A 144,179-nucleotide genomic window follows, 5' to 3' on the forward strand; every position below is an offset into this window, starting at 1 on the left:
TTCCTGGTAGGTGGAAAATGTTTTCGTGACATTTGCCATTTGATGGCCGCTATCATGCCAATTAGCTGCCTGAAAGCGAGTTACTCCACTGTAGATATAGCCCACTTGTCTTCCAGCACATATGCTGCAATGGCTCTATCAATGTTGTCCTGTCTAGCAGTCCTTCCGTTAAAATCCTTAAGTGGAAGTTAAGTGGCATCGGAGTCTGTGTCTCTCTTTACTGGCTTTGTCGGCGCGTGCTGCTTTTGTAGCCGTTTCAGCAGATTTGAATTGCTGTTTTGGGCCGTAGATAGGATCGTTTTCTTCCAAGACACAACTTACATTTAACTAAAATGTTCTTTTCTTTGTGCTCGACAAAAGAAACGTAGTGAGAATATCTCCATGTTAAGAAACTTGACTTCGGCTCCGAAAGGATGTCTTGTTAGTAAACACAGACACGCGCCACCACCCCAGAAGGACGACACCGCAGCGCTCCAATAAAACACACTCAGATCTTTTCAGTTTCTAGCCGATACTATATAAAAAAATAACATAAAATAACGCAATATGGCATCATGTAGTAACGGTAACTGAGTTACTGAATATAAAACATAATGCCCAACACTGGTTATCATTAATTGGGTTCTACTGTATGAGCCAACCCACGTTAGGCAAAAAACACATATGCATAAATCATATAGCCTATTACCATGTAAATACACAAAGTAGAAAATCATTAGATGTAATGTATTATATTGTGCCAAGCAAATACCACCACACGTGTTTGACGCACATAGAGTACCAGAAACCCCAATAAGCCATGCTAATGTTGGAACCCCCTTTCCTCAGCGTATTAGCATATTGAGAAGGAAATAGGCACTGACACAACTCATATCCATGTAGGCTTTATACGTCAAATATATTTTGCCCTGTCAGTTGGATGAAACATTAAAATACAGGCTAACGGGCATATATTTCCCCTGTTAGCCTGTATGTTGATGTGTCATTGACCGGGCTAGCATGCTTAGCATTCGTTGTGTGAACATACTAGCTTAGTTAGACAAGGTCGTAGACTGTTTGGACAATATAGTTTACACACCAAATGTCCAATGTCAAACGACTTACCTATCAAGGAGTAAATTAGCAAGTTTGGTGTCCGACGACAAAATCTTCCCCGCCTTCAATTGTCTCCATCTTTCAAAGGCATCCCTGATAAAAAATTGTCGTTTTGCTCCTGGCTTTGTCATGAAAAAGTTAAGAATCGTAACGACGCCTTTTAGATTTACTAAGCTCTGACATGTTTAGTAACTTTACCAGTTGCAGTAGCCAGACAAAGGTGGCATTGCGTAACTGGCAACTTGGATGTGACACACTCACTGACTTTCTAATTAGTCAAACGGTGGAGGGCAGGGCATCGAAATGAAAACAATAACAATATTTCGGGGCTGTAAATCTAATTTTGAAATGACCGTATCCTAGCTGAACTACTGTTATCAGTAATAAAGGTATTCGAAAAGAACATGAATTATTAATGCCTTTTAACCTATCAGGGCCATTGATGACTTGACATGAAATTATTACATATGGCACCTTTTAATAGTACTGATTTTACAATTTGTTTTTAAAGTTTCATTACATTAATAGTATTTGCAAAAAATTACATCAGAATCAGAATCAGAAATACTTCATTATAGATTACTTACGGTCCATGTAAGTATAGGTCTATTTTTGTTACGGACCGCCAGTGTCCAAAATCCAGCCCGCGGGAAGTCCAAAGTTTAAAAACTAATATATATATATATATATATATATATATAATTTTTTTTAATTTTTATTAATTATTATCATTTTTTAAATCTGTCTTTTCAAATCCATTTTCTACCGCCTGTTACTCTCGGTGTCTCCTAGTTACTAAGCAAATCATATTATCTAAAAATGCATTGTCCCATCGATGACGTGACATCAGTGTCGGGCAAGCGCACGGTTAGTGCGCGCTCTTTCAGTCAATTAGTGCACAAGGAATATATAAATATATACATGTATATATATACATATATATATATATATATATATATATATATATATATATATATATATATATATATATATATATATATATATATATATATAAACATGCACCTGGGGATAAGTTGATTGGCAACACAAAATTGGCCCTAGTGTGTGAATGTGAATGTTGTCTGTCTATCTGTGTTGGCCCTGCGATGAGGTGGCGACTAGTCCAGGGTGTAAGGGAATAAGAGGTAGAAAATGGATGGATATATATATATATACCCATCCATCCATTTTCTCTCTCTCTCTCTCTCTCTCTCTCTCTCCATATGTATATATATATATATATATATATGGTAACACTTTAGTATGGGGAACATAGTCACCTTTAACTAGTTGCTTATTAAAGTAACAAAGACTTAATTTACAGTTATTTGGACAATATTGAAACATGTAAGGGTTAAGGTTAGGGTTACTAATAAGCAATAACTCTGAGGTTATTGAGGGAAGACTCTTAGTTAATGGCTTATTGGTTGTATAATAAGGCCATGCAGAATAAGGCATTAATACTTAATACTGACTAATTAAGAGCCAATGTTAATAATTTGCATGTTGATAAGCAACTAATTAAGAGTGAATATGTGTTCCCCATACTAAAGTGTTGCCATATATATATATATATATATATATATATATATATATTTTTTTTTTTTTTTTTTTTTTTGTATATGTGTGTGTACAGCCCGGCCCCTGGCCAATATGTCTTAACCCAATGCAGCCCCCGTGTCAAAAAGACCCCTATCCTTTATCATTGATTTTCAATGTGTGGGGGCTCTATCTAGTGGTACGCCAAATAATCACTAAACTAAATATTTAAACAAAGTGTTCAAGTTAAAAGTACCAGTGATTGTCACACACACTCTTGGTGTGGCGAAATTATTCTCTGCATTTGACCCATCACCCTTGATCACCCCCTGGGAGGTGAGGGGAGCAGTTACTATTTAAACAGTGTTTAATGTTGCAGTGGCCAAAAATATTAAATAATCTACTAAATAAAACAACTGCCTTGGTTTGTAATGAATACTTGGGCTTACTACGCTACAGTATTTTAAGGTTGGTCATTATTGTGGTACTCGGAGAGCCAAGTGTTTTCTGAGGTGGTACTTTGTGATAAAACGTTTGAGGAACCGTCCTAGTCTATAGTTACTGTATTATTATGCAAGTATGTTACTTTTAAGCACGACAGGGGGAGCTCAGGAGCAAAATAAAGAGAAATTGTTCCTTCCTGCTGCTGGTGTGTGGTCACATGATGTCATCAATGGGCTCAGCACCTGTGAAAGTACACAGTCGCGTTGGACCAAAACAACATCCGACATCTGAATCCAAACAACAACAAGAGTAACTAAAAAGACAAACGCAGAGCAGGTGTGTGTGTATGTGTGTGTATGTGTGTGTATGTGTGCGTGCATGTGTGTTGTACAGTAGACCCCCACCACCACCCCCCATCCCCAGCTTGGACTCAAGCACCTTTATTCCAGGAAGCTTTTTTCCCAGTTCTAACATTAACCAACAGGACATATTTCCTGAAACCAGAAACTCCCTCAGCAAATGGAAACCTCGACAACACCTGCGCTGGCGAGGACAGGCCAAAAAATCAGCCGAGACGTGTTCTAATCATCACGAGGAGGGACGATCCGCCAGTGGAAGGACGTTTAACTGGAGGAAATCAAATCACAAACTGTGAGTGCAATTCAAATTTGGAGCAGATTCCTAAAAAACAACTTTAAATTTTTACAGTACATCTTTAAAAATGTCCTGGGCATGATGTTAAAGTGCATCCGGCGGTGGAGGATCCTCTATGGGGCCTTGGGGCACTAGGAGGTTAACCCCTTTACTACTGTTACTCCAGGTAGCCTTTGGCAAAGGCCTGGTACCTGACTGCCCCCTTGCCAGGAATACACTGAAGACTTCAACGGCGGAAAAGGCGTAAGATGGTAGATTTAAGAACTACTAGAACGGGTGCGGTGGCGGAAGAAGGCTGCAGCAGAAAAAGGTCCCCAGTTCTCTTGGACTCAATGCCACTGGAGCCTGACCCAGTTATGTCAAGGACTGTCTGTGCACCAGTCTCCCCATGTTAAACAAAGTCACACACACGCATCCTCCATAAAGGGACACACACCAACCTGGAGGATTGTCATACTCCGGCGCAGTGATAGAGTGGCTGTGCGCAACCCGAGGGTCCCTGGTTCAATCCCCACCTAGTACCAACTTCGTCACGTCCGTTGTGTCCTGAGCAAGACCCTTCACCCTTGCTCCTGATGGGGGCTGGTTAGCGCCTTGCATGGCAGCTCCCTCCATCAGTGTGTGAATGTGTGTGTGAATGGGTAAATGTGGAAGTAGTGTCAAAGCACTTTGAGTACCTTGAAGGTAGAAAAGCGCAGTACAAGTACAACCAATTCATCATTTATCGTTCGAGTGACCGCCGATGATGATGACATCTTTAGAAACAGCAGAGTGGTCTTATCACAGGGCATCACTAGGTTTGAAGAACAGGGATGGGAGCCGAACATTTTTGTACTTGCAAAATGTTTTTGTTACTGTATTAGAATTACACAACAAACACTAAATACATCTGATTTAGGCCTGGGCAATTATTTTGACTCGGGGGGCCACATTTAGAGCAAAAAATGTGTCTGGGTGCCATCCATTTCCTACCGCTTGTCCCTTTTGGGGTAACGGGGGGTGCTGGAGCCTATTTCAGTTGCGTTTGGGCAGAAGGCCGCGTACACCCTGGACAAGTCGCCACCTCATCGCAGGGCCAACACACATTGACAGACAATATTCACACACACTAGGGCCAATTTAGTGTTGCCAATCAACCTATCCATCCATCCATCCATTTTACAATCGGGCGGAAGGCGGGATACACCCTAGATAAGTCGCCACCTTATCGCAGGGCCAACACTCACATTCACACACAAGGGCCATATCTATCTATCTATATATATATATATATATATATATATATATATATATATATATATATATATATATATATATATATATAGGAGTGGTCAAACGTTTACATAAACTTGTAAAGAACATAATGTCATGGCTTTCTTGAGTTTCCAATAATTTCTACAGCTTTTTTTTTTTTTCCTATCATATAGAGTAGACTTGTCAAATTAATTTTTATTGGGGGCCACGTCGCAATAAAGGCTGCCCTCAAAAGCCCACATGTAATTAATAAATGAATATATATAAATATGAATACACAGCCTTGATTTACAATTTTGCAAAGGTGACCGTTTTTGATTATATTGTTTTACTAACAGATTGATGGATAACTTGGTTTGAAATTGCAAGTCAGGATGACAAGCAGATATTTAAGTACTTATTTTTGATAACCAAAATAATACTTGGTGTCAGAGTAATTTTATGTATGTTATCACAAATGTTTCCGTTTTTGGAAACTTCCGGCGAGCTGACAGAGGCTGTCTTTGTTGTACTGAGCCAAAGGCTTGTAAAATTCCATTGTGTACGATGGGAGGAGATGGGAGGGGTTATTTTTTGTGATCCAGGACCAGCCCAAGCCCGAGGCATCTTTTTATTTTGTGTTAATGTGACCGAAAACAATGGCTGTTTACATACCCGTATCCATCTTAGATGAGCTCAGGCCCAGCGAAGCGGGCGGCGTTTCTGGGTGCTGTTGATAATTGGGCTTCGCTTTGCAGAGTAGAGTTTTAACTTGCACTTACAGATAGAGCAGCCAACTCTAGTTACTGACAGTGGTTTTATGAAGTGTTCCTGAGCCCATGTGGTGATATCTTTTACACACTGATGTCGGTTTTTGAGATAGTACCGCCTGAGTGATCAAAGGTCTGTAATATCATCGTTGGAGTGATTTCTCCAGATTCTCTGAACCTTTTAACCGTAGATGGTAAACTCCCTAACTTCCTTGCAATAGCTCGTTGAGAAATGTTGTTCTATAACTGTTCGACAATTTGCTTACAAAGTGGTGACCCTCACCCCATCCTTGTTTGAGAATTACTTAGCATTTCATGGAAGCTGTTTTTATACCCAATCATGGCACCCACCTGTTCCCAATTAGCCTGCACACCTGTGGGATGTTCCAAATAAGTGTTTGATGAGCATTCCTCAGCTTTATCAGTATGTATTGCCACCTTTCCCAACTTCTTTGTCACGTGTTGCTGGCATCAAATTCTAAAATTAATAATTATTTGCCCAAAAAAATGGTTTATCAGTTTGAACATCAAATATGTTGTCTTTGTAGCATATTCAACTGAATATGGGTTGAAAATGATTTGCAAATCATTGTTTTTCGTTTATATTTACATTTAACACAATTTCCCAACTCATATGGAAACAGGGTTTGTAGATAGATAGTTACGTCACCTTACGTTTTGACAATATGTATTTCCCCCGTGGGATAATACGAATTTCTCTTCTGTAATCTGTTTGTTTTCTCCATGTGTCTGATGTTCGGCTTTTCCGCCAGAATTTTGCCCTTATATGGGGAATCAAGGGCGTTTACCTATGCAAATTACAGAATTAAGGGTATTTACATATGCATATTGGGGAAATAAGGGCGTATTTATATGCAAATTATGATGGACATGCACACGTTAACCATTTGGCATTCAGCAACTTAAGAACAGCAGGTGGGAACAAATTGGGCGTTTAAGAACACGTCATTAATTTGAATGAACTCCTCGTAGGAAATCACTTAGGAAGAAGGATAAAAGGAAAAGTTAGGAACTTATTGCTGTGTTTACTCTCTATTTAAGTAAATTATGTCTCAAAGGAATATAACCTGCTGAGGCACTTTTTGATGAAACATCCACATTTTGATGTCCGGCCCCCGAACCTTTGGACTCTTGAAACTGCAACCCTCTTTATTATGTAGTTGAATTCCCCTGGAATAAAGGATCTTTGACAGACTGTGGCCCCCAGAAGACTGTAGTTGCATAATCTTAATGGCATCACATTAAGGCAACATACCTCTCTAATTAATCTTGTTTTGTAATTGATGACATTTGTTGGTATTGATCAATATTAGTAAATGAAGAGCAAAGCGTGAAGGAAGTGCGGTGAAGAATATTCCAAAAGATGATAACTCTGTTTGTGTGTAAGTCACATTCTGGAAAAGCAGCCCATGTGTGACCTTGCAACCCCACCCTTTTTTTCTGTTGATTGTCCGTCAATGGAGTCACGCTGCTCCCTACAAGAGTACACGCCTCACAACTATCAGTGTTCGGAAGCCAAGGCCAGCTGACTCCCTCCGTGTATCCACACACCATCTCATGTATTTGTGGTCGGACGAGGTCGCTGCCTCCTCCGCCGCCGCTTCCTTGCGCCAGCCGGTGTGTGGAATTCACAGCAGCATTTGTGGTGTGCTCGCCGCCACTTCACTACGTCAAGACGCAGCATCCAGTTGGAAATGATGGCTGACTGACTTCTGGGCGCAGGCGGTCCAAAGCGTTTGGCCAAAGCAGTCCAACATTCATTTGGTGCCAACAGGATGTTCGGCGAGCGGCGTGCACTCGCTTCAAAAGTAATTGCATCCGTTTGGAGTTTGCCAGTGTTTTCCTATTCTCCGCTGTAATTTGTCACAATGGAGCAGACTATGAAGGGCGTCGCCTTGTTGACTTTTACTAAAGGAGTAAAGAAAGAGTTGTGAAGATCTACTTCACTGCTTCGTTGTGGTTTTAATTGACTTTTAATGTTGGAATATTCAACTCAAAGGATATGATATAAATTGTTAACTATATGCAAATACATTCTTATATTATAACGCAACAATGCTATTCATTTTTACATTACAAGATTACTGCAGGCTTCACGGTGGCAGAGGGGTTAGTGCGTCTGCCTCACAATACGAAGTTCCTGCAGTCCTGGGTTCAAATCCAGGCTCGGGATCTTTCTGTGTGGAGTTTGCATGTTCTCCCCGTGAATGCGTGGGTTCCCTCCGGGTACTCCGGCTTCCTCCCACTTCCAAAGACATGCACCTGGGGATAGGTTGATTGGCAACACTAAATTGGCCCTAGTGTGTGAATGTGAGTGTGAATGTTGTTTGTCTATCTGTGTTGGCCCTGCGATGAGGTGGCGACTTGTCCAGGGTGTACCCCGCCTTCCGCCCGATTGTAGCTGAGATAGGCGCCAGCGCCCCCCGCGACCCCAAAAGGGAATAAGCGGTAGAAAATGGATGGAAGATTACTGCGGATAAAGTTCTTATCCAGTGTTTTTCCTGCCGAATTCCCCAAGTCAAGAATACTTTTTATTTTTGATAATACCTTTTGTTTTAAATTTAATGACCCGAGGATGTCGTTGTGGCTTCTGCAGCCCTTTGAGACACTTGTGATTAAGAGCTATATAAATAAACTTTGATTGAATTCTTTAATTGATCAATCAATAAATCAATGGTCATTTATATAGCCCTAAATCACAGGTCTCTCGAAGGGCTGCACAAGCCACAACAACATCCTCGGTTTAGATCCCACATCAGGGCAAGGAAAAACTCAACCCAGTGGGACGACAATTAGAAACCTTGGCACTTGGAACATCTTGTGTGTCGTCCCCCGCCCCCCAGGGCGACCGGTGCAATGGACGTGCTTTATATTGGGCCGGTGCAATGGATCTAGCACAATATTGTTAGAGTCCAGTCCAAAGTGGGGCCAGCAGGAAACCCTCCCGAGTGGAGACAGGTCAGCAACATTGATAAATTGTCAATTGTTTTTTTTTCTTTTTTTAAAACATCCATCCATTTCCTACCGCTTATTCCCTTTTGGGGTCGCGGGGGGCGCTGGCGCCTATCTCACCTACAATCAAACATTTTTTATGAAATATAATAAACATTAACAGCCATGTTTTTGTGTTGTTGCCAGACTATTATTTTATTTGATTTTATTTATATTCTAATTTCCTTTTTTTTATTACATTATTTAAGAATGTGAATCTTACATCAACTCACGATTAGATTTAATTATGATTCTTGGGGCAAAAATGTTTTTTTATACTGTATATATTTATATATATATATACACACACACACAGGCACACACGTGTGTGTATATATATAGTACAGGCCAAAAGTTTGAACACACCTCATTCAATGCATTTGCTTTATTTTTATGACTATTTAAATTGTAGATTGTCACTGAAGGCATCAAAACTATGAATGAACACATGTGGAGTTATGTACTTAACAAAAAAGGTGAAATAACTGAAAACACGTTTTGTATTCCAGTTTCTTTAAAATAGCCACCCTTTGCTCTGATTACTGCTTTGCACACTCTAGGCATTCTCTCGATGAGCTTCAAGAGGTAGTCTCCTGAAAGGGTTTTCACTTCACAGGTGTGCTTGAAGCTCATTGAGAGAATGTTAAATTTTTTTCACCTACAGTTATATGTGACATGAAAAGGCCCACAGGTTTTATTGGTAATCATAATGTTCAACTGTTTGTTTGTAAATGTCAACTCTGAGAGGAAATTGTTTAAAAAATAGAAAGCGGGTCAAATATGCAGAAAACAGGTGGATGAGTCACTTTGTTAATAGAAAAAGAGCAACTCCAACCCATAATAATAGACTTTATTTCATTGAATTGCAATAATGACAGACATGTGGAAAATGACGAGTTAGTGGTCATGCCTTCATTTGCTCAACAATAGATAATTACAGTGATAGCAGACGGCAGACACATCATTTATATCCAGTCTTTAAAGCAGTGGTGTCAAAACAACAACCCGCGGGCCGCCAAAGTTGTCAGTCTGGCTGGCGAAATGTCCCAAGTCAAATATTAGGTCTGGACCGAGGGATATCCAGAGTTAAAAATTAATCTCGTTACAGTGTAATACTTTGCTAAGAATCTGCCACTTTGTGTTGGTAATGTTGGTCAATGATAATGAGTTTTGTATTATGGACAAATTAGTATAGCATCAATTTATATGCCCCAAACCAAGCAACCTCTCCCGCTCATAGTGTAAATAAACCATAACAAGACAGAAAACTAACACATGTGCCACAAACCTGATGTGGACATTATAAAAAAATGTCTAAGCACCATACACAATTTAAACCCATTAAAGCCACTACCAAGCATAATGGGTAATTTGCAAAACTCTCTCTCGCCACACTTTGCCATGTTTGGCACATTTTAGCAGTTTGATATTTCTGATTGATTAAAAAACTTTAAGAAGGTCATCATGGAAGTAAACAAGGTGCGAGTGGTTCACATATTCTTAATATTCCATGTTTTATCGTTTCTATTTCATATTGTAGTGTCGTCAGAGTCTGATGTGTTAGTAACTGTTTAAGTAATGTGTAGTTATACAGTCTGTTAGCGCTAGCTTGTTTTAATCAATGCAAACTTAAATGTCCCTGATCATTTCCTGATAGAACTGTAAATCTTACATTTTTTATTTTTGTATGAATGATTGTTGTTATGTCACAATCAACGCTCTGCTTTGTGGCAAAACAAGTGTTGTGTGTATTAGTGTATGACAGCGTAATGGCGATAACCCTTCAAAATTAGGCTTTATTGCAGGTTGTACTGTGGAGCTGCGAATCTTTGGGTGTCCCACGATTCGATTCAATATCGATTCTTGGAGTCCCGATTCGATTCAAAATCGATTTTTTTTCAATTCAACACGATTCTTGATTCAAAAACGATTTTTTTCCTGATATAAAAGGATTCTGTATTCATTCAATACATAGGATTTCAACAGGATCTACCCCAGTCTGCTGACATGCAAGCAGAGTAGTAGATTTGTGTAAAAAGCTTTTATAATTGTAAAGGACCATGTTTTTTAAACTGATTGCAATAATGTTAATTTGTTTTAACTATTAAACGAACCGAAAATATGACTTATTCTATCTTTGTGAAAAAATTGGACACAGTGTGTTGTCAAGCTTATGAGATGTGATGCAAGTGTAAGCCACTATTGTTTTTATTTTTTATTTTTATAAATGTTTAATAATAATGTCAATGAGGAATTTTTAATAACTGCTATGTTGAAATTATAACTAATACCGATACTGTTGTTAATAACATTCATTTTGTTTCACTACTTTTGGTTTGTTCTGTGTCGTGTTTGTGTCTCCTCTCAATTGCTCTGTTTATTGCAGTTCTTAATGTTTCTGGGTCAGGTTTGGTTTTGGAATTGGATTGCATTGTTATGGTATTGCTGTGTATTGGTTTGTTGGATTGATTATTTAAAAAAAAAAAAATAAAGAAATAAAAAAACTCAAAAAAATTAAATAATCGATCTTTTTAAAAATGAGAATCGATTCAGAATCGCACGTGAGAATCGCGATTCGAATTTGAATCGATTTTTTTCCACACCCCTAATATATAATATATATATATATTATATATGTATATAGTGCATCCGTAAAGTATTCACAGCGCTTCATTTCCCCACATTTTGTTATGTTACAGCCTTATTTTAAAATGGTAAACATTTATTATCGTCAAAATTCGACACACAATAACCATAAATAAATGTAGATTTTTTGTAAAGCTTTGTGCAAATGTATAAAAAAAATACAATAAATCACATGTACAAAAGTATTCACAGCATTTGCAATGAAGCTTAAAAATGAGGTGAGGTGCATCTGGTTTCAACTGATTATCTTCTACACACACACACATATGCATATATATACATATATGGATATATATATATACATATTTTTACATATATATATATATATATATATATATATACATATATATATACATATATATATATATATATATATATATATATACATATATATATACATATATATATACATATATATATATATATATACATATATATATATATACATATATATACATATATATATACATATATATATATATACATATATATATATATACATATATATATACATATATATATATATACATATATATATACATATATATATATATATATATATATACATATATATATACATATATATATATATATATATACATATATATATATATATACATATATATATATATATATACATATATATATATATATACATATATATACATATATATATATATACATATATATACATATATATATACATATATATATATATACATATATATATACATACATATATATATACATATATATATACATATATATATATATACATATATATATACATATATATATATATACATATATATATACATATATATATATATACATATATATATATATACATATATATATACATATATATATATATACATATATATATACATATATATATACATATATATATACATATATATATATATATACATATATATATACATATATATATATATACATATATATATATATACATATATATATACATATATATATATATACATATATATATACATATATATATATATACATATATATATACATATATATATATATACATATATATATACATATATATATATATACATATATATATACATATATATATATATATATATACATATATATATATATACATATATATATACATATATATATATATATATATATATATATATATATATATATATATATATATATATATATATATATATATATATATATATATATATATATACAAACTGTATTGCCAAAAGTATTTGGCTACCCATTATTATGAGAATCAGGTGTCCTAATCTCTTGGCCCGAACACAGGTGTATACAATCAAGCACTTCGGCATGGAGACTGTTTCTACAAACATTTGTGAAAGATTGGGCCGCTCTCAGGAGCTCACTGATTTCCAGCGTGGAACCGTCATAGGAGGCCACTTGTGCAACAAAACCAGTCGTGAAATTTTCACGCTCTTAAATATTCCAAAGTCAACTGTTGGCTTCATTATAAGAAAATGGAAGAAATTGGGAACAACAGAAACTCAGCCACGAAGTGGTAGGCCACTTAAACTGACAGAGAGGGGTCAGGGCATAGTGCAAAGAGGTCGCCGACTTTCTGCACAGTCAGTTGCTACAGAGCTCCAAACTTCATGTGACCTTCCAATGAGCCCACATACAGTACACAGAGAGCTTCATGGAATAGGTTTCCATGGCTGAGCAGGTGCATCTAAGCCATACATCACCAAGTCCAATGCAAAGCATTGTATGCAGTGGTGGAAAGCACGTCGCCACTAGAATCTAGAGCAGTGGAGACACATTCCATGGAGTGATGAATCATGCTTTTCCATCTGGCAATCTGATGGAGGAGTCTGGGTTTGGAGGTTGCCAGGAGAACGGTACATTTCGGACTGCAATGTGTCGAGTATGAAATTTGGTTTTAGATGAATTATGGTGTTGGGTTGTTTTCCAGGAGTTGGGCTTAGCCCCTTAGTTCTAGTGAAAGGAACTTTGAATGCTCCAGGATACCAAAATATTTTGGACAATTCCCTGCTCCCAAACTTGTGGGAACAGTTTGGAGCGGTCCAGTTTATGCACAAGTGCACAAAGCAACTTCCATAAAGACAGGTTCTGCTGTGAAATAACTTGACTGGCCTGGACGGAGCCCAGACCTGAACCCGATAGAAAATAGACTGAGATCCTGGCCTTCTCGACCAACATCAGTCTGTGCCATCACCAAAGCGCTTTTAAAAGAATGGTCGAAAATCCCTATAAACACACTCCGTAACTTTGAGTACGGCCTTCCCAGAAGAGTTGAAGCTGTAATAGTTGCAAAAGGTGGACCCACATCGTATTGAACCCTATGGGTTAGGAATAGGATGGCACTTCAAGTTCATATGTGGGTCAAGGCAGGTGGCCAAATACTTTTGGCAATATAGTGTTTATCTTAAATATATCCATCCATCCGTCCATTTTCTACCGCTTATTCCCTTTGGGGTCGCGGGGGGCGCTGGTGCCTATCTCAGCTGCAATCGGGCGGAAGGCGGAGTACACCCTGGACAAGTCGCCACCTCATCGCAGTATATATACAGTATATATATATCTATATGTACACAAACATTTATTTGTGTATGCATATTGATACTTTAATTGCAGCCTGCCTTTGGCCCCTGGCCAAACTGTTTTATCCCAATGTGGCCCCAAAGTCAAAGAGTGAGGACACCCCTGCTTTACAGTATTCATATTACACAGCGTAGTGTTTGTGTCCTGCTGTAGTGTGTCCATTGACAGACATGCAACATGATGGACGTGTCTTTGCGATAAAGCAACAGTGGAATAATGAACTTTGTCTTCTGACGAGTGGGTGCACTTTGAGCATTGTTTTTGCCAAGCAACGCGTTGTACTATATGCTCAACATTCGGGTTTAATAATAATAAGGGCTATCATTTCACTAAGAATTGTCTATCTTTATATTGTTTCATGTTAATTTAATTAATTATGTATTAATTCATTGATGCCAAGTATTCCATAATGGCGAAAGAGTCGCACAAAAAGCTAATAAATAATTTCACCTCAAGGAGGAAATAATCGTATTCATGTCCCTGCCTGTCCTAATAAATAATTTCACCTCCAGGAGGAAATAATTGTATTCATGTCCCTGCCTGTTGCCTGTCCTCACAGCAGTCGCTTCATGCGGCAGGTGTGCTTCTCGATGTGCATGGTGGCTCGGTCCGTGGAGCTGGTCAGGACGTCCAGCGCCTCGTCCTGCCGCTCCAGTTCCGTTTCTGCCTCCAGAGCCAGGTTCTTCAGCTGCATCAGCATCTGCAAACACACACACACACACACACACACACACACACACACACACACACACACACACACGCGCACGCACACACGTTTGTTAAAGTCATTACACACCCTGTGGTCAAGCGAGGCACAGGACACAAATAAAAAGACAGATTTAATAATAATAATGAAGCATATGAATATGAGAAATAAGGAGCAGTTGCAGAGGAAGTGTAAGGTTTTGGGTCACTCGGAAGATGCTTGCAAAACAGCAGAGCGCTCCCATTATATACAACACCTGGAATAAATGATGGAATCACCAGTATTGGAGGATGTTATTAGTTTTTTTCTACCGCTTGACCCTTTGGGGGTTGCGGAGTGTGGTGATCAATCAACATCTTTTGCGACACTGCGTAATGATTTGTTGTCTTGAAAACGTTTGATAATCCTCTCTTTTGTTTTAGTTGACATCTCTCAATGATTCATGTATAAAGCGTGCGTACGCACAAAAACTAAATAAATAAATAAATAAATGGGTTGTACTTGTATAGCGCTTTTCTACCTTCAAGGTACTCAAAGCGCTTTGACACTACTTCCACATTTACCCATTCACACACACATTCACACACTGATGGAGCGAGCTGCCATGCAAGGTGCAAGGGTGAAGAAGTGTCTTGCTCAGGACACAACGGACGTGACAAGGTTAGTACTAGGTGGGGATTGAACCAGGGACCCTCGGGTTGCGCACAGTCACTCTCCCACTGCACCACGCCGTCCCTGGTGTATGCCCTTTTTCACGGCAATATTGAGATGGATGAAGTAGGGCTGGACAATTAATTTAATTTCGATCATGATTTTGATTTTGGCTTCTCATGATCATACAAATATTATAATCCAAAAAAATATTACTGAGCCGCGCAACATGAATGCAAATTCCTGAGATAGTAAAAGTGAAATGGATGACTGAAAAAAGCAAGTAAATTAGAAATTTGGGATCTCAACACGGCTGATAGTTTTTCAAACAGCACTTGTATGCCTGATCAATAATCACTAAACTCAACAAAAAAAAGGAAGGCCTATGATTACCACATTTACATAACCGAGGACAGAATCACAGAATTGGCCAATAAAACGAAATCTGCTGTTAACGCAGAATATCACAAAAATTGACATGAAAGTGACTGATTTGCTGTCATTGTGAGAAGAAGAAATATTTGGTTGGGAAAATATGGGTCCAGTACCGCTCATTGATCCCTAAAACAGTCAACCACACCCTGTCCTGAACTAAACAATGTCAAGACGGCCACTTGCACTGACTAAACAACAAAGCTAGAAAGAACAATCCATATACCCACAACACATCTCATCTTCGTGTGTTGTTGTAAAAGACATTGTCGATGTAAGATCAATGTACTAACAGGACAGCAGTTGCAACTTGGGGGTCACACTTTTTTTCTTTCTTTCAAACAGCCTCAGGTCACCTTTACACAAGTTTAGAACAGCACACTTCCCCCTTCACAATAACAGCGCTGTGCGCAACATTTGGTCTAACTGCACTAACAAAATAAAGGTTTCAAAAAAGTGCCTCATACAATCATAATGTACTTAGAGAACTTTTTTATAGATTTACACAATTAATATGCTTTGAACTAAAACGCTGGTCAAAAGTGTCCATAGATAACATGTGACGGTTTTTGGATTTAATTAACAAATATTTTATGAAATTTTATATATGACACACAAACCACACTGTCAATGGTGGTAAAATAAGTGTAGAAGGTAAAAAACTGAATTTTGAAAAATTTAAAATGAAAATCTTAGTTTTCTTTTTTTTTTCTTTTTTACATTCCGATTTTTGCGTATTTAAATGTATTGTTGTTACTATTATTACCTTTATTTGTTTTTGGTTAGTCATTATTAATTCATATCCAGTTGTTCTTTTCAATTATATTTAAAGTTGCGTTTTGACAGTACAAAAAATGTTTTGTTTTTAAATTAATGAATAATTGTGTTATTAATCGTGATTTCAATTGCAATCAAAAATGTTTGATTATTTTTTCCATAATCATCTAACTTTTGTATCAAGCGTGAGCTGAACATGGAAATCAAATTTGTGGCTGGCGTAAGCACACGTGTATAAAATAGGGACACACAAAGGTGACGCTGGGTAACTGTTTAAATAAAAACATGTGCAAACTATTATTCCTCAGACTGATTGATGTGCACATCAAAGACATTTAAACTATTAACACACCTTGAAGAACACACCAAGGCGAGGGGCCATGCGCTGCCTGTGTCCATAAAGATTTTGACCACACTGGGGTTCCTTGCAACTTGGGCAATCCACAGGGAGCTTGGCATCTGACGGGGACTCTGCCAGTCGACCCTGAACCAACCCATGCCAGCCGCACGGCACGGAATTATAGGCATGTTCTTAAAGTATATCAATTTACCATACAATGCAGCCGAATGAGCCAATGTTAAAGCGCAATATGCACCAATAGCTGGTTTTCCTAATGTAATTGGAGCTATCGACTGCACACACATTGCTCTAAAAGCGTCATATGACTAATATGTCACGTCACTATGTCAATTTCAACAGGAAACATTTTCATTCGCTCGATGTACAGATCATATGTGATTTGCAAAAACAATGAAGCAACATTTTAGTAATATGGCCTGGTTTAACATGTGATTCTTACATTCTAAGTAACTGCCTGGTTGGGGACTAACTACAAGCTGGCATTGTGTAAGAGTTGTGACTTCTTGATGAGTACATGTATTTAGGTAATTGTCCCAATATTATTCACTTGATGCACATTGAGCCTATGTGCCCCCCAAATGTTATACCCCGTTTTCCCAGCATCATTACGAGTCAGGGGTTAAAGTTAGTGACTTGCTGCTTGTTTTCTGGTTAACATGCCTCTGATTGTCTCTGTGTGCAAAGTATACTCATGTTAAATGCGTAAATGTAAAACATCAAACCAGTTTTCCCCCGGTGCATGCAGTGCTGCACAAACTTGCAACAATAGTGGAATTTAATACATTTTTGCACTCCAGCAAGAAGGACCTACATGTCATTGTCGGTGATATTCTTATGTGTTGATCTTGCTCATTATATGTGTTTTCTAAATGTGGAGGGCGGGATTTCAGGCATATGGCTAATTCAAATATGATTTGCATATTTGCACAGAATTAGACAGAGCATGGCCAGGGCGTACAACATGTGCGCTCGATTACACGTTGATTGGGATGTACAAAAGAAATGTGGTTGGATTAATGTGTGCGCACACCTTTATACATCTGAAAATGTTTGTGCCTACGAAATTTTCTGGATATGAGCATACCCCATTTTATTAGTACGAAATCCACACTACTCTTAATAGATGAGGTCCCTGGTCATCATCATCATCATATTTTATCAGACCAGACAGCAAGCAAAGTCTCTGCCAATGTCAGGTCGTTGTTAATTTGTTTGTGACATGGACGCGGTGTAAAGGGCATGGTTACTTGATTAGGTGAAGGTCTTGTTAAGGTTCACCACAGTCGCACTGACTGTCTGTTTATGCACCTGATCCAACAGCTCTACAAGGTGTGAACACTCATCTTTAAATGCAGCCTAATGGACAGATTTAATCTGACACAGGTTGATTTATTCCATATTTCTCACTTCGCTTAGTCTAAAAATTAAACTGTTACTGACTACTACAATTTATTTTCTAGATTTGTTTTACTTTTTCTTCAAGCCAGAAAGTTGCCAATTAAAGTTACTGTAGTTTTGTGTCTTGTCTGTTATTTCGAAGTCTTGTGATTCAATATTTTTTCAGGAGTTAGGGAGGATCTTTGATCTATGACTAAAATGTATTGCTTGTGCTTAATTTCACTACTTTATTTATGACTATAAAATTTAGTTGTTGAGGTAAAACTGGAAAGGTGTCAATTGCAGTGGTAAAATGTGATGTTTGGGTCAGTGGCAAAATAATAGAAACACCTCTCAGTATGAAACTAAAATATTACAAGAACAGTGATTTTTTTCTACAATTTATTTTTTTACAATAAAGACATGACATAAGTTAAAATGTACAATTATAGATATAAAATTATCTTTAAATGATTTTGAATTAATACATGTATTTTATATATTCTCTTTTTTATTAAAACTATATATTTTGTATGTATTACCTCTAAATGGTATATATTAATGGGGCTCTTGTATTACATGTGATTGGATAGTCCAGGTGTACCTAATGTTGTGGCCAAACAAAACCTACATTGTTAAAAAATTACCTGTTTTAAGTTCATTTATCTCAATACCACTTATGATGTAACCAAATGCCATCTCCGAACTGACCTTTCTGATGTTGCGTGTCTCTAAGAGCCCAAATGTGTCGTGCAGTCACACCACAAGAACCGACCATGTCTCTTTCCCGCCCTTAAAGCCTGCACGGACTTCGGTTTGTGGTCTCACCAAAATCCTTGTTTTTTATTTGAAAGCTTGAAGCATTACATAAAACTGAGGGGGAAAAAAATCCCAGTGTATGCACTGCGGCTTGGAACGGAACTATTAAAATATATGCTACTAAAACCAAAGGATTATTTACAACGGGCACAGTCAAACCCACCTCAGACACTATATTAGGTACACATCATACTTAACTTAGGAGATTCCTGATATTTTGGTTGCCCTGATGCAATGTCTTTGGGAGGACAGATATTTTGATACAGCTCTTGTACTGTGTGTACCCAATGAGATAGTGCAGTAGCAAATCTAGTAGTCAGTGAGAGTAACTGCAGCATAGCGTCGTGTGAAAAAACAAGGACACATGTTGCAGCTTTTTTGCCAAAACATGCACATGTGATACTAGTTTTCTGAAAAATAACAAGACCGCGGCGCTTTTATCAAACCCAATAAATTGGATTGACTTGAAATTAGGGACTGACAAGCACGTGTGTTACATTCGAGCAGGATTGTCTTAAAAAAATAATCGCCATTAAGGAAAACAGGCAGGACTTAGCAAAAAGTGTGTATCAATTAATCAATAGACCAATAGATTAATGTACATTCATAAATTTCCAGTATATCGATTTGTGCTAGGCAAGTTTGGATTCCAAGAGATAAGTATCGATACAAGATTGCTTAAAGAGGGAATTGATTAATTTTATCGATGCTAGAAAAAGAAAAACTTTGTATTTAAGAACGGCAGAATTTATATGAAGTTTAGCACAATTTTGAATGTTAAGTCTAGTTTCCCGTCTGTGGCGTAATCAAAACAAAAATGGCTGATATCTACCATGGGCCAGAAAGGTCATAACAAACGCAAATGTTACAAGACAATAATCTAACATCTGTGGCCAGTCGATCTGTGTGCCTTTAAGAGGTGGTGCTGTTGTGTGTGACGTGTGCGAGAGTGGTCCACTAGTGAATGGAATCCTGTGAGAGTTTGGGTGTATGTGTATTCAGTGTTTAAACGTGCGTTTTGACTCCCTGAGTTTGTTACCGCTTGTTAGGAAGGCGTCTGAGCGTGTGTCTACAGCTGTGTGTCTCCTTCTCCACTGCCGTGCATTTCAAAATCATTACTTTCAACTACGGCATGATTTCAAAAGCCACAATAAATACAAACGACAACACAAAGATAAAGCCGCAACACAACTTTAAACCACCCGCACTGTGCAATTCAAGAACTCCTTCATTCCGCACTCCATTCAGCTGTATAATCACTCCCCATACAGCAATAGATAATATCCGTCTATTACCTGACACCTTCTATGTCAGCTACTTCTCTTTGTTTTTAATGTCCATATTCTATTTTTAGCTGGATTTACTCTCTATTTTATGCTGGGGCTGCCAAATATACTGTAATATTGTAAATGGTAAATGGTTTGTACTTGTATAGCGCTTTTCTACCCCTTTTTAAGGAGCTCAAAGCGCTTTGACAGTATTTCCACATTCGCCCATTCACATAAACCAACAAACAAACAAACAAACACATTCACACACTGACGGTGGGAGCTGCCATGCAAAGCGCTCACCAGGACCCATCAGGAGCAAGGGTGAAGTGTCTTGCCCAAGGACACAACGGACGTGACTAGGATGGTAGAAGGTGTGGATTGAACCAGTAACCCTCAGATTGCTTCGCCACGCCCTCCCTAGTCTTGTGTACATAGTAATTGGTATATGTTGTATATATGTTATAGACATTATAGACGGTAACGGTTCGAGATGCCACCTCAGTAGAAGCATTAAAGTCTCACCTTAAAACTCATTTGTATACTCTAGCCTTTAAATAGACTCCCTTTTTAGACCAGTTGATCTGCCGTTTCTTTTCTTTTTCTCCTATGTCCCACTCTCCCTTGTGGAGGGCATCCGGTCCGATTCGGTGGCCATGTACTGCTTGCCTGTGTATCGGCTGGGGACATCTCTGCGCTGCTGATCCGCCTCCGCTTGGGATGGTTTCCTGCTGGCTCCGCTGTGAACGGGACTCTCGCTGCGGTGTTGGATCCGCTTTGAACTGGACTCTCGCAATGGACTTTCGCGACTGTGTTGGATTGAACTTTCACAGTATCATGTTAGACCCGCTTGACATCCATTGCTTTCGTCCTCTCCAAGGTTCTCATAGTCATCATTGTCACCGACGTCCCACTGGGTCATCATTGTCAGCGACGTCCCACTGGGTCATCATTGTCACCGACGTCCCATTGGGTGTGAGTTTTCCTTGCCCTAATGTGGGCCTACCGAGGATGTCGTAGTGGTTCGTGTTGTGATTTGTGCAGCCCTTTGAGACACCAGTGATTTAGGGGTATATAAGTAAACATTGATTGATTGATTGACATACTATATCTGTATACTGTATATAATATACTGTACACATATAAAGTATATATTGTATATATTCGCAGATATGATATATTTTATATTGCTATATATAGTCAACAGTCTATTTATACCTGCATGGTCCTTTCCATCCTTACACTCTTCATCATTGTAACTGAGCTACTGTGTTGAACAATTTCCCTTGTGGATCATTAAAATTTGTCTAATTCTAAGTTTAAGACACGGCCGACACAATGGAAGTGACAGTGGTGCAAGCGACGCACTGATTCCCGGAACACAAGGAGAAATAATTTCATGAGGAAGAAAAACATAGAAGAGATGGATGAAGGATGCTATGGAAGTTAGGAATCTGACGCCATCAACAAGGATGAGGGAGCATACATACTTCCGCAAATCTAAGACGATGTCTGTCATCGGCGATGCGAGGGCAGAGAACAGATTTCGTATGGGGAACATTATTTAACAGGTAAATTTACACTTAAAATGTTGGTTACTCTACTTTAATTGAAAAATGCTTAAATGTTTAAAATCAGAGCAGACAGTGTTTTCTCTTGTTAATTCAACCTTAAGTGTAGGTTGCACGTTATTCACATAAGATGTGAATGCATTGGCAATTAAATGTTGTTTACTTATTGCTTTGTATCCATAATTCATTTATAAATAATTATCTTACAAGAAAAAACAGGAATACAGGAAAATTCACCTGCAGTGTCTGGTATCCACTATGTATTTCACAGTCACAATGCTTGATGTATTTTGCTAAAAAGTTACTGTATTGATTTCAACTCACTGAATCGTTTCAGATTGTATCGTTCTAAAAAAATACTGTCATTCCTGAATTGTATCGGCAACCAGAAATATCGAATCGAATCGTTGTTAAAACGAATCAGTACACCCTTACTTGGCAAGTAATTGTTCATAAGTCATTACTCATGTGTCTAATAAATATAAAACTTTGAGGATGTACTGTATACATTACGGCCGAGTCATATAAAAATGGGACCCATTACCTCCCTGCTTGACACTCAGCATCAAGGGTTGGAATTGGGTGTTAAATCACCAAAAATGATTCCCGGGCAAATCGCCCGCTGCTGCTCACTGCTCCCTTCCCCTCCAGGTGGTGATCAAGGGTGATAGGTCAAATGCAGAGAATAATTTCACCACACCGAGTGTGTGTGAGACAATCATGGGACTTTAACTTTAATACAAGATAGCATACTTCAAAAATCATTTTGACCACAACCCATAGGGGGCGCCTTACATCGTTTACATCAGGGGTCACCAACCTTTTTGAAACCAAGAGCTACTTCTTGAGTACGGATTAATGCGAAGGGCTACCAGTTTGATACACGCTTAAATAAATTGCCAGGAATAGCCAATTTGCTCAATTTACCTTTAATGAATAAATCTATATATATATTTTAAAAAAAATTTATTTCTCTCTGTCATTCCGTCGTACATTTTTTTTTCTTTTTACTGAAGTTTTTTTGTAGAGAATAAATGATGAAAAAAAACACACTTAATTGAACGGTTTAAAAGAGGAGAAAACCCGAAAAAAATTAAAATTTAATTTTGAAATTTAATTTTGAATTTTAAAGAGTCTAAATTGAAGATAAACTATGGTTTATCTTCAATTTAGACTCTTTAAAATTCAAAATTCACCTGAAAGAAATGAAGAGAAAAACTAACTAATTTGAAACTTTTTGAAAAAATTTAAAAAATAATTTATGGAACATCATTAGTATTTTTTTCTGATCAAGATTAATTTTTGAATTTTGATGACATGTTTTAAAATCCAATCTGCACTTTGTTGGAATATATAACAAATTGGACCAAGCTATATTTCTAACAAAGACAAATCATTATTTCTTCTAGATTTTCCAGAACAAAAATTTTAAAATAAATTTAAAAGACTTTGAAATAGGATTTAAATTTGAATTTACAGATTTTCTAGATTTGCCACAATATTATTTTTTTTATTTTAATCATAAGTTTGAAGAAATATTTCACAAATATTCTTTGTCGAAAAAACAGAAGCTAAAATAAAGAATTAAATTAAAATGTATTTATTATTCCTTACAATAAAAAAAAATCAATTTACTTGAACGTTGATATAAATTGTCAGGAAAGAAAAGGAAGGAATTTAAAAGGTAAAAAGGTCTCTGTGTTTAAAAATCATAAAATCATTTTTAAGGTTGTATTTTTTTCTCTAAAATTGTCTTTCTGAAAGTTATAAGAAGCAAAGTAAAAAAATAAATGAATTTATTTAAAGAAGTGAAGACCAAGTCTTTAAAATATTTTCTTGGATTTTCAAATTCCAATTTTAGTTTTGTCTCTCTTAGAATTAAAAATGTCGAGCAAAGCGAGACCAGCTTGCTAGTAAATAAATAAAAAAAAAAAAAAATAGAGGCAGCTTACTGGTAAGTGCTGCTATTTGAGGTATTTTTAGAAAAGGCCAGCGGGCTACTCATCTGGTCCTTACGGGCAACCTAGTGCCCACGGGCACTGCGTTGGTGACCCCTGGTTTACATTATGTGTCTTACTTTTTTTTAGAAGTGAAAGTCCCATACAAGTTATTGTATGGTCCACATTCTTTTCACCTGTTTGAGCTCTTGGGCTTCAGCCTGGCTGACGGTCGGCTGGACTACTTGCACGTGCAGCTGGGACAGCTCTCCTGCGGCAACCTCCATCGGAATATCCGTGTCCTGGCACCTGTGTGACAGACCTGTGGTTGGAGATGGTGAAAGTGAGAGAAAGCATGTGTTGTCCTGTTAAGAGAAACAGGCAATGCTTTGTGTCCTTGATGGCATGGCAGTGCTATACTGCCACTAAGTGGTCACATTTACAATGAGTCTTCTTACCATCACAGGAAATGGAGCCCTCAGGGACACACGAAGGTGAAGCAGGAGAAACCTTAAAGGCAGCGTATTCAGTGGTGAACTCCACCTTCTTCTTGTACTGCATCTCCAGCACAGACAGCGCCTCCGGCATCTTTGCAGACAAGAGTCGGTAGCAAACATCCGGCTTCCCGATAAACCTCTGCCTGACCGTGATCTCGTACGGGCTGTGCACTTGGATTTCGTCTATTTCGTTTCGTTGGAAGCAGTGCAGCAGCTGGCAGCTGGTGTTCCTCACCTCCAGCGAGGACACCAGCACCAGGAGACAGCCAGGCTTCAAGTCACAATCTCTGCCTTTGGACACGACAGCCGGGATGCTTGCGATCACCTTACTCCTGTCGGGGCCCCTGTAGGCTGCGGCGGCCGCAACTGCGGCATCCTCGGCCTTGGCTTCCTGCTGAATCTTCCATGGAAGTTTCCCAAAAGGCCACCAGGAAGGAGACTCCAGGTGTGACAGGAGCCTGCAAGACACACACTCTCCATTAAATAAATAGTAAGAGCTTTTCTCTTACAAAGAGCACTTCATCGTAGGGCTGGGCGATATATTGATATATATGATATATGCGGGGTTGTCTCTGTGCGATATAGAAAATTACTATATCGTAATATTCGAGTATACGTTCTCACGCAGTATCTTTTAGCTGCAGGCCTTCAGGCTCTTCTCCCTCTTTCCTGTCTCTCCTCACAGACAAGCAGGCGCACATTCTTACATACGTCAGAACTGTCACGTCACACGTCACATACACGCCATCGCCCAGCAGAGAGGTAGCGGCGTGGCTAACGTTAGCTGCTAACGTAGCCGTACGAGAAAGAAGGTGCGGATCTGGTAACAAATGAAGGAAGACTTAATTCCCAATAAAAACAGCATGGGGTCCATCGTCTGGCGGTGGTTCAGCTTCAAGTGGGAATATGTCGAACAGACAACCGTAATTTGTCGAGTGTGGGGCAAAAGCGTTGCTATAAAAAGTAGCATTACTGCTAATATTTAGCATAATTTGAAAAGTCACTTGCTAGAGAATGAAGAGAATTTAATAACCGTAGTAACATACCACATAGTGAAGGACGAATATTATTTGATTTCCTATTATGCAGCTCATTTTTATTCGACACTTAAAATTTCTCTGACAATCTTGCACTTCATGTTTTGGAAATAACTTGAATGTTTGTGCCATTGCTTAATAACTTTCATAAATATACTTTTGGTCAATTGACTTAGTTGTGATTTCCCTCTCTGCATGAAAGTTTAAAAGTAGCATATATGAATGTAGTATGAAGAAGAATGTTTTAATGTATACACATAAAATCATCATACTGCTGTGATTATATGCATCAAGTGTTCATTCAAGGCCAAGGCAAAATATCGTAATATATATCGTATATTCATCCTAGCCTCTGGTGAGGGCGGTCGCATTCTCCGTTCCCTCCTTCCCTGCTTGCTCTCTTTGTCTTTGTCCTTGTCTGAACTTTTTAAAAGCCTCTTTCTTTGCGCTGTCCTCTAATCCAAATTTCAATATGAATATGATCAGCTGGACTCTTGACGCTATTGACACAGTCTTTTCGACAAGAAAAAGAGGTTTGGGGGAGCCTGGCTGCCCTGATGGAACCATCGCTGTGGGTTACGTGCGGGACTCCTGGAACTCATGGAGGATCATGTGCCTCTCAGCTCTTTCCATCGAGGACGTCGAAGACATCTACCTATTTGGAGCTGTGATCACGGGGCACTTGCTGATTGGGCTGGGCATTGCTCTGGTGTATCGACAAATTCGGAAGACGATGGCAGCCACTCAAGGAGCCCAACGGCTGTTCAACGCAATGGAAGGATTGGGTCGGGCAGTGGGAATAAGCGGTAGAAAAGGGATGGATGGATGGATGAGCTGAAGAAAGTTTATATGCCGATTTCAAAAGGCCACGGCCCCCTGACACCCCTTGTAAACTGTCTATGCGACGTCAAGGCTTGGTTAGCCCAGAATGTTTTAATAATGAATGAGAGAAAAACAGAAATTTTATTTTTTGGTCCAGCCCTCACTGACTTGGGACCATTGCAAAATTATGTGCGTGCCAAAGTCACCAGCCTTGGCGTCACTATAGACAGCGATTTTAAACTTGACAAACAAGTCAATGGCGTTTTAAAATCGTGTTTTTATAATCTTCGTCTTTTAGTAAAGGTATAACCGTTTTTATCTTTTAACCTTTTTGAACAACTCGTGCATGCTTTTATTTCAAGTCGCCTGGACTACTGCAATGCACTTTATGCTGGCATCAGCCAAAAAGCTCTCTCCCGGTTGCAGTTAGTCCAGAACGTGGCAGCACAACTTTTAACAGGGGCCAGGAAACGGCAGTATATAACCCCAATTCTTCAGAGTTTGCACTGGCTCCCTGTTCATTTTAGAATTGATTTTAAAACATTGCTGTTTGTTTTTAAATCTTTACATGGACTGGCACCTCAGTATATCTCGGACCTCATCCAAATTTACACTCCTGCTCGCTCTGAGGTCACGAGAGCCAGTTCCAGCTCGTGGTGCCCGAGACCAGACTAAAGACCAGGGGAGACAGGGCCTTCTCTGTGGTCGGCCCTAAACTATGGAACACTCTGCCCCTCCATGTTCAAACTGCTTCCACAGTGGAATGTTTTAAGTCTCGTCTTAAGACCCACTTTTATTCTTTGGCTTTTAACATTACGTGAGTTGTGTGGTCCTTTGTCCTCTGTGTTTTTTTTCATACACTTTGATTTCTATTTTACTGTTTTAATTGCTTTTAGCCTTTAACATTTTTTTAATCTTATATTGGTTTTATATTTATTTATTTTTTGTTTTTATTCAGTCATTGGTGGAGTATAATATTGTTTTTAATATTGTTTTTAACATGGCTTTGCAGCACTTTGGAAATATTATTGTTGTTTAAATCTGCTATATAAATAAAATGGATTCTCACAATACGGAGGTCCTGCAGTCCTGGGTTCAATCCCGGGCTCGGGATCTTTCTGTGTGGAGTTTGCATGTTCTCCCCGTGAATGCGGGGGTTCCCTCCGGGTACTCCGGCTTCCTCCCACTTCCAAAGACATGCACCTGGGGATAGGTTGATTGGGAACACTAAATTGACCCTAGTTTGTGAATGTGAGTGTGAATGTTGTCTGTCTATCTGTGTTGGCCTTGCGATGAGGTGGCGACTTGTCCAGGGTGTACCCCGCCTTCCGCCCGATTGTAGCTGAGATAGGCGCCAGCGACCCCAAAAAGGGAATAACCGGTAGAAAATGGATGGATGGATTGGATTGGATTGAAGAAAGGGTCATACTTATCAGCCACTCCCAGGTCCGAGTCAATCTTCTCCAGGCCTTGCATCATGTGGTCAAACTGCTCTCCTTGGTGGCTCAGCACAATCCCAGTGTCCTCCAGTCGCCTCTGATCTCCAGCCACAAGCCTGATGAGGTCCCGGCCTTTGGAGGTCCGATTTTCGGCTTGCCCCTTGGCCTGTGAGCTGGGGGACAAGAGGCGTTCCCTCCAGAAATGCTCCAGTACGTTATAAACCACCACCCGATTGGGCTTCAAGGAACCGAACCAGTGCTTGGCGTTGCCTTCTTCCAAGACTGTCAGAGTGCTGAAGATGAAGCTGGACGACTCCATTTTGATCTCCATGATCCTGGAGATGGAGAAGCTGGCAAGGTTTTCCTTCGTTTGGCTGGAGATGAAACACAGCGTGGTTCTGCTCAGGGAGAGCGTACCATTCTCCCATCTTTTGTCTGAGTTGATGTAGTAGGAGCCGGGCCAGCTGTGGATGAAAACGCCCCGGCTCATCGTGTGGGGTTCTGCAGGTTGATTTAGGACGCGGGCTAGTTTTTTAAGGATCCAACCTGCTTCACGCACACGACGTTATTGTCGCAGCTAAGTCGTCAAAACAATGGAAGCTTTCTCGTCCGTTATTAGCAATTTGAGATATATATATTTTGAAACCAACCAACCTGTATCACCCATTTAAATAAAAAACAAACATTAGCGTTTAAATACAACTATAGTGCCAGCATGCTGTTGGGCTGCGTATGTTTTTAAGAGTGTTTATTCCGGAAGTAAGTGTCGCAGTCTTTAATTTCCGACTTGAAAATCAACAGACAGACTGGCTAAACGTCCATCCATCCATTTCCTACCGCGTATTCCTTTTTGGGGTCGCGGGGGGCGCTGGCGCCTATCTCAGCTACAATCGGGCGGAAGGCAGAGTACACCCTGGACAAGTCGCAACCTTATCGCAGGGCTAAACGTAACAGCCATAATGTTTGATTGGTACAGTTTTGTAAACATGACAATATATAATAATTGTCAGAATTGATGGTATCATACTGGCCGAAAAGTTCGTGTTTTGGTGACATTCTCACCATCACGTCTTATTTACTCCTGAGTGTGACAGGATATACTGTCCGATTTTAATATTTGCTGACGGACTGGTAAATGAAAATCCGTCGGAACAGGAAATATTCGAGTACAATTGATTCAACATATACAATTTTAACCGTTGAATACATATCAAAACGTATACATTAATTATGCTAATAGAGTTCATGCTTTGTTTTTCGGAAGTGACGTCACCGTTTTCACAAGTTTTCCCGTTGTAAATCATGACTTTTGGTGGTTAAACGTCCATCAAATAAAAAAAATGTATCTTAACTGAATTTATCTTAACTCAAATATGTATTTATGATCATACTGTTGTTGGAGGGTTTGTGTAAAAATGTTTGTGTAAAAAAATAAAAAATTAAAAAAAAAAGTGACGTCATACGTCGTGATGAGTCCGACAGTGTTTACTGTCCGACTTGAATGTTCGCCGGTATTTCCGGCCTACCACCACATTGCGTTTTCGACAAACACTTTAGCTAGCAAGCAGAAGGAGGACAAGTATTTACTGTCAATTATTAATTATATTTATTTTGTATGATTAGCACTGCTTTATACACATGTCATTGACAGTGTAAAAGACTTAAGTAAAGCAGAATGGATATGTTTTTCTTTGACGGACCGCGAACTCATCTCCGGAATGGTGTCACCTCCATGGTGCATAAATATACATTTTCTCTGTAATGTTTGAACTCATCTAGATTCACAGTTAAGGTGCATGGCAGACCAATTGTAGCATTTCCAACAGGTAACCTTGCAAATAGGCTAGCCAGGCTGATGTTTACCAACATGGACAGGGATGCGTACCGCAACTGTTGCAGCCTTGTCAAAATCCCCAGGCAGTCCTACGAGCAGTTTTGCTCCTCGCATTTTGTCGACTACATTGATAAAGAGCTGGGCTATTCCAGGTTTTTCAAAAAGTACTTGCTTCCCAACCACCCGTGCATGTTTTCCAAAAGATTCACCGAAGAGTGGAAGTGTAGGAAACAATGGGTGACTGAGGAGGGGAAGCCTAATTTCCAGAAACTGCTGCAAGAATTTGGTAAATATTTCACATGTGATCGTTGTGAGTGCATGAATATAATATTGCTTGTTTTCCCATTTTAATTTCAGATGAGACTCCTGTCCCTGTGGCCAACTGTAATGCAAAGGAATACAATGCAAACCCCAAACAAGTCATGCCTTTCAAAGAATTCATACAATATTGGAAGGAGCACATCCAGAACGGCCACTCATCTCCTAAAGGGTGCCTCTATCTTAAAGACTGGCATATGCCCAGGTAGGGCTGGGCGATATGGCATTTTATTAATATCTCAATATTATTAGCCCATGTCACGATACACGAAATATATCTCGATATTTTGCCTTGGTCTTGAATGAACACTTGATGCATATAATAACAGCAGTATGATGATTATATGTGTCTACCGTATTTCCATGAATTGCCGCCGGGGCGCTAATTAATTTAAAACCTCTTCTCACTCCTGCGCTTACCAAAGGCATGCGGTAAAAGTAAGCATGCGCTAATTATTTTAAAACCTCTTCTCACTCCGGCACATACCAAAGGTATGCAGTAAAACTTTGAGTGTGACGTAAGCTTGGACCTTAAGTCCTACTGAATAGCTCTCAATCTTCTTCCCTTTATGCGATTTCAAATTACCGGTATTGAAATTAGCCTCCTCCATTTTGAAAATGATGACAGGGGAAGTGTCACTCGTGACGTCACGAGTTTGACCATGCGGTAATACTAAGCATGCGCTAATTATTTTGGGAAGCGAGTTTGACCCGGCAGTAATTCAAGGCAGGCGCATACTACATGATCTGCGGCAATTCAAGGAAATACGGTATATTAAAACATTCTTGTTCATACTTCATTAATATATGCTCATTTTAAACTTTCATGCAGAGAGGGAAATCACAACTAAGTCAATTTACCAGTACTGTATTTATTAAACAGTTATTAAGCAGTGGCACAAATATTCATGTCATTTCCAAAACAGAAAGTGCAAGATTGTCAGAGACATTATAAAACAAGCTATTAGTGCACTTTTGTGAACGATGTCACCAAGATGACATATCAAAACAACGCTAAATAAAGTGTACTTTTTGCACAGAACACCACTACAATAATTACAAACTATTGAAGTGCACTTTTGTGAATGATGTCACACAAGATATTTTAATAACTGTGAAATAAAAAATAGCTGCATAATAGGTTCCTGCCGACGTTATGTCCTTCTGTTATTGACTTTTTTTTTCATTCGGTGTTGATTTGGAAATAGTTGCTTCAGCATTTTGTTGGTGTGGCACCGGCCGGAGATGTTGACTTGCACATTTTGAAGCACTCTTCATTCTCTAGCGGGTGACTTTTAAACTGATGCTACATTTTAGCAGTGCTGCTACCTTTTGTTGCAACACTTTTGCCGCATAAAGGTTGAACATATTCCCGCTTGAACCCAAAGCACCGCCAGACGATGGACTCCGTGCCGTTCTTCTTGGGAATTAATTATTTCTCCATTTGTTACCAGATACGCACCTTCTCTCTCTTGTATTGCCACCCGCACCTCACCGTTAGCATCACAGTTAATGTTACCCAGGTCACCTCTCTGCGCTGCAGGAGCGTTTGACTTTGCATACGTGACAGTATATGACGTATGTAAGAAGGTGTGCTTGTTTTAAGTCTCTGTAAGAAGGAGAGACAAGAAAGAGTGAGAAAAGCCTGTAGTGTAATGCCCACAGCTAAAAACAACTGCGGGAGAATGTATACTTGAATATCATGATATAGTCATTTCCTATATCGCGCAGAGACAAACCCGCGATATATAGAGTATATTGATATATCGCCCAGCCCCATGCCATCCATCCATCCATTTTCTACTGCTTATTCCCTTTGGGGTCGTGGGGGGCGCTGGTGTGCCAAGGTACAATAAACATGGTAACAATGTACAGGAGGACTTCCTGTTCAGGGCCAAGTAAGCTTCAAAAGAGAAGCATTGCAGTATTAAACCAGATTAATACTACCCTGCTTTTATTTTGAAGAATGGTGTTGACGTATTTGTTTATTCTGGAGCCAGAAGATGTTTAAAGAGGACATGATGCGTAAACTTAAAATCAGAAGTACTCCAGCACCACCTGCAACCCCGAAAGGGACAAGCGGTAGAAAATGGATGGATGGATTTATTCCCTATTAGATACAATTGTAATACAATTTGTCTGAGCGCTATCTGTCCCTAGTAGCATTCAATACGGCGGCTTACACAGGGCTGTCTGGACGCGCCCTTTCCCTTCGCGCTCTTACAATATATAACACAATGTATGAATATGCAATGGGGTGGCGTCCTCCAGGGCGTGGCCTTTCGAGAATCTTCCTCTGTTTTCTCCTCCCTGGACTCCGACTTCATATCTGGTGTTATCCTTCAGACCTTGGCAAAGAAGCCACGTCAGCAGTGGCACAAATGTGGGCGATAAGAGTGTATGTGGCCAAAAATCAGTAGAATATGATTAAAATGAACTAAAAAAACAAATTAAAACAGTAAAAATATTCGATGTTGTGAAATCGCAAACTTTGAAGCTTAATGTGGCAAAGGACAACTCCATTGTATAGCATAATATAGTTTACTGTAGTATAGTATGGTATTATTTAGTATAGTATTGTATAGTATAGCATAGCGTAATATAGATCATAATAGTATAATGTAGCATAATATAGTATATTATATCATAGATTAGATTTATATAGTATAGAATAATTTTGTATAGTATAATGTCAAATGTCATAGAAAAACTAAATAATGAAAATATATTGTAATGGAGGAAATTAATGAATCGTTTCATATTGCTCTCTGTGTCTCTGGCAAAAGTCAAATGTACATGTGCAACTAATGGTTTTTATTGACAACCGCTTATGTTGACATCAGTCAGCCAATTACCGGGGTGTCGACAAACTAAATGTAATATTATCTTTAAACTGCAGGGACTTTCCATAACGTAATGTTTATACCGCACCAATCTTCTTCACTTCCGATTGGCTGACAAGTACTGGGATCCACTTGAATCCGGATTAATACTGCCATGCATTTATTTTGAAGCATGGCAAAATGCTCCAATTGTATAAATATTTGTCAAACTTTATTGTAACTGTAATCAAGACATACAGTGAAGTTACTGCAGCATCCCTGTTAGATATGAATTATAGTATGTATACAGCAAACCCTTGTTTATCGCTGTTGATTGTTTCTGGGCCTGACTGTGGTAAATTAATTTCCACAAAGCAGGACTTGGTAGTTATACAGTAAATCTAATATTTTCATAGCTAGAGTGAAAAAAAAAAAACTTAAATATACCATTCGTAACATTGTGAGATCACTCTAGACATTAACTAACACCCACATAATCACATTTGCATTGGTAAAGGTGGGCCTGGATGCTCCCTGAGGCTGAGCCAATCAGTGGCCATGATACTGAGCAACGGGCTCTAATTGGTTTGGTCTCATATGGTGGCCAATACTACTGTAGTATTAATATTTTTGTTCGTTTAGCCATTTTTGTCGTCGCTTAATTTAGGCCAAAAATCTGTAGAATATGCTTTAAATGAACTAAAAAACCCAAACTGAAACAGTAAAAATATTCAATGTTGTGAAGCCTCAAACTTAAAAGTGTGATGTGGCAAGGGACAACTCTATAGTATAGTATAGCATAATATAGTTTATTGTAGTATAGTATGGTATTATTTAGCATAGAATAGTATTGTATAGTATAGCACAGCATAAGATGGATCAGTATATTATAAAGTAGGATAATATAGTATAGTACAGGGGTCACCAACCTTTTTGAAACCAAGAGCTACTTCTTGGTTACTGATTAATGCAAAGGGCTACCAGTTTGATACACACCTAAATAAATTGCCAAAAATAGCCAATTTGCTCAATTTACTTTTAATAAATAAATATATATATATATAAAATATGGGTGTTTCTGTCTGTCATTCCGTCGTACTTTTTTATTCCTTTTATGGAAGGTTTTTTGTAGAGAATAAATGATGAGAAAAACACTTAATTGAACAGTTTAAAAGAGGAGAAAACACAAAAAAATGAAAATTTAATTTTGAAACAGTTTATCTTCAATTTTGACTCTTTAAAATTCAAAATTCAACCGAAAATAAATGAAGAGAAAAACCAGCTAATTCAAATCTTTTTGAAAAAATAAAAAATATAATTTATGGAACATCATTAGTCAATTTTCTTGATTAAGATTAATTTTAGAATTTTGATGACATGTTTTAAATAGGTTAAAAATCCACTTTTGAAATAAGATTTAAATTTAATTCTAAAGATTTTCTAGATTTGCCAGAAGATTTTTTTTGAATTGTAATCATAATAAGTTTGAAGAAATATTTCACAAATATTCTTCTCTGAAAAAACAGAAGCTAAAATTAAGAATTCAATTAAAATGTATTTATTATTCTTTACAATAAAAAAAAAAAATACTTGAACATTGAATTAAATTGTCAGGAAAGAAGAGGAAATAATTTAAAAGGTAAAAAGGTATATCTGTTTAAAAATCCTAAAATCATTTTTAAGGTTGTATTTTTTCTCAAAAATTGTCTTTCTGAAAGTTATAAGAAGCAAAGTAAAAAAAATAAATGAATTCATTTAAACAAGTGAAGACCAAGTCTTTAAAATATTTTCTTGGATTTTCAAATTCAATTTGAGTTTTGTCTCTCTTAGAATTAAAAATGTCGAGCAAAGCGAGACCAGCTTGCTTGTAATGAAAAAAGAAAAAAAAAATAGAGGCAGCTCACTGGTAAGTGCTGCTATTTGAGCTATTTTAGAACAGGCCAGCGGGCTACTCATCTGGTCCTTAAGGGCTACCTGGTGCCCTCGGGCACCGCGTTGGTGACCCCTGGTATAGTATATCATAGATTTGAATAATATAATAAAGCATAATTTAGTATAGTATAATTTTGTATAGTATAATGTCGGCTCCAGCACCCCCCGTGACCCCGAAAGGGACAAGCCTTAAAAAATGGATGCATGGATAATGTCAAATGTCATATAAAAACTAAATCATGTAAATATATTGTAATGGAGGAAATTAATGAATTGTTTCATATTGCTCTTTGTGTGTCTGGCAAAAGTCACATGTGCAACCAATGGCTTATATTGACAACCGCTTATGTTGACATCAGTCAGCCAATTACCAGGGTGTCGACAAACTAAATGTAGTATTATCTTTAAACTGCAGGGACTTTCCAGAACACAATTTTTATACCACACCGATCTTCTTCACTTCCGATTGGCTGAACGAATACTGGGATGCACTTGAAGTGGACGACTACCGCTTTGTCTACATGGGACCCAAAGGATCATGGTAATGTTGCATTAACTAGATTAGCGTTGATATTCCATATTAATGCTCTGTCTATGCCTAGGACGCCGTTCCACGCCGACGTGTTCCGCTCCTACAGCTGGTCAGCGAACATTTGCGGCAGGAAGAAGTGGCTGCTGTACCCTCCTGGCCAAGAGGAGTTTTTAAGAGACACGCATGACAATCTCCCGTATGACGTCACCTCAGGCGACCTGTGTGACCCAAACCTTTACCCGCATGCCCAAGAGGCCTGTCAGCCTCTGGAGATCATTCAAGAGGCCGGCGAGATTATTTTTGTGCCCAGCGGCTGGCATCATCAAGTTTATAATTTGGTAAAAAAAAAAAAAAAAGGCACAATCTCATTTCAAAATATCCTCACTATTTATCTCCTGTCTTTCAGGAGGACACCATCTCCATCAATCATAACTGGTTGAACGGCTGCAATGTAGACATCATGTGGCAATTCCTGCAGACAGAGCTGTCGTCTGTGCAGAAAGAGATAGATGAGTGGAGGAACACCATGGATTCATGGCATCAGCACTGTCAGGTATGGTAAAATGAGGATTCGCTTCATCACACATAGGATTTTGGGCATTTTACTCAGGAGTGTCCTGATGCCATTTTAATATCGGTCCAATATCAGCAAAAAAAAAGTTTCTGGGTATAGAGGCTTGCCTCTAAAATTTTAGATAAAAGCGCCGATACAAGGATCTTATCTGTACATGGGTACCGGATGCAATCCTTTTTTTTTTTTTTTGCACGGACCCATTCTTGCTCCTCTAGCTGTGTTACGGTCCCTAGATTGTACTTGACATCACGCCTGGTTGCACTTCAGCAGCACTGAGAGCGGACTTAGCCAAACTATCTCCAAGTAAAGTTGTGATTTTCAATGCCAACAAAGCAATTGACTCCAAAACGCTCCAACGTAGGTTAAGTGCAGTTCCACTTTCCAAAAATGTGCTAGCTTGATGGTAATATACAGTACAGGCCAAAAGTTTGGACACACTTTCTCTTCATTCAATGCAATGTCTTTCTTTTCATGACTATTTACATTGTAGATTGTCACTAAAGACATCAAAACTATGAATTAACACATTTGGAGTCTTGGCATTCTCTCGTTGAGCAAGCACACCTGTGAAGTGAAAACCATTTCAGGTGACTACCTCTTGAAGCTCATCGAGAGAATGCCAAGAGTGTGCGAAAAAGTAAACAGAGCAAAGGGTGGCTATTTTGAAGAAACTAGAATACAAAACATGTTTTCAGTTAATTCACTTTTTTGTTAAGTACACAGCTCCACATGTGTTCATTCATAGTTTTGTGTGTTCATTCATAAATGTACAGTGGGGCAAAAAGTATTTAGTCAGCCACCGATTGTGCAAGTTCTCCCACTTAAAATGATGACAGAGGTCTGTAATTTTCATTGGAGGTACACTTCAACTGTGAGAGACAGAATGTGAAAAAAATCCAGGAATTCACATTGTAGGAATTTTAAAGAATTTATTTGTAAATTATGGTGGAAAATAAGTATTTGGTCAACCATTCAAAACTCTCACTGATGGAAGGAGGTTTTGGCTCAAAATCTCACGATACATGGCCCCATTCATTCTTTCCTTAACACGGATCAATCGTCCTGTCCCCTGAGCAGAAAAACAGCCCCAAAGCATGATGTTTCCACCCCCATGCTTCACAGTAGGTATGGTATTCTTGGGATGCAACTCAGTATTCTTCTTCCTCCAAACACGACAAGTTGCGTTTATACCAGAAAGTTCTATTTTGGTTTCATCTGACCACATGACATTCTCCCAATCCTCTGCTGTATCATCCATGTATCCATTTTGGTATAAACTCAACTCGTCATGTTTGTAGGAAGAAGAATACTGAGTTTCATCGCAAAAACACCATACATACTGTGAAGCATGGGGGTGGAAACATCATGCTTTGGGGCTGTTTTTCTTCTAAGGGGACAGGACTTTTGATCCGTGTTAAGGAAAGAATGAATGGGGCCATGTATCGTGAGATTTTGAGCCAAAACTTCCTTCCGTCAGTGAGAGCTTTAAATGGTTGACCAAATACTTATTTTCCACCATAATTTACATATACTTTCTTTAAAATTCCTACAATGTGAATTCCTGGGGTTTTTTTTCACATTCGGTCTCTTACAGTTGAAGTGTACCTATGATGAAAATTACAGACCTCTTTCATCATCAATAGTCATGAAAATAAAGAAAACACATTGATTGACTTTTGGCCTGACTGTACCTTGGCTCTGCTATTGACATGCTACTGATTAGCATTAGCATTTTCAACGTCTACAAATTTGATAATGAAAACTGCAAATAAGATGCACATTACAGTCAAACAGCTGGTGCGTAAGAAGTATAATACTTACAGTATTGATGGGTTGCACATGACGTCAGGTCCGCTTTTCTTCCTTGTGGTGTAATGCACATGGAGGGCAAACAAGCTAATGCTTAAATGGCAAATAATAAACGTTAAAAGTATTAAAAAAAACTTTACCAAAGTGATCACTGCAAATTCATTCATTCTTTGAGTCTGCTTCCTTCGACTACAATGTGCGCTGCATGCTTTTCTCGTCGTCGTTTCCACAAATGTTGCACTTTTCCACGCTTTTTGATAACAACTCGAGGAACTCTGAAGAAAAGTGTGTCCTTTCCGCGATTTGAACAGTTCTTACAGTTGAAAACAACACAAGCATCTGGCATTTTTTTCCTTGAGAAAGGCTCTATTGCGCCTAGTACCCATTGAAAACAGCGCTAGCTGGATCACCATGCGTATTCATTGGGCAAGACGTGAGCCAAGCGTGACGTCTGTAACATCCCAGCAATAGGTAGTATTTGACAGCAGAACTAAGCGTGATCTAAAGACAAGAGATTGCATTAACTTGTTTGTGTTCTTTTCAATTGTAATACGGTTGTTATGCCTAAATATAAGTGCGAAAACCTCGGATTGTGGAAATAAACTAACGCCACGTTATGTTCTAGTAATAAATATTGTGTTTGTTGGTCCAATTCACTGTGTTTTTGTTGTCGATTTCATAGCCGAAACTAAAATCTTAGTTGTTGTTGTGCTTTATTGGACCTGGATTAAATAGAATAAAATGCTTTAGTTTTTATCAAATATGAGCATGACGAAATTATAAATGACCACACTATAGCGACTTTGGTGCTATTGGTTGGCTAGAAGAAACTATATTTAATAGTATTGATAAGCTACATTAATACATCTTTAGTAGGCTCAACAACGTATTGAATATTGATATGGCTAAATATTGTCACAAACCAAACATTACGGAACAACAGGGACAGATAGCTAAGCAATTAGACAAACTTCACACCATTAAAACAACTGCAGACATGAATTATAGATAGCAGCCAAATATTTTGACCAGGAAATCAACTGCAAAAACGAAAAGTATCCTTTTTCTCATTAGCATCACAATCACAGCAATATGGGACTCAATAATGTCAATCAAATTTGTTACATACCTATGCACCAATAAATGGTAAATAAATGGGTTATACTTGTATAGCGCGTTGACACAATTACCACGTTCACCTATTCACACACTGATGGCGGGAGCTGCCATTCAAGGCCCTAACCACGAACAATCGGAGCAAGGGTGAAGTGTCTTGCTCAAGGACACAACGGATGTGACTAGGATGGGGATCAAACCAGAAACCCTGAAGTTACTGGCAGGGCCGCTCTACCAACCATCCAACATTGTCTTTCATGGATTAATGCTTAATTGGTGGACTCCACCAGATGTAAAGACATTAATCTGTTGTACTTAAAATGTTTGTGAGTGTCAAAGGAAGTGCGGTCGAGTAGTAAATTGAACAGTCGACTGTGGCGATGATTAATCTTTAGAACATTATTTTTCTTAACCGTGCATAAATTCACTACATCACATTTCAATATTTTTTCATGATAGCTTGTCAACTTTCTTCTACACCAGGGGTCACCAACCTTTTTGAAACCAAGAGCTACTTTTTGGGCACTGATTAATGCGAAGGGCTACCAGTTTGATACACACTTAAATAAATTGCCAGAATAGCCAATTTGCTCACTTTACCTTTAATAAATAAATCTCTATACCGGTATATAAAAAAATGGGTATATCTGTCTGTCATTCCGTCGTACATTTTTTTTCCTTTTACGGAAGTTTTTTTGTAGAGAATAAATGATGAAAAAAACACTTAATTGAACGGTTTAAAAGAGGAGAAAACACGATAAAAATGAAAATTAAATTTTGAAACATAGTTTATCTTCAATTTCGACTCTTTAAAATTCAAAATTCTACCGAAAAAAATGAAGAGGAAAACTAGTTAATTCGACTCTTTTTGAAAAAATTTAAAAAAGAATATATGGAACATCATTAGTAATTTTTCCTGATTAAGATTAATTTTACAATTTTGATGACATGTTTTAAATAGGTTAAAATCCAATCTGCACTTTATAATGATATATAAAATATTGGACAAAGCCTATATTTCTAACAGACAAATCATTATTTCTTCTAGATTTTCCAGAACAAAAAAAAAGAAATTCCAAAGACTTTGAAATAAGATTTAAATTTGATTCTACAGATTTTCTAGATTTGCCAGAATATTTTTTTTTAATTTTAATCATAAGTTTGAAGAAATATTTCACAAATATTATTCGTCGATAAAACAGACGCTAAACTTAAGAATTAAATTAAAATGTATTTATTATTCTTTACAATAATAAAAAAAAAAACTTTAACATTGATTTAAATTGTCAGGAAAGAAGAGGAAGGAATTTAAAAGGTAAAAAGGTATATGTGTTTAAAAATCCTAAAATCATTTTTAAGGTTGTATTTTTTCTCTAAAATTGTCTTTCTGAAAGTTATGTGAAGCAAAGGAAAACAACAAATGAATTTATTTAAACAAGTGAAGACCAAGTCTTAAAAATGTTTTCTTGGATTTTCAAATTATATTTGAATCTTGTCTCTCTTAGAATTTAAAATGTTGGAAGTGCTGCTATTCGAGCCATTTTTAGAACAGGCCAGCAGGCTACTCATCTGGTCCTTACGGGCTACCTGGTGCCCGCAGGCACCGCGTTGGTGACCCCCGCTCTAAACCTTTCAAAATACGCCCAAATCTGCACCAATGCAGGTAAATAAACAGTAGCCTAACAGGACTCTTGCCCTCCACCTAAAACCGTCAAGTGTCTTTAGGTCACGTGATTGCAACCCAGCAATTAACACTTTTTAGGGCGCAACAAAAGTGTATTGATTTGGCAAATATTGAATTGACAAGCCATCACACCATAAACTATACACTACTGCCATCTAGGGTCTTGGACTTGCAACTGTGATTGCAACTTAATGTCATGGTTGAATATGAGACCCAGAAAAGTGATAACTAAACAAGATACAACAACTGCACAACAGTTGTCATAATTAGCTTTTTTTTTTTAATTTTGCAATTAAAAAAATACTAAAAAAATTTTTAAAACAACTAATATTTATACATATAAAAGTACAAAATACTTGTATCGATTCCCAGGTATTGGGAATTGGTATTGTATCGGTTCAATTGTGAACGGTACTCATCCTGAGATGCAAGCAGTTTACGTGTGCAAGGCTCGACACCCAGTTACCATCTTAATGTCCCCCAATACGCACAACATGTTGATCTTTTCTTATATTTTAGTGAAGTCGTTTTTAAAAGGTAAACATGGTAGGCTAGCGGCTACACAACAGATAAGCACACTACAGTACAAAAGCTAAGTATCCTTAATTAAACAATATTGCAGTGTTAAAGTCTTTGTCAATACAAACACGTATCAAATAATAATAGTTGCATATTACTTACAGATACAAAGTCTCGAAGCCAGAAGCATATTCCAAAGTATCCTGCAATAAGTGCGTCAACTTCCTGCATCATGCGCCTAATTTAATGAATTATTGTGGCCACTAGGTGTCCCCAAATCACAAATTATCACACAACTTCAAAAACATTTCTCTGCCATAAGGTTAGTATTTTCATACCTACTTCTAAATGTCCTCCAATAAGCACAAAATGTTGATCTTTTCTTGTATTTTAGTGACGTCGTTTTCAAACGGTAAACATGGTAGGCTAGCAGGTACACAACAGGTAAGCACACAATAGTACACAAGCTAAGTATCCTTAATTAAACAATATTGCAGTGTTAAAGTCGTTGTCAATACAAACAAGTATCAAATAATAATATTTGCATATTACTTACAGATATGAATTCTCTAAACCAGAAGCATATTCCAAAGTATACTGCAATAAGTGTGTGAACTTCCTCCATCATGCCGCTAATTTAATGAATTATTGTGGCCACTAGGTGTCCCCAAAACACACTATCACACAACTTCAAAAGCATTATTCTGCCATGAGGTTAGTATTCTCATAGCTACATTTAGAATAGAATAGAATAGAATAGAGTTTTATTGTCATTATTGCAATGAACAGGTTCAAAGAACAACGAAATTGGAGCAGCTCCTCCTAAGGTGCATATACAATATGGTAGTATAAATTAAAAAAAATAAAAATAAATAAATAAATCAAAAATTAAAAAAAAAAAAAAAAAAATTGTTTTTTGACTAAGTTCACTTGATCAAACTTTTTCTAATATTCCACGCTACAAAATAAAAGTATGTACCATGATTCCTGCTGATATAGTATGGGATTAATATCCGTGTAGGCCAACACTCAAGGCTTCAATATTGGTATTTGAAGTGAAAAAATTGTATGGAGACACCCATATTTTTACAAAAATTAATCTCCTTAAGGGTCACAACACTATAGAAAGGAAATGCGGATATACTTTAGAGTAGTGTGCAGTTTATTTAGTAGCATGACCGCGATAACAATGGCGCTTACGCTGAATACTTACACTGATGATAACATTCGGTCATGTTCAGTTTTTCTGTCTTTTACACAAGTCTAATCAGAAAAAAAATTCATTAATGTTAAGATAACTTTTTTTAAATAATAGTTGTTAGAATCCAAACAAGAACTAACTTCACCCCATAGAAACCCAGCATAGAACACTGTAAACACAGGCTGTGATATCATAACACCAGATAAGTAATATTGTCTGTTTGTTGACCTATTTTTCCTGGATAGTAAATACAAACTGTACACTGACTACTCTAAGGCACAGTACAGTCCAACAGTTTGGACACACCTTCTCCTCATTCAATGCATTTTTTTTATTTTCATGACTGTTTTCATTGTAGATTTTCACGGAAGGCATCAACACTATGACTGATCACATGTGGAGTTATGTACTTAACAAAAAAGGTAAAATAACTGTTGTACATGTTTTCTATTTTAGTTTCTTCAAAATAGCCACCCTTTGCTCTGATTACTGCTTTGCACACTCTTGGCATTCTCCTGATGAGCTTCAAGCACACCTGTGAAGTGAAAACCCTTCCAAGTGACTACCTCATGACGTTTTTTTGAGAGAATGCCAAGAGTGTGCGAAAAAGTAATCGGAGCAAAGGGTGGCCATTTTGAAGAAACTAGAAGATAAAACATGTTTTCAGTTTTTTCACCTTTTTTTGTTAAGTACATAACTCCAAATGTGTCCATTCATAGTTTTATGCCTTCAGTGACAATCTACAATGTAAATAGTCATGAAAATAAAGAAAACATATTGGATGAGAAGGTGTGTCCAAACTTTTGGCCTCTACTGTATATCTAGCTTTACCTTTTATTAAATGTCCTTTGAAGTGATCTTTAGTAAGTGTTATTGTGTCTTACATTCGTAGGTTATTATGAAGGCTTGCTCCGGCATCAACTACGGGGAATTTGCATCGTTCCTCAAAATCATCGCTGACAACCGCATGGCTCTCCTGAATGCTTGCTCCTCAGGAGACTCCTCCAATTACCCACAGCATCTGTCAGAGGCACTTGTCACCCTCGGACCTTACCACGCTGCCTTTGACTTGCAGAGGGTGGCTAACATTTTGGAGCTGCTGCTCTGTAACGAAGATTTTAAGCGCCTGGATCATTCGGCTTCCACCGTTCAGCCAGAAACGTTGCTGCAGCAAATCCGGGACATCATACAATCCACCAGGGGGCAGCATCTCCTCTATCAGGAATGAGGGTGCAGTATTTCTAAGCGGTGGTACATTTTTGGTAAATTTCCCTAAAATTCAAATGTGGAAATATTGAAATATGGACACTTTTAATATGAATTATTAGTTAATTTAAAAAAAATACATTGCTTTATTTATTAATAGGCCCTGCGATGAGATGCTGACTTGTCCAGGGTGTACCCGCCTTCCGCCCGATTGTAGCTGAGATAGGCACCAGCGACCCCAAAGGAAATAAGCGGCAGAAAATGGATGGATGGATATTTATTAATAGTACTAATATTCTTTCATCGGACAAAAAAGGTGAATATTACATCATACATATTTCAATGCATGCAATTCCATAAAGTTTGGTAGCTTTAAAAAAATCAACTAGGCTGTTTAAGTCATCAATTAATGTAAAGTCCCTTGTTTTTCCCATGTATATCTCTTAATTTTCGTTGATATTTTGCAACCCCCTATGTTGATTATGGAGGGCCAAATAAAACAAAATGAAATAGTTTCTAAAAAGTCTTCAAATAATTATTTGTCTCATTGATTAATTACTTTATTAAATAAATCATAGCATACAAATCAAATAAAACTTGACAATCAAATCAATAATTAAATGTAATGTTACAATAAATAAATGACATTTGATAACACATTTATGAATCCATCCCAATTAAAATGGATGACTGATTATTTTTTCCTATTAAGGCCCTCCATACTTAATATGCATAGTCTGGAAATAGCTTGAATAGCAATAAAAATAAGAATAAAACACTCCACTTACTCCCAAACTTTATCATTCTAAAAAAGACTTATAAAAAAATACTATTAGTTCTGTAATAGGTTGATTAGCAACACTAAATTGACCTTAGTGTGTAAATAGTGTTCATGTTGGCCCTGCATTGAAATTGCAACTTGTCCAGCTGCCAGAGTGCAGTTGGAATAGGTTCCAGCACACCTTGCGACCCTGAGAGGGACACGTGGTAAAAGATGGATGTCTTATTCCATGAAAATAAAACATCAAAGATTCTGTTTTTATGATAATCCGTACGAGCAACGTTTTGACTCATCTTCCGTTTCTTTCTTATCAACCTCCAGTCTAAACACATCTCTGGTACATGACTGCCACGAACTGATAACACTTGTCTTTACTCTCTTTGAGACTCCAAACTTTGAAAAAGGCATCATGAATTGCATCACATCAGAATATAATGTGCATAAATAATGGCAAAACACATTCAAATATTTATTTGCACAGTAGACTTTTAGAATGTAGATACTTTTATTGAAAATTGTATTTGAAATAATTTAATAGGCACATCAAATGACATGATAGGTATTTTGCTGTATAGTTCTGCAATACATGGTCAATGTCTTCATTTGTCCTTCAAGGAAACATTTAAGTTTTGTCAGTCAGGCAAACACACTGGAGGCTTTTATTTGAAATGTGTCACAAAGCATGTAAGTCACATCCCAAGAAAAAATAAAACCTCCTCAGTTGTTTTGCGCGTCTTTAGGCCACCAGTCGGGCACAAAAGCCTCCAGTGTCACTTGGGCGTCGTCTGCTGATTTGACTGTCAACACCTCCTTGGCATGAGCCATGCGGATCAGGCTCAGGCCCAACTTCCCCAGCCCTGCGCGATGTTTCCCAGCTGGCTTGCCGGACTGCGTTTGCAGCGCGGCTCCCTCCTCCAGGCCTTGGACGGGCGCCGACAAGCGGACCGGCATGAGACGTTTACGAACCACGCCGGTGTGATGTGTCCTGGCCGTGAGCTCCTGGCCGATGTAGCAGCCCTTGCTGAAACTGATGCCTTGCATGTAGACCAGATTGGATTCCAGCGGTAACGCCACGCCGGGAGGGAGGTCCTTCACGCCCTCGGGAAGTCCTAGACAGCAAAGCCAGCACGGTAAACACTCTAAAAGCCATAAAACATGCTTCAAAATCATTAGGTGCAGGGATGAATGCATAAATATCAATTTTCTACAGCTTGTCTCTTTTGGAGTTGTGAGGTGCTGGAGCCTATCCCAGCTGCATTCGGGCAGAAGGCGGGACAAGTCGCCACATCGCAGGGCCATCAAAGATAGACAACATTCACACACTAGGATCAATTTAGTGTTTCCAATCAACCTATCCCAAGGTTCACGTCTTTGTAGGTGGGAGAAAGCCGGAGTACCCATAGAGAACCCAACATGCAAACTCCACACAGAAAGACCCCAAGCCCTGGGAGTCGAACCCAGGACCTTTTTTTGTGAGGCACCGTTCTGCCAATTTGATAAATCGAAAACACCAATTGTCCAACTCAAGGCATGAGGGCCAGATCTGGCCCACTACATCATTTTATATGTCCCTTGTTTATCACCAGCAGCTGACGATCAATTCATTTCTGCAAAATTCAATGTTTTTTATTTGGTCATCTGTTAATGTAAACAAAACATTTCAAGTGCATAACAGATAAATAAATAAAAGTATCGGTTTACATTTCCTGACCAAAAATGTATAGGCTGCAGCTAAAAGCTATCTTTTATAAAAATAGAAAGTATTAATTATTGATCTATATTTTACTAGGAAACCTATTAGGAACTGCTTTCTAAATACATTTTCCACATCATGAGAGCCCTCAAGATATGAAGTAACACGCTTTATTTACCTTTGCACTCTTTTAATCCAATAAAGTAATGATGCCTGCTGTTAAGCCACTCAGGGGCCACGATACCGAACAGCATGCTCTGATTGGTTTGAGCTCCTCTAGTGGCCACTTCTACTGTAGTATTGTTGTGAGTAGTTCATTCAGCCATTTCTATATTTGAAAGATGCTTACCCGTAATTTGGGGCAATAATGTTGAATATGCTTTAAAAAAAAAGTCATCTGAGCTGTGGTGAAGCCGCAAAATTTGAAGTGCATTGTTGTGACGGCATGGTTGTGACATAAAAAAAATAAATGTAATGCTTGTAATTTATTCTATTTTAAACTTTAATATTATCTAATAATGTAAGACTGCGATGAGGTGGGGACTTGTCCAGGGTGTATCCCGCCTTCTGCCTGATTGTAGCTGAGATAGGCACCAGCGCCCCCCGCAACCCCAAAGGGAATAAGTGGTAGGAAATGGATGGATGGCTAATAATCTAAGAAAATATGTTATTATCATACATTCCAAACAGGTTTTTGTTAATATATAAATAAATACCTAAATATCTGCTCAACTTATGATTACAAAAGCAATGTATCTATTAAATTGTACACTGTGAAATTACAACAGATTTTACAGTAAAATAATAATAAAAAAAAAAACTGATAGCTCTGTCTCCAGAAATTTACCTTAAAAAGACGGTGGCACAGGTTTTCCATTTCAACTAATACACTGTAAAACATTTTGCAGTATCATTTTGGAGACTGAGCTACCAGTTTTTAATTGTAAATGTACAAATTTATTTAACAGTGTACATAAAAAATATACTGTATAACAACCGAAGGCATAGGCAATTCTTTAATAATATGAGGCTAATCATTTCACATTAATATGAGTAGATATTCACTGTTACAAGCGGCCGCCTCCCGCCCGATTATAGCTGAGATAGGCACCAGCGCCCCCCACAACCCCGAAGGGAATAAGCGGTAGAAAATGGATGGATGGATGTTACAAGCGGCCCACAAAGGAAAGTGGTAGCGTTGATGTGGGCCTCAATGAAAACAAGTTTGACATCTCTGACCGAAGGGTTATTTACATTAACAATGGATGTATAATCAGTGGGCAGTATGGTGGTACAGGGTTAGTGCATGTGCCTCACAATACGAAGGTTGTGAGTTCAATCCCAGGCTCGGGATCTTTCTGTGTGGAGTTTGCATGTTCTCCCCGTGACTGCGAGGGTTTCCCACCGTGTACTCCGGCTTCCTCCCACTTCTAAAAACATGCACCTGGGGATAGGTTGATTGGCAACACTAAATTGGCCCTAGTGTGTGAATGGGAGTGTAAATGTTGTCTGTCTATCTGTGTTGGCCCTGCGATGAGGTGGCGACTTGTCCAGGGTGTACCCCGCCTTCTGCCCGAATGCAGCAGAGATAGATTCCAGCACCCCCTACTGCTACCCCGAAAAGGACAAGCGATAGAAAATGGATGGGATGAATGTAGTTAGTACCTGAGACCAGCAGAGGGTACAATTTTCTGTTTGAACAGGAGTAAATTAAAACAAAGTAAATTTCAGTCAAAATGTGTTAATATTGCAATATTGTACAGGTGGAAATTGAGTGAGGTTGCCCTAAATGGCAATGTAATTAAGGCAGTTATTAGTCATTAGTATACTGTCAACTTGCCACACTTGATTTTAAATTTTAATAAAAAGCTGTTTAGTACCCAACCGCTCTTATTTCTTACATTACTGTACAAACTTACCTATGGCATAGCGATGCCTGTGATAATCCTCGATTTCCCCTTTCGCACACAACGCAATCACATCGCAGGGGTCCACCTGATTTCCCAGCACCAAACGCCAACCCATGTGCGGCGTTCGCGGATCCATCTGCCACACCACGGCCTTCTCCGGAGAAGACAATTCAGGTAGACTGAAAGGTTGTAGACTTTTTTGCAGGGGAAGCACCGCCCACACAAAAAGGTCCGGACACAGGTTTATGTCAATCTTTCTGCGGGTCTTGTACATTTTTAGGTGTCTCAGGAGCGAGTCCTTCATGGTGCTGTCACATTCCAGGAGGACGCCACTTCCTGCACCCGCTTCCTGATGGCTGAAAGAAAAAACGGTAAGTAAATGTCACATTTAAAAAGACATTTGTGGCACCCTTTATGGGTTATGGTTCAAATGCATCGGAAGACATGCAAGTGTAGCGTCCGATAACTAATACTCAAACTGTTACACTAGCATACATGTAATCCAGATAGGGTGGTACTACAGTTTTTGTGCGCCCCACTTTTCCTGTGATTCAGCTTTCAAAAATAATTTTCACTACAGGTCTGCAGCAGTTTTCATATGTCATTTTGGTTATCTTACAGCCAAACATAGCACGAAAGCACCTTGGCGTCAAATATTTTGTTACTTGACAAAACATACCTGTGACCACGCTAATGTAAATATGATAGCTTTTTTAAAACTCATTTTGTAGCTATACACCTCATTCATATTTTGGTACTTACTGCATGCCAACTTTAGCATCCTAGGGTTTTGAGCAAATTTTTTTGTGACTTGATGCATGTTACATTTAGCATTTTAGCATGCTAAAATTAGCATGCTATCTTTTTTATCTAATTTTGCAGGTATACAGCAAAGCGTCAAATATTTAGTTACTTGACGAATGGTACCTGTTAGCATGCTGAAGTTTTTTGTTTTCTATTAGCTAATTGGTAGGTATACACGCCTCAATTATATTTTGGTACTCGATGCATGCTAACTTTAGCATCCTTGCCTTTTGAACAAAAATATATTTTTCGTATCGGACACATGTTGCAGTTAACATTTTAGCATGTTAAAATAAGAATGCTAGGGTTTAGTATTTTTGAAATATTTTTACTACAGGTCTCCCCCCAGTCCGCTCCCTGTACGACCAGTGCCAGAGCTTGGTCCGCATTGCCGGCAGTAAGTCAGTTTTTCCAGTGAGGGTTGGACTCCGCCAAGGCTGTCATTTGTCACCGATTCTGTTCATAACTTTTATGGACAGAATTTCTAGGCGTAGTCAAGGCGTTGAGGGGTTCCGGTTTGGTGACCGCAGGATTAGGTCTCTGCTTTTTGCAGATGATGTGGTCCTGATGGCTTCATCTGACCGGGATCTTCAGCTCTCACTGGATCGGTTTGCAGCCGAGTGTGAAGCGACCGGACTGAGAATCAGCACCTCCAAGTCCGAGTCCATGTTTCTCACCCGGAAAAGGGTGGAATGCCATCTCCGGGCTGGGGAGGAGACCCTGCCCCAAGTGGAGGAGTTCAAGTACCTTGGAGTCTTGTTCACGAGTGAGGGAAGAGTGGATCGTGAGATCGACAGGCGGATCGGTGCGGCGTCTTCAGTAATGCGGACGTTGTACCGATCCGTTGTGGTGAAGAAGGAGCTGAGCAGGAAGGCAAAGCTCTCAATTTACCGGTTGATCTACGTTCCCATTCTCACCTATGGTAATGAGCTTTGGGTCATGACCGAAAGGATAAGATCACGGGTACAAGCGGCCGAAATGAGTTTCCTCCGCCGTGTGGTGGGGCTCTCCCTTAGAGATAGGGTGAGAAGCTCTGTCATCCGGGAGGAACTCAAAGTAAAGCCGCTGCTCCTTCACATCGAGAGGAGCCAGATGAGGTGGTTCGGGCATCTGGTCAGGATGCCACCCGAACGCCTCCCTAGGGAGGTGTTTAGGGCACGTCCAACCGGTAGGAGGCCACGGGGAAGACCCAGGACACGTTGGGAAGACTATGTCTCCCGGCTGGCCTGGGAACGCCTCGAGATCCCCCGGGAAGAGCTAGACGAAGTGGCTGGGGAGAGGGAAGTCTGGGTTTCCCTGCTTAGGCTGTTGCCCCCGCGACCCGACCTTGGATAAGCGGAAGAAGATGGATGGATGGTCTCTCCCAGTTTTCGGTTGTCGTTTTGGTTATCTTGCAGCCAAACATAGCACGTAGCCAACTACTAACAGAATTGAGTGGCCAACCAAATAATCCCACCCCTTGGTGACTCAGTATCTGGGCTTGTTTTTTTTAATATTGATTACAATTACCTTTGATAAAGAAGGTGAAAAAAAAACATTGTATCAATAAAGAATTTGCAGCACAAGTGGCTCATCATCGTCTTCGCCGACATATCTTCAACAAAGGTAAAAAGGTAATGTTCAATAATCCATTTAATTCATTATTGAAATGGGTTTACTTTGTGGTCATGTGAAACTATATTTACTCTCTATGTCATGGGTGTCAAACTCTGGCCCGCAGGCCATATTTGGCCTGCCATGTAATTTCATTTGGCCCTTGAGGTAATATCAAATTAAGATTTGAGCTGGCCCGCCGGTATTACACAGCGGCGATGCCTCTGTAACACTGCATTCACCACTGATACTCATACTTGCCAACCCTCACAGTTTTCCTGGGAGACTCCTAAAGTTCAGTGCCCCTCCCAAAAATCTCCCTGTGCAACCATTCTTCCGAATTTCTCCCGATTTCCACCCGGACAACAATATTGGGGGCATGCCTTGAAGGCACTGCCTTTAGCGTCCTCTACAGCCTGTTGTCACGTCCGCTTTTCCGCCATACAAACAACGTGCCGGTCCAGTCACATAATACATGCGGCTTTAACACACACAAGTGAATGCAAGGCATACTTGATCAACAGCCATAAGGGTCACACTGAGGGCGGCCGTATAAACAACTTTAACATTTTTACAAATATGCGCCACGCTGTGAAGCCACACCAAACAAGAATGACAAACACATTTCGGGAGCACATCCGCACCGTAGCACAACATAAACACAACAGAAGAAATACCCAGAACCCCTTGCAGCACTAACTCTTCCGGGACGCTACAATATACATCCCCGCTACCACCAAACCCCGCCCTCCCCAATTTTTATTTAAATTTTATTTGATGTGACATTGATATTTTTTAATCATTATTATTATAATTTGAAACTCAATTTTGCATGTGACTATAAAGTTATATAAGCCTTGCTTGTTTAATATTCAATGCAAAACTTGTTTGGGTCCCTATTAAAAGGTTAATTTGTTCAACCTTGGCCCGCGGCTTTGTTCAGTTTTAAATGTTGGCCCACTCTATATTTGAGTTTGACACCCCTGCTCTATGTGATGTGTTGTGTGGTAATCTTATTGGATTTGCTTTCTTTCTAATGGTAAATGGGTTGTACTTGTCTGCCCCTTATTAAGGAGCCCAAAGCGCTTTGACACTATTACCACATTCGCCCATTCACACACTGACGGTGGGAGCTGCCATGCAAGGCGCTCACCAGGGCCCACCAGGAGCAAGGGTGAAGTGTCTTGCCCAAGGATACAACGGACGTGACTAGGATGGTAGAAGGTGGGGATTGAACCAGTAACCTTCAGATTGCTGGCACAGCCACTCTACTCACTGTATAAGTGCAAAAACCTCCGATTGTGCTGTGGCCAGACAAGGATAATCAAACAACCCAGAAGTGTAGTCAAAGTCACATGACCGCTTACCTGTACAACATGACGTCATGAAGCGTCCTGCCTTGAACGTTGAGCATGTGCGCATACAAGGCCGCGCAGCCGGGCTCCTCCAGAGCGAGCACATCGTTGGTCACCAGCCCCTGTAGGAAGGGACTAATGTCGGCTCCATGGACCCGTAGAAGGGCCCTGTGGTCCAGGCGGTAGCAGCAGGCAAGCTTGGCCGGCTCGCCGCGGCTGTCAAGTGGCGCCTGCTTGTAGCCCTTCACTCCCCGCCCCGCTCGGCCCGAAACGCCGAGCCAGAAGCCGGTGTTTTTGCCGGCGAGAACACCACCAAAGGTGGTCGCCTGTCTTGCGATACAGCACAGCTTCATGGTGAACGCTGTCAAGGGAGTTGGTTGTCTGTGGAGTTTGACGATAACGTTGCTGCCTGCTACGTAACACAGGACATCGTTGCGGCCGCCATGATGGAATACCCACAATGCTCGTGTGTAGCTTAGTCAGAATGTAAACAAACTCAATCATCTCAGTCATGTTGTAGTTAGGAAAAATACATATTATGTATACGACTATAATTGAAAATAATACTGTGGCTCAATACGTGAATAATTTGTTTAATATTTTGTAAAAGCTGCGTTTTGTGTTGGTAGCATTTAAAGGCCAACTGAAACCCACTACTACCCACCACGCAGTCTGATAGTTTATATATCAATAATTAAATATTAACATTGCAACACATGCCAATACAGCCTTTTTAATTAACTAAATTACAATTTTAAATTTCTCGGGAGTTTCGTCTTGAAAACGTCGTGTAATGAGTACCAGAGATGCGCGGATAGGCAATTATATCATCCGCAACCACATCACTAAAGTCGTCATCCACCCGCCACCCACCTTAACCAACATTTCATCAAAGCCACACCCGCCCGTTGTTATATATCTAATATAGACGATGCAATGCATTAGTTTGGTTAGAAAGTGTAACTCCCTCCAAATAGCACAGACACAATGGCTTTCTTGAACTGATTTATTTGAAGGCTTACTTTCCCTTCAAATTCACTGTGAAAACTGTAATAAATAAAGCACGTTACAAACGTAAAAATAATAACATCCACAGCATATGTATCAAACATTTTACCAAGTAAAATACCAACAAATGACAAATACCTCGTTGGCCATACCGGGAAGTAGCTTCCTTACATCTGTCGACAGATCAAACGGGACACTTCAAAATAAAAGTATGCCCACATAGTGTTTCAAAGAGTGCTGCTCGTTTTTCGTATGTGGGTAACAACATTTAACTATTTATAAATGGTTGATTTCTATAGGCTAGTAAGGTAAAGTGTTGTACCTGACAAGTTTGGGCTACCTTGCTTCTGCAGCCTTCATCAGAGGTGTCACGTGATGTTAGCGTGACGTTGTCTGTGACGTGATATATGGATTGTACCATCAAGAGTTGTCAGGTACAACACTTTACCTACTAGCCTATATAAATCAACCATTTATAAATACACGTCAGTAGGCTAAATGAACCTCTTCAACATAACATTTAACTATGTATAATGTAGCGGCTGGCTACGGGGTGTTAGCCAATGACTTTGGCTGGGGGGCGGGACTTCTGGGAGAGATAGGGAAGTGACGTTGACTACAAGAAGTGAGAGTTTGAGTTGTCCCGGGAAAAGCGATAGAGACTTGAGAGCTGTTGTGTGTTTGTGTTACATTTTGTGCAATAAAGACAAGACAAACGAATACGTTTTATGAGTCTACATTACTGGGATTATTACAATATATATTTTCGAATTGGTTCAACCGCCACCCGCCCGAATCTATTTAAAATCTATTTTTTCGTCATGTCACCCGCCCGACCCGCGGTTTATCCCCGGACTCCGCGGACTCCGCGGTTGTGACCGCAAACCGCGCATCTCTAACGTGTACGCAAGACGTCACGGGTTTTAAGATAATATGAGCGCTGCACACAAACACAGCTAAAAGTCGTCTGCTTTAACGGCATAATTACACAGTATTTGGAGATCCGTGTTACTGAATCTTTTGCAATTTGTTCAATTAATATTAGAGAAGTCACAGTAGAAAGATGGAGTTGGGAAGCTTTAGCCTTTAGCCACACAAACACACGGTGATTCTTTGTTTAAAATTCCTGGAGGTGAAACTTTCCTATGGATCAGAGCGCGGTCAAGCCAACATGGATCCCTACCAAATGTCAACCAGCAGGTTTCGGTGAGAAAATTGTGGTTAAAAAGTCAGTTCTTACCGGAGAAAAGCTGAGCTTGTGCCGTCCATAGCTGCCGTCGACTCCCCTGAGACACTGCACGTCAAGACACCCGTGGAGACACCCTTCCGACTATCAGGTACTATTTAACTCACTAAAACACTAGCAACACAGAAAGATAAGGGATTTCCCAGAATTATCCTGGTAAATGTCTCTAAAAACATCGGAATCCGTCCTTTTTTTTTTAACTTAATTTTTTTTAATCTTTTTTTTTTAGTCCGTCGCTATCAATATCCTCCAACACGAATCTTTCATCCTCGCTCAAATTAATGGGGAAATTTTCGTTTTCTTGGTTCGAATAGGTCTTTTTGTTGGAGGCTCCCATTAAAATCAATGTGAATATGTGAGGAGCCCCCACACGTGTGACATCATCGTCTGCGACTTTCGGTAGAGGGAGGGCTTTTCTCTTAATACTGAAAGTTGCGAACTTTATCGTGGATGTTCTCTACTAAATCCTTTCAGCAAAAATATGGCAATATCGCGAAATGATCAAGTATGACACATAGAATGGACCTGCTATCCCTGTTTAAATAAGAAAATCTCATTTCAGTAGGCTACTGAAATGAGATGTTGCCATATTTTTGCTGAAAGGATTTAGTAGAGAACATCCACGATAAAGTTCGCAACTTTTGGTCGCTAATAAAAAAGCCTTGCCTGTACCGGAAGTAGCAGACGATGTGCGCGTGACGTCACTGGTTGTAGAGCTCCTCACATCCTCACATTGTTTACAATCATGGCCACCAGCAGCAAGAGCGATTCGGACCGAGAAAGCGACGATTTCCCCATTAATTTGAGCGAGGATGAAAGATTTGCGAATGAAGATGGTGAGAGTGAAAAACAAAACAAAAAAAAGGCGAGGGCAGTGGGAGCGATTCAGAGGTTATTAGACACATTTACTAGGTAAATTCTGGAAAATCCCTTATCTGCTTATTGTGTTAATAGTGTTTTAGTGAGATTATATGGTACCTGAAGGTCGGAGGGGTGTGGCCACGGGTGTGTTGACGGGTGTGATGAGGGGTAGTCACGAAGCTGCAGCAGGACAGAAGCTTATTGTGTACAGTCCCCATCACATCTTAATATTATGTATTTTGTAATGTACGGTCGTTAAAAATGATAGTGTAAAGTCGTCATCACATCTTCCTATAATGTATTATTTAGTAAAGTGCAGTCGCTAAAATTAGGATAGGCTAGAGCAGAGGTTGGCAACCCAAAATGTTGGAAGAGCCATATTGTAGAGAAAATTTAAAATAAAAATCTGTCTGGAGCCGCAAAAAATTTAAAAGCCTTATATAAGTTGGGTGTCGTGTAGTTGGGAGAGTGGCTTTACCAGCAACCTAAGGGTTGCTGGTTCAATCCCCACCTTTTACCTACCTAGTCGGTTGCGTTGTGTCCTTGAGCAAGACACTTCACCCTTGTTCCTGATGGGTCGTGGTTCCGCCATTAGTGTTTGAATGGGTGAATGTGGAAATAGGGTCAAATTGATTGATTGAAACTTTTATTAGTTGATTGCACAGTACAGTACATATTCCGTACAATTGACCACTAAATGGTAACACCCGAATAAGTTTTTTTCAACTTAGCTTACGTTTATTAATTAATGGTAAAGCACTTTGAGTACTTTGAAGGTAGAAAAGTGCTACAAAAGTATAACCCATTTACCATTTAATGAAGACAACACATGTTGTGTCTATATTAGCTATTTTAGCCTACTATCAAAATTATTTTAAAAGTCTTATATTTGGTGCTACAATAATGACAACACATGATTTAAGTGTATATACTAGTTGTATCATCGTACTATTGAAGGCTGATGCAAATCTTTGTTGTCAGAAATGTGTTTTAATTTTCTCTGTACACATTTTTGCAGCAATTGGAAATCATTAGTAAAAGGGAGGCTTCTCACAGGATGAGATAACTTCTGGAATTGAATGGCTCAGAATAGCCGAAAGTATAGTCTCCAAGTTTAAGGAAACGGCAGGCTGTCTTCTTCTAATGGATTTATTACAATCTTTGCAAGCTGGGTAACATTTGCTGTGAATTGGAACAACATTGCACACAAACAACTATTCAAAATGCAGCCAATATTGCATACAGATAGTGTGTCATGAGACATGCAAATATAGATTAAATACAAAGAGGACATAAGTAAAGTAAATTTTATGAGCTCAAATATACCTACACATGTGGCATAATGATGCAATATGTACATACAGCTAGCCTAAATAGCATGTTAGCATCGATTAGCTTGCAGCCATGGATTGACCAAATATGCCTGATAAGCACTCCAGCAAGTCAATAAAATCAACAAGGCTCACCTCTGTGCATTCACGCACAGTATAAAATGTTTGGTGGACAAAATGAGAAAAAAGGAGTGGCATAAAAGCTGACTTTCTGTGGCAGCATCGGAAAAAGTTGTAAATGTAAACAAACTACGATGAGTTCAAGGATTGCTGAAACTAGTAGGACAAAACGGTGCTTGCCAAACACTCTCATCAGTGAATCATGAATAACATACACAGTAGGATTTGTAACAACTTAAGAAGGTTTGTGTCATGTTTGTTCTCCTACAGAAATTATATTAAGACAAACAAAAACATTTTTTTATTCATCCTTGTCAATTTTCACACATCTCTGAAAGAGGTCCAGGGAGCTACTAGGGTGGCGCTAAAGAGTCGCGGGTTGCTAGAGCAACTGCAACAGGGAGCCACTTCAGCGGTGCCATCTTGAAAAACATATTAGGTGTTATTTGGTAAGGAACACTCATTAAACATGATAGTGTACTGTCACCATTTAATCTTATTCTATTTCTCTTACATAAGAGTATTTGAATACCTGAAAAAACACTATAAAACTGAAAAATGCATGAAGCTTACAATTGTTCATATAGATACATACCATGCTGCTTGAACAAGACCGGTTAGAGATTTCCCTTTTTACTTTAAGGCTTATCCCAGCTGCACTTTGGCGCAGGTGCCCCCTAAACAAGTCGCCACCTCATTGCAGGGCCAGACAAGCATCTTTAGAGGCCCGGGAGACTAGCAGTCCTGGGTAAAACATGCAAAATCCAAACAAAAAGAACCCGAGCCCGGTAGTCTTATCCTAGACCTAGTCATCTTGGGCGTCCAAAATTTGGTGCAGTTTCTATTTCAATCACAGAAAAAGTTAGCTTTGTGTTGTGTCGGGGGAAACGAGACGTAGTTGAATCGACTGCATTTACGAGAACTAACTCCCCCCACCGTATTATGCGGTTTGTTCATCAAGCTGCCCCAGCTTCATTTGGTAGCTGAAATTGAACCAAAAAAAACTATAAATGGAACGGCAACTTTTGGTGCTGCGGCAAAGGAAAACAAAAGCTCTGAAATCCTACTCCAAACAAGCTATGGAACCTCTGCTATGGAAAAGAGGTAACGCGCTTTGAGTCACTAAGAAAAAGTGCTACATAAATCTAATCCTATAATATTACAAGCAATGTCACGACATCTGTAAGGGAAAAATAAGTACCGGTATTTTTTAAAGGCAGTATAGTACCTATTTGGATTATTTAGTACCGCTGTACTTTATTTATACCGGCATACTGTACAACCCTATAACAAATATATTAAAACTTAATATGTATGGAAAGGTCTGAAGCTTTTGAAGAATTTAAAGCGCTGAAAGTAATAAAAAAAAATATACAGGTATATATGACTAACATGTACCACTTTTTTGAGTGTGTCCGTTTTTTGTTGTGTAGGAGGCTCTCTGTAGTTTGAAATTAGGTAGATTCAAGCGTTAATATTAGCCATCCATCCATCCATATTCTTCTGCTTATCCAAAGTCAGGTTGCGGGGGCTGCAGCCTAAGCAGAGAAGCACTGGGACACGGTCGAATGCCTTCTCCATGTCCATAAAACACATGTTGACTGGTTGGGCAAACGACTATGCACCGTCAAGGATTCTGCAGAGAGTATAGAGTTAGTCCACAGTTCCACGACCAGGACAAAAACCACACCGCTCCTCCTAGATCCGAGGTTCAACTATCCGATGTAGCTTCCTCTCCAGTACACTTGAATAAACCTTACCAAGAAGCCTGAGGAGTACGATCCCACGTTAGTTGGAACCCACCTTCCGGTTCCAAGTTTCAAATAAATGAACCAGTTTATTCATTTATATAGAACATTTAAAGGGGAACATTATCACCAGACCTATGTAAGCGTCAATATATACCTTGATGGTGCAGAAAAAAGACCATCTATTTTTTTAACCGATTTCCGAACTCTAAATGGGTGAATTTTGGCGAATTAAACGCCTTTCTGTTGATCGCGCTGGAAGCGATGACGTCAGAATGTGACGTCGCCGAGGTAACACACCCGCCTTTTTCATTTTCAACACATTACAAACACCGGGTCTCTGCTCTGTTATTTTCCGTTTTTTTTGACTATTTTTTGGAACCTTGGAGACATCATGCCTCGTTGCTATGTTGTCGGAGGGTGTAACAACACTAACAGGGAGGGATTCAAGTTGCAACACTGGCCCGAAGATGCGAAAGTGTCTGCCGCCAGACCTCCATTGAATGTGCTGGAGTTTCTCCACATTTTACCGGCGATGCTAAGGCAGACATGGCACAGATATGTATGGATAACCTGCAGATGCATTTGCAACGATAGTCAACGAAATCACAAAGGTGAGTTTTGTTGATGTTGACTGCCAGCTAATCGATGCTAACATGCTATTTACCGGCGGTGCTAAAGCAGACATGGTACAGAGATGTATGGATAACCTGTAGATACATTTGCAACTATATTACGTTTCCTCCCACCCACATTTAATGCGAAAAAACACTTACCAATCAACGTATTTAAGTTGCTCCAGTGTCAAAAGATGCGAAAGTCCTGACCGTTTGGTCCGCACATATTACCGGCGATGCTAACGCAGCTATTCGGCCATGCTATGGCTATGAATAGCGTCAATAGCTATTCGCTCAATAGCTTCAGTTTCTTCTTCAATATTTTCATACTCCAACCATCTGTTTAAATACATGCGTAATCTGTTGAATTGCTTAAGGCGCTGAAATCCGAATTTGAATCCGGGCTATTGGCATTATAGCTTGCTGTGGTATTCCCATTGTTTGTTTACATTGGCAGCACTGTGTGACGTCACAGGGAAATGGCCAGTGTCTTCGCAGAGAGCGAAAATAAGGCACTTTAAAGCTTTATTTAGGGATATTCCAAGACCGGTAACATTTTGAAAAAAAATTCAAAAAATACAACAAGCCACTGGGAACTGATTTTTATTGTTTTTAACCCTTTTGAAATTGTGATAATGTTCCCCTTTAAAAACAACCCCAGTTGGCCAAAGCGCTGTACAGACGTATGAAACAATTTAAAAAAAAAAGTGCACGCAGTGTCACATTTACATTGTACCATGGAAGGATGAATAAAATACAATAGTACCTTCATAGGAGTGCAAAACTAAATCCCATAAATTACTAAAATGTAATGAATAAAAAAAATGTTGTACAAAACAAGACATAAAACGACCAATATATCATGCCTAACTGGATTTCAACCCAGATCTGACAATCCAGGGGCACCGCCTCTGATGTCCACACAATGCTCAGAGTCTTGTCAACCACGACAGCCCCACAGCATCCACAACCTGATCTGATTCACCCCCGGAACTTTTTAAGTACCTCGCCAACCTCATCCCCAGAAATAAGAGAGCCCACTGCAGAGTGCCTAGGCCCTGCTTCCTCATTTAAGACATGTACAAACTGCAGGCGGGATTGAGGAGGTCTACGAAGTATTTCTTCCACCGATCCACAATATCCCCCTTTCAACGTCAATAGCACATGGATTTCTGTTGACGTTGACAGTGCATTGCTCCATCCTCCTTAGGCGGCAGATGGTGGTCCAGAATTGCTTTGAAAGCCGTCTGGAAGTCGTTCTCCATGGCTTCTCCAAACTCCTCCCATGTCCGAGTCTTTGCCTCTGCAACTGTCAAAGCCGCACATCGCTTGGCTTGTCGGTAGCTGTCCGCTGCCCCTGGAGTCCCATGAGCCAAAAGGACCTACAGAACTCCTTCTTCAGCTTGACGGCATTCCTCACCGTTGGTGTCCACCAGCGGGTTTTGGGATTACCGCCACGGCAGGTACCGACCACCTTGCGGCCACAGCTTCAATCGGCTGCCTCTACAATAGAGGCACAGAACATGGTCCACTCATACTCAATGTCCAGCACCTACCTCGTAACATGTTTGAAGTGCTTCCGGAGGTGGGAATTGAAACTCTCTCTGACGGGAGACTCTGCAGGATGTTCCCAGTATGTGTTTGGGCCTGCCAGGTCTGTCAGGCATCCTCCCCCACCATCAAAGATGACTCACCACCAGGTGGTGATTTGTTGAAAGCTCTGCCCCTCTTTTCATCCGAGTGTCCAAAACATGAGAGAGCAAATCCGATGATACAACCACAAAGTCGATCATCGAAAGGCGGCCGAGGTTGTCCTGGTGCCAAGTGCACATTTGGACACCCTTATGCCTGATCATGGTGTTTGTTATGGACAATCTGTGAGAGCACAGAAGTCCAATAACAAAACAACAGTCTGGTTCAGATCAGGGCGGTTCTTTCTCCCAATCACGTATCTCCAGGTCTCACTGTTGTTGCCAATGAAGTCCCCAGTAGAACAATCACCTGAGGGAGAACTCTCCAGTGCTCCCTCGAGGGACTCCAAAAAGGGTGGGTACTCTGAACTGCTACTTGGTGCTTAAGCACAAACAACCTGACTGTTGTTTGTCCACACACCTGGAGCTGGAGGGAAAACTACCATCTCGTCCACTGGGTTTACTCCCACCTTGCAGGCTATGATCCGCGGGGCAACATGTATTTCCATCCCCGTAAATCTCCCCTCACTCCTGGCAATGCTAGAATGGAAGGGAATCCAGCCCCTCTTGAGAATACTGATTCCAGAGCTCTTGCTGTGCGTCAAAATGAGACTAACCACATCTAGCCGGAACTTATACCTCGCGCACCAGCTCAGAGGATTCAGACCGCCAAGGGCCCTGCCTACAGCTGCCGCCCACCTCACTTAGAACCCAACTTCTATGGCCCCTCCTGTGTGTGATGAGCCCATTGGAGGGAGAAGCGCTAATATCAAATGTTTGAAAAAATAAAAGAGAGTTCATGGCAAAACAAGCATTGATACATTCATGACCCCACCAGAAGATAAAAGCACTGCCCATTCAAAAAACTCTGATCTGCTCTTTTCTACTAGGGTTTACATTCGCATAATATGCCGGCGCTGCTGCAATATGATGTGAAACACAGAATCACAGAGCTTCAGAATAATTTTATTTTCTCATCAATCAAATACAAGAACAGTCTTTTAAAGTTTAAGGCACTTTCAATAATAAAGGCAAGATTAAACTCTTAAAACCTATTTTGAAAATACTAGAACACACATTTTCAAAGAAGTAACATGCCTAAACGTAAGTTAAATGCATAGTTTAATCGGTAAAGGTGGGGTTTCTTTTGTAACCTATGTAACGCATGCATCGTCTTCAGATAACAAAAAGTCAGTGTTAAAGAAAATAATCTTTCTTTCTTTATAAGAAGTAATTTTGGGGAATAAACAGGATAGCATGCAATGGCTGGAAATCACATAGAGGAACAGATTGTTGCTCTATCGAAATATTTCACAGTTCAACCTGCGTCTAGCAACACTTTTCCATACCACATCCATACATTATCCTTTTATATTAAATATATATTTTTTCCCCAACAACAATCAACAGTCATCCTTCCCGAGAAGTCAGCCAATAAATCCAGTTCAGCAGCAATCAAGGGTAGATCAGATAAATAGCTCAGAACGCTCTTGTTTCTATGGTGACGATTTAGTTCAATTAGAGATCTGGTTACTAGTGAGGCCTACTATGTTAATGGTGGAAAGCACACAAAGGACAATAGACAGTAACAAAGATGATTCTTGAAAGTTTGTGTATTTTTTGTTTGTTCGCTATGTTCTATAATATTTATATTTGTCTGATTGTAGTCCACCCCACAGATCTCCCAGCTGTGTCACTGTGTAGTCACATAGTCTTAGATCTTTGCTAATAAATTACACTTTTATTTCTAAATCCAGACTGAGGTTTTTCCGTTTTTAACAATTGTAGCAGCCTTCTCTGTAGCTGACTTGGGCCTAGCTCCCTGCTTCTCCTGGACAGTGTTGACTCGGTTTTGCTCCATCATAGTTCCCCCAGACACAGGACTGCTGGTTCTGGAGGTCTGCTGGGGGTTCTTAGTTTGGTACGTCTGAAAGGCCATATCCAGCTGCTCTTGGGCGACCCTCAGGTGGCGGTGAAGGCTCGCCAGATCCGATGGGATGTTCTCATCCGGGCTGGTGCACTGCTGCTCCTGGGCCACGTTGCCCATGTTCTGCTCATGCGTGATGAGGCTGTTGGGCATCCTGCTGGGTTTGTCCGTCTTAATGACCAAGTTGTACCCGGGAGGTGAAGCGGGAATATTGCGGGAGAACGGGTAGCCGCAAGTCCGCCGACCATGCCTCCTCTTCAGGCGCAGGATGTCTCGGAAAGTGCCGATTCCCAAGTGGAGCATCTCGCACACGTTAAGCATAAGGCAGAGGCAGCTTACCACGTACATGATGATCAAGAAGATTGTTTTTTCGGTGGGCCTGGAAATGAAACAGTCCACCCGGTGGGGACAGGGGACCCTGTTGCACACAAAGGAAGGACTAACTCGGAATCCATACAGGAGGTACTGTCCTGCAAGGAAAGCGATTTCAAAGATCGCTCGTGACATGAGTTGAAGAACGTAGATCCGCATCAGCCCCTCTTGCATAATTCTACGCCGACCATCGTGCTTTGGCGCCTCGTGGCAATTGCTGTTTCCCAACTCGGCCTTGACCTCCTGACCCTCCAGTGTGTCTTCATAGATCATAGGCTCTGCATCGTCATCTCTCTCCAAGATGTCCTCCAGATGGTGGCTTTCCCTCCACCTGGAGTGAGGAGCAGGCTTTTTGCGGATCCTGTGATTCCTGCGCCGCTCCTCCTCCGTAGTGCGGGCTATCTTGTGTATGGCGTAGCCCATGTACATGATGGACGGCGTGGAGATCATGATGATCTGAAAAACCCAGAAGCGTACATGCGAGAGGGGCGCGAAGGCATCGTAGCACACGTTGTCGCAGCCCGGCTGCTTAGTGTTGCAGGTGAACTTGGTCTGCTCATCCGAGTAGATTGACTCGCCGCCGACCGCCGTGAGGACGATGCGGAAGATGATCAGCACGGTCAGCCACACTTTGCCCACAAAGGTGGAGTGGTTGTGGATCTCTTCCAGCAGACGAGTGAGGAAGCTCCAGCTCATGTTGCTTTTGGAGGCTTTTTAACTAAAATCTGTGGAAAGAGGACAAAGAGTTGGATCATTCAATTCTGGAGAGACCGGATCATTTTACTGCAAGTCAATAATCTAGCGTCCTGCCTAGGGATGTTCCGATCAAGGTTTTATGCTGCCGATTTTGATTATCCATGAGGGAAATCGGCCGAGAGCAATACTGATACGATCACATGAATTAACTTTACATTTCTCACTTTATTTATGGTAACAGTTCCACTATATCAACACAATGTTTAAACAGGTTGTTATTGTCCGTTATTACAAACAATTGTTTGAACAAAACAAAGTCAACAGAACACAATAATGATAATAATGGGGACGGTGTGGTGTGGTGCAGTTGGAAGAGTGGTCGTGCCAGCAACCTGAGAGTTCCTGGTTCGATCCCCGGCTTCTACCCCCCTAGTCAAATCCGTTGTGTTCTTGAGCAAGACACTTCGCGCGTGCTCCTGATGGGTCGTGGTTAGCGCCTTTCATGGCAGCTCCCGCCATCACTGTGTGAATGGGTGAATGTGGAAATAGAGTCAAATCGCTTTGAGTGCCTTGTAGGTAGAAAAGCTCTATAAAAGTATAACTCATTTAATAACTACACATAAGCAAAAACTACTATTTACGACTCATTTAAATGTTTTCGTTTAGCTGAGATTGGCGCCAGTGCCCCCCGCGACCCCAAAATGGAATAAGCGGTAGAAAATGGATGGATGGATGATTTTTTTCATCAAAATTATCCTTTGTACAGGGAATTATTCCCCGAGTGTAAACAACTACAAAAACAGCAATAAAAATAATGATGTTGTGTTCAGACAAAGTTTTTTGTGTAATCAATCAATCAATAAATATTTATTTATATAGCCCTAGATCACAGACGTTTCAAAGGGCTGCACAAACCACAACGACATCCTCAGTTCAGATCACACAACAGGGCAATGAAAAACTCAACCCAGGGGGATAACAATGAGAAACCTTGGAGAGGACCGCAGATGTTGGAAGCACGGTCGCTACAGTGTGTCTAAGATGGCAAAGCGGCTTGTGCCAGCAACTTCATAGTTACAGGTTCAATTTCAGCTTCCGCCATCCTAGTCACCGCCGTTGTGTCCTTAGGAGAGACACTTAACCCACCTTGCCCCTAGTGCCGCTCACACTGGCGTTTGAATGTGTATAAATGTAGCAGGTAAGAAACTTGAAACCTTGACTGAACACAAGAATATAGCACCTATCTATTTGACAAGACATGATGAACGCAATCGTTTTAGCAACAAAAATACTTAGAGAAAATAAAAACTCTAATAGCGATCGTATACTGATATTACTCTTATTTGCTGGGCAGCATGTGACGTCCCGTCTGTTTTTCTTCTTTGCAGCTTGATTACATGATGGTCAAGCAGCTCGAGCGTAACATCAAAACAAGTGAGAGTGAGTGTAGAGTTTGAGCAGAAAATGGCATTTTGCTGTTCTGTTCTTGGGTGTTCCAGTCGTTTAAATCGAGAGATAGGAAAGAGCTTTTGTTGAGTCCCGAACAAAGAGGCTCATAAAGGAAATAAAGTCAGGGGAAAAAAAGAAAGTGTGTCGAAAGAAATGGCTCTTAAAAATACCCCTTTATAAACTTGTGGAATACAATCAGACCATGCTTGTGTCTGCAACGATCACTTTGTGAAATGTTTGTTTGAACATTTGATTTGTTTGAGAAACTTTCTGTGATGCAATTGAGTTTATTCTCTACTATGTTAGTAGTGTTTTAGAGCAGAACTAAACAGAAAAAAACGACAAGCGATTGCAATAGTTTTTTATTTTGTGGTTGCTATGCCTAAATATAACTACAAAGACCTGGTTGTGCAAATAAACTAACATCATCTTAAGTCCAAGTAACAAATATTGTAATTGTTTGTCTAATCCACCATATTTTCTTTGTCCATTTTCATAATAGAAATCAAAAACTTAGTTGTTGTTGTGCAGGAAAGCCCAGTGCTTTATTTGACACAGATAACTATATTATAGCCTCTTGGGTTATAGTTTTTAGTATCAAGAAAATATCCTTAGTAGTATTTATAAACTAGAAGAATTAATCTTTTGTAGGCTCAACAGCATATACTGAATGATCAGATCACCAGCAAACCTTGCTGAACAACAGAGATCAATAGCTAGATAATGAGACAAAATATGAATTTTGCACCATAAAAACAACTGCAGAAGTGAATTGTAGATGATGGACTAACATTTCAAGCAGGAAATCAGATGCAAAAAAACTTATCCTTTTTCTCAATAACGTCCTGATCACAGCAGCACAGCACTTGTTGTCAATCTTGTTACTTAGCGATGCACGGATAAATCTAACATTGTCTTGCACCAATAAAAGCTTAATTTGTGGACCCTTCCAGATGTGTGGGTTCTTCCGAGGATGTTGTAGTCGTAATGATTTGTGCAGTCCTTTGAGACATTTGTGATTTGGGGCTATATAAATAAACATTGATTGATTGATTGATTGATTGATGTAAAGACATGATGTGCCTCTAAAATGTTTTTCTTCAAATCCTTATAAGATTTAAAGGAAGTGAGGTCCAGGCAATCAGTGACATCTTGGTGATAACGTATGGTTTAAATCTTTCAAAAAATACTTTTCTTAAGTTTGTATAAATCCTCTCCATCCCATTTTGAATATATTTTCATGATTGCTTATACAGTATGTTGGCTTCTAAACCTTTCAAAATACATCCAAATCTGCATTGAAGCAGGCAAATAAACAGTAGCCCAACAGGGCTCTGTAGACCATCACATAAAAAACAGGAAATGCCATTAGGTCACTTCCGGGTTTTATGTGATTGCAACACAGCAATATTGACACCACCAATTTATGAATTACATGTTGTTTGCTGACTGTGACAATGCTGACATAAACAGTTGTTGTTATATTATCTTCTCCGTAGACCAGGGGTCGACAACCCAAAACGTTGAAAGAGCCATATTGGACCAAAAATACAAAAAACAAATCTGCCTGGAGCCGCAAAAAATGAAAAGCCATATATAAGTGTTATAATGAAGGCAACACATGGCGTACACGTCTATATTAGCTACAATAGCCTACTATCAAAGTGACTATGTGTCGCAGGCTGAAGCAAATCTTCGTTGACAGAAACGTTGAAATTTAGTATTTATTCTACACATTATACAACATTGGAAAACATTAGTAAAACTTCTCAGAAGGTGAGATAACTCATCAAAATTACTGGTTTTTAAAGGCTAATGGTATAGATGTGTGTATCCAGGTTAAAGAAAATGGCAGGCTGTATTCTTTTAATAGATTTATTACAATCTTTGGGCAAGATAGGTCATGCTTGCTCTGGTCTGGAACAACATGGCACACAAACAACTACTGTATCAACAATGCAACCAATATTACATACAGATAATGTGTCATGAGATATGCAAAACTAAATTATATGCAAAGAGGATAAAAGTAAAGGATAATAAATGAGCTGAAATATACCTACAAATGAGGCACAATGATGCAATATTTTCATACAGCTAGCCTAAATAGCATGTTAGCAATGATTAGCTTGCAGTCATGCACTGACCAAATGTGCCTGCTTAGCACTCCAACAAGTCAATAACATCAACAAAGCGCACCTTTGTGCATTCACACACAGTATAAAATGTTTGGTGGACAAAATAAGGGGTGGAAGATTTTATATGTAAACAAACTGTTGCGTCACAGCACATTATGGTGAGTTCAAGCCCCACTGAAATTAGTAGGACCAAACAATGTTCACCAACTACTCTCATCAATGAAGCAAACACACAAACATATTAAACGGCGGGCTTTCTAGCAATTGGCAAGGTGTGTGTCATGTTTGTCCTCATACAAAAAACATACAAAAACGAAAAAATATTCCCCATCTTTTTTCATCTTTAAAACTTTTTAAAAAATGTTCCAGGGAGCCACTGGTGCGGCACTAAAGAGCCGCATGTGGCCCAAGAGCCGCTGGTTGCTGACTCTTATAATTCTACTTGTTAATTTCCTGTTAAAATTGCTGCTTACTCTCTGCTGTAACCTGGTTCCAGCTACATTTCTTAAACTATACCAAGCACTTTTATCTTGGTGTTATTCACGCTATCTTAGCGGTTAGCTTAGCCATTGGCATGCCTACTCCAGCGATAATGATACTTGAAAATGATACTTAAGATGCAAAGAAATGCAATTTATTTGCTGTAAGGGAGGTGATTATTATTAGTTTAGGGGAGCGTCTCCACACTGTGTACGGAGAAAAATAATTAGCTGCTAGCTTGTCAGCCAGTGAAGAGTGCCGTTTGTGATCATAATAATAAAGGCATTATTCGTCAATGACCGATCACATGTTTTTTCTCAAAAATAGGCTGATACTGATCAGTAGCTAGTCGATTGGCACATCCATAGTCCTGACAGAGTCTAACACTATATTTAAACTTCATTTCTGACCTTAAAAACTTGTCAAACTTGCATGTCTCAAAATTGCGTTAAAACAAAAATATTTAGTTTTTTAACAGAAAAATATTGATCTCCTTGTTAAGTATTGGTTCGGGTACCATTTAAGGGCCGTTGTTCTGGCGAGTCGTTTTCCCCCATGATTAAATATATGATGTGTTGGTTTGTGGGTTTTTTGTTTTGTTTTATAGAATAGAATAGAAAAGACAGTACTTTATTGACTCCTGGGGGAAATTCAGCAATTTTCATAGCATTTTTGCTATAAAACCAAAATTGCCCCCAGCATGCTTTGTGGCATTCGATTTTTGACATCTTCACATGAAACCATAACCTAATAATTTGTACATTAGATTGTTTTATATTTTTATATGTGAAAATGCAAACATATAGCATTATTTGGTGTAGCGATTGTAGATATTTAAAAAGATGCCTTTAATGCACAATTATTTCTGCATTCCTTTAACTCATAAGCATGCGAAAATGCAAGTTTTGCATTAATTCAGATGGGGAACACAACTCGCCAGAACACCGGCACTGTTTTCAAAAGTATCAATTTAAATAATACGTTAACGATAACCAACCCTATCCAAGAGTCCTCTTGTATGGACCATGGAAGATGATCCAAGCCCCTCTAAACTCGTTCTTTTACTTAATAGTTCTGACATTGAACACCTCAGAACCCTAGAACAATGCACCCAGGCTTTTAAAAGGCCTACTGAAATGAGATTTTCTTATTTAAACGGGAATAGCAGGTCCATTCTATGTGTCATACTTGATCAGTTCGCGATATTGCCATATTTTTGCTGAAAGGATTTAGTAGAGAACATCCACGATAAAGTTCGCAACTTTTGGTCGCTAATAAAAAAGCCCGGCCTTTACTGGAAGTAGCAGACAATGACATCCCCGGTGTGAGGGCTCCTCACATCCTCACATTGTTTATAACGGGAGCCTCCAGCATCAAGAGCTATTCGGACCGAGAAAGCGACAATTTCCCCATTAATTTGAGCGAGGATGAAAGATTCGTGGATGAGGTAATTAAGAGTGAAGGACTAGAAAAAAAAAAAAGTTAAAAAAAAGGTGATTGCATTGGGAGCGATTCAGATGTTTTTAGACACATTTACTAGGATAATTCTGGGAAATCCCTAACCTTTCTATTGTGTTGCTAGTGTTTTAGTGAGTTAAATAGTACCTGATAGTCGGAGGGGTGTGTCGACGCCAGTCTCTGAGGGAAGTCATGGCAGCTGCATGGACGGCGCAAGCTCCGCTGATCTCCGGTAAGAGGCGACTTTTTACCACAATTTACTCACCGAAACCTGCCGGTTGATAAGTGGTCGGGAACCATGTTCGCTATGACCGATCTGATCCTTAGTAAAGCTTCCCCTCCAGGAATTTTAAACAAGGAAACACCGTGTGTTTTTGTGGCTAAAGGCCAAAGCTTCCCACCTCCATCTTTCTACTTTGACTTCTCCATTATTAATTGAACAAATTGCAAAAGATTCAGCAACACAGATGTCCAAAATACTGTGTAATTGCGCGATGAAAAGAGACAACTTTTAGCCGCAAGTGGTGCTGGCTAATATGTCCCCTCCAACCAATAACGTCACAAACACGCGTCATCATTCCGCGACGTTTTCAACAGGAAACTCCGCGGGAAATTTAAAATTGTAATTTAGTAAACTAAACCGGCCGTATTGGCATGTGTTGCAATGTTAATATTTCATCATTGATATATAAACTATCAGACTGCGTGGTCGGTAGTAGTGGGTTTCAGTAGGTCTTTAATGTCCTGCATAGATTCTCAAAATGCGCTTTTAATACATCTCAGGAGTAACCATTAGTGACCATGAGAGCAAGCTACTTGGAAAATGTAGTAAGCTAAGCTACAGGTTACTCTCAATTAAATGTAACTAAGGGGAAGCTATCACTGAAGAATTGTAGCTAGCTGCACTACAATTGGCACGGCAAAAGTAGTTTTCTACATTAAAGCTCCATTTAACGACATTTATATCTATGGGCCCACTTAGGGGTGGTATGGCGTAGTGGGTAGAGCGACCGTGCCAGAAACCTGAAGGTTGCAGGTTTGCTCTTCGCCTCTTGGCTCTTGACATCCAAATCGCTGCTGTTGTTTCCTTGGGCAGGACACTTCGCCCTTGCCCCCAGTGCCGCTCACACAGGTGAATGAATGAATGATGAATGAATGATAGGTGGTGGTCGGAGGTGCCGTAGGCACAAACTAGCAGCCTCGCTTCCGTCAGTCTACCCCAGGGCAGCTGTGGCTACATATGTAGCTTACCACCACCAGGTGTGAATGAATGATGGGTTCCCACTTCTCTGTGAGCGCTTTGATTATCTAATAATAGAAAAGCACGATATAAAATCTAATCCATTATTTTTTTACTCTTACTTGTATAATATCAATGTTAATGTAACTGAGAGTGTACAAATGGACCAAACAAGGGTCCATTACTAATAAAGGCCTACTGAAACCCACTACTACCGACCACGCAGTCTGATAGTTTATATATCAATGATGAAATATTAACATTGCAACACATGCCAACACGGACAGTTTAGTTTACTAAATTAAAATTTCAAATTTCCCGTGGAGTTTCCTGTTGAAAGCGTCGCGGAATGATGATGCGATAATGACGCGTGTTTGTGACGTTATTGGTTGGAGGGGACATATTAGCCCAGCACCACTTACGGCAAAAAGTCGTCTCTTTTCATCGCGCAGTTACACAGTATTTTGGACATCTGTGTTGCTGAATCTTTTGCAATTTTTTCAATTAATAATGGAGAAGTCAAAGTAGAAAGATGGAGGTGGGAAGCTATTACCCTTTAGCCACACACAACACACGGTGTTTCCTTGTTAAAAATTCCTGGAGGTGAAGCTTTACTATGGATCAGAGCGGTGAAGCAAACATGGATCCGACTACATGTCAACCGGCAGTTTTCGCGGAAAAAATTGTGGAAATAAGTCGCCTCTTGCCGCAGATCAGCGGAGCCAGCGTCCTCCTGCAGCTGCCGTAACTTCTCTCAGAGACTCTGGCGTCAAAACACTCGTGGCGACACCCCTCCGACTTTAAGGTACGGTTTAACTCACTAAAACACTAGCAACACAATAGGCAGATAAGGGATTTTCTAGAATTACCCTAGGAAATGTGTCTAATAACATCTGAATCGCTCTCACTGCAATCGCCTTTTTTTTTTAACTTTTTTTTTTTTCTAGTCCTTGACTCTTAATTACCTCATCCACGAATCTTTCATCCTCGCTCAAATTAATGGGGAAGTTGTCGCTTTCTCGGTCCGAATAGCTGTAGATGCTGCCGGCTATGATTGTAAACTATGTGAGGATGTGAGGAGCCCTACAACCAGTGACGTCACGCGCATATTGTTTTCAACTTCCGGTACAGGCAAGGCTTTTTTATTAGCGACCTAGAGTTGCGAACTTTATCGTCGATGTTCTCTACTAAATCCTTTCAGCAAAAATATGGCAATATCGCAAAATGATCAAGTATGACACATAGAATGGACCTGCTATCCCCGTTTAAATAAGAAAATCTCATTTCAGTAGGCCTTTAATGATCTGTCATTTAGCTGGGGACACCTGACAACTACCTGTAGGGGTCCCCGCACCCTACTGTCTGTATTTATTTAGTTTTCCATTTTTTTGGCCCACCCCTATAATGTTATTCATTTGCTTTACTGACAGTAAAAAAAACAGCATCAACCTATATCTTAAAAAGAAACCCAACAACAATGACTTGTGTGTTTGGGAACAGTTGGTAATATTTATGTGCAGTAAAACTTTACATGACTTCAACTCACCTCAATGTGTGTTCCTAAATTTGTGTTGGACATCTTAAATCAGACCTGGGAAGCGTGTGGCCCGTTTAGCTTTTCAATCTGGAAGGCCGGACATTCCCAAATAATTTTTTTAGATCCTTAAGATCGAAACTGTAGCTGCCATCATGATATGCAGTGATGTTTTCAAATGACCGTAAGTCTTAAACTATACAAAGTATTTCAGTGGTTGGAATCTGCACTTTTGCGTTACATACTAGTTACTATGGTAACAGCAGCTCAGAAGAGGCACCAAGCAGTTTGGGTGGGGAGCGTTTCCACAGAGTGTTTCCAGAGCAGCCAGCCTGAAATGCGGGTGTCAGAGACAGATGCGAAAGGAGATTTTTACAACAAAGTTCTAAAGCTTAGTGATATATCAGACATATCAAATTGCGTGTGTTTTTTGTTATGTTTTGTTTTTTTACCCTTCGCGTTCATATTTTGCTGTGTTTGTTGCATTTTTGTTGCATTTTGCATGATTGTAAAATATGTCGATCGAGAGGGAGTGAGACGTTCATATGTTGTCAATATTCAGTGTTTTATCGTCAATTGTTTATATTGTAAATCCCACATTCTTTATTTTCATGTACATTCTGGGTGTCTCATTCAGTTAATCAAAAAACATTTACTTCCGTTTTTAAGGCGGTCTGTCATAACATTTTTAGCATTCAATCAGACATTATTGTGAAGTTTTGTATTAGTGTTCCTAAAAATAGATTTACCGGCCCCCAGACACATTTTTTTTTCTAAATTTGGTACGCGGGTCAAAATAATGGCCGAGGCCTGTCTTAGATGGAGAGAGCAGTTATGATTTTCGTTTACAGAATAAACAACTAAAAACTAAGGTTTTGGGCATTATTTTCTCCAAACGTATACATGTGTGTAAATATGGAGAAGGACATGCAATATAGTGGGTTTCCTGCACGTCATCGTCATCACTAAAGAAAAAAATCTAATCGGGGGAGAGAATTCCTCTGCCATTTTCAAGTATGTTTTCTTTTTGAGTTGTCAGCTTGAAGCGTCCCTCTGTCTCTGAGTCCCTCATCAGTGTGTGACTGTTATGATTTTGGTTACTAATTTTGATGACCCGCCTTATCTTGCCTCTGATTGCCCACCTTGTAATGTTTAGTCCTAACATTAGCCATTTGTGACTCTTCATACTAACACCAACCGATCATTATGGATATTCCCCATATGTATGGATGTTCTCATTCATCCAGGTCATTTTATTTTCTCCATATTTTTTTTTGGGTGTGATATTCTAATTCTACTGCGGACTATATCGTTACCAAAGATACCAAAACACTGGAAAGGAAACTGACTATCTGCTTGACACTCATGTAGTGTAAATATAAATAATTGATATCAAAGAATGCTGGAAAAAACAATTACCTGGACCCTCACAGTCTCTTAAAACTCTTTGTTTCCACCAGGTGGTTCAGTTCCGTTCATTTGGAGTTCATTAACCGTTCCAGCATGATGATAAAGTGTAAGTTGCCAAAGAATGTTCTGGTACATAAAAACTTTCTGGGTCCTCTCTTTGCAGTAATGAGCAAATTACAACATAGCATACAGGTAAAACTCAAAAAGTTAGAATATCGTGCAAAGGTTTGTTTATTCCACCATTATGGCTTAACATCTCATGAAAACCTTAAATTGAACATTTCAGATGATTTGATGTTTTCAAAAACTAAAGTATAACAAGTATTCACATGTCTCTCTTTTCATGTAATGAGTTGATATCACATACAGTGGGGCAAAAAAGTATTTAGTCAGCCACCGATTGTGCAAGTTCTCCCACTTAAGATGATGACAGAGGTCTGTAATTTTCATCATAGGTACACTTCAACTGTGAGAGACAGAATGTGAAAAAAAATCCAGGAAACCACATTGTAGGATTTTAAAGAATTTATTTGTAAATTATGGTGGAAAATAAGTATTTGGTCAACCATTCAAAGCTCTCACTAATGGAAGGAGGTTTTGGCTCAGAATCTCACGATACATGGCCCCATTCATTCTTTCCTCAACACGGATCAATCATCCTGTCCCCTAAGCAGAAAAACAGCCCCAAAGCATGATGTTTCCACCCCCATGCTTCACAGTAGGTATGGTGTTCTTGGGATGCAGCTCAGTATTCTTCTTCCTCCAAACACGACGAGTTGAGTTTATACCAAAATGGATACATGGATGATACAGCAGAGGATTGGGAGAATGTCATGTGGTCAGATGAATTCAAAATACAACTTTTTGGTATAAACTCAACTCGTTGTGTTTGGAGGTTTAAGAATCCTGAGTTGCATCCCAAGAACACCACACCTACTGTGAAGCATGGGGTTGGAAACATCATGCATTGGAGCTGTTTTTCTGCTAAGGGGACAGGACGATTGATCCATGTTAAGGAAAGAATGAATGGGGCGATGTATCGTGAGATTTTTAGCCAAAACCTCCTTCCATCAGTGAGAGTGTTGAATGGTTGACCAAATACATATTTTCCACCATAATTTACAAAAAAAATATTTAAAATTCCTACAATGTGAATTCCGGGATTTTAAATATTCTTATAAACATTCTGTCTCTCACAGTTGAAGTGTACCTATGATGAAAATTACAGACCTCTGTCATCATTTTAAGTGGGAGAACTTTCACAATCGGTGGTTGACTAAATACTTTTTTGCCCAACTGTATTAATTTCACATTTAAAGTTGAATTGCGGAAATCAATAGATTTTTGCACAATATTACATTGAGTTTCACCTGTACACCCCAGTGCGTTGTCTAATTTACTAATTATCATTGACACGTGTGGCTGTTGGCAACATCCCTGACTTAGCTTTTTAAAGATTATCTCCACAAGATGACACTCGCTGCATTTGAAGTATCATGAGTGGTCAGCATCCAGCAACTTTAGCTAACTCTGCATGTGCTTAATAAATGTGGTGGCACTATTGAAGTTATTAATGTGAAACCTGCGCATGTTTAAACACACTGTGTTTGCGCTTTACTGCTGTTACAACATTGGTTCTGTTGCTGATGTATCGTGCAATATATCCATCCGTCCATCCATTTTCTACCGCTTGTCCCTCTAGGGCAGGGGTAGGGAACCTATGGCTCTAGAGCCAGATGTGGCTCTTTTGATGACTGCATCCGGCTCTCAGATAAATCTTAGCTGACATTGCTTAACGCGATAATTATGAATAATTTCGCTGGTAATCACAGTGCTAAAAATAACGTCCAAAATATAAAACATTCTCATTTATTTAAATCCATCCATCCGTTTTCTACCGCACCTGATCAAGAAGTCGCATTAATAGTAAGAAGTATTTTATGTCACAATGGGGGGGTCGCAGCTTTCTGCAGGGTCGTTCTTCCAGGAAGGCAGACGGACTACTCGGGACATGGCATTTAGGTAAAAACATTATTTAATTTAAACTAAAAAAAGATACAAACAAAAATCGCTCACAGTGGAGGCACAACTTGGGCTAAAGAACAAAGCTAACGCATAAACAGACTATGAACATAAATCAAACGAAACTTACTTGGCATGGCATGAAGCACAAAACTATGGCAAGGCATGAAACAAGTAAGCACAGAGCAAGAAAAGGTCACATTGACGCCAGGGCGACTGACTGGCAAAGACGATACTGCCTCTGATTAGTGCTCGGGAAACAGGTGAGCGGGCATTTTGTCCACCAGAGACAGGTGGACAAAATGAGTAACGAAGGAAACAAGACAAGGGAGTGGAAAAAATAGGAACTTAAAGAGTCCAAAGGACAAACAGCACATGGCCAAACAAAAACATGATCAACAGACATTTGATTTATTATTGGTTAGCTTCAGAATAACAAAGTTATTCAAAAGAATAAGAGACTTATTATACTCTAAAAATGTTGGTCTTACTTAAAAATGCACACATTTAGTTGTATTCAATGTTAAATAATATGATATGGCTCTCACGGAAATATATTTTGAAATATTTGGCTTTCATGGCTCTCTCAGCCAAAAAGGTTCCCGACCCCTGCTCGAGGGGTCACGGGGAATGCTGGAGCCTATCTCAGCTGTACTTGGGCAGAAGGCGGGGTATACCCCGGACAAGTCGATTGTGCAATATAGGTTTTATAAAAGTTTTCTAGTTTTTTTTCTCATGCACTCCTAATTAATATCAAAGTAAGTATTTATGGTCTTTAAAATGACTCCCGTTATGTTTTTTACCGGTGACCGCTTTAGCTATCGTACTTTGGTTGATATCAAGAAGTGGTATGGTGCCCCTGCATAAACTTTGACAAAAATAACTGAATTATCTCCACAGTCCCATCAAGCCGTTCATTCACGGGATCTGAGTTCATGTTGACCCGGCATGGGATGTGCCATATCCCCCGCCATCTGAGGTAGCAGGACAGGCTCTGTCGTGAGGCCCACCTAACCCTCGCAGCCCCCCTCCGGATCCAGCACTCCTTACACCGGGGAGGGCTTTAGCCCTAATGGAGACAGATGGCACCAATGGAGGTGGGTAAGTCTGCCTCAGGATGGCATGACATGAGGTCTGCTTTGCGGTTTTCACACAAATTTGAATGAATGAGTGCATCAGTTGACATTTGCGCCCTAAAATTAAATTAGTACTGAATTAGTAGATCTTTATCAAGAACTAATGACATTTTAAACAGAGAACTCTTCGAACTAATTCGAAACCACTTCATACAATGCATATAAGTTGACATTTAATGAGCAATCTAATTGTAATCAGCAAAACAGGAATGTATCTAACTGATAAAGACAATTTGAATAATTACATTAATATATTTAAGATATTATTAACATTGTCATTGTTGTATTATTGTTAAATTATTTTGTTATTAATCATTAGGTATAGCTGTACATTCTAAAGAAATCCAATACAATTAATGGGTCCAAAATCGGGATTTATTTCTAATAATTTGCCGCGTTCGTGTTACTGAATAAGGTAACCACAATATTAGGTACACCCCTCACTTTAATGATCTGGATTTTACCAATACAATTCAGGTGTGTCCAGAGAAATACAGCTGATTTTAACACAGTATCATTGCTGTATTTACTGTCAACATTTCTACAAATACAGATTTTTCAACTACACAATTTGTCTCACATGCCGACGTTATACAGTACTTCAGGTAAAGACACTACATTGCGTCCCAACTATATTTCTTTAGATGTGAAGGTAATGACAACCAAAAACGACCCACCTGAAGAAGTTCCACATGCATTTCCCATCCTGAAGGTCCCCGTCTAGATCCCCTGCCAAGACTATGGCACACAAAACCACCTCCATCCTCCTCCGTCCTAGGGATGTGCACCAAAAAAACGTAAACCCCAAAACAATGACGGAACTTTTCAAACTATACGTTTTTCTCGACTGTAGCCTCACATTGTGGCTTGCGTCTGGATTGTATTAGAGCAGCCATCTGACCAAGAAGCAAGTCTTATTTAAAAGACAAAAAAAAGAAAAGGAACAGTGGGGAAAAAAAACTCCTCTGTCAAGTGACCCCATCCAAGGGTTCAGACGTGAAGATATCGTACTGCAGAATAAAAAGCAACACCAATGTGAGGGAGGGTGTTAATCCTGACACAGGCAACGGTCATGTGCAACATTTTTAAAACAGATGATGACAGTCTCTCTCTCCCTCTCTCCCTTTTCCTTCTTCACTCGTATGTATACCACCTCCTCTGCCTACATATGCAATCTAGACACAACATGGGCTACAACTGCTTATTAGGTCAATCCAAAATCTGCATTTATAAAGATAATAATGCTGTGTTTTTATTAGAGCTATTCATTTAACAACTACAATAAAAGAGATTGTAATATGATATTAAAGGCCTACTGAAATTAGATTATCTTATTTAAACGGGGATAGCAGGTCCATTCTATGTGTCATACTTGATCATTTCGCGATATTGCCATATTTTTGCTGTAAGGATTTAGTAGAGAACATCCACGATAAAGGTCGCAACTTTTGGTCGCTAATAAAAAAGCCTTGCCTGTACCGGAAATAGCAGACGATGTGCTCGTGACGTCATGGGTTGTGGAGCTCCTCCCATCTGAACATTGTTTACAATCATGGCCACCAGCAGCAAGAGCGATTCGGACCAAGAAAGCGGTGATTTCCCCCTTAATTTGAGCGAGGATGAAAGATTCGTGGATGAGGAAAGTGAGAGTGAAGGACTAGAGAAAGAAAAAAAAAACTGGACGGCAGAGCGATTCAGATGTTATTAGATAGATTTCCTAGGATAATTCTGGAAAATCCCTTATCTGCTTATTGTGTTACTAGTGTTTTAGTGAGATTATATGGTCGTACCTCAATAACCTGAAGGTCAGAGGAGTGTGGCCACGGGTGTGGTGACCGCCAGTGTCTCAGAGGGAAGCCACGTTTCTCGACGAGGCGAAGGCAGCCGATACTTCCTCCACGTTGGAAGCATCCAACGGTCGGGGGCGGCCGGTGGGAGGAGGCAAAAGAGTCCGCAGCTGCCTCTTTGACAGGTGTAGGAGGAACGACGCAAGCTCTCCGCTCATGTCTACGGTAAGACCCGACTTATTACCACCATTTTCTCACCGAAACCTGCCATGTGATGTCAGGCTTGCCACTGTCAATTTGTTTGTGTTTTAGGTTTTCCTCTGTGTGTTTAGTATTTCCTGTCCTTAGTTCTTGTCAGCACTCTTATTTTGGTTCAGCTTCCTGTTTGTCTCCCTGAGGGCTTTGTTTCCCCTCAGATGCGGCTGATTGGCTCCCTGGCCACACCTGGCGTCAATCAGCCCTTTCCTGTTTGTACTTGCTTTGTCTTCCAGTCAGTGCTGGATTATTGTCTTGTCGATGTCACTTGTCGCTCTTATCAATGCTACCCGCTCTTGTCATTGCTACCTGCCGTGTAAGCTATATTTAGTTAGATGTTTTTAGCTTACTGTCTTTTGTTCCCTGCTTCCAGTTTGTTTATTCTTATTATAAGTACGACTTCTATTTCCTGATAGATACCTGTTAGCTTCCACGCTCGGCCGTTTTGTTTGTACCCACATGCGCACTTTTTGTTTGTACCCTTTGTTTGGGTTTGTTCTAGTATTTTATATTAAACTCCATGCCTGCCTCCATCTCTGCATTTTGGGGTTCGTCAACAACAAAATTCGACATGTGGTAGGGAACCATGTTCGCTTGACCGCTCTTTTCCATAGTAAAGCTTCACCGTCATCTTTCTGGAATGTAAACAAAGAAACAAGGAAACACCGACTGTGTTTGTGTTGCTAAAGGCGGCCGCAATACACCGGTTCCCACCTACATCTTTCTTCTTTTATGTCTCCATTATTATCCATCCATCCATTTCCTACCGCTTATTCCCTTTTGGGGTCGCGGGGGGCGCTGGCGCCTATCTCAGTTACAATCGGGCAGATTGTTAATTGAACAAATTGCAAAAAATTCAGCAACACAGAAGTCCAGAATACTGTGGAATTAAGCGATGAAAAGAGACGACTTATAGCTGTTAACGGTGCTGGACCAAAATGTCCTCTACAATGCGTGACGTCACGCCCACACTTCATCATACCGCGACGTTTTAGCATGATATTTCCGCGCGAAATTTAAAAAGTTGCAATTTAGTAAACTAAACCGGCCGTATTGGCATGTGTTGCAATGTTAATATTTCATCATTGATATATAAACTATCAGACTGCGTGGTCGGGAGTTGTGGGTTTCAGTAGGCCTTTAAGAAAGTTGTATTTCATTGAAAATTAATGTTTAGATTGACAAAAAAAAGTGATATGACTAAAACGTTATATTTCAACAATAAAAATTGTTAATTAAAAGGTTGAGAGGGGAACATTTTAAAATAAATGGTAAATGGGTTGTACTTGTATAGCGCTTTTCTACCTTCAAGGTACTTAAAGCGCTTTGACACTACTTCCACATTCACCCATTAACACACACATTCACACACTGATGGAGGGAGCTGCCATGCAAGGCGCTAATCAGCCCCCATCAGGAGCAAGGGTGAAGTGTTTTGTTCAGGACACAACGGACGTGACGTGGTTGATACTAGGTGGGGATTGAACCAGGGACCCTCGGGTTGCACACGGCCACTCTTGCAAATATGATACAAAAAGTCAGGTACTAAAGTATCATGACAAAAAGGTTCTAACATTGAAGGATCCATCCATCCATCCATTTCCTACCGCTTGTCTTTTCCGGGGTCGCGGAGTGCGCTGGAGCCTATCCCAGCGGCATTCGGGCGGAAGGCGGCGTACACCATGGACAAGTTGCCACCTCATCGCAGGGCCAACACAGATAGACGGACAACATTCACAATCACATTCACACACATTGAAAGAATACAATCGAATTGTTATGAGAACAAAGTTGCCTTTCAATAAAAAATGCGTAATGGCCTGTGAAATAAATACATTTTATTAACTGAGGAAAAAGTATAATACCATATTTTGCGGTCTTTAAGGCGCAATTAAAATCCTTTTTTTTCTCTGAAAACTCGACAGTGTGCCTTATAACCTGGTGCACCTAATGTATGAAATAATTCTAGTTTTCCCTACCGACCTTGAAGCTATTTTATTTGGTACATGGTGAACTGTGACCAGTAGATGGCAGTCAAACATAAGAGTTACAGTACGTGTAGACTGCAATATGACTCAAGTAAACAACACAGCAATTGTATATGTTCTATTGAAAATATAGAACATTACACACTGTGCTTAAAAATCTATCAAAATGTTTAAGTACAACTTTGCTAAGCTATAAAGCCGCACCGCTTGATGAATTATCCAAAATTAAACATACAAATGTTATTATAGTGTGTGTAAAAGGTAAGACATAATATCTAGCGTTTTGTTTCGCAGTATTATGCAGAAGCAACGTTTCTTACTTTCTGGTACCTGTTGATCTGTATTTAGGATCTGTATAAGTCTTGAAAATTTGCGCGCATCTGGCGTCATAGTCCGTGGAGACACCGTAGTCAATAAGCTTCTTCTTTTTCTGTATCTTCTTGTTATTGGACATTCATCATTCGCTGTTGCCATTTCTCATATAAAGTAGCGTAAAGTTCTTACTTTTATCTGTCAGTAAACTCGCCATGAAAGCGTTAAAATATACCAGTATAGTGAGTTTACATAATTCACCCAAGGAACTTTAGTTATTAGAGAGTTCCTGTCGGACGGTTTTTCACAGGACACATTTCCGGTGTTGTTTTTCTCTTTGTCCTCCAGAACAAAGAGGAAAATAACCATTCGGATTGTTATAGGCGCAAAGTTCAAAAGCCAGCATCTGTGATGGTATGGGGGTGTATTAGTGCCCAAGGCATAGGTAACTTACACATCTGTGAAGGCGCCATTAATGCTGAAAGGTTCATACAGGTTTGGAGCAACATATGTTGTCATCCAAGCAACGTTATCATGGACGCCCCTGCTTATTTCAGCAAAACAAGTGTTACAACAGCGTGGCTTCATAAAAAAAGAGTGTGGGTACTTTCCTGCAGTCCAGACCTGTCTCCCATCGAAAATGTGTGGCGCATTATGAAGCGTAAAATACGACAGCGGAGACCCCGGACAGTTGAATGACTGAAGCTCTACATAAAACAAGAATGGGAAAGAATTCCACTTTCAAAGCTTCAACAATTAGTTTCCTCAGTTCCCAAGCGTTTATTGAGTGTTGTTAAAAGAAAAGGTGATGTGACACAGTGGTGAACTTGCCCTTTCCCAACTACTTTGGGATGCGTTGCAGCCATGAAATTCTAAGTTAATTATTATTTGGAAAAAAAAAATAAAGTTTATGAGTTTGATCAAATATCTTGTCTTTGTAGTGCATTCAATTGAATATGGGTTGAAAAGGATTTGCAAATCATTGTATTCTGTTTATATTTACATCTAACAAAATTGTCCAACTCATATGCAAACGGGTATTGTACTTTTCTATTCTAAATCTTGTTAATAGATTCACTGCATGGCTGCTTCGAAAACTTGTAAACAATTGAGGCCCGACCCGGCTGTACAGTTAGCTATGCTATGGGCTACTTCATCAAGAACGTAATACTGGATTATATTACTAATTGCTCCACTGCCCAAAGACAGTAGGCACTGATCTAATTAAAAGTAGTTTTTAGGAAAACCATTCCTTATTTTGCTGGAGGGCGGTGACACACTTGTCTTACATTAGAAGGATAAGCTACCGTAGCTACACAACAACTCGAGAAAACAATTGTAATGCATCATTGACACATTTCTAATTTACTGGTATTACTTAATTTTCTCCTCCTTTGCCATAAATAGTAGTCACCAAGCCCGCCATATAAAGTACTTTATTTAGAAAAGTCCATCTTTTTGTGAAGATCTGTGGTTGAAGCAGAACTAATCTTTGCAAAAACTCGGAGGGACCTCCTCACAATTAAAGGCCCTTTTTACTTCAAATGAGGTTACTGTAGTGACTTGTTAAATATAGACTAGTTAAAGCAAACAAACAACAGAGCATTTTCCTTCATTGGGTTTCATTGTCAACATGACGTTGTAGCACAGCCAGTTTTACATACATTTAAATTGTCTGACTCGCACAAGAATGTTTGGATACATTTCTACCATATATGGATAATCCGCTGATGTCACACTTTAACAAAACGTCACATGTGAACAAAATTCCAAACGGACCATTTGGAGGAAGTAGGAAGGAGGCAGGATTGTTTTATAAATATCTCTGCAATGTTTCCACAGTTTGATTATACATTTTCAGGACTTATGCAGATCCCAAATACACATAAGCCGGTACCAATAGGTAAGAAAAGTTGGTTTTGCATAATAAGGCCCCTTTAACATAAATGAATAATGTGTAACGTAACAAGATCCTCAACGGACTTCACTATAAAGCAAGTATAAGTTTATGCTTGTAACATCTGGGATTTGTTCATACTTGCCAACCCTCTCGGATTTTCCGGGGGACTCCCGAAATTCAGCGCTTCTCCCGAAAACCTCCCGGAAGAAATTTTTTCCCGAAATTCAGCGGCGCTGGAGGCCACGCCCCCTCCAGCTCCATGCGGACCTGAGTGAGGACAGCCTGTTTTAACATCCGCTGCCCAATCACGTTACAACATCTACGGATTTTAATAAAAAACTGCACACACAAGGAGACGAAGCAGAAGAATGAGGAAGTTACAGCCATGGCGAAGCCGTCTGTAACAGAGTGATTTTATGTTGTCTGTTGCCATCTCCTGGTGAATGTTAGCTATAGCGTTATGGGGTTGCTTTTTGATTGGCCAACGATTTACGTGGTGGTTTGCACCTGACGGCAAGTGACTCTCGCCAGTACGCAAATGGTAGACCAAAGGTTACTCAAATAGTGAAAGGTAAATGTTGTTTTTTCTTTTTTAGTAACCAGCAAGCACAGTACAGTTAGTACCACAACAGTGTTTTTATTACTGTGTATTTGATAGGTGCCATCGGAAATTCAACTATCGCTTTTATTTATATATGTAATAAAATAAATATATATATAGCTAGAATTCACTGAAAGTCACGTATTTCAAATATATATATATATATATATATATATATATATATATATATATGAAATACTCGAGTTGGTGAATTAAACTCCTCCCCTCTTAACCACGCCCCCGCCCCACCCCCCACCTCCCGAAATCGGAGGTCTCAAGGTTGGCAAGTATGGCCTTTGTTTGCGTAAGAAATACTATTTGCTTTGTTCACAATATACCACAAATGTATTAAAATAATTTTATATACGAGAATAGCTTGACTTTTTTGTAATTCTACAACATAAACTCTCGTACACCAAGCCTCCAGATTGCTCTCAATTAGTCATGTCTATATGAGAGCATAAAAAAATAAGTCTGAGAAAATTTGAGACCTTGTAACATTCAGTGCGGATCTGCTGAGTCACATCAAGTGTCATAATATTTACATTTCCAATCCAAGAGCATGGACAGATAACAGAGATGGGTCACAGACGTGCGCACACGCTTAGTTTTTGAAAAGCGCGTACCTTGTCTTGCTGTCACATTCGGGAAGGGATCTTTCAAAACTTTTAATAGATGATAAATAGATGGTTTAGTGTCTGGCTTGTGTTACTCAAACATATCTGGCTGTCATCACGTAGTGAGCATACTGTAAGAATGGTATAACCTCAATGATGGCGGGGGGTACATCCTATTAGTAAGGATATTAAAGCTTAGAGAAAAGAGAAGCATTTCTCTTGGAGTTGTGTTCACTGTGCAAAAAAAGCCATATGGGCCTGCAGGACTCCTCTTCTTCCAGAGGCCTGGCCCCCCCAGCCTCCCCTCTCCATGTGACGGAGGAGATGTGGCGTAGCCAGCACCCCTGGTGAGAAGATAGGGGATGCTGCTGAAGCGAGCATTCAGGATTTGGACATGTGCAATCCCGCAGGGACAAATACGCACATGTTGGGATGGATATATATATATATATATATATATATATATATATGTATATATATATATATTTTATTTTTTTTTCTCTCTTTTTTTTCAAACTCGAACTTAAAATGCATTCCTCCCTTTGCGAAATCTCTCCCTCCTCCAAGCACACAGATGGTCCCACAAAAGATGGCTGATAAGTTAACATCGGGGGCGTTCTAGAACGTCACTTTGAGTGAGCGTTCCTCGACGGTGAATGGAAGTGGCTGCCTCTGATGGACAATTAGCACTTGCAAGTCGCAGCAATCTAATGAAAAGTGATACTGACATGCTCAGATTTTCCTAAGATAGCAGTAACGGAGAAGAACAGGCTTCACCCTCAACGTTGTCAACCTAATTTACCATAAAACATGCAGCATTATTGTCTAATATTGATCGAAATATATATATATATATATATATATATATATACTGTATATATATATATATGTATATATATATATATATATCCATCCATCCATTTTCTACCGCTTATTCCCTTTGGGGTCGCGGGGGTGCTGGTGCCTATCTCAGCTACAATCAGGCGAAAGGCGGGTTACACCCTGGACAAGTCGCCACCTCATCGCAGTACATATATATATATATATACACACAGAGGTGGGTAGTAACGCCCTACATTTACTCCATTACATCTACTTGAGTAACTTTTGGGATAAATTGTACTTCTAAGAGTAGTTTTTATGCACCATACTTTTACTTTTACTTGAGTATATTTATAGAGAAGAAACGCTACTTTTACTCCGCTCCATTTATCTACATTCAGCTCGCTACTCGCTACTTTTTTTTATCGATCTATTAATGTTTGTTTTGGTTTTTCAAAGTAAGATCCACGCATAACTGCGTTTCACCAATCCCATGCAGTCACTAGTGATGTTGGACCAATGAAACAGAGCCAGGCGGTCACATAACCGTTACACGTAAACCCCGATTTAAGCAAGTTGAAAAACTTATTGGGGTGTTACCATTTAGTGGTCAATTGTACGAAATATGTACTGCACTGTGAAATCTACTAATACAAGTTTCAATCAATCAATCACAAGTGTAAAGGTAAAAATACACTTTTTATTTCAACCGTACTTCCCGTCAAAAGCCTAAAGACTGATTGCACAGTTCCTGTCTTCACAATAAAAGTGCCGCTCCATCGCGCCTGCGCTAACAAAATAAGAGTCTCCGAAAGCCAGCGCAAACAAGCGAGCAAGCTAGGGAGTTTGCCACCAATGTATTTCTTGTAAAGTGTATAAAAACGAATATGGAAGCTGGACAAATAAAATGCCAAAAACCAACGACTTTCATGTGGTTTTAGACAGAAAAGAGGAACCTTTTTTCTCCTCCATTTGAAAATGTGGACGTTGTTAGCACTATACTGTCTGATTCCAATCAATGCAAGTCATCAGAATCAGGTAATACACTAACTTATATTCTTGTCTTCATGAAAGATAGGAATCTATTTGTTAAACATGCATGTATATTCATTAAAACACCTTTAACATGTCAACAAAAACGGCAAAATAAATAAATATAAATTATACACTGTATATATAAATGTATGTATATATGTATATATAAATGTATGTATATATGTATATATAAATGTGTATATATATATATATATGTGTGTGTGTGCGTGTGTGTGTGTGTGTGTGTGTGTGTGTGTGTGTGTGTGTGTGTGTGTGTGTGTGTGTGTGTGTGTGTGTGTGTGTGTGTGTGTGTGTGTGTGTGTGTGTGTGTGTGTGTGTGTGTGTGTGTGTGTGTGTGTGTGTGTGTGTGTGTATGTGTGTGTGTATGTATATGTATATATGAGGTAGATCACCTCGACTTGGTCATTTATTAAGTAATTGGTTAACGTTGAAAAACTTATTGGGGTGTTACCATTTAGTGGTCAATTATACGGAATATGTACTGTACTGTGAAATCTACTAATACAAGTTTCAATCAATCAATCAATCACTGAATGCCTACTGAGCCTATGGTGCTGTTAAGTTATTGTGGCTCAATGTGCCTTAATTTTATATTTTTATTTTAATGTACTATTATTTAATATATAATATTGATTTAGTTGCTCAAGAGATATTCCTGGCTCTGAATTTGCTTGTTGCTTTTTTTATGTTTTTGTGCATTTTGTTGCCGTAATAATTAAACAAACAGGTTACTCATCAGTTACTCAGTACTTGAGTAGTTTTTTCGCAACATACTTTTTACTTTTACTCAAGTAAATATTTGGGTGACTACTCCTTACTTTTACTTGAGTAATAAATCTCTGAAGTAACAGTACTCTTACTTGAGTACAATTTCTGGCTACTCTGTATATATATATATATATATCTATATCTATATATATATATATATATATATATATATATATATATATATATATATATATATATATAGATGGATATAGATATATAGATATATATATATATACACAATCACGGTCAAAAGTTTACATACACTTGTAAAGAACATGTCATGGCTGTCTTGAGTTTCCAATAATTTCTACAACTCTTATTTTTTGTGTTAGAGTGATTGGCGCACATACTTGTTGGTGACAAAACACATTCATGAAGTTTGGTTATTTTATGAATTAATTATGGGTCTATTGAAAATGTGACTGTGGAGAGGCGAAGCCGACAGCAGGATAGGACAAACAGCTGTTTGTCCTATCCTGCTGTCGGCTCTGCCTCTCCACAGTGATCAAATCTGCTGGGTCAAAAGTATTGAAAACAGCAATGTTAATATTTGGTTGCATGTCCCTTGGCAAGTTTCACTGCAATAAGGCGCAATAAAGCCTGCCAGAAGTTTGGGGTCATTGTCCTGTTGGAACACCCAACTCCGCCCAAGACCCAACCTCCGGGCAGCAAAACAGGCCCAGACTATAATATTACACCACCATGCTTGACGGTAGGCCTAGTGTTCCTGGGTTTAAAGACCTCACCTTTTCGCCTCCAAACACATTGCTGGGTATTGTGGCCAAACTGCTATTTTTTTTTTTTTATCTGACCACAGAACTCTTTGTCCATGTGATCAGCAACAAACTTTAGACAAGCCTAAAGGTGTCGCTTCTGGAGCAAAAGCTTCCTTCTTGCAGTCCATGGCGATGCAAAACACGCATGACTGTTGGCACTGACACCTGTGTTCCAGCAGCTTCCAATTCATTGCAGACCTGATTTTTGGTGGTTCTTGGTTGACTGTTGGTCATCCTGACCAATTTACTCTGAGCAGTAGGTAATAGCTTGCGTTTTCTTTCTGATCGTGGAAGTGAAAAAACTGTGGCATGCACTTTATACTTACAAACAATTCTCTGCACAGTTGCTCTTGGGACTTTAAGCTGATTTCAAATGACTCCAAGTGACATTCCTGACTTGTTCAAGTCAATGATTCGTTTTTTTCAGATCTGTGCTGAGTTCCTTTGACTTTCCCATTGTCACGTTTGTAACAGAGTGTAATGACTGCATCACATGAGCCAAGGGCTGGGCGATATGGCCTTTTTTTGATATCTGGATATTTTTAGGCCTTATTGCGATACACGGTATATATCTCGATATTTTGCCTTGGCCTTGAATGAACACTTGATGCATATAATCACAGCAGTATGATGATTCTATGTGTCTACATTCAAACATTCTTCTTCATACTGCATTAATATATGCTACTTATAAACTTTCACACAGAGAAGGAAATCACAACTAATTAATTGACCAAAAGTGTATTTATTAAACAGTTATTAAGCAATGGCACAAGCATTCATGTCATTTCAAAAACATAAAGTGCAAGATTGTCAGAGACATTTTAACTGTTGAATAAAATGAGCTGCATAATAGGAAGTCAAATAGTGTTCGTCTTTCGCTATGTGGTAGGTTAATATGGACGTTATTAAATTATATTTTTTCCATATGGTGTTGATTTGGAAATGTTTGCCTCGGCATTTTGATGGTGTGAAAAGATGCTACATATTAGCAGTAATGCTACTTTTTATAGGAACGCTTGTGCCGCATGCTTGACTTATTACGGTTGTCTGTTCGACATATTCCCACTTGAAGCCAAACCACTGCCAGACGATGGACCCCCTGCTGTTTTTCTTGGGAATTAATTCTTCCTTCATTCGCACCTTTTTTTCTCTCGTATTACCACTCGCATGGCTCTGCTAGCATCACAGCTAACGTTACCCGTGCTGCTACCTCTCTGCTTGTCGAGGGCGTATACGTATGTGACGAATGACGTGACAGTATGTGACGTGTGTAAGAAAGTGCGCCTGTCTGTGAGAAGGAGAGACAGGAAAGAGTGAGGGGAGCCTGTAGTGTAATGCCAGCAGCTAAAAGCAACTGCGTAAGAATATATAACCGAATATCACGATATAGTCCTTTACTATATCTTACAGAGACCAGCCCGCGATGTATCGTGTATATCGATATATCGCCCAGCCCTACACGAGCTCTACTTAAATGGGCTCAGAGAAGTCAACAGGTGTCATCAATCCTAATCATTCACATGAAGATAAGAGGCCATGCCATGAAGCTAATTTGATTTGATTGAAACTTTTCTACATCACCATAATTGATAATGTAAGTTGCTGTTGGTATACTTTGACCCAGCAGATTTGGTCACATTTTCAGTAGACCCATAATAAATTCATTAAAGAACCAAACTTCATGAATGTTTTTTGTGACCAACAAGTATGTGTTCCAATCACTCTATCACAAACAAATAAGAGTTGTAGAAATGTTTGGAAACGCAAGACAGCCATGACATTATGTTCTTTACAAGTGTATGTCCACTTTTGACCATGACTGTATATGATACATTTATAAAATATTAAATAAAATAAAGGACCATACATGTCCATGAAATAATCGGTCAAGCGTTAAAAAAAATTTAGAAATTAAAAATATGTAATTGTGGTGCACCCTGCGATGAGGTGGCGAGTCGTCCAGGGTGTACACCGCCTTCCGCCCGAATGCAGCTGAGATAGGCTCCTTCACCCCCTCGACCCCAAAATTGACAAGCGGTAGTAAATGGATGGATGGATGGTTAATTGTGATGCACAAATACCACTCTGCTATCATAAAATGTAAATACAATAATTGAATAGGATCAAAATATTTTTTGCAATTTACGGTATATATTCCAAACATCTCAAATATATATATATATATATATATATATATATATATATATATATATATATATACAGTATACATATACATGTATAGATATCTAAATATATATATATATATATATATATATGTATGTGTGGGAAAAATCACAAGACTACTTCATCTCTACAGAACTGTTTCATGAGGGGTTCCCTCAATCATCAGGAGATTAAGAAAAAAAAAAAATCTCCTGATGATTGAGGGAACCCCTCATGAAACAGTTCTGTAGAGATGAAGTAGTCTTGTGATTTTTCCCACACATATTGCGCTCTACCACGGAATCGAGCACTATACGCTGGATAATCCAATCAAGACATATATATATATATATATATGTATATATATATATATATATGTATATGTATATATATGTATGTATATATGTAGCTATATATGTATATGTGTATATATATATATATGTGTGTGTATATATATGTATATATACATATATATATGTATACATATATGTATATATATATGTGTGTATATATATATATATATATATATATATATATATATATATATATATATACATAGGGCGGCATGGCGTAGTGGGTAGAGCGTCCGTGCCAGAAACCTGAGGGTTGCAGGTTCGCTTCCCACCTATTGACATCAAAGCCGCTGCCGTTGTGTCCTTGGACAGGACACTTCACCCTTTGCCCCCGGTGGCGCTCACACTGGTGAATGAATGATGAATGAATGATCGGTGGTGGTCGGAGGGGCCGTAGGCGCAAACTGGCAGCCACGCTTCCGTCAGTCTACCCCAGGGCAGCTGTGGCTACAGATGTAGCTTACCACCACCAGGTGTGAATGAATGATGGGTTCCCACTTCTCTGTGAGCGCTTTGAGTATATAACAATAGAAAAGCGTGATATAAATCTTATTCATTATTATATATATATATATATATATATATATATATATATATATATATTTATATATAGTTTGGACAAACCTTCTCATTCAATGTGTTTTCTTTATTTTCATGACTATTTACATTGTGGATTGTCACTGAAGGCATCAAAACTATAAATGAACACATGTGGAGTTATGTCTTAACAAAAAAGGTGAAATAACCGAAAACATGTCTTGTATTCTGCTTTCTTCAAAATAGCCACTCTTTGCTCTGATTACTGCTTTTCACACTCTTGGCATTCTCTCGTTGAGCTTCAAGCACGCTTGTGAAGTGAAAACCCTTTCAGGTGACTACCTCTTTAAGCTCATCAAGAGAATGCCAAGAGTGTGCGAAAAAGTAATCAGAGCAAAGGGTGGCTATTTTGAAGAAACTAGAGTATAAAACATGGTTTCAGTTATTTCACCTTTTTTTGTTAAGTACATAACTACACATGTATTAATCCATAGTTTTGATGCCTTCAGTGACAATCTACAATTTAAATAGTCATGAAAATAAAGAAAATGCATTGAATGAGGAGAAGGTGTGTCCAAACTTTTGACTTGTTTTGTATATGTAGAAACATTTTAAAAGTGACCATTTTGAACAGAAAATAATTTGGAAAAAATATATATCTGTCACTGCTTTACTAAATATGATTAAATAAGATAAATTATTGATTAATTAGTTGTATTACATGACAATGTATGGATTCTCCAAAATGATTCATGTAAACTTCTTTAAAACAAATTTAAATGTATTTAAAACAAATACAAATATTTAATATACAATTTGAGAAAAAAATGTGTGAATTTATTTCCACTTTAGTTTAAACTAAAAGCCAATTAGCATGTCTCTAGCGTACTCATGTTCTGACCAGTCAGTGTTCACTAAACCAGTGGTTCTCAAATGGGGGTACGCGTACCCCTCGGGGTACTTGAAGGTATGCCAAGGGGTACATGAGATTTTTTTTTTTATTCTAAAAATAGCAACAATTCAAAAATCCTTTATAAATATATTTATTGAATAATACTTAAACAAAATATCAATGTAAGTTCTTAAACTGTGAAATTAAATGCAACAATGCAATATTCAGTATTGACAGCTAGATTTTTTATGGACATGTTCCATAAATATTGATGTTAAAAATGTCTTTTTTTGTGAAGAAATGTTTAGAATTAAGTTTATGAATCCAAATGGATCTCTATTACAATCCCCAAAGAGGGCACTTTAAGTTGATGATTACTTCTATGTGTAGAAATCTTTAATTTATAATTGAATCAGTTTTTTAGTTATTTTTAAATCTTTTTTTCCAAATAGTTCAAGAAAGACCACTACAAATGAGCAATATTTTGCACTCTTATACAATTTAGAAAATCAGAAACTGATGACATAGTGCTGTATTTTACTTCCTTATCTCTTTTTTTCAACCAAAAATGCTTTGCTCTGATTAGGGGGTACTTGAATCAAAAAAAATGTTCACAGGGGGTACATCACTGAAAAAAGGTTGGGAACCACTGCACTAAACAGCACAAGGCTTGAAACCAAAACCCCAGTGGCCCAGGAGTCCAACCAATATGACAAGTGTTAGTTGTTTGCTTTTTAAAGCGATGGTCGCCCCTCACGTCCTCCGATAATGCGGACTTTTCTAGCTTTGGGATAGCGTGGTTTATGCTGATAACTATTGATTGAAGCGCCTTCAGCCCAGGCAAAAAAAAAAAAGTGCTGTATTGTCCTGTAAGACTGCTTTGACATTGCTGTCCGGCTCCAGTTCCAAGGTCTGATACAATGTGACAGCCAAAGCACGTTGTTCAATATTCATAAGCTTATTTTAGGTGGTAAATGGAAAACACAGGAGGCTTATTTTGCAGCGGGAGTGCAATTTTAAAAGAGAAATAACGCGTTCACCTTTTATGAGGTCAGTGAGAGCTATGAGGGTTGTAGTTGAGTGAAGACGCCGCCAACTCTCCTTGGCCGAGACTAATGTCACTGCCGTTTTTATTTTTTATTTTGGAAGCCAAACGGCAAAAAGTTGATGCGAGCAGACTGCGGGGCTGTGGAGGTCCGTGTTTATGTAACAGGCCAAACTGCCCCCATGTGACTCGGATATGCCCACCCTCGGAGAAAAGAGTGACACAAGACACCAGAACGAAAACATGCAACTCCTCCTCGGCCGCCTGTGCTGTGTGGCGCTGTCATTAAAAGTGCTGTGGCTGGGCTATGGCGGTGGTGGGTGGTGGGGGGAGTTATCCCATAGGCAGCCTGAGAGTGGTGGCAGTCCCATCTCATTTGTTCATCTCGCTCCTCGCTTCTCAGCCCAGCCTATCGGGCCTCCGGGCCCAGCGTGTCCCGTGCCATTTTGACTAAGGCCCGACTCCACTGAAGCGACTGAGATGAAAAGCCTCAAGGTGGATGCCGACAAACTCCCTCAGCCGCCGCTCCTATGAGAGGCAGGCTACTTGCTTTTTGCATGTGTATGCCACTGCTATAAAGTTGAAAAAAAAACAAAAACAAAAAAACAGTAGGCACCACCATGCCCGTGTCGTAATACAACCTGCTCTTTTTTTCTCAGGAAAAAGAAAGCACCTTGTTAGCAGTGTAATTGCTAGGAATTCTGGGCCCCCTGAAAGAATATCGGTGTGGGCCCCCTCTACTCCAGTGGTTCTCAAATGGGGGTACTTGAAAGTATGCCAAGGGGTATGTGAGAATTTTTTTTAAATATTCTAAAAATAACAAAAATTCAAAAATCCTTTATAAATATAATTATTGAATAATACTTCAACAAAATATGAATGTAAGTTCAGTGTTAACAGCTAGATTTTTTGCAGACATGTTCCATAAATATTGATGTTAAAGATTTTTTTTTGTGAAGAAATGTTTAGAATTAAGTTCATGAATCCAGATGGATCTCTATTACAATCCCCAAAGAGGGCACTTCAAGTTGATGATTACTTCTATGTGTAGAACTTTTATTTATAATTGACTCACTTGTTTATTTTTCAACAAGTTTTTAGTTATTTTTATATCTTTTTTCTTCCAAATAGTTCAAAAAAGACCACTCACTACAAATGAGTAATATTTTGCACTGTTACCCAATTTAATAAATCAGAAACTGATGGCAAAGGTCTGTATTTTACTTCATCTCTTTTTTTTTCAACCAAAAATGCTTTGCTCTGATTAGGGGCTACTTGAATTAAAAAAAATGTTCACACACAGGGGGTACATCACTGAAAAAAATGTTGAGAACCACTGATCTACCCCATTTATTGCCTGTGTGTGTGGCAGTGTGGGCCGTGGGCCTTTAGGACTGTCGTCACCTTTCCCCCCTATATGACGGTTTGAAACTGTAGCAATCCAATTTCTGCAATTAGTACAGGGAATAAGCGAGCCCCAAAAGGGAATAAGCGGTAGAAAATGGATGGATGGATAGTACAGGGAGCTCTGGCAAGTACAAGGCAGTGGTGATGACTGGCTTACTTATAGTGCCCCCTACTGGTTGTTGTGGTTAAAATGCTCTGGGTGACATGATAACAGGCATTCAATGCAAATTGTCCTTAAAGTTCTACGATCGTGAGACGAATGGAATATTACCGGTACTTGCAAAAGTCCTGCAAAAACGTTTTTCCTGATGGCGGCCATATTTTTTCAGCCAGTCTTACTTTAGTCCAGGTGTGTCCAAAGTGCGACCCGAGGGCCATTTGTGGCCCCCAGCTAATTTGTTGATGGCCCCCGGCCGGTTCTAAAAAATACTGTAATAAAAATTTAAAAAATAAAAGAGTGTAATAAAAGAGTAAACAGTGACATGTAACAAGAAAAAGTTGCAGTGTTGACACTAATAACACAAAGCTGCCATGCGGATTGTTATTGACCTGCTGAAGGCTCCAATTACTTCACTGGAACAATTTCACTTTCAAATATTTTGGGGGGATAATAATGCATATTTTTTGCGAAACAAAGTTTTCTTTCACAAAAAAGAGCATCAAACAAACAAAAAAGTATGAAAAAAATTATAAAATCTTATAATCAAGAGATCTACAGACTTAAGCGTTGAAAGTAAAAAAATATAAATATACATTTGGTTTATTTTCAACACTTATTCTTTTTTTTATTGCTATGAATTATTGACCTATTTAGGGTTCCAATTACTTCACGTCAAATAGTCCACTTTGAAATGTTTTGGGGGAAAATGTTGCATAGTTTGTGTGTTTGCATATAAATAAGGGTTTTGACATAAAGGCAATTAACATAAAAAAACAAAATTAAACATTTTTTTATAAAGACAGACAGACCCGAAGTTGATCTCGAGATTCAAGCGTTAAATGAAAAAAATTATAATTTATGACTTATTTCTAACAACAACAAAAAACAACAACTATTGTATTGCTTTTAAAAAAGAAAAATGTCAAAATGGCTGCCGCATACTTTCTGCATGATTTTTCAGTCTGCGGCCCTCAGTGGAAAAAGTTTGGACACCCCTGCTTTAGTCAATTTCACGTTTGGGTATGTTCACCCTTTTGTGTAGTTCAAGAGCAGAAGAACTAGTTTCCGGGGTAAAAAAAGGGCACTGTGGCTGCAATATTAATATCAGGGGTCTCAAACACGCGGCCCGCAGGCCAATTGCAGCCCGCAAGACTTTAGTTGTGGCCTCCACTTTAATATGAAAGTTTAATTTTAGTGCGGCCCTCAAGTTTTATATGAATGGCGCTTGACAGCGTTTTGTTATTTGGGTCCAAAATGGCTCTATCATAATTTTGTGTTGCCTACCCCTGCATTAGTAGAAAAGCGGCAAATGAGTGAACGCGACAGAAACGTTGCCATGGAGAAGAGAGTTTTCTTACGTGCCTGACTGCAGTCACACTGCGACACCTGTCCGTCAGTAATAACAGTCCCCGATAACTTGGACCAATTCAAACCGTCATTTGTTTTTTTTTATTGTTCAATTTGCTTTGCCTCACACGATGAACACTACATATATTTCTATATGACGCCGGATAACACTCCGGGAGCCGTCACTTTTTTCCGCTCGCTATCCCTGTACTTTTCCGGCTATATTCCGCCGACCGCTGTGTTGCTGCAGGAAAGAAAAGCGGAACGACACACATTGCTGAAATAACATTATTCTCCGTGCGTCGGTTGAATACAAATATATTCCACAACCACAAACACGTCTCTTTCAAAGCCTGCAGTGAAGAGAAAGGTTAGTGATGAGCAAAGACAATTCCAGGAAAAGTGGGAGTTGCAATATTTCTTTGTTGAGCACATCGGCACCCCGACGTGTCTTATTTGCACAGAGAAAGTTGCAGTGCACAAGGGATACAATTTGAAACGTCATTATACAACTAGACATGCTGAGGAGTATGCAACATTTTTTTAAAGAAATATTTTCTTGCGGCCCAGCCTCTATATATAAATATATATATATATATATATATATATATATATATATATATATATATATATATATATATATGTATATATATATATAGATAGGGGCAGCGCGGTTGGTTGAGCGGCCGTGCCAGCAACCTGAGGGTTCTAGGTCCGATCCCTCGCCATCCTAGTCACAGCTGTTGTGTCCTTGGGCAAGAGACTTCACCCACTTGCTCCCAGTGCCACCCACACTGGTTTGAAAAAAAAACAAAGTAACGTAGATCAGTGATTTTCAACCACTGTGCAGCGGCACACTAGTTGTCTGGTGTGCCGTGGGAAATTAAGCAACTTCCCCTAATTGGTCTAAAATATATTTTTTGCAAATCTATAATCATAATAATGTGCCATTTGTCTAGTGCCTGTGCTGTCTAGAGCAGTGGTTCTTAACCTTGTTGGAGGTACCGAACCCCACTAGTTTCATATGCACATTCATCGAACCCTTCTTTAGTGAAAAATAAAATGTTTGTTTTTCAAATTCAATACAAAGTTATATGTTTTTTATTTTTTTACTAGTGCACAACATTAACATTACCTTGTTCAATGAATGCAACCAAAACAGTGCATGAACTCACAACAAATTACACATTTGCAAATTACATGGAAAATTAGTGGGAACATTGTTTGGGGGATATCCATAATACTAAGACTTCCTTTTTATTGTCATTCAAATGTTAACTTTACAGTACCGATACGCCGATAGGGAGATGTTTTTATTTACACGATTGATTGATTGATTGATTGAATGAAACTTTTATTAGTAGATTGCACAGTACAGTACATATTCCGTACAATTGACCACTAAATGGTAACACCCGAATACGTTTTTCAACTTGTTTAATTAAGTCGGTGTCCACCTTAATCAATTCATGAGTCTGGTGTGTCTTGACCGCTGCGGAGGAGCCTCTGTCGAACCCCTGAGGCAGACTCACCGAACCCCTAAGGTTCGATCGAACCCAGGTTAAGAACCACTGGTCTAGAGCTTGGCAGGGTAATCTTGTAATACTCCATATCAGTAGGTGGCAGCAGGTAGTTCATTGCGTTGTGGGAACGCGTCAAGGATGGTTTGTCGTGATCCCAATATGCAGAGCACAGCGGGAGACAGCGTGGAGGTAAAAAGGTATGTAGCGCTTAACCCAAAAATTAACAAAAAGTCAAATCCCGTGAGAAAAGGGCACTGAAGCATAAGCATGGCTATGTAAAACCAAAGTAAAACTGAAGTGGCTACAAAGTCAACAAAAACAGAATGCTGGACGACAGCAAAAACTTACAGCGTGTGCAGCAAAGTCGGCGTCCACAAAGTACATCCGTACTTGACATGACAATCAACAATGTCCCCACAAAGAAAGATGGCCTACGCACAACTTAAATAGTTTTGATTGCGAAAACAAAGCAGGTTCGGGAAATAGCACTCAAAAGAAAGCGTGAAGCTGCTTCAGGAGAACACCAAATGTCACCAAAATAACAGCACAAGACAGGAACTAAAGCATGACACACAAAAAACAACAATAAACTAAAAAATAAGGCCAGACAACCTGGTGGAGTTTCATTTTTTAACCTTTTCTGCTGGTGGTGTGCCTCCGTATTTTTTTAATGGAAAAAATGTGCCTTGGCTCAGAAAAGGTTGAAAAACACTGACTTAGATAATGGGTTTCACTACGTAATGTGCTTTCAGTCACTAGAGAAAAGTGCTATAAAAATACAACTCAAAAATAATTCACTCTGTCGCCGAAAGTCTCTGGCGTGTATACAGTATGTGAGTGACAGGAGGAAAAGCTCTGACTTCAGAATTTGATGATTCAGTCACTATTTCGTCTATTTTTCAGTAGCTTGCAGTATGCGTGTGCGTGTGTGTGTGTGTGTGTGTGTGTGTGTGTGTGTGTGTGTGTGTGTGTGTGTGTGTGTGTGTGTGTGTGTGTGTCTGTCTGTCTGTAGGGTATGCCATTTCATGTTTGGCCTTTTATCAGCTGCTAAGTGCGCTCGAGACTTTTCAACTCTCATCCAGGGCGATGTGATGTTGATGTTTAGCTCGGTGACAAGTCATCAAAAGGGATTAGGTGTTTTCCCCTCATTATAATGGAGCTAAAGTCCTCTAGTGCATCGCTCTGTACACACATTTTATCAATTTTCATTTAAAAAAAATGTCATATTGAATCTCCAGATGTGTAAACAAAATGAATAACAAGCTGAAATTTAGATTAATATTATGGATACTAGTATTATATTAGTAAATATTAAAGGCCTGCCTAAATGAGATTTTCTTATTTAAACGGGGATAGCAGGTCCATTCTATGTGTCATACTTGATCATTTCGCGATAATGCCATATTTTTGCTGAAAGTATTTAGTAGAGAACATCGACGATAAAGTTCGCCACTTTTGGTACTTCCTGAAAAAGCCTCGCCTTTACCGGAAGTCGCAGACCATGACGTCGCAAGTGTGGGGGCTCTTCACCTTTTCACATTGATTTTAATGGGAGCCTCCAACAAAAACGGTTATTCGGACCGAGAAAACGACAATTTCCGCATTAATTTGAGAGAGGATGAAAAATTCCTGTTTGAGGATTTTGATAGCGACGGACTAGAAAAAAAACGAGTTAAAAAAAACGAGTAAAAAAAAACAACGCGATAGCTGTATATATATATATATATATATATATATATATATATATATATGTATATATATATATATATATATATATATATATATATATATATATATATATATATATATATATATATATACATATGTATACAGCTATCGCGTTGTTTTTTTTAACTCGTTTTTATATATATATATATATATATATATATATATATATATATATATCAATCAAACAATGTTTATTTATATAGCCCCAAATCACAAATGTCTCAAAGGACTGCACAAATCATTACGACTACAACATCCTCGGAAGAACCCACAAAAGGGCAAGGAAAACTCACACCCAGTGGGCAGGGAGAATTCACATCCAGTGGGATGCCAGTGACTATGCTGACTATGAGAAACCTTGGAGAGGACCTCAGATGTGGGCAACCCCCCCCCCCCCCCCCCCTCTAGGGGACCGAAAGCAATGGATGTCGAGTGGGTCTAACATGATACTGTGAAAGTTCAATCCATAGTGGCTCCAACACAGCCGCGAGAGTTCAGTTCAAGCGGATCCAAGACAGCAGCGAGAGTCCCGTACACAGGAAACCATCTCAAGCGGAGGCGGATCAGCAGCGTAGAGATGTCCCCAACCGATACAGGTTATATATATATACATATCCTGCGATGAAGTGGCGACTTGTCCAGGGTGTACCCCGCCTTCCGCCCGATTGTAGCTCAGATAGGCGCCATATATATATATATATATACATACAAATGTATATATATATGTATATAAGTGTGTGATTTTCAGTGGAGAAAACGTTTACACACCCCTATTACAGGGTGTATTAGCTTATGTATATGTTTATTATTGGGGTTGTAGTTTATTAAACATTGTTTACCTCAAAATGCACAATTGTAGACCACCAATACATTTCACACTTGCATGACAAACGGAGCTTCGTTTCATATACATGATTGCTTGAAGTCCCACCAGCGAATGAAGTTGTCCCATCAGGGCACCAAAACCTGACACACAAGATGCCATACAAATGAAGACAATAACACAGCTTTGCCTGCAGAGAGCTGAGGAGGGCTGATGGTGGTAGAAGGGGGAGGTGGGAGGGCTTCATCTTTGACATTATCTTGTCTTAACCGGCTATGTCACGGGCTGAGCAGGGGGCACGCCCCGAGGAGCGGCAGACCTCGTCAGGGTCATTTGCAGTACAAGACAAATGTTAACGTGTGCATTCCCCCCCCTTCCTCCTGCCGACGCCTCAGTCCAACTCACAGAGCTACCAAGACTGCAGGGGGGGCTGTGGGGGCCCACGGCTGAGAAAAGCACCCTCTCCCTCGCACTTACTCATGCAACAACAGTTCAAATGCGCACATTATATCGCTTTCTCGTTAGCAGATGACGCATAAGGAGCTGATAGGCTGGGTTGAAAGTCATGTTTGAGGTTAATAATTCACATGGGCCAATATGTTCCAGGTCACACAGTGAGGTTATCAAGGTCGTATGTATTGTGTGGATATTAAGTGAACAAAAACTCCTATACCTTATGTCATAATAAAAAGTAAAAAGAAACAAAAGGAAAGACTTGCAGCTTTTGTGCAAGACCGCTAGATGGCACTAGATTTATTTGAGAGTCTCCCTGTGTCATTCACAAAAAATACATTTGAACCTAAAGTAGGTGTAGGTAACACTTTGGTATGGGGAACACATTTTCACCATTAATTAGTTGCTATTATCATGCAAATCAGTAACATATTTGCTCTTAATTAGTCATTATTAAGTACTTATTATTCTGCATGGCCTTATTATACAACTAGTAAGCTATTTAATAAGAGTCTTCCTGTCAGGCTTTCCCCTGACAGTTTGTCTATGTTTTAGTTTTTTCCTCTGCATTTGTCTTTGTTTCCTCCGTGTTAAGTATCTCCTGTCTTTAGTTCCTGTCAAGTGCTCTTATTTTGGTTCAGCTTCCTGTTTGTCTCCCTGTGTGCTGTTGTCACCTCATATGCGGCTGATTGGCACCTGGCCACACCCGTTGTCAATCAGCCCGCTCCTATTTGTACCCACTTTGTCTTCCAGTCAGTGTTAGATCATTGTATTGTCATTTGTATTGCTGTTGCCTCATGTCACTCTTGTGTCTTTGCTACCTGTCGTGTCTGGCTCATTTCAGCTATTACCTGTCGTGCTACATCTTGTCCTGGTCGTCGTAGCGGTAAGCTGTTTTTGTTAGCTATTTGTAGTTTGTTTTCTCCTAGCTTTTTTGTTTTCTTGTTAGCCATTAGCTGTTTCCACTTTTTCTGTTTTCTGCTAGATACCTATTAGCTTCCACGTTAGGTCTTTTGTTTTTTATCCGCCCACGTGCGCGCTTTTGGTTTGAATCCTTTGTTTGGGTTTGTCTTAGTATTTATATTCAAATCATGTTTGCTCACTTCACGCCTGCCTCCATCTCTGCCTCTTGGGGTTCGTCAACAAATAACTTTGACACTTCCCTAAATAACCTCACAATTATTGCTTATTAGTAACCCTAACCCTTATATGTTCCCCTAGTGTCCAAATGACTCTAAATTAAGTCTTTTTACTTTGATAAGCAACTAATTAATGGTGAATATGTTCCCCATATTAAAATGTGTAGTATATAAATATGCTTTAAATTAAATGGCGGTAAACACTATTTGTATTAGGACTACCGTATTTCCTTGAATTGCCGCCGGGGCGCTAATTCATTTAAAACCTCTTCTCACTCCTGCGCTTACCAAAGGCATGCGGTAAAAGTAAGCATGCCCTAATTATTTTCAAACCGCTTCTCACTCTGGCACTTACCAAAAGCATGCAGTAAAATTTTAGTGTGATGTAATGCGGCCACTCTCCCACTGCGCCACGCCGTGGCGCAGTGGGAGAGTGGCCGTGCGCAACCCGAGGGTCACTGGTTCAAATCCCACCTAGAACCAACCTTGTCACGTCCGTTGTGTCCTGAGCAAGACACTTCAGCCTTGCTCCTGATGGGTGCTGGTTGGCGCCTTGCATGGCAGCTCCCTCCATCAGTGTGTGAATGTGTTTGTGAATGGGTAAATGTGGAAGTAGTGTCAAAGCGCTTTGAGTACCTTGAAGGTAGAAAAGCGCTATACAAGTACAACCCATTTATCATTTATGTAAGCTTATACCTTAATTCCTACTGAATAGCTCTTAATCTTCTTCCCCTTATGCGATTTCAAATTACCGGTATTGAAATCAGCCTCCTCCATTTTGAAAATGATGACAAGGGAAACGTCACGAGTTTGACCAGGCGGTAATACTAAGCATGCGCTTATAATTTTGCGAAGTGAGTTTGACCCGGCAGTAATTTAAGGCAGGCGCATACTATATGCCCTGCGGCAATTCAAGGAAATACGGTATGAGTAATAGCCCTGCGATGAGTTGGTGACTTGTCCAGGGTGTACACCGCCTTCCGCCCGAATGCAGCTGAGATAGGCTCCAGCCCCCCCTGCGACCCAAAATGGACAAGCGGTAGAAAATCGATAGATGGGTGGACTGTGTAATGTAATCATAAATAAATACACAAATATGAATTTGATTGGTGAAGGTAAGCATCCATCCATCCATTTTTTACCGCTTATTCCCTTTGGGGTCACGAGGGGCGCTGATGCCTATGTCAGCTACAATCGGGGGGAAGGCGGTGTACACCCTGGACAAGTCGCCACCTCATCGCAGGGCCAACACAGACAGACAACATTCACACTCACATTCACACACTAGGGCCAATCAACCTATCCCCAGGTGCATGTCTTTGGAAGTGGGAGGAAGCCGGAGTACCCGGAGGGAACCCACGCATTCACGGGGAGAACATGCAAACTCCACACAGAAAGATCCCGAGCACGGGATTGAACCCTGACTACTCAGGAGCTTTGTATTGTGAGGCAGACGCACTAACCCCTCTGCCACCGTGAAGCCCTGAAGGTAAGCATTGTTTTTTAAACATTTTTTTTTTGTAAAATGTTAAAAGTATGTTAAATGTATCTAAAAATAAATATATTTTTTATTAATTTGAGGCATTCTATTTGTAAGGAAATGTATTAGTCTTTAAATATTTGTGAAAGTATTAAAAAGAAAATTTAAATTAATTAATATTTTCACCATTCAGTGTTGTCAAAAGTGTGTTTACATTAGTTGTTGTGAGGTAATACTGTAAAAACTAATAAGTATGTAAATGTAGCTATGATACTGTTTATACTGACAATATTTACAATTTAGGAAATGATTATTTTATATAGAATATTTATGGTTCATATGTTTTATAGGTTGGAATTAAGCAATATACTATTGAATAAAAATGCAAAAAGTCAGTTTCCTCAATCACAATATCATTTACAAGAGTTCTACTGCAAGTTAATATTTCCACAAAATTATCTCTGTGTATTAATGTATGACCAAATATGTTAAACCGAAGCTTAAAAAATGTTCACTGACCTGACTATTTTTTTTCTGTCCCTTCTGACCGAGACATATACAAAGGGACAGTAAGGACAATGACCTGTCAGGTAATCTGCTGAGCTGCTGGGGCGAAAAAAGGTCCGGGAGCACCGACCCGGCTAAAGACGGTATGAAAACACACGCAGACATTAAACTATAACTATATAAACCAATAGCACAGCGAGATACTCTGCAAAGCACTCTGGCACATGTTTATAATTGATAATTGACGTAAGGTCTAAAAGCCATTTAAAGTTTAGTATCGCACCTACCTGTCCACGTGGATGAAGCCTTGTCGATTGTATGGCCGAGCATCCTGCAGGGCAGGCGCCCAAAGGCATTGTTGCACTGCTTACGCTCACAAGCAGCAGGATGACATGACAGAGACAATGGGTCATTTTTCATCAAAACCCTTCACCACCAAGCACAAGCAGGACTCTCAAGAGAGCGGCGTGTCAGCACTTAGAAGGCCCCATTGTTGTTCTAGTTCCTCTACCACCCCCCTCGATCCTTACGACACCATGGCCGTGATTTATTAATGTTTTTTTGTTTTACTACATCCTCATTCATGATTTTGTGTGCCTGCTAGTTTAGCAGGAGGATGAATGCTCATGCCTCCAAGTTCATTATTGCCCACCTTATTAGGTATAAACGCCCCTGGGCAATCTTCAAAAGATTACAAATTCTGATTTAACAAAAGCAATAATGCTCAGTTTATAGCTGTTTATGAAATATTGACTACTTAAGAGTGTCTAAAATTATAGCTGGGATATGGGCTAATTGTTATGCTTTAAAGGCCTACTGAAATGAGATGTTCTTATCTAAACGGGGATAGCAGGTCCATTCTATGTGTCATACTTGATCATTTCGCGATATTGCCATATTTTTGCTGAAAGGATTTAGTAGAGAACATCCACGATAAAGTTCACAACTTTTGGTCGCTGATAAAAAAGCCTTGCCTGTACCGGAAGTAGCAGACGATGACGTCACCCGCGTGAGGGCTCCTCACATCCTCACATTGTTTATAATGGGAGCCTCCAACAAAAAGAGCTATTCGGACCGAGAAAATGACAATTTCCCCATTAATTTCAGCGAGGGTGAAAGATTCGTGGCTGAGGATATTGATAGCGAAAGACTAGAAAAACAATAAATGGAAAAAAAAAGGCGATTGCATTGTGAACGATTCAGATGTTTGTAGACACATTAACTAGGATAATTCTGGGAAATCCCTTATCTTTCTATTGTGTTGCTAGTGTTTTAGTGAGATTAAATAGTACCTGATAGTCGGAGGGGTGTGTCCACGGGTGTCTTGAGGCCAGTGTCTAAGGGAAGTCACGGCAGCTGCATGGACGGCGCAAGCTCAGCAGAAATCCGGTAAGAGGCAACTTTTTACCACAATTTTTTTCACCGAAACCTTCGGTTGACAAGTGGTCGGGATCCATGTTCGCCTGACCGCTCTGATCCATAGTAAAGCCTCACCTCCGGGAATTTTAAACAAAGAAATACCGTGTGTTTGTGTGGCTAAAGGCTAAAGCTTCCCACCTCTATCTTTCTACTTTGACTTCTCCATTATTAATTGCAAAAGATTCAGCAACACAGATGTCCATAATACTGTGTAATTGCACCATGAAAAGAGATGACTTTTAGCCGCAAATGGTGCTGGGTAATATGTCCCCTCCAACTCGAGACGTCACGCGCACGTGTCATCATTCCGCGACGTTTTCAACAAGAAACTCTGGGGGAAATTTAAAATTGTAATTTAGTAAACTAAACCGGCCATTTTGGCATGTGTTGCAATGTTAATATTTCATCATTGATATATAAACTATCAGACTGTGTGGTCGCTAGTAGTGGGTTTCAGTAGGCCTTTAAGTTACAAGGATAACATTTTAGTTGCAAATATCCCCATTTGTAAGCGTAGATCAGTTCAGTTTATTTCGAACATGCATACGATACAATTAAGTGCATCACACAATTCCAGTTGTTTCATTACAGCACGTCCGAAAAGGAGTAGGAAGAAGCTGAGCTTATTAAATACTACCTATTTTCATACCATATCAATTGTATCCCATTTCATTGTCTGTAACAGAACAGTGAATAAATAAATAATAAACACATAATATGCCCTAGTAGGTAAACAAATATTAAATACATAAATCATCTTTATCTAACAAAGAAAGAGTTCAAGATGTTCATCATAATTATTGTTCTGTGTACTTTGTGAACACTTGTAGTTTGAACAGTCTCTTAAACTGAATCATATTGGTGCTTAGTTTGATTTCTTTACTTAATCCATTCCATAATTTGATTAAACTTTCTTTAAAAAGTATCATTTTAGAAAAGACTGAAGTACCACTATAATGACCAACATTAAAAAACAGTAGCATTGTAGATCTAAGTATTCTTTAAAAACAAGGTAAAGTTTTTTTTAACAAGCATATTTTATATTTTTGGCCACTGTAACATCACACACAGTTTGAACAGTAACACTGTGTTTGAATTAGGGATGTCCCGATACCAGTATTTTAGTACCGGTACCACTACCAAAATATATTTCGATACTTTTCGGTACATGTTTATATAAGGGGGACTGCAAAAATGGCATTGGCTTTATTTTAACAAAAAATCTTAGGGTACAATAAACATATTTTGAACAATTTTGTCCTTTAAATAAAATAGTGAACATACAAAACAACTTGTCTTTTATTAGTAAGTAAGAAAACAAAGGCTCCTTAATTAGTCAGCTGATGTATGCAGTAAAATATTGTCATTTATCATTCTATTTTGTCAATATTATGAGGGACAAGCTGTACAACTTGTTCATTTACTGTTAATATCTGTTTTTTTTCTGTTTCAAAATGTTCTATCTACACTTCTGTTAAAATGTAATAATCACGTATTCTTCTGTTGTTTGGATACTTTACAATAGTTTTGGATATTACCACAAATGTAGGTAGTGATCCAATACCAAGTAGTTACAGGATCGTACATTGGTCATATTCAAAGTCCTCATGTGTCCAGGGACATATTTCCTGACTTTATAAACATAATATGAATTTTAAAAACTGAAAAAATATTGTGTGATGATCAAAAAATATCGATGTAATCATAGTAGTATTGACTAAATACTCTCCTATACTTGGTATCATTACAGTGCATGTTAGGTGTAGATCCACCCACGGCGTTGGTTCACATTTTGACGCCGGTGAGCTACGGTGTGTAGTGAAGCATGTTTAGCTATTCCTCGTCCTGCAGGGATGATACTTGTAAGAAACTTACTTTATTTGTCGCCGTGGAGGCGAGGATTAGTGATTTAGAAGTAGCTGAAACACTGCAGACTGTGGATGGATGTTTGCCACTAGCTAAATAGCTATGTCTTAAAGCTTTATCTTTAGTTTTCATGCCAAAATGCGTCCGTTCTCCTTTTTCTGTCTACACACTGTCTGCTTGCAAGTACTCCATGATTGTGCGCTGCCGCACATGCTCCTCTGCTCGGAAAACCAGCTAAGTCATGACGTGACAACGCGCCGTCATGCCCGGGAACCGGTACTTTTCAAACAGAGTATAATACCGTTTTTGATTCATTAGTATCGGGATACCATACCAGTACTGGTATTCCCTACAATAGGAACACAAAACACTGTCCTTTAATCAACTGTTCCTTTGGCATACGACTAGATGGAGATCTCGTAAAACTAGTGATACATGCACCACAGTTTGAGAATCACTGGCGTAGAAAATATCACAGTAAACCCCGTGAGATCCGGCCAAAACATCTGGTCTTACTTGCATACCAGTAACTTTGTCTTCTAGCCATTGAAACAAACAAATGCGAGTGTAAAAGACAGGGCTGAGAAAAAAAACGAATGGATGGTTAGATTGAATAAATAAAGAAATTGTCAAGAACATGACATAGCGTGTAGTCGACTTGAAAATATAGAAGCTGCTGATGGTGTACCCTGTGGCGACTTGTCCAGGGTGTACCCCGCCTTCTGCCCGAATGCAGCTGAGATAAGCTCCAGCAACCCCGAATGGGACAAGCGGTAGAAAATTGATGGATGGATAGATGCTGATGGTGTGTTTGACAGAGAAGCAGCTGAAAGGAGACACTATAGAACAGTGGTCCCCAACCACCGGGCCGTGGCCCGATTGGTACCGGGCCGCAGAAGAATTTTTTATTAAAAAAAAAATATATTTTTTTTTTTATTCAATCAATATAAAAAACACAATATACACTTACAAATAGTGCACCAACCACAAAAAACTCCCTTTTTCATGACAAAAACGTCCCTTTTTCATGACAAAGAAGAAAAGAAAAAAAGTTCTATTGAGAATAAAGAACATTCATTACACACAGAGCTCAAAAATCGTTCAAAATGTTTTAGTATGGCTTTGAAGCCGCATCGCTTGATGGGTTGTCAGCGCATTACGGCTACCGTAGTCAGAAGTACGAGTGTTATTATGATGTGTGTATAAGGACCACAAAATGGCACCCACTAGCAGACATATTATCTGTCGTTTTGTTTTACAATATTATGCAAGAGCAACTTTCCTTACTGTCTGGTACTTGCTGATCTGTTTTTTGGAGCTGCAAAAGTCCTGAAAGTTTAAGTCCGCCATTGTAGTACGTGCCAACGACGTAGTCGATAAGTGTGGAGGGGGGTGTGGCCTTCGGGCCTACAGCGAAGCTGGGTTTGCCATGACCGGCTTCGAAATCAGCGACAGGTGCGTAGATGGGCCCCCTGGACCTGGTTATCCAATCGCTTGTCGCTCTGTTAAAAGGCAGCAGCCTGGAGGAGAGAGTTGTTGGAGGTGGAGTAAGAGCGAGAGCAAGCCTGCGATGGACACAAAAACAATTGCTGGAAAGCAAGAGACAGAATTTATTGGAAAATCAAACTTTATCGTGAACCTAAACGGGGCTGTCATGTCAGTGCTGGATGGCACTTTCACCAACAAGCTTCTTTTTCTTTATCTTCTTGTTATGGGACATTCACCCTCTGCTGTTGCCATTTCTAATAGAAAGTAGTATAAAAATCTCACTTATATCTGTCATTAGATTCGCTATGAAAGCGCTAAAATCTACCGGTATAGTGGGTTTACATTATTCACTCAAGGAACTTTATTAGAGTTCTGGTCGGACGGTTTTACACGGGACACATATCCGGCATTGTAATTTCACTATTGAGGCACAGATGAGGAGATGCTGCTCCGTTATTGATTTAAGTAAAGTCTGAATGTCATTAAAACAGTTAGCTCCATCTTTTGACACTTCTTCCGCACTTGTCCTTGCACGCTACACCGCTACAACAAAGATGACTGCGAAAAGATGCGGCCGAAGGTGAGCCATGTCAGTAAAACCGCCCACAAAATGGCGTATCCTTAAGCGACTGTCAGAAAGCGGCTTGAAGATGATCTGTAAAACATAATCGATGCAACATTTTGACCAAAGAACCACCATTACATGTTATGTACACCACAAGGAAGGGTTTTACATTTAGAAAAAAGAAATACTACTATGACTACTTTAATGTGTCCTATAATCCGGTGTGCCTTTTGTATGAAAATAGACCTTAATAGACCCGCTCATCAACAGTGCGCCTTACAATCCGGAAAATACAGTATACCTGATTAATGCTGTCATGTCTGTTGATCATGTGTTTGTTTGGCCATGTGCTGTTTGTTTTTGGACTCTTTTTAAGTTCCTGGTTGTGCACTCTTGCTTGTTTTGTTTCCATGACTACTCATTAGTTTCACCTGTCTCACGTTTTGCAATCACGCACCTGTCACTAATCAGGTCGGTATTATTTAAGCTTGCAGTTGCCAGGCAGTCGGCCTGGCGACATCACCTCTTGGACACCCATGCTATCTGATAACTTTACTACTCATGCCATTGTCATGCTGCCATAGTTTTCTTGCTGCGTGAGTTTTGTGTATTCTTGTCAGTGTTTATTTGTTTCATGTTCATAGTTTTTTGCCCAAGTGCTAGTTTGAGTTTCATTAGTCAGGTTTGTTCTCCGCCTTTGTGCGCGCCTTTAATTTTGTACCTTTTGTTAAAGTTAAAATAAAATCATGTATTTACCTCCAAGCAATGTCCGATCCAACTTTACTTGCATCTCAGGAAAACAAACACACCAAAGTCCACGCCTTGACAAGTGCTATACATTTTGTGATTAATCACATGCATTACCTCAATAGATTTGACAGCCCTTTTGTAAACAATGGTGAGGATGTTTGTATGTCTACTGATGTTGTTACAGCTTCTTTGAGCCGTGTCCCAAAGGTTACTTTCAAGGGCAACACATTGTGTGTTTAAAGGCATTTTTCCCAGCTGGTTGCAGAGGACGTTTTTGCTGTTTTTTTTTGTTTTGTCAAGTGATGTAAATCCGACTTGACAACTCTTTTCAAAACAACACCCAAAAGTCTATGTGACTTTAGGTGTCCCTATGATGTGGTGCATGATAGACAACACAAGATGTGTTTTTGTTGTCTTGAAGCAGGAAGTTAAGCTTGTTGTCCAAACACTGCTGGGATGTTTTTGTGACTTGTCTATGAACTTCATGCATTAATGACTAACTAGCAGACTAGCAGTTGTTTGTTTACCTCAGCTAACGTGTGAGGTTACGACAGTGCAGCGCCAGTCATCACTGACTTGGCTGACGCTATCACAGGTCATAATGAAGTGAGGCAGAAAGGAAGTCATGTTTATATGGTGTGACCAAATTGTCCTTCTCCTCCTTTTAGCAAACATTTTTTCATGACAGTTCATTTTAAGGGACAATACTGTAGGTCCGGGGTGTCCAAACCTTTTCCACCGAAGGCCGCACACTAAAAAAAATTGACATATTTTGTGCTTTAATGATACTAAAGTCAATGAAATGTATGCTTAACTATTTGGAAAAATACATTCTTAGCTTTTGTGTTATAAGTGACAAAGCAAATAGTTATATCTAAAATACCTCATTAATAATGAATCATTATTTTTGGACACCCCTCTTTTAAACTGTAAACTTGGGGATGCATGGAATGGTTTTGACTGGGCGATTATAGTAAGAGTAGTAATCCCGGTTTGACGATGGTCACTATTTTTACATTGATCAATTTCACAACACAAAATGTCAATGTGTCTCTGACATTTCAAAGAGATTTTGATATTTTATTTGTTACTGTCAGAAATAACAGTAAACCAATATATTAATCTACAAAATAAATTGTAAAAGGATAAATCGGTTGTACTTGTATAGCGCTTTTCTACCTTCAAGGTACTCAAAGCGCTTTGACACTTCTTCCACATTTACCCATTCACACACTGATGGAGGGAGCTGCCATGCAATGCGCTAACCAGCACCCATCAGGAGCAAGGGTGAAGAATCTTGCTCAGAACACAACGGACGTGATGAGGTTGGTACTAGGTGGGGATTGAACCAGCGACCCACGGGTTCGGCACGGCCACTCTTATTGCGCCACGCCGTCCCTATAATATAAAATAATAAATTTAAACAAAACCTACTAATGAACAAATAACTGAGAGTCAACAATTGCATTATTAATGTAGGACTAAAACTCAAGTGTTAACTTTATAAGTACTTTTTTTTTTTTTTTTTTTAAATCTATTTCAGGCCTGGGCAATTATTTTGCCTAATGGGCCACATTTAGAGAAAAGAAAGTGTCTGGTGGCCGGTATATCTATTGTAAGGAAAATTAATAAACCTCACGATAAATAATAAATGGGTTGTACTTGTATAGGGCTTTTCTACCTTCAAGGTACTCAAAGCACTTTGACACTACTTCCACATTTACCATTCACACACTGATGGAGGGAGCTGCCATGCAAGGCGCTAACCAGCACCCATCAGGAGCAAGGGTGAAGTGTCATGACAGACCGCCTTAAAAAATGGAATTGTATTTTTTTTTTTACTGAATGAGACACCCAGAATGTACATGAAAATAAAGAATGTGGGATTCACAATTTTAACTATGAACGATAAAACACTGACTATTGACAACATATGAACGTCAGGGTTATTTGATGTTGAACCCCTAGATGCAGAGATGGAGGCAGGCATTGAATGGGAAAACATGGTTTTAATTTAAAATACAACTACAACAAAGTGTACAAACAAAAAGCACGCACGTGGGCGGATATAACAAACTAAGGGCTATGAACAAACAAATCGGAAGCAGGGAACAAAAAACAGTAAGCTACAAAACATCTACCAAATATAGCTTACCGCTACGCTGCATTCCACCAGTAGGAATTCCGACCAGTAGGAATGACAAGTAGAAGATATTGACACGACAATAATCCAGCACTGACTGGAGGAACAAAGCAGGTAAAATAGGAGCTGGCCGATTGACATCAGGTGTGCCCAGATGCCAATCAGCCGCAGCTGAGTGAAAACAGGACACAGGGAGACAACAGGAAGCTGAACCAAAATAAGAGCACTAGACAGGAACTAAGTACAGGTAATACTAAACACAGAGGAAACAGACAAATGCAGAGGAAAAAACTAAAACAGACAAACTGTCAGGGGTAAGCCTGACAGTCAACCCCCCGCCCCCCTTTTACAATCAAGCAAAATGCAACAAACACACTGAAATATAGATATATAGTACTTTATTGATTCCTTCAGGAGAGTTCCTTCAGGAAAATTAAAATTCCAGCAGCAGTGTACAGAGTTGAGATCAATTTAAAAAAAAAAAGTAAATAATGGGGGTTTAAAAGGAAACAAAATAGAGAAATATTACAAAAAGAATAAAAACAATGGGAATAACAATATAACAGTAAAATAAGAATATAACAAGACAAAGTAGGCAGTAGTGACCATGTTATGAAAACGTATTGCACTGTTAATGTTTTGCATCCCCTGTCATCCTAATGCCCCCCGTCCCAGAGAGGAATTGTACAGTCTAATGGCGTGTGGGACAAAGGAGTTTTTGAGTCTATTAGTCCTGCACTTGGGATGAAGCAGTCTAGCACTGAACAGGCTCCTCTGGCAACTGATAACGCTATGCAGAGGGTGACTGGCATCATCCAGGATGCTCACTAGTTTGTCCACAGTCCTCTTCTCTGCCACCGTCACCAGTGAGTCCAGTTTCATCCCGATTGTAGAACCGGCCCGCCTGATCAGTTTCTCAAGTCTGGAGCTGTCCTTCTTAGATGTACTGCCCCCCCAGCACACTACCATGTAGAACAGAACACTGGCAACCACAGACTGGTAGTACATCCACAGGAGTTTTTTGCAGATGTTGAAGGAGTGCAGTCTCCTGAGGAAGTACAGCCTGCTCTGTCCTTTCTTGTACTGGTGGTCCATGTTAACAGTCCAGTCCAGCTTATTGTCCACCCAAAACCCGAGGTACTTGAATGAGTCCACGGTCTGTACCTCAACTCCCTCGATCACAATAGGTTGTGACCGTGGACTCGACCTCCCAAAGTCAATGACCAGCTCCTTGGTCTTTGACGGATTGAGCTGCAAGACGTTCGTGTGGCACCAGACAACAAAGTCCCTCACCAGGTTCCGAAACTCCTCCTCTCTGCCGTCCCTGATGCACCCGACGATGGCTGTGTCATCCGCGTACTTCTAGATGTGACACAGCTCTGAGTTGTAGCAGAAGTCAGCGGTGTACAGGGTGAAGAGAAGAGGGGCCAGCACCGTTCCCTGTGGTGCTCCGGTGCTGCTGATCACAGTGTCAGACGTGATGTCCTTCAGTCTGACGTACTGTGGCCTGTCGGTGAGGTAGTTCGAAAACCAGGCAAGGTTCCACTTGCATTTTGTAGAGCTTGTCCTGAAGGAGGCGGGGCTGGATGGTATTAAAGTACTGAAATACTGAAATATGAACGTGAAGGGTAAAAAAAATAACCCACCTACAATCTGATATATGTGATACATCACTATGCTTTAGAACTTTGTTGTAAAAATCTCCCTCCGCGTCTGTCCCTGACACCCGCATTTCAGGCTGGCCCCTCTGGAAACCATCTGCGGAAACGCTCCCCACCCACACTGCTTGGTGTCTCGTCTGAGCTGCTGTGACTTGGATTACCATAGTAACTAATTAGATCACAATAGTAACTAGTAGGGCTGCCAATCTTTGGGTGTCCCACAATTCGAATCAATACCGATTCTTGGGGTTGCGATTCGATTATACATCGATTTTTTTTTTTTTTTTTTTTTTTTTTTTTTTTTTTTTTTTTTTTTTCCCCCGATTCAACGCGATTCTCGATTCAAAAACGATATTTTTCCAATTCAAAACGATTCTGTATTTATTCAATACATAGGATCTACCCCAGTCTGCTGACATGCAAGCAGAGTAGTAGACTTTTTTAAAAAAGCTTTTATAATTATAAAGGACAATGTTTTATCAACTGATTGCAATAATGTAAAAAATGTTTAACTACTAAACGAACCAAAAATATGACTTATTTTATCTTTGTGAAAACATTGGACACAGTGTGTTGTCGAGCTTATGAGATGCGATTCAAGTGTAAGCCACTGTGACACTATTCTTTTTATTTATTTATTTTTTTTATAAATGTCTAAAGATAATGTCAATGAGGGATTTTAAATCACTGCTATGCTGAAATTATAACTAATATTGATACTGTTGATAATATTAATTTTTGTTTTACTACTTTTGGTTTGTTCTGTGTCGTGTTTGTGTCTCCTCTCAATTGCTCTGTTTATTGCAATTCTGAGTGTTGCTGGGTCAGGTTTGGTTTTGGAATTGGATTGCATTGTTGTGGTATTGCTGTGTAGTGGTTTGTTGGATTGATTTAAAAAAATTAAAAACATTTTTTTTAAATGACAATCTATTCTGAATCGCACATATTCGATTCGTATTCAAATCGATTTTTTCCCACACCCTTAGTAACTAGTATATCATGAAAAAGTGCAGATTCCAAGCATTGAAGTACTTTGTATAGTTCAAGACTTACAGTCATTTGAAAACATCACTGCACATCATAATGGCAGCTACAGGCTTAAAGATCCAAAAAGATATTTTGGAATGTCCAGCTGGCAACATTGAAAAGCTAAACGGGCCGCATGTGGCCCCCGGGCCTTAATTTGCACAGGTCTGCTCTATTTTATGCTTTGTTAAGAATAACTGGAATACACATAATTAGATCCCATGGCATAGCTCCTGACATTATATTAGTGTTTTACACTTGCTATATTAACTTACAATGACTATAGTTTATTCACCACAGACAGGAAGAAGCCTTCTCTAGTGTTAAATGAAGCTCGGGACAGAAGCAGCTGTTGCCGTTTGTTTACACTGACTCAATGCTAAGCTACTGATTGTAAGTGACGCGTTTATACTCAACTCTTGACCAGTTTAATTCTTCATTAGGTAACTTAATTATTTAACTTAGTTATTGTGTCTTACTTAAAAACTATCATAATGGACATAATACACCCTTAAGTTGCAACTTTCTTTTTGTAAGTTTTGCAAATGGATGAGCAATCATCTTTAATGACTCACTGGTCATTTTTGTTTGAATAATAAAATAATTTACCGTATTTTTCGGACTATAAGGCGCACTTAAAATCCTTTCATTTTCTCAAAACTCGACAGTGAGCCTTATAACCCGGTGCGCCTAATGTATGGAATATTTTTGGTTGTGCTTATCGACCTCAAAGCTATTTTATTTGGGACATAGTGTAATAAGTGTGACCTGTAGATGGCAGTCAAACAAAAGAGATATGTGTTAACTGCAATATGATGGCAGTCACCCATAATAGATACATGCAGACTGCAATATGACTCAAGTAAACACAAAAATGTTATATCCATCCATCCATTTTCTACCGCTCATTCCCTTTCGGGGTCGCGGGGGGTGCTGGCGCCTATCTGTTCCATTGAAAATATAGAACATTACACACGGCACTCAAAAATCTATCAAAATGTTTTTGTATGACTTTGGTGAGCTATGAAGCCGGTGCGGATTGTACTGTGCTTCAACATACGAGTATTATTATGGTGAGTGTATAAGGTAAGACATATTATCTGGTGTTTTCTTTCTCAATATTATGCAAAAGCAACTTTTCTTACCTTCTGATACTTGCTGATCTGTATTTGGTATCTGCATAAGTCCTGAAAATGTGTGTCCGTGGAGACACCGTAGTCGATAAGCTTCTTCTTTTTCTCTACCTTCTTGTTATGGAACATTCATCCTCCGCTGTTGCCATTCCTAATATAAAGTAGTGCAAAGTTCTTGCTTATATCAGTCAGTAAAGTTGCCATGAAAGCGCTAAAACATACCGGTGTAGTGAGTTTATATTATTCACCCAATGAACTTTAATCATTAGAGAGTTCTGGTCGGACATTTTTTCACGGGACACATTTCTGCCATTGTTGTTGCACCAGTGAGCCACGGATGAGGAGATGCTGCTCCGTTATTGATTGAAGTAAAGTCTGAATGTCATTAAAACAGTTAGCTCCATCTTTTGACACTTCTTCCACTCCCGTCCTTGCACGCTACACCGCTACAAAAAAGATGACATGTCTTATTTACGTGGCTCACCACGTAAATAAGACCGCCCACAAAACGGCGCATCCTGAAGCGACTGTCAGAAAGCGGTTTGAAAATGATCTGTAAATCATATTTGCAACATTTTGACCAAAGAAACACCATTACATCTTATGTAGACCACAAGGAAGTGTTTTACAGTTAGAAAAAATATATAATAATATGTCATCCAGGAGGAACTCAAAGTAAAGCCGCTGCTCCTCCACATCGAGAGGAGCCAGATGAGGTGGTTTGGGCATCTGGTCAGGATGCCGCCCGAACACCTCCCTAGGGAGGGGTTTCGGGCACGTCCAACCGGTTGGAGGCCACAGGGAAGACCCAGGACACGTTGGGAAGACTATGTCTCCCAGCTGGCCTGGCAACGCCTCGGGATCCCCCAGGAAGAGCTGGACGAAGTGGCTGGGGAGAGGGAAGTCTGGGCTTCCCTGCTTAGGCTGCTGCCCCCGCGACCCGACCTCTGATAAGCGGAAGAAGATGGATGGATGAATGGATGGATGGACTCCTTTAATGCGCCCTATAATCCGGTGCGCCTTTTGTATTAAAATGGACCTGAATAGACCCGCTTATCGGCAGTGCACCTTATAATCCGGTGCGCCCTATGGTTTGTAAAATACAGTAATCGTTAAGTAACCTGTACTTTAGAGTAGTCAGTGCACAGTGTGTCCAGCAGGACCTCTTACTGAAAATGGGTGAATAGCTGGCAACACATGTGAGTCTAGCAAGATAATTGTGGTCTGCCTGCAATGGTAGGAGGCTGCATGAGTGATACTGAGGGAGGTGTGGTTCATTCAGGGTTAAACACACATTTCCGGATGTGCTGTGACGTTTCGAAGCAGAGCACGGGCCCATCCCTTGGGAAACTGGGCCAGATGGAAGTTTTCCATCATGATAAGGAGCCCAAACACACCTCCAAGATAACAACAGCCTTGCTTAAAACGGTAAAGGTTATAAAATATACAATTAAGCACCTGTGTGTTATCTTCAAACAGAAGGAAGGAAGGTGGAGGAATGCCAGGTGTCAAATCCACTGGAATAGGGATGGTCCTAAAATCTTTATTGCATAATACAGTATATTGAAGCCTCTTGCAATAATGATACACTGCATGTAAATGATAACAGAACCATATCGTAACGGGTTTAAAAGGCTGCTGACATATGCAGAAACGTATTTCCAGTTGTAAATTAAATCTGTTTGCTAATTTACTGTTAATGGTTATTTTCTGTTTGTGACAGGTCTCCAGGCGTCATCGTGGGGGTTGCAGTGACAATCGATACAGGTTTGACTCTGGTTTATCGTTTCAATAAACATAGTCTCTTGCCAGTCGGTCGCACCAATTTCTAGCGCGCCGTTTCTTCCTGCTCGTCGCGGCGCACCTTTCGGTGGCCGGTGAATGCGTCGTCCGCGTGGGCTCATCTCGCTCTGGGTCTCTCTCGTCGCGTTCGTGGTCTTCCTTCTCGGATGGTTCCTCTCCTACTTCTCCCCCGATTGTTCCTCCTTCTCCCCTTTTATGCTGCAGAAGAAGATGTTGGAATTGAGAGCAGTTGTGTGAACTACGCACCCGACTCAGATGGCTGCAGTGTCGCTCCAGGCGTGCCCCGCCTCTCTGCTCCGCCTCCTGGCCGCCATCTTGGGCAGGACCACCGTTTGTCCGAGCCTGCTGTCGGCTCCGTCTTTCCACACTGTTGTAGCATGGTTCTATCTACGCTTCAGTTAAAATGGTGCAGGAGCTTGGATGGGAGAGTGGCTGTGCCAGGAACTTGAGGGTTCCAGGTTTGATTCCCGCTTTGGCCGTTGTGTCTTGGGTAAGACATTTCACCTACCTTGCTCCCGGTGGCACCTACCCTGGTGTATGGATGTGTAGGATTCCCTTGAAAAAATAATTCTTAATCCCAATGGGACTTTCCTGGCTAAATAAAAGTTAAACAGATAATAATTATATTAAGCACATATTCTTCTGTTGTTTGGATACTTTACATTAGTTGTGGGTGATACTACAAATGTGTGCATCAATTCAAGTCAAAGTAGTAACAAGGGCAGTAATGACCATATTCATGTTTTTTTCCAAGATCAGTGAATGATTACATTTTTGATCAAAATTCTAATCAGACAAAAAACACTTGATGGTGGTGTAAAAATATCAGGTATATATTTAAATTATTTCCTTATATTGGCTGTGATTTCAAACCTTTTGTTTTTGCCCTTAAAGCACTCCTCCGTTGAGAGACATATTTCCTGAGTTTGTAAAAAATAAAAACGACTAAATATTTTTGATAACAAAAAGTATTGATCCAACTCCTGTAGTATCAACAGAATAACGGCCTTCTTTCATCTCCGTAATATCGCTAAAATTCGCTCCATTTTGTCCACTAAAGACGCCGAGATCATTATCCATGCGTTTGTTACGTCTCGTCTCGATTACTGTAACGTATTATTTTCGGGTCTCCCCATGTTTAGCATTAAAAGATTACAGTTGGTACAAAATGCGGCTGCTAGACTTTTGACAAGAACAAGAAAGTTTGATCATATTACGCCTGTACTGGCTCACCTGCACTGGCTTCCTGTGCACTTAAGATGTGACTTTAAGGTTTTACTACTTACGTATAAAATACTACACGGTCTAGCTCCATCCTATCTTGCCGATTGTATTGTACCGTATGTCCCGGCAAGAAATCTGCGTTCAAAAGACTCCGGCTTATTAGTGATTCCTAGAGCTCAAAAAAAGTCTGCGGGCTATAGAGCGTTTTACGTTCGGGCTCCAGTACTCTGGAATGCCCTCCCGGTAACAGTTTGAGATGCTACCTCAGTAGAAGCATGTAAGTCTCATCTTAAAACTCATCTGTATACTCTAGCCTTTGAGTAGACCTCCTTTTTAGACCAGTTGATCTGCCGCTTCTTTTCTTTCTCCTATGTCCCCCCCTCCCTTGTGGAGGGGGTCCGGTCCGATGACCATGGATGAAGTACTGACTGTCCAGAGTCGAGACCCAGGATGGACCGCTCGTCGGGACCCAGGATGGACCGCTCGCCTGTATCGGTTGGGGACATCTCTACGCTGCTGATCCGCTTGTGATGGTTTCCTGTGGACGGGACTCTCGCTGCTGTCTTGGAGCCACTATGGATTCAACTTTCACAGTATCATGTTGGACCCGCTCGACATCCATTGCTTTCGGTCCCCTAGAGGGGGGGGGGTTGCCCACATCTGAGGTCCTCTCCAAGGTTTCTCATAGTCAGCATTGTCACTGGCGTCCCACTGGATGTGAATTCTCCCTGCCCACTGGGTGTGAGTTTTCCTTGCCCTTTTGTGGGTTCTTCCGAGGATGTTGTAGTCGTAATGATTTGTGCAGTCCTTTGAGATATTTGTGATTTGGGGCTATATAAATAAACATTGATTGATTGATTGATTGATTGATAATGATATTATATTTGATAGTGTTATTGTCCATATTTGTTTCGATCCGCCCACCTTTGTTAAAATTGAAGTACTCCATTTTGCGGTTAGCTTTTCCTTCTACAGTGTCTCATGTTTAGCTTTTCGTCATCGTCCAGTGATAATGGTACTTGTAAGAAAGGTAGTTTATTTGCCACAAGGGTGACAATGATTGCTGACTTAGAAGTGGCTTTGTACTGTGGAGCCAGATTAGCCTCTAGCTAGAATGCTACAGTTTGTTTGCTTGTTTATGTCAAATTTGCAGGACAGCTAAAATGTGTTATCAACATGCTTTATCAGAATATGATGATAGTATTAAAAGCTTTAATTTATAAGTGTTGTTTTTTTTAGATTATATTTAAAGGCCTACTGAAACCCACTACTACCGACCACGCAGTCTGATAGTTTATATATCAATGATGAAATATTAACATTGCAACACATGCCAATACGGCCTTTTTAGTTTATTAAATTGCAATTTAAAATTCCCCGCGGAGTTTCTTGTTGAAAACGTCACGGAATGATGACACGTGCGCGTGACTTCACGGACTGTCAGGAAATATTAGCACAACACTATTTGCGGCTAAAAGTCGTCTCTTTTAATCGCGCAATTAAACAGTATTCTGGACATCTGTGTTGCTGAATCTTTTGCAATTTGTTCAATTAATAATGGAGAAGTCAAAGTAGAAAGATGGAGTTGGGAAGCTTTAGCCTTTAGCCACACAAACACACGGTGATTCCTTGTTTAAAATTCCCCGGGGTAAAGCTTTGCTACGGATCAGAGCGGTCAAGCGAACATGGTTCCCGACCACTTGTCAACCGGCAGGTTTCGGTGAGAAAATTGTGTTAAAAAGTCGCTTCTTACCGGAGATCTGTGAAGTTTGCGCTGTCCTTGTATCTGCCGTCGACTTCCCTCAGACACTGGCCTCAAGACACCCGTGGACACTCCCCTCTGACTATCAGGTACTATTTAATCTCACTAAAACACCAGCAACACAATAGACAGATAATAGATTTCCCAGAATTATCCTAGTAAATGTGTCTAAAAACATCTGAATCCGTCCCAATGCAATCGCCTTTTTTTTTTAACTTTATTTTTTTCTTTATTAGTCCTTCGCTATCAATATCATCATCCACATATCTTTCTTCCTCACTCAAATTAATGGGGAAATTGTCGTTTTCTCGGTCCGAATAGCTCTTGCTGCTGGAGGCTCCCATTTAAAAAGAATGTGAGGATGTGAGGAGCCCTCACCCTTGTGACATCGTCGTCTGCGACTTCCGGTAAAGACAAGGCTTTTTTATCAGCACCAAAAACTTTATTGTCGATGTTCTCTACTAAATCCTTTCAGCAAAAATATGGCAATATCACGAAATGATCAAGTATGACACATTGAATGGACCTGCTATCCCCGTTTAAATAAGAAAATCTTATTTCAGTAGGCCTTTAAAGTTGAGCTTTGGTGGTACAATAAATACTCATGTTTTCAAATTAATGAATAATTGTGTCATTAATCGTGATTTCAAAATCCTTCTAAAATAATCCTGATTATTATTTTTGCCATTATTGTCCAACCCTAGTTTAAATATAGCGTAATGTATATTTTTGGATATTAAAAAGTGCAGGGGTCCCAAACTGCCTTTTCAAAATGTGAACCCCACCCCAATTAAGTCTGTGGGTGTATCGTCACTTTTGTGAGATACTTGAAATAGAGTCCAGTTAAAAATGTCAGCAGCAAGGACAAAACAATGACTCAAGAGAAAAAAAAGCCCCAGATCACTTTCAGGAATAAAAAAAACATTTGAATACCAGCAGTCAAATATGAGGGAAAGAACAGGGGGAAAGTTAGGACGATTCCAAGGCCCCTACAAAAATGTTTTGTAGTCCAAAGGGCAAGCAATGTGTTTTTGTTTTTTTTTGTGTGTGTGCGTGTGTTTGCACAGCAGACTAATCAGGTGTTTTGTCCTATCTGAATGATCTTATTGATAGTAGTTTTATGTTGACAGTACTTCGGGTTACTGGAATTCATGACAGTGAGAATTACATTTAAATTACAACCCCATCTATTGAAAAAGAAAGCCCATAAACACACAGAATACAAGTGAAAATTATTTTCAAGTTCAGTCTGGGGGTTTTCCTTTTTATATGAATAACTGTGTATACAAAAGTCAGTTTTCTTTCTAGAATAAATTAGTTGTTTAAACCACAGCAGCCCATTGGAATTTACCCTTATACTCATACGTTGTAAAGAACACATGGCGTTCATCTCCTGCAGATGTTGGCAAAGCTGCATGTGACCTTTTCTCCCAAAGCCTAATGTTCTTATAAATATTTTCAAGTTTGGACTCTCTTTTTCCCCTAGTCCAGGGGTAGGGAACCTATGGCTCTCGAGCCAGATGTGGCTCTTTTGATGACTGCATCTGGCTCTCAGATAAATCTTAGCTGACATTGCTTAACACGATACGTAATGAACAATTCCGCTGGTAATCACGATGTTAAAAATAACGTTCAAAATATAAAACATTCTAATGCATTTTAATCCATCCATCCGTTTTCTATCGCATCTGTTCAAGAAATAATGTTATTAAAAAGAATTAGACTTATATTCTAAAAATGTTAGTTTTACTTTGAAAAAGGCACGCATTTAGTTGTTTTCAGTGTTTAAAAAATATGATATGGCTCTCACGGGAATACATTTTTAAAATATTTGGCTTTCATGGCTCTCTCAGCCAAAAAGGTTCCCGACCCATTAACACGATAATTAATGAATAATTCCGCTGGTAATCACGATGTTAAAAATAACGTTCAAAATATAAAACTTTCTCATGCATTTTAATCCATCCACCCGTTTTTTACCGCACCTGTTCAAGAAATAACAATGTTATTAAAAATAATTACTCATTTTACTCTAAAAATGTTGGGTTTACTTAAAAAATGCACGCATTTAGTTGTACTCAGTGTTAAAAAATATGATATGGCTCTTCACGGAAATACATTTTAAAATATTTGGCTTTCATGGCTCTCTCAGCCAAAAAGGTTCCCGACCCCTGCCCTAGTCAGTATTTCTTTTGGTGAAATGAAGATTGGCTCGGCAGAAAGATCAGGTTTTATTTGAAAAAAAACAAATTACAGCCTACAGAAACGTACAACTCTGTGCATGTGATGACATTCAACTTCGGCATACACAGTCGGTCCCTTGCATGGAATTTGTATTCCTTTTTCTCGTTGTCCTTAAGGTACCTCAGTGCCATCAACCATTTGCAACGCAACACACTTTTTAAAATATTTTCTTTGGCAGGAACATCAAGAGATACATACAGTTAACCACAAATTATGCCTGATTAAGCTTGTTACACCAAATACCTCTTCAAAAATATATTGCATTGCAAGTACTATCATTTTTTGCTACTTCGCAGGTATTGGCTTGTTTTGAATCAAAGTTCAGCTGATCTTTGGTTAATGCATGTTTATTTATACATATAATTCCAAACTAAATCTAATTTTGATTCTGATATGTGCAATCTCAGTCACAACTTCTTATTCAAATAAATTGACTGGCTTTGGATGTGTCAAATAGTTTTTCTAATAAAAAATAAATCTTACTTACAGAGAAAGACCACATACCCCAAGTGATACCTGTGCCAGAGTTTGAGAGCCAATGCTTTAATTTGTTCATGTACAAGTAAAAAAAAAAAAGATCCTTTCCTGTTTTCAGAATTGTCGGGATTTATTAAAAGCAAGCATTATTTGAACATAAAGTGTATTAAAGACTTGTTTTCAAGTACATTCTCAGCGAATACTTCCAACTTGAACAAAAATATACTGCCAACTTGCCAAGTGTCAATCGGTCCCACATTGTTTTGAGCTACGCGTCATTTTCACATGTGTTTCTCATCACAAAACATGGCGTTTAAGCAAATCATTACAGCTGCTGCAGAAGGTTCTGTGGCAAAATAGTGTGAGATTCTTCATAGTAAAAATTACTGGATTTCTTTACATGCAGTTATAAAACATAAAGGTGGATAGACAAAGTGTGCAAATAGAGAGCTGATCTAAGGGCCTCGAAGGTGGGTTTAAAATCTGAGTCTGTAGCGAAATCGAACATCTCTGACAGGGTGCATTGATCCAAACCCTAATCGCTTGGAGTCGATTCCCGGGATCGCCTCTTCAGGATCCAGCAGCTCAAACTCAAAGTAGACCAGCATGAGGAATACAAACTGTTTGAGCTCGTTAGTGGCGAAGAAGCGACCCGGACAGATGGACACCCCGGCGCCCCAGGGCATACTGACAAACTTCACCTTCTTGCCGTCTTTGTAAAAGTCTGTCTTCTTGCTCCTGTCAGGATTAAGGAAGCGGTCGTATTTGAAGGACTTGGGGTCCGGGTGGAGTCCCGGGTCCATGTGGACGCAACAGTAAGGGAAGACCGCCACCCTGTCCCCCTTGCGGACATGGTACTGCCGGCCGTCGGCCAGATTTAGTGTCATGTCCTGGAGCACGGCCCTGGTGAGGAGAGGTGCGGTGGTGAGACGCAGGGTCTCCTCTATAGCACTGTCCAGGACCGTAGTCTTCATTAGCATGTCCCGCGTCAGGTCCAGCAAGGGCCCGCCACGTGTGACTTTCTGACCGGACTCCCGCACTATCCGATCCACCTCCTCCTTGACGGCCGCCATGGCGTCCTGGTGCTTCATGAGGTTGAGGAGCAGCCAGAAAGAGGACGGGCCCGTGTTGCCCTGCGAGGCCCAAAGCAGGAGAAACATATACCTGCTGATCATAGACTCATCCATGCCCATCTCCCCACGGATCTGCTGCATTTCCCAAACCCAGCCGCTGACGTTGTCTCTGGTTTTGACCTTGCACACCGACACGACATCCCAGAAGTACTCCAACAGCTTCTTGACTTCTATTCTCTTCTTCGGAGGCAGGACCCCGTACGCCAAGTTCGGGAAGAGAACGTCATATTTACGAAACTCATGAAACAAAACTTCAGATTCCGCTCTGTCTTTCTCTTTGGCAATCTTCTCGCCGCCTTCTGACTTGGGGCACACGTTTCCGAACAAGGACAAGTAGCCAGCCCTGAAGACAACGTTGTAGCAGTACATGAAGAGTCCATCTTCTATCCAGGCCTTATCCGCCCCCTCAGCAGGTCCGTCGATGTTGTGCAGCATCAGGTTCTGTAGATTGCCCATCATGGACTGTGTCAGGACCTCTAGACCATCCCCTTTCAGGTGCTTGTTACTGGTCTGCTGGAGAATATGATGCTCGCTCTCTGCAGACCAGTAGCTGAAAACCCTGCGGACCAGAAACTTGGCAAACTTATTGAAGTCCAGTTTTTCTCGGCTCTCCTTAACCAAGGGTCCAAAGGACCAGGGGTCCTGGAGGAAGGTGAAATAGTAGCCGCCCAGCTGGATAGTGAACACATCACCATGCTTTTTCTGCATCCTCTCCAGGAACTGCAGCGTGTCCCTGCGGAACTCCAAAACATGGCCCAGCCAAGGGATGAGCCCCTTATCCAACGGGGGCTCTCCTGGTCTGCGCTGGCGGAAAACCCCAAGAAGGTACAAGCCTCCCAGAAGTGCCGTGAAAACCGCGAGAAGGATTGGCAGCAGCAGTCCCATGACTGTTCCCTCTGACACACAAACAGTTGATCTGGACTTCAGGTCCACATCCTAAGTCATAAACTGTGTTTAGCTCCTCCTCTAAGCACAGGGGATTGGGTTTCAGTGTTCCAGGAACTCAGCAGGTTTTCATTTATGGATAGGTACAAGCAGTATTTGTAATAAAAAACACATGTATATCCATTTAGACGCTGGCCATTTGTAATGTGTGTTTGTTAGCTGTCAAATGAAGTGATTACACTCCCTAATGGGGAAAAGATGGCTTTTTCGTCCTTTCTACAAACTACAAACAGATGTTTGTTTGAAATACAGACTTGAATGGGTGCATTGTTTTGGCATGTATAATTCCCCAAAGAATACTTAAAAAAAAAAAAAAGACACATTTTGCAAAAGCGACGCACTTTTATGTGACAAAGTTTTTGCAGGTACAAAGTGGAGCTGGTTGATAAAAGTTGACCATTCACTGTACAGGAACGTTTAAAAAGTGACCGTGCCCTCGTTGTCAACCAAAGTGCCCTTCTGCTCTCAAAGGGTTGCACAAATGGTAATCATTATATAAATATAATAATTGTATGTAATAATAGTAACCCTGGTTTTTAAACCCGAGAAATGATATCACAGGGTGTCGTCACTCTGTATATGATTTGCTAAGATGAGCTATGAGAGAAGTTAAGTCCCTACCTTTAGTCAAAAGTGATTTATGACCCCCCATAAAACAATGATTTATGACCCTCAAGGTCAAAGGTCAATGATTTATGAGGGGTCAAGTTCAAAGGTTAATGATTTATGAGGGGGTCAAGGTTAAAGGTCAAGGTTAAAGGTCAGGTTCAAATGTCAGGTTCAAATGTCAAGGTCAAGTGGGTGTGGCTTACCCGGAAGAGGGTGGAGTTAAGACCTGCGGTGGGAGTGGTTAAACCAGGAAGAGGGTGGAGTTTTAAACAGAAAGAGGGCAGAGTTAAGACCTGCGGTGGGAGTGGTTAAACCAGGAAGAGGGTGGAGTTAAGACCTGACAGGGAACAGAGGAGGGATCAGTTTTTTTTAAGAAAGCAATGTCATCTGAGCAGCATGTGACCATATATTTGATAGTTTAAATGTTTACGATCGTTTGAAACAACTTCCAGATTTCGATGTATTGATGGCTGGGAATGTTACGTGTGGAGATGTGGACACGCACGCACTTCACACACACACACACACACACACACACACACACACACACACACACACACACACGAGGGGTACAAAAGGGCAGTGTAAGGCTTAGTCATTATTTGGAGCTTTATACGTTAGCGTAAAGACTTTGTTCGATTCGGTCATGATTAGTGAAACGCCTGTTTCGATTTATAAAAATAATAAAACTTACATTGACGCTCCGCAAAAAAGTCGAGTGTTTCTAAATCGTATTCAGATGCCGCCGACCGAATCTTTGCGTGAGAAATGGGATTTGGAAGGGGAGGGATCTTTTGGATTTGTATTCAGATACGAAATGGGGGATATCTGCTTATTTCAGCTAAAAGAAAGAAGAGACGGAAGCCCTTTCTCGATATTTTCATCGTTATCTATCGTGGATTGGGAAGTTTTTGGTGGACACGCACACACACGCACACACACGCACACACACACACACACACACACACACACACGCACGCACGCACGCACGCACGCACGCACGCACGCACGCACGCACGCACACACGCACACACGCACACACGCACACACGCACACACACACACACACACACACACACACACACACACACACACACACACACACACACACATTCGTACGCACTGAAACAACTTCCGTACCTCACGAAAACATATTTAAACAGATGGAAAAAACTATCGCAGAACACAGTGTCACGTAGCAACTGGTCTTTACGGTCGTTTGAAACAACAGGTCAGTTTGGGGGACAAAAGGAGGGTTCAGTTTTTACTGACTTCCCATCTGACAGTTTAAATGTTTATGACCGTTTGAATCAACAGGTCAGTTTGGGGTACAAAGGAGGGTTCAGTTTTTATGGGAGCTTGAGAATTTCGTATGAATAGAAACTGGCCACCCATTTGACCGTTTAAATGTTTACGACCGTCTGAAACAACTTCCATACCTCACGAAAACATATTTAAACAGATGGAGAACTAGAGCAGAACACAGTGTAACCGCGATTTGCAAAATGAAAGGTAATTTCTTTTTTTTTTTTTTTCATTCCTTGTAACACGTCTGTTTAATGTTACTATAATAAGTATTTATTCGAACTAAAAACAGTCGAACATCGAGTTGAAATTCACCCACCACCAAGGGATCTCCTAACAGAGTCTCCAATCCTTTTGTGTAAGTACCGATTTTTATTTTTTTTTACTGTATTCATTTCATTACCTCCGTTTTTACCACATTATTAGACAATGGTTTAACTCCGTTTAAGCATTTAAACGTTAAAAGCATTGCACGTGTACGACGATGTAATACCTTTTTTTTTTTTAACAGCCGATGACGACGAAGTGAAAGACGAAGAACTTTGTTTGATCGATCTTACAAAGTTGGAAGATGATTATCGAGGTGTGTTTAAACCTTCGAATTATTTAATATTGTGTGTATTCATTATTTTGTTTTATAGAGGATTCGCCGGAAGAGACCAACGCGATCCCTTTAACCCAATCGCAGTCTGGTGAGTCAAATAATTCTCATTTTTACAAGAAAAAAAACATGCGGTATACGATACATATATACATATATTTACTTACAGATTTTCCGTTTACATCTCTTGCTCACTGGTCTCCCTTAACGCTGGAGGGTCCGTCAACGGCCATTCCAGGCAGAGGAGAAGGCTTGATTGCGCCAAAGACTCCAGACATCGAATCCTTGCTCCGTGGGGAAATCATCGAAAACGACGGTGAATGTCCAACAGGCACCCGCTGTAAGTTTTTCTCGTTTTCTGTAAGCTTTTTAAGATTCTCAGGAGCTTTAAAGAGCTCCTCTCATTCCAATGTCTTTCGCTCAAATGAATTTCGCGCCTAAGGGGAATGGGCGGGGACTGATTCCGGAGGTGGGCGGTTGTTTCCGGCTATGCTTGCATGAGTGGAGATGACAGCGCCACATGTGGTTAAAGCCGGTATATATTAATTTTTTTTTTTTTTTTTTTTTTTTTTTTTTCCACAGGCAACAAACGCAGGAGGAAGCGTAGATGCGCCCGCCAGCTCGACAAACATGATAGAAACAGAAGAAGGCTGAAACAGTACTATCGTATACTGGCTCGCACTCTCATGAAGATGGCAGACATGATTTGATACATACTGGTTTGTTATATCTGTTCCATTCGAATTATTTTTTCTTTTTTTTCTTTAGAGAAATATAATGGGTGTAGTTCCATCTGAATTAGATGTAGTTATTGAAGAAGATGAAGACGTTTGTAATCATCATTTAGATCCAAACAACCAGATAGAATGGGAACCAAACAATGATCCGTCTTTGCAAGATGATATTAATGTGTTAAATTCAAACACAAACACACAAGCCTCTACACAGCATCACGATGTGTTGGGAGGGGCGACACCCTCGGGGGAATGTTTGGATTTTTCGGAGGTGGTGGGGGTCATGCAGAACCAACCGTCAACGGCTGACCAATCAATTTCAAATGAGACCCAGAGGGGTGATGGGGTAAATGTCTTGAGGAGGGAAACATTCAACAATATACAACTATCCAGCGTTTTAACTTTTCCTCAAAACAACGATGTAACAGATTACGCCACATTTTACCGCGGAGTCTTGGGGAGCCTTAAAAAGCTGACACAGATGGTAACTAAGGAAGCTAGACCCGGCGATATCATTCAATTGGAGTTATCCGGTGAAAGTGCAAATCAACACACTTCATTTACATTTCGAAACGATGCCGGGGCTGTGATGAATGCTTTTCAAGATGTGTTAGATCTGTTGGTACAATCAAACGTTGAAATATTGAACGATGAAGAAATACAGGTGATGGTCCAGGTGATACATAACCCTCGAGGTGGTGTAAGAAGAAAAATCGAAACCCTTTTGGAACATGAAATCCGCAGAAAAAAAGCTCGTTATCTTTACAATCCATTAAACTCGAATAATCAACTATGTTTTGCCATTAGCCTAGCAAGTCTGTTACATCCTGAATTTACAGATAGCCAGGCTGTGGCGGAGGCTGAAAAAATACAGAGAAAAGCGGGCTTAGACGAACAGACTTCCGTCACTTTCAGTCATATTCGTGAATTTGAAAAAGTGGTACGTCGTAAAATTGTCATACTGTACAGAGAAGAGGGCCAACGACCCCTCTCACGGTTCGAGACGGATTACCCCAAATCAGAAAATCCGTTGTATCTGTATTTATCTCAGAATCATTACAGCGGTATCATTAACATTAAAGGTTTTTTGTCAAAACCGCACGTTTGTCACTACTGTTACCAAGGGTACGACAAACCCGACAGACACAAATGCGACGGCTATTGCTTGGTCTGTACACAAAACGGGTGTGTAAAAATAGAGGGGAAAACTGTGCTTTGCAGGGATTGCAACATGTGGTGTCGTTCTCCTGCATGTCTCCTCAGACACAGGGTAAAACACCGGGTTATGGAAAAACTCGTCAGCAACTGCGATCGGCGAAAGAAATGCCTTAAATGCAACCTATTTTACGATGTACCTGTGGCTACAGGTATCGCTAAACACACGTGCCCTAAGTTAAAATGTCAAATATGTAAAGAAGAGCTACCTCGCAGTGACTCAGAGACACCTGAAACACGACATCTTTGCTATATACAACCCCAACCACGTGAAGTAAACCACAATGATAATATCATATTCTATGATTTTGAGACGTTTGTCGATGACAATCACACTCACATTCCCTTTCTAGTCTGTACCAAGACGCTGCAAGGAGAAGAGTGGTGTGCTTTTGGACTGGATTGTGTTACAGTTTTCCTCAATCATTTCAGGAAACCTCGTTATCTTAAATCTACATTTATAGCCCACAATTCGAGAGGATTTGACGGTTACTTGATTCTGAGAGGCATGGTACGGCTGGGTATAGCACCCTTAATTATCATGCAGGGGAGTAAAGTTCTCTGTTTTAAAGACCCTGATTTTTTGCAAAAATACATTGACTCGCTTTCCTTCCTTACCATGCCGCTTAGCGCTATGCCAAAAGCGTTAGGACTCGGTGATTGCTGGTCCAAGGGGTATTTTCCTCACAAATTTAGTTCGGAGGAACATTTAAATTATGTCGGAAAATACCCCGCAATCAGCAATTACGGTGTAGAACGCATGACACCTGTTGAACGCACCAAGTTTGAGACGTGGTATCAAAATGAGAAAAGCGAGGTCTTTGATTTTCAAAAACAAGCGGTACACTACTGTAAAAACGACGTCAATGTTCTTCGTGAGGGTTGCATCAAATTTAGAGCCGAGTTTACGAGCGAGACGGGTGTTGACCCCTTCTCCCGTATCACCATAGCCTCGGCCTGCATGAAGGTGTTTGTGACTAATTTCCTCGAGCCGCGTTCTCTAGCCATACCTTCCCCGGATAACTACCGAGGGTTGTGTAAAAAATACTCACACACCAGCATCCAATGGTTAGAATGGGAGTCGCATCGTCGTGGTATTTTCATTCAGCATGCTTTAAACAAAGGCGAAAAACAGATGGGGGCATACTTTGTGGATGGGTTTGCTATAATCGGTGGCAAACCATTCGTCTGGGAATTTCAGGGGTGTTTTTATCACGGATGCCCGACGTGTTTCGAACCCGGTGCTGTATGCCCTTTGACAAACACACCGTTCGAGGAGTTGCACAAGGCTACCGAGAAAAAAATGAAAGCGTTAAAGCGTGACCACAAGGTCAACATCATCGTCATCAGAGAGCACGAGTGGAATGAAATGAAAAAATCAAACCCTAGGGTAATAGACTTTCTCAAAACACGCAATTACCCCGCACCTCTCATGCCTCGAGACGCTCTTTATGGAGGTAGGACAAGCGCCTTTTGCTTGAGGCACACGGCGGGTGAGAACCAGCGTGTATTGTATGAGGATGTCACCTCTCTCTACCCGTACGTCAACAGCGCATTTCCTTACCCCCTGGGTCATCCTGTCATCATCCACACGGATTTTGACGATGTTGGAAACTATTTCGGTCTGGTCAGAGCCGTTGTTCACCCTCCTCGAGGTCTCTATTTCCCTGTGCTACCCTACAGAACGGTCAAGGGTAAACTAGTGTTTACACTTTGCCGCACATGCGCAGAAAACAATAACCAGCAGGAACCCTGCGAACATGATGAGGAAGGAAGGGCATTGACGGGAGTCTGGGTCACGCTCGAATTCAACAAAGCTTTACAGTTGGGATACAGAGTCGGTAAGATTACGGAGGTGTGGCACTTTGAAGAACGGAGCGAAACCGTTTTTACGGGTTATGTTCAAACTTTCCTAAAGGGTAAGCAAGAAGCTTCAGGGTATCCCAAAGAAGCCGTCGATGCAGAAAGCAGGGAAAAGTACATTCGTGAATATCGTGAAAATCAGGGAATACAGCTGGATGCTGAAAAAATCGAACCCAACCCTGCCAAGAGACAAATGTCAAAACTCTGTTTAAACAGCCTTTGGGGAAAGTTTGCGGAGAGGTGCAATAGAACTCAGACCACCTTGGTGAGAAAAAGTGAAGTATTTTTCGACTTTGTATTTTCAGGAAAATATCAGGTTGAATATTTTTCCTTTCTCAACGAGCAAATTGCTATGGTGCAATGGCAATACAGTAAAAACAGCGTGGTGCTTCCCGGTAACACAAATAATGTATTTGTCGCTGCTTTTACCACCGCTTACGCACGTTTGAAAATGTACGGTTACCTAGAGGGGTTGCAAGAGAGAGTTCTTTACACAGACACCGATAGTTTAATCTACACGGTAAACGAGGGGGAAGTTTCTCTGGAGACGGGGTCCTATCTAGGCGATTTGACGGATGAGTTGGGAGGAGACAGCATTCACGAATTCGTCTCCGCCGGTCCAAAGAGTTATGCCTACCATACCCTGCAGGGTAAAAAAACTGTGCTGCGTGCCAAAGGAATCACTCAAACCCGCGAGTGTTGTGAGAGGGTCAACTTTGACAGCGTTAAAGATTTGGTGGAGGGCTATCTGGAGGAAGACAAAACAGGTGCGATCTACACCCCTCATCACCAAATTGTTCGTGATAAAAGGGGGTTCCTTTTAAATAACTCGTCTTTCGAAAAAAAGTTTCGAGTGGTGTATGACAAAAGACGTCTCTTTCCCGACGGGAAAACTTTACCTTTCGGGTATTAGAGAGGAAATGGAAAAAATGGAACGAGTAGACTTTGATCCCAGATTTCATACACCTTTTTCATGCCTGGTTGTAGGACCTAGTGGTTGCGGAAAGACTTTTTTTGTAAAATGTGTATTGGAAAATTGTGAACACGTCATGAATTCTATACCCGACAACATTGTGTGGATTTATACATCTTTCCAACCCATGTATGCTGAATTAAAAAAGATGAATAAAAAAATAAAATTTGTTGAAGGACTGCCTGATTCCTTTGAAGATGAAAACTTGTTTCCGGACGATCAGACCCATTTGGTGATTTTGGACGATGTTATTTTTCAAGCCTCAAATCACCCCGAAGTGGTTAAAATTTTCACGCAGTATAGACATCATAGAAATATGAGCGTTATGATGCTGACCCAGAATGTTTTTCATCAGGGAAAATTTTCACGCACCATTAGCTTAAACTGTAATTATATGATACTGTTTAAGAATCCGCGGGACAGATTGCAGATTAACGTGTTGGCACAGCAAATGTTCCCCGCACAAAAAAGTTTTTTCTTGGAAAGTTTTGCGGATGCTACTTTGGATGCTCATGGCTATTTATTGGTCGACCTGACACCTTTCTGTCCAGAACAATACAGAGTGAGGTCGGGCGTGCTTCCGCACCAGTGGCCCGTTGTCTACGTGCCAAAAACATAATGTCAAAGCGTGTAAAGAGGAACGGTCCCATGTTAAAAGCTCTGTACCATGCCACACCACAAAAACGTCGAGATATTCTGAGTCACGGCTCACCAGACTTTATCCAGACGCTGTGTGAAATTGCTTTAAACATTCTGAAGGGTAATGTGCCCTTATCACCGTCTCAATTTGCTCAGCTTAAAAAACAAAAGAAAATCATCCGACTGCTGGCTGATAAAAGGACTGGACTGAAACGCAAACGCCAGACTCTGATGAAACAGTCGGGCGGTTTTCTTCTACCCTTACTGGCCACCGTCGTACCGTTTATAGGGAATCTTATCGGTGGATTGAGCGGAAAAGGTTGAAGATGAAAAAGGCTCAAAAATTGTTTCTCCTATCCCCCCAACAATTAAATCGTCTGACTCGCCCGGAGCCGACCATCAGAGACTCGGCGGAGGATGATCTAGATGTTAAAATGAGAGCCGTCTTAAACGAACCCGGAATGAATCCTCATGAAAGAATAAAAATATACGATACCCTGCTGCAGAGATATCTCGGCCTGTTGAAGCAGGGGCAACGGGAGGAGAAAAGGATGACTCTGACTTTACACAAGGATTTGCGGGGTGAACCATGGAATGACTCTGAGGATAAACCGGAGGATAAACCAGAGGATAAACCGATGGATAAACCGGAGGATAAACCTCGGAATACTGGCGGGGGGTCAAAGGATGTCACGATGATCGAAGTTCTGAAAATCCTCCCCCGACGCGACCGTAACAACGCCGAGTACATTATGAAAAAATTATCCGAGAATGATAAGGGGTGGACCTCTAAAGGAGAGTTTGTTCAAAACGGTACACCGGTGCAGGGATCTCATATGATCGATTTACTGAAACACCTGATGCAACGGTCCAAAAATCCACAGACCCGCACGCCTGAGGGTTGGAGAAAATTTTTAACAGCGTTGACGGAGCTAAATGTCCCCACATCGACCATTCATAACCCCAAAGCACGAGATCAATACAGACGTCTGAAAGCGGATGGAGAGTTTGAATCAGAATGGGTGGAAAAAGAAACATTTCTATCCCCCGAGAGGAAAAGAAGAGGTAGAAAAGTGACATTGTCCCCACATTGGTTAAACCTTGAATGAATGATGACAAAACTCTTGTTTCAATAAAATGTTTTTTTATTCATCAAACGCAGTGTGTACAGCATTTTCATTTCAACGGTTCAAAAAAGTTTCTAAACAACAGACGTCTTGTACGCCACAACGACTACTATTATTCTTATTCGTGCTAGTACAACATTGAATTTTTTTAACCAGGGTATATGCTTCAAGATCATTTTTTACTACATCATCTGTGTATAAAGACAAAACTTGTTCAAAAGACAGTCCGCAAAATCGATGGTGCAGATAATAAACGCAGTGTTGACCGCACACTGTGGACAAAGGGTGTTGAAGCTGTAGGTTGTGGTACAATATACGGTCAGAACGATTTTCCAAAAAGTTCAAGATGCTCCGAGGGTAGTAATCAAAATCGGGAGAAAATCCATAAGAATCAAAAAAAGTGGCGGTCCCATCTTCCTCCAGAGTCATCGATAACCAGTGCTCCCCCGGTCGATGTCCTTCGTGGGTGTTGACGATAAAGTAGGAGGGTGGGGTAAAGGAGCGAGTCAGTGAGGGGAGTTGGTCGGAGGCCCATACACCACAGAAAACATTCCCCAACACTCGTCGCAGAAGCTTCTCCAGTTGATGGTTATTCATCTCCGTCGTCAATAATAATCCACCAGCACTTGTCGTTTGGAATCAATTTCCAAAATAGAATCGTAACATGCGTAAACCACAAGAGTGACCGTGTTGGGTAAGGGTACTCTGAATCTCATTTCCAACCTCAAAGTGCCATTAGAAACCCGAGACAATGCGTCGCTGTCCTCTCCCGGATTGAGATTGAACACAAACAGCGAATAACCCCGTTCAAAATCTTGTCTGTTGATGCACAGAGGTAAATCTTTCATATGCCTCCCTGTAGCGGTAAACATGTTGTAAAACTCTCTGACCGAAGCCCCCTGGTTAAATTGCGGTTGGAAAGCTTTGGAGGGAATTTGTTTTCCCGCGTGACAGAGGGTGATGTATTCAGCGTTAAAATGCTGGAAATTAAAGGGTGAGAGATCTCTTCTTCCTGTGAAAGCTTCATGATTTACCATACCCAAAACAATGTATTTAGGCATCGTGCCCAAAAACAAATTTTCTTGTGTGCATACTCTGGAATTTTCAGGGATAGAGTAGGTTTTCACGCTGACCCGTGACAAAGGGTAGAGTGCGTTTCCTTTGAGTAAGGCCGAGGCGTGCCCCAATCGTACGGCCGGCGAAACGGTGACCTTTTTTGTGAAGAGAGAGGCACCCAGCACTTTCAGACGGAAAGTACCGTCCGCAGCCCCTGTGAGACAAAAGGCGTCGCTGGCACGCGTGAGTTTGATCCTCAGATCCACCGAGTTGAGAAGGAGTCTCTCGCTGAAAAGAATGTCTGCGTGGAGGGGTCCTAGTAGCTGAACCTCTTTAGATTCAGCCGTGTAACCGGCTCTGATGTTGAGTCCTTTGTTTGGTCCGTTCGCTGTTTCTATAGAGTCTATTGAGCCGCCGGTGTCTTTGTGGAATAACCCGGCTGAGAATTGACTTCTGAGTGTGGCTTCAGAATAGTTTAGTAGCGTTTCAATTATCGCCCTGTATGGGTGTGTGGCGCTGGATTGAGAAATCAGTCTTTCCCCGAGCATAATGTCGCATTGGCTGAAGATGGTGTTTAGAGGATAATTGATGAGACCCACATTGGCGTCGTTTGGGATATTTGATCCATCGGCGCGGGTAATTTTAACCCGCAGGTAAAGTAATGTGTCATTCAGATCCAAGTACTTTTCACCTTCTCCCGGGATGAAAAATTCAATAGGACCCCCGTCAGTGATGGCGGATAGCGGTAGGACTTCTGTGTAGGATTTATCATCGATAGACATCTGAGTCATAGGAGCTGAAAATAAATCCAGCTCGGCCATCGTGCATTCGGCCGAATTTTGATGTAAAAGAGCCATCTTTTTTCTTTTTTTTTTAAAATATATCGTGTGAGGGAACGACGGTCCTTCTCTTTGAAAACCTTTTACCGACTGATTTTCTTCTCCCCAGATGACGGCGTTTTTTACCACTCGTTGAGAGACGTCGTCCCGGGGGTCTCTTTCGGGGTTGTCTAGCCAGGACCATTATTCCTCCTGATCCGTCTTGTACCCCACTACCCATTTTTCCAACGGCATGACTGAATACGTCGGAAGCGATATTTTTTGCCGCTGTTTTAAGATGAGGTTTGACCAGGGCAAAACCTCTTTTCACCAGAGGTGATACAAAACGAAACAACCTGGAAAACACGGAGCCTATCCCACGCCCGTACATCACAGGTGAACCTGTGAAACCGGGGAGGGAACCCCCCACCTGGCTTTCGTAATAACCCACTAAACGTAGAGGGTCGTGCATGGGTTGACTCATTCTCATTGTTGTTGGTTTTACTTTCTAACGGGTCTAAAGTGGAGCTTCGCGATGGTCTTTCCAAAGGTGAAGTCGACGTGTTTGTTCTGATCAGATTTAATCTCCACCCTGATGTTTTCAATGTGATTTTTCGAGACGGGTAAATAGTAGGCGGGGTTAAAACACTTGGTGACAATCTCACCGTAAGCTCCCTCTACACTCACGATTCTCAAAAGAGGAGCATAAGCGTCGCCTACTATCTGAGGTCGCACCACGTCACTGTAACAGTAGAGATGGTAGAAACCGGCGTTTATATCCGCGGGATAGGGGGCCGACCCCCGGTCAAAGTTGATCCACTTTCCAGGTTTCACTCCCATGATGTAAGCCAGGGAAGGGGAAAAACGAAAATGAGTTTGACCCCCTGATTGATAGGAGATTCGCTTTTTAACATCGTCAAAGGCTATCCTCACATCGTTGTCAATTTTTTGTAAAGATTCATTCAGTTCATTTATGAATCGTGTAATGTTCTCATAACATCCCCCTCTCAATTCTTGACGGTAAACTATCCCCATTCCAGGATTGCTTTCAGGTCCCACCGGTGGAGGTCTCTTTAGCCATTCATAAAATGCTCCGTTAGAAACATTATACCATGAGCGAGGGTATGAAATCTCTGTTAAGGCCACCTCCCATGAGCCTGCTAAATCTATATGTTGACTTAAATCTATCTGGTAATGGGAACTTTTGTTTTCTTTAAATACGTTGAGGCTGGCGTTGGAGGGTAAGGTGAGGTAAAAACCCTCGTTGCAGGAATGATCCATAATGCTCGATGATCTTTAGACTGTGAGGCTCATCAAAGGCATCAGATTGTTTTATACATTTGTAAGGAGGTCAGCGTCCACCCAACTGTTGAATTTTTCGGGCCAGTTTTTCCAGTGCACTAGAACTTGTTTTTTGCCACCGACCGTACGTCGTTTTAGAATTTCCTCCACATGATAGCGCTTGTCCTCGCTCTCTTTTACTTTCTGCAACTCGGCTTCGTAAAAAGAACCCTCTATTATTTCACCGTCAAAATCTTTCAGTCTGTATGCCGGGGGAGATCGATGGAGACGTCGTGTTATTGTAAACACCTCGTCTGTAAAACTCTGTTCATATTTTTTATCAAACACTCCTCTCACTTTGGATATTCTCACCATATCTCCCGTGGCAAATTTGTATTTGCGTTTGAATGCTGTGAATGAGCCGTAGAGATTCTCAAACACTTGAGGGGTATTTTCCAAAGTCACATCCACCGGTTTCATTTTAATACTGCTGTGATATCCGTGATTGTAGCTTTTTACCAAGTCTTGTAAGACGTCTAGGTAGCGCCTGGTGTTGTTGGCTGTAAAATATCTCCACATTCTCCCTTTCAGAGTACGATTAAATCTTTCAACCACCGAAGCTTTGAGATCGCTGGCCGTAGAAAAATGTACAATATTGTGTTTCTTCATCAGAGCTTGAAAACTCTTGTTAAAAAATTCTTTTCCCGCGTCGGTTTGGAGTTTGCGAGGAATCTGACTTTCCCCCAACACCGATTGAAACGATTCAACCACCTCCACGGACGTCTTTCTCCTCAAAACCCTCACATAGGCCTTCTTGGAAAATACATCTATGACCGTTAATAAATAATTATAACCGTCGTTATATTCAGCCAAGGCTTGCATGTCACAGAGGTCGGCTTGAAACTGGGTTAAAGGTCGCGGGACAAAGACTCTGTTTCTTGGAAAATGAATGCGAACCGGTTTATGGAGTGTATAGGCGTCCTGTCCCGTTAAATATTCTTGAACTTTTTCTTTTGTGACACGTTGCCCCGTTTCATCCTGCACAGCTCGACGGAGTCGATCTACCCCTCCAAAACTACCCGGGTGTGCGGGTGTATGGTATGCTTTTTCCATAGCTTTCTCCATTGTGGAAAGACAAAGAGAAATGAACTCGTGTTGCTTGGTACACATTTCTTTTATTCATTCATGGAAACAACACAATGAATCTAAAACAGTTTGTTTTTATTCATTCATGGACACCACACAGCGAATCTAAAACAATTTTTTTCTATAAACTATAAACTATAATCAAGGTTTGATGTAAAACAGGTATACCGTAGGTGAATTTAATCGCTTCGTGCAGTTTTTGTAGTTCAAACAAAACGTTGACGGGGATGTCGCATCGTAGACGATACATCGACATATCAACAAACAGAGCATATAAAATGAACACGTGATAAGGAGAAGGTTGAAAAGACTTTTCTTTAGACCATTCCTTCAAAATTGATTCAAAAATGTCAAAGTCAAAAGCATGAGAGACAACGGATTTCCAGGTAGCTTCCCAGGTAGGCTTAGAGCGGGCATAATCAAGAATAATTTGTAGTTTTTGAGGTTTGTCTCGTTTTAGAACATACGCTTCCATCGCGTCAATCAACGGGTAAATAACAGCGTGGTTCTCGATGGAGTTTACAAGTTTTCTCCAATAATTACCCATCTTTTTTGTAATTATTCCAACACTCTGTCACCATATCCAGATGTCTCAAAATCGTTTCATCACCCCGTACCAACTCGTTGTACACGTCATCTATGGCCCACCAGACATTTCTCTCTGATTTCAGCTGAGACAGCAGAGAGTCGGCGTAGGATTCGACCCTTGAATCCTCAGCCTCAATGCGACGAAGCATCAGCAAGCGTTGAATGGCTTGAATGAATTTAGACGTACGCAGAGTCTTGATGAGTCCGTCGTAGTTGTACAGGAGAAAGTCCTCTTCATAGGGTTCCAGGCACGGGTGGTTTCTCTGGCTCGGATGGTTCACCCGACAACCGTAACATTCGCTCTGCCTGAACTGGCGGATGGCCTCGTTGAGGAGATGAAACACGGCCGTTTTCACCGTGCTGGTGAAAAGCAACCACTTCCCCCCATCGGTTTCATCATCGATGTGCAACGGGGGGTCCAAGAGTGACAGGGATGGTGACGGGGGTGGTGGCGGGGACGGCGGAGGTGTTATGATGATCAGGTCATTCTCCTTTTCCTCCTCCTTCCTATCGTCATCTGGCAAAGACTGCGTAGCGTTGTCGGTTTTCACCCCCCATCTGCAGAAACATCTGCCGAAGCGACACGTCTCATCGTCGCTCACCACCTCCGATCCAGCCGTCGTTTCAGGAGGGTTAAAGATCTCGGCCATGTTTGCTTCATCAGTCGTGTTTACGGATGGTTTGAAATCGTCCTGTGGTATAAGACGGGTCTTTACGCGTCTGATGGTCTTGTTTGCCATTTTCTTGTTTGAGATCCGTGCGTTCAAAAAAGGGAGCCAATATGGTCTGGTCGAAAAAAAAATTGCAGGGTGGGGGTTGTTTTTATAGGGAGGGTCGAAAAAAAAGTCTCGACCAATCAAACTAACGCTATGATTTTCAAAGGGTATTGGACGAGTCGGTGGAGGGGGTGTTTCCTTGAAGGTTATTGGTTGAAACTGAAGCGGGGGAGGTCCTTTCGTCCTCCGTCGGGGGTGTGGTCTCAAAGGACAACTTTCTTCTCGTCGTCAGCATGCTTTTCCATTGTCGACTGCTTCGGAACAAGTCGTTTATTTTCTCCTTCATCGACGCCATTCGCTCTCGCCATGCCACGATGGGTACGACCACCAACGGTGTAAACACCCCGCATTCATCGTTGAAAGACTCCAGGGAAAAGACATCGGGCTCGGTCCACTGAGCCGTATAGGTACCGGTGATTTTTGGAGCACGGAGACTGGCACGTAAAAACCAACGACCCGAGGCTGAAGATTTCGTCTCCCAGGTAGCGCTGAACAGAATTCTTCTCTCATTCAACTCATCCATCGTCGGGTAAGTAAACAAGCTTCCTTTTACGCGTTTATCCACCGGTGAAGGATCACGCCACAGGAAATCGGGCATTGCCAGTCTTAAAACTTCCCAATCCACGGTAGATAACGATGAAAATATCGAGAAAGGGCTTCCGTCTCTTCTTTCTTTTAGCTGAAATAAGCAGATATCACCCATTTCGTATCTGAATACAAATCCAAAAGATCCCTCCATCCCGTACGCTTCCAAATCCCATTTCTCACGCAAAGATTCGGTCGGCGGCATCTGAATACGATTTAGAAACACTCGACTTTTTTGCGGAGCGTCAATGTAAGTTTTATTATTTTTATAAATCGAAACAGGCGTTTCACTAATCATGACCGAATCGAACAAAGTCTTTACGCTAACGTATAAAGCTCCAAATAATGACTAAGCCTTACACTGCCCTTTTGTACCCCTCGTGTGTGTGTGTGTGTGTGTGTGTGTGTGTGTGTGTGTGTGTGTGTGAAGTGCGTGCGTGTCCACATCTCCACACGTAACATTCCCAGCCATCAATACATCGAAATCTGGAAGTTGTTTCAAACGATCGTAAACATTTAAACTATCAAATATATGGTCACATGCTGCTCAGATGACATTGCTTTCTTAAAAAAACTGAACCCTCCTCTGTTCCCTGTCAGGTCTTAACTCCACCCTCTTCCTGGTTTAACCACTCCCACCGCAGGTCTTAACTCTGCCCTCTTTCTGTTTAAAACTCCACCCTCTTCCTGGTTTAACCACTCCCACCGCAGGTCTTAACTCCACCCTCTTCCGGGTAAGCCACACCCACTTGACCTTGATATTTGAACCTGACCTTTGACTTTGACCTTTAACCTTGACCTTTAACCTTGACCCCCTCATAAATCATTAACCTTTGAACTTGACCCCTCATAAATCATTGACCTTTGACCTTGAGGGTCATAAATCATTGTTTTATGGGGGGTCATAAATCACTTTTGACTAAAGGTAGGGACTTAACTTCTCTGCTATGGCTCAGTATTTCTGGAATATTGTGTGTGTGTGTGTGTGTGTGTGTGTGGCACCATCTAGGGGAAATTGTGCACAAATCATCTGCAGATTCAATCAGTGAGAAGCAATGTAGAATTTCTAGTAACCGCTGTCGAACTAAGGTCAAACTTGGTGGCCGTGTTGGAATATTTTGGGTCTAAAAAAAGGGTGTTCTGTGTTTAAGGTTAGTTGTACAACAAGGTAAGGTATATCATAGTATTAGTTCAAAGTATATACAATACAGGCCAAAAGTTTGGACACACCTTCTCCTCATTCAATGTGTTTTACCATGAGTTGATTAACGTGGACCCCGACTTAAACAAGTTGAAAAACTTTTTCGGGTGTTACCATTTAGTGGTCAATTGTACGGAATATGTACTGTACTGTGCAATCTACTAATGAAAGTTTAAATCAATCAATCCATTTTCTTTATTTTCATGACTATTTACATTGTAGATTGTCACTGAAGGCATCAAATCGATGAATGAACACGTGGAGTTTTACGTACTTAACGAAAAAAGGAAAAAATAACTGAACATATGTTTTGTATTCTAGTTTCTTCAAAATAGCCACCCTTTGTTCTGATTACTGCTTTGCACACTCTTGGCATTCTCTCGATGAGCTTCAACCACACCTGTGAAGTGAAAACCATTTCAGGTGACTATCTCTTGAAGCTCATCGAGAGAATGCCCCAAGTGTGCGCAAAAAAAGTAATCAGAGCAAAGGGTGGCTATTGTTAAGAAACTAGAATATAAAACATGTTTTCAGTTATTTCACTTTTTTTTTTTAAAGTACATAACTCCACATGTGTTCATTCATAGTTTTGATGCCTTCAGTGACGATCTACAATGTAAATAGTAGGGCTGCGAATCTTTGGGTGTCCCACGATTCGATTCAATACCGATTCTTGGGTCACAATTCGTTTCAAAATCGATTTTTTTTTATTCAATTCTATATGATTCTCGATTCAAAAACTATTTTTTTCCTGATTTAAAATGATTCTCTACTCATTCAAAACATATAATTTTGGCAGGATCTACCCCAGTCTGCTGACATGCAACCAGAGTAGTAGATTTTTTTTTTTTTTAAAAGCTTTTATAATTGTAAAGGACAATGTTTTATCGAATGATTGCAATAATGTAAATTTGTTTTAACTATTAAACAAACCAAAAATATGACTTATTTTATCTTTGTGAAAACATTGGACACAGTGTGTTGTCAAGCTTCTGAGATGCGATGCAAGTGTAAGCCACTGTGACACTATTGTTCTTTTTTTTATTTTTATAAATGTCTAATGATGTCAACGAGGGATTTTTAATCACTGCTATGATGAAATTATAACTAATATTGATACTGTTGTTGATAATCATTTTTGTTTCACTACTTTTGGTTTGTTCTGTGTTGTGTTTGTGTCTCCTCTCAATTGCTCTGTTTATTGCAATTCTGATTGTTGCTGGGTCAGGTTTGGTTTTGGAATTGGATTGCATTGTTATAGTATTGCTGTGTATTGTTTTGTTGAATTGATAAAAAAAAATAAAAGAAAAAAGAAAAAAATCGAATTTTTTTTTAAAATGAGAATCGATTCTGAATCGCACAACGTGAAAATCGCGATTAATATTTGAATCCATTTTTTTCCCACACCCCTAGTAAATAGTCATGAAAATGAAGAAAACGCATTGAATGAGAAGGTGTGTCCAAACTTTTGGTCTGTACTGTGGACTATGTTAAAAGGCATGTAAAAAAAAAAAAAAAAAAAAAGCACTTTGTGAAAGTCCAAGTATAGTATTTCCCATACTTGTAGTGAGCATCAGCGTTATCTAAGGGAGAGCATGTCCCAAGTTCCAAGCTGCTGATTTGAGCCATGTTAAAAAAAAAAAAAGTACTTTGTGACCTCAATAATAAATATGGAAGTACCATGATGGCACTTTTTTCCATAACTTGAGTTGATTTATTTTGGAAAACCTTTTTACATTGATTAATGCACCCAGCGGGGAATAACAGAATTAGGCACAAAAATGTGTTAATTCCACGACTGTATATATCGGTATCGGTAATTAAGAGTTGGACTATATCGGAATATCAGCAAAAAAGCCATCATCGGACATCTCTAAAAACCAACATATAAATTGATTGTAGATTAGGGGCGGGACATGGATAAGCATTCTTGCTTTTTTCTCGTATCCCTTTTCGGTGGGTACCGTTGCATGTCTGTCAAATTACAAACCCCGTTTCCATATGAGTTGGGAAATTGTGTTAGATGTAAATATTAACACAATTTATATTAGGGATTTTGCAAATCCCTAATGATTTGCAAATCCTTTTCAACTCATATTCGATTGAATGCACTACAAAGACAACATATTTGATGTTCAAACTCCAAAACGTTTATTTTTTTGCAAATAATAATTAACTTAGAATTTCATGGCTGCAACACGTGCCAAAGTAGTTGGGAAAGGGCATGTTCACCACTGTGTTACATCACCTTGTCTTTTAACACTCAATAAACGTTTGGGAACTGAGGAAACTAATTGTTGAAGCTTTAAAAGTGGAATTATTTCCCATTCTTGTTTTATGTAGAGCTTCAGTCGTTCAACAGTCCGCTGTTGTATTTTAGGCTTCACAATGCGCCACGCATTTTCCATGGGAGACAGGTCTGGACTGCTGGCGGGCCAGGAAAGTACCCGCACTCTTTTACAACGAAGCCCCGCTTTTGTAACCCGTGGCTTGGCATTGTCTTGCTGAAATAAGCAGGGGTGTCCATGATAACAATGCTTGGATGACAACATATGTTGCCCCAAAACCTGTATGGACCATTCAGCATTAATAGTGTCTTCACAGATGTGTAAGTCACCCATGCCTTGGGCACTAATAAATGATAAATAAATGATAAATGGGTTGTACTTGTATAGCGCTTTTCTACCTTCAAGGTACTCAAAGCGCTTTGACACTACTTCCACATTTACCCATTCACACACACATTCACACACTGATGGAGGGAGCTGCCATGCAAGGCGCCAACCAGCACCCATCAGGAGCAAGGGTGAAGTGTCTTGCTCAGGACACAACGGACGTGACGAGGTTGGTAGTAGGTGGGAATTGAACCAGGGACGCTCGGGTTGCGCACGGCCACTCTCCCCACTGCGCCACGCCGTCCCTAATACACTCCCATACCATCACAGATGCTGGCTTTTGAACTTTGCGGCTTTAACAATCTGGATTGTTATTTTCCTCTTTGTTCTGGAGGACACCACGTCCACATTTTCCAAATATAATTTGAAATGTGGACTCGTCAGACCACAGAAAACTTTTCCACTTTGCATCAGTCCATCTTAGGTGAGCTCGGGCCCAGCGAAGCAGGCAACATTTCTGTGTGTTGTTGATAAATGGGTTTTGCTTTGCATAGTAGAGTTTTAACTACCACTTATAGATGTAGCGACCAACTGTAGTTACTGACAGTGGTTTTATGAAGTGTTCCTGAGCCCATGTGGTGATATCCTTTACACACTGATGTCGGTTTTTGATGCAGTACCGCCTGAGGGATGAAAAGTCCGTAATATCATTGCTTAAGTGCAGTGATTTCTCCAGATTCCCTGAAGCTTTTGATGATTTTACGGACCGTAGATAGTAAAATCCCTAAATTCCTTGCGTTAAGAAATGTTGTTCTAAAACTGTTTGACAATTTGCTTACAAAGTGGTGACCCTCGCCCCATCCTTGTTTGTGAAAGACTTAGCATTTTATAGAAGCTGCTTTTATACTCATTCATGGCCCCCACCTGTTCCCAATTAGCCTGCACACCTTTTGGATGTTCCAAATAAGTGTTTGATGAGCATTCCTCAACTTTATCAGTATTTATTGCCACCTTTCCCAACTTCTTTGTCACGTGTTGCTGGCATCAAATTCTAAAGTTAATGATTATTTGCACAGTTTAAAGTTTATCAGTTTGAACATCAA

General features: G+C 40.0%; 6 protein-coding genes and 1 long non-coding RNA gene across 14 annotated transcripts; 2 read left to right on the plus strand and 5 right to left on the minus strand.

Moving 5' to 3' along the window:
• Positions 1-12,614: 12,614 nt before the first annotated feature.
• Positions 12,615-28,546, minus strand: snap47 (synaptosome associated protein 47). Its single transcript, XM_061920552.1, has 4 exons — positions 27,688-28,546; positions 24,361-24,857; positions 24,100-24,224; positions 12,615-14,703 (listed from the first exon to the last, which is right to left on the minus strand). The coding sequence occupies exons 1-4, from the start codon at positions 28,185-28,187 to the stop codon at positions 14,557-14,559; spliced, it is 1,269 nt and encodes a 422-aa protein (XP_061776536.1). The 5' UTR covers positions 28,188-28,546; the 3' UTR covers positions 12,615-14,556.
• On the plus strand, positions 27,803-44,749 carry jmjd4 (jumonji domain containing 4). Of its 2 annotated transcripts, XM_061920550.1 has the most exons (7): positions 27,803-29,817; positions 29,889-30,054; positions 35,019-35,144; positions 35,206-35,473; positions 35,542-35,688; positions 42,931-43,300; positions 43,405-44,749. In XM_061920550.1, exons 1-6 carry the CDS (start codon positions 29,553-29,555, stop codon positions 43,264-43,266), a joined length of 1,308 nt encoding a protein of 435 aa, XP_061776534.1. In that variant the 5' UTR covers positions 27,803-29,552; the 3' UTR covers positions 43,267-43,300; positions 43,405-44,749. The 2 variants fall into 2 exon arrangements, with proteins under 2 accessions (XP_061776534.1, XP_061776533.1); XM_061920549.1 differs by having other exon boundaries at positions 27,804-29,817; positions 42,931-44,749.
• Positions 30,134-41,073, minus strand: LOC133568548 (uncharacterized). Of its 2 annotated transcripts, none has more exons than XR_009809622.1 (4): positions 41,000-41,073; positions 37,531-37,572; positions 35,521-35,626; positions 30,134-32,197 (listed from the first exon to the last, which is right to left on the minus strand). It is a non-coding gene; the product is annotated as an uncharacterized LOC133568548 (long non-coding RNA). The 2 variants fall into 2 exon arrangements; XR_009809621.1 differs by having other exon boundaries at positions 37,531-37,611; positions 41,000-41,060.
• Positions 44,512-51,854, minus strand: iba57 (iron-sulfur cluster assembly factor IBA57). The gene is made up of 3 exons (XM_061920554.1): positions 51,393-51,854; positions 47,638-47,984; positions 44,512-45,134 (listed from the first exon to the last, which is right to left on the minus strand). Exons 1-3 carry the CDS (start codon positions 51,731-51,733, stop codon positions 44,743-44,745), a joined length of 1,080 nt encoding a protein of 359 aa, XP_061776538.1. The 5' UTR covers positions 51,734-51,854; the 3' UTR covers positions 44,512-44,742.
• Positions 51,855-60,952: 9,098 nt separating this feature from the next.
• Positions 60,953-102,672, minus strand: gjc2 (gap junction protein gamma 2). Of its 2 annotated transcripts, none has more exons than XM_061920522.1 (2): positions 102,594-102,672; positions 60,953-63,026 (listed from the first exon to the last, which is right to left on the minus strand). In XM_061920522.1, the coding sequence occupies exon 2, from the start codon at positions 62,995-62,997 to the stop codon at positions 61,750-61,752; it is 1,248 nt and encodes a 415-aa protein (XP_061776506.1). In that variant the 5' UTR covers positions 62,998-63,026; positions 102,594-102,672; the 3' UTR covers positions 60,953-61,749. The 2 variants fall into 2 exon arrangements, with proteins under 2 accessions (XP_061776506.1, XP_061776505.1); XM_061920521.1 differs by lacking the exon at positions 102,594-102,672 and adding an exon at positions 76,542-76,913.
• Positions 102,673-121,364: 18,692 nt separating this feature from the next.
• Positions 121,365-123,926, minus strand: LOC133568530 (5-beta-cholestane-3-alpha,7-alpha-diol 12-alpha-hydroxylase-like). The gene has a single exon (XM_061920523.1). The coding sequence runs from the start codon at positions 123,883-123,885 to the stop codon at positions 122,344-122,346; it is 1,542 nt and encodes a 513-aa protein (XP_061776507.1). The 5' UTR covers positions 123,886-123,926; the 3' UTR covers positions 121,365-122,343.
• Positions 123,927-125,617: 1,691 nt separating this feature from the next.
• Positions 125,618-131,419, plus strand: LOC133568531 (uncharacterized). 5 transcript variants are annotated; one of them, XM_061920527.1, is made up of 6 exons: positions 125,618-126,065; positions 126,151-126,216; positions 126,370-126,441; positions 126,500-126,550; positions 126,629-126,799; positions 127,042-131,419. In XM_061920527.1, the coding sequence occupies exons 1-6, from the start codon at positions 126,059-126,061 to the stop codon at positions 127,167-127,169; spliced, it is 495 nt and encodes a 164-aa protein (XP_061776511.1). In that variant the 5' UTR covers positions 125,618-126,058; the 3' UTR covers positions 127,170-131,419. The 5 variants fall into 5 exon arrangements, with proteins under 5 accessions (XP_061776511.1, XP_061776509.1, XP_061776508.1 ...); XM_061920525.1 differs by having other exon boundaries at positions 125,621-126,065; XM_061920524.1 differs by having other exon boundaries at positions 125,621-126,216.
• Positions 131,420-144,179: the final 12,760 nt, after the last annotated feature.

This window comes from Nerophis ophidion, linkage group LG14, assembly GCF_033978795.1.
Source record: "Nerophis ophidion isolate RoL-2023_Sa linkage group LG14, RoL_Noph_v1.0, whole genome shotgun sequence".
Classification (NCBI taxonomy): Eukaryota; Metazoa; Chordata; class Actinopteri; order Syngnathiformes; family Syngnathidae; genus Nerophis; species Nerophis ophidion.

Excerpts from the sequence above, each read along its gene's own strand:
- snap47 (XM_061920552.1), bottom strand. The coding sequence starts at position 28,187 with ATGAGCCGGGGCGTTTTCATCCACAGCTGGCCCGGCTCCTACTACATC. Across the intron at positions 24,858-27,687 it reads GACCTGGGAGTGGCTGATAA|GCTCCTGTCACACCTGGAGT; the intron begins GTATGACCCTTT and ends TGTGTCTTGCAG. Across the intron at positions 14,704-24,099 it reads AAGCCCAAGAGCTCAAACAG|ATGCTGATGCAGCTGAAGAA; the intron begins GTGAAAAGAATG and ends GTGTGTTTGCAG.
- LOC133568530 (XM_061920523.1), bottom strand. The coding sequence starts at position 123,885 with ATGGGACTGCTGCTGCCAATCCTTCTCGCGGTTTTCACGGCACTTCTG.
- LOC133568531 (XM_061920524.1), top strand. The coding sequence starts at position 127,237 with ATGGGTGTAGTTCCATCTGAATTAGATGTAGTTATTGAAGAAGATGAA.
- gjc2 (XM_061920522.1), bottom strand. The coding sequence starts at position 62,997 with ATGAGCTGGAGCTTCCTCACTCGTCTGCTGGAAGAGATCCACAACCAC.
- jmjd4 (XM_061920550.1), top strand. The coding sequence starts at position 29,553 with ATGTTTACCAACATGGACAGGGATGCGTACCGCAACTGTTGCAGCCTT. Across the intron at positions 29,818-29,888 it reads GAAACTGCTGCAAGAATTTG|ATGAGACTCCTGTCCCTGTG; the intron begins GTAAATATTTCA and ends TTTTAATTTCAG. Across the intron at positions 35,145-35,205 it reads ATGGGACCCAAAGGATCATG|GACGCCGTTCCACGCCGACG; the intron begins GTAATGTTGCAT and ends GTCTATGCCTAG.
- iba57 (XM_061920554.1), bottom strand. The coding sequence starts at position 51,733 with ATGAAGCTGTGCTGTATCGCAAGACAGGCGACCACCTTTGGTGGTGTT. Across the intron at positions 47,985-51,392 it reads CATGACGTCATGTTGTACAG|CCATCAGGAAGCGGGTGCAG; the intron begins GTAAGCGGTCAT and ends TTTTTCTTTCAG. Across the intron at positions 45,135-47,637 it reads CAGGCATCGCTATGCCATAG|GACTTCCCGAGGGCGTGAAG; the intron begins GTAAGTTTGTAC and ends TTTGCTGTCTAG.